We start from the raw sequence: 141,871 nt of genomic DNA, 5'->3' as shown, positions 1-141,871 counted from the left end.
CAGGACACAACTGGGGTGCCTTGCACAGAACCTCAAATCGATGATAATTTAGCTGTAATTCCTGAAAATGATGAGAGTGATTCTGGGCATGGTAGGGAAGCAGTTGCCATAAGTTGTGCACTTGTAGGTGGGGGGAGTGATGGCTCACTTGATCTCTGTGCAAGGGTATGCCTTGTTGATGAGGACGAGAACATAGTTTTCCACACTTATGTTGTTCCTCATATTTCCTTAACAGATTATAGGTAGGTACTAGGTGGCTGTTAGCATCACATTATCCATTACTTTTGATTGACGGTCTTTAGTTTCATGTTCATTTGTTGGCCTCATTGTTGTCATTTAGGTATGAAATCACTGGTATTACTGAAGAACACATGAGAGATGCGATGCCACTTGAGGAAGTGCGAGAGAAGATTTTACAGATTTTGTATAACGGGGAGTCCATTTCGAAGGTGAGAATGGGCGGTGGAAGGGCTAAGGCTCTCGTGGGGCATAGCCTTAACCGGTTCTTGTATTGCCTAGGAATGCATTATCCCGATCATTTGCTGAGGTAGGAATGCCTGTGTGAGTGTGTGACATCTTTTTAAGGTGCTTTAGCGTGTTCAGTTATATATAACGTGCCAAAACCAATATATCATTCTGCTGAATCATGCGTTTGTGTTTGCATCATTGATGAATTCCAACGTTTGTACGCAATAACAATACTTGTTGCCCCGCTATCTATGCACAGATACTGCAATTATCTGATCCAGATAAAGGCGATTCTTTGGTCTTTGTATTCAATTATACAGTCTCAAAACCTCTACCCTTCTCCTCGATTTTGCATCATTGATGAATACAAATATCTGGTGCGGTCTGCATTAACGCTACTCGTTTCTCCATTCTTGTTTCTGCAGAGATACATCAAAGTACCGCCCTTTGACAAAGACAAATTTTGTTAGCCACTCTCTCAAGTATCTTACCAAGACTTATCTAGGGCAAGTCACCTCACTTTGTTTACTTCATGCTTAAAAGCGATATTGTCTTAAATTTTCTTCGACTTTTAGCTTTGAAATCAACTAGTGTTTGGCTTCGAGCAACAGGTATGATATTCACGATGGTGTTCATGATCCCTACCAAGATAGCGTGACAGCAATGAGGCTTTACAAGAGAATGAGGTCCCAAGAACACCAGAGTTTCGCCTCTTTGGCTGCCCAACGCTCCCCCGGCTTCAGCGCTTTTAGCTCGGGGCAACTTGGAAGCATGACACCCGATGAACTTCTCGCGATTTCTGAATCAAACTACCGGTGTTGGTGTTTGGATTCCGGGAGAATATGAATACTGAATCTGTATGTTTCTTGCTGATCTTCTTGGATGTATTTATCAGATGATTCTGCAGTGAGATATTGCTTTGTGTCCAATCTTTTTCTTTACTCTGAATGCTGATTAGCTAACTTGAGATTTAAGCATTTGAATGCAAAACATATACTCAATCTAGTTTCATATTTTAATGTTTGTACTTAGCACATGGCTCATTAACATTAGAAGCTTCTCCCAGATGATTTTATTTAATTAATTCATGGCTCTCGGGTGGTCCAAGAGCCTGTGTACTGTCACTAACTTAGGTTACCTATAGCTGATTGACTTAAACTAAGAAAATCACTAGACAACTCCCGAAGGACAAAGATTTGGGTGAAACTCGCCATGTAACCCTAGTTGGTGAATGATTAAAATGACGCAAACCAACCTAGATTGTTCATAACTTATTGACTCACACCGACAAGTCAATAAATAGTTCTTACATGGAATTGAACTTTGAATATCGTGATTACTAAGTCAAATGTTCGATCAATTTGACTGATAGTTAACTTTTTATTTGTTTATTGTCAAATCTTGACTTTTTTACCGTACCTCATGGGTTCATAACCCGATAGTTTGAAATTTATAAAATTAGAAATAAACATTGATTCCTTTAGAACAATCAACCATGTTGATTTTTTGTCTGTGTTAAAACTCAATCAATGTGTTCTAGTGATATGGGGAAAGTTTTGAACCTTTCGTGGTGGATCATTCTTCTTCTTCAAAATTTGATGTCACCATCACCAGAGATTGGTTTTCTTTGTTTCCAAATTCGTGTTGCCACCGCAGTGGCTGCCTGTCGCATTTGGTCGTCCCGACACTATTCTGGGACTAACATGAATTGACTTTTCGGACATGTCGTATTAGTCGTTTTTTTAATTATATATTATACATACATGAATATGGACCGGAGACACAGAGATAAAGGAAATCAACCACTGGTTTCCACCTTTGATGACATCTTACTCCACTAATCCTACTTTAACACATTTGCTTTTGTTTGAATCTCTCAACCCAAGAGCCTCGCACGCCTGGCTCGACAGAACATTCAGAATGATATAAATTATAATAACTCAGTTGAATTTATCTATGTGACTAATTGAACTGTCAATTAATGGTCAATGTCAAATATTTTACATTGTATTCCGCATTAAACAAATTATACAACATTCATTATCTTCACCAACTGGTATGAAAGACTATTTAAGAAAACTAGAGCTTGGCAAGGGATTACAATACAAAGATAACGCCGTAAAAGTAGTCGTGAATCGTGATAGCTTTCTCTTCGTTTTAAAATGTCTTTACTTTTTTGCATTTCTTTGTCTAGACCGTATTGCCATAATTGAAGCGTACTATGTTGATGGTAATCATGGCAAAAAAGAGCATGACATTGTTGGCGAAAAAATTGTAGAAGAAAATGTAGTAACTTTACTAATATCTGTTTTCAGTTTGTCAAACGATCTACGAATCATGTTTCTCATAGTGTTGCTAGGGGCTGTTCCTAAGTAAGTTGTGACGAGTAACTTCATGTACCGTCTTTGTCTATAATGTATTGATATTCTCCTTTCAAAAATAAAAAAATACTCCTACTAATGAAGATACAAATATTAGAGATGAGTATGGAAGATTTTGAGGATTTTAATTTGTTACTTTTCTTAAAATATAATATCAAATAGAGTAATTAAAACTTGGAGAATTTCCCCATTTACATAGAAATCGCACATATACCCGCCTCCTATGTTGACCGGACCATTCCAATTTTCATTCTCCATTTCTCCCATTCAACATTGCCACTCTCCGATATTCTCTTGTTCAAAAAAAACAAAAGAAAAACCTAAGAATTTGCAGTTACTCGCCATGAAAGCTTACCTATAGATCTGCTCTAACCCTAGGGAACAAATTGAGTTCAATCCATGGCGGTGGTGACCGTACAGCCCAGCCACTGGTGGGATACTGCTCTGGAGCTCACTAAACTGGCTCAGGAAAGGGGCACTGACCCCCTGGTGTACGCCATGCAGCTCTCCTCCACTCTCAACGCCGCCGGCGTCGCCGTGCCTTCCACCGACGTCGCCGCGCTCCTCGTCTCCCACATCTGCTGGGCCAATAACGTTCCTATCACTTGGAAGTTCCTCGAGAAAGCCTTGACTATCAGGGTTGTGCCTCCGCTCTACGTTCTCGCTCTTCTCTTTTCCAGGTATCCTCTTCTGCTAGCAATAGATTTTTACATTTTCCACTGTAAAACTTATTTGATTGTGGCTGTGGTTTGAAATTTGAATTCAGTTTTATGGAGTATTTATCTTTTATTGCAGAGTGTTTGAAATTTGAATTGAGTTTTATGGAGTATTTATGTTTTATTGCAGAGTAATTCCGAACAGAAGGAGCTATCCAGTGGCCTATAGACTGTATATGGAGCTTCTGAAACGATATGTCTTTTCATTGACATCTATGATTAATGGTCCAAATCATCAAAAGTATGGCCATGGCCTTTTGATATTTGTTTTGAGATGATTGAAATGATTTAAATATGATTATGTTCGGTGTGTAAATTTTTGGCATGACTGAATATGCAAATGCAGGATTATGGCATCCATCAACGAGGCTCTTAATCTTTCACAGATTTTCGGGCTTCCAGAATGTGAAGCTGGGTTGATAATGGTGGAATTTGTTTTTGCAATTGTGTGGGGTTTAGTTGATGCATCACTTGATGATGAGGGATTGCTGGAGCTCACCACTGAAAAGGAATCTAGGTGGCTAGTCAGGACACAAGACATGGAAATAGACAACCGGGATACTTTTGACGCGAAGAAGGCAGAACAACATGAGTTATTGTTTAAAAAGAATACCATAATGGCTACTGAAATACTTGGTGAATTTTTCCGGAACAAAGTGACTTCTAGGATCCTTTACTTGGTGCGCGTGAACATGTAGGATTATATACCTTTTAGTGTCTTCTCTTTAATGCTCCATACTAGAAGAAATCTGTTTCTCTACTCCAACTATGGATTTCTCATGAATGTGACTCAAAAATGCTTTTTCACATTTCTCTATGCAAAATGCATTCTTGCACCTATTTCTTTCTGCATTTTTTAAAAAAAAAATATTGTGTGTGTGTGTATTTTGGAATAATACTATACTCACTTCCACTTTTTAGTCCATTTTTTACTCCTTGTTGAAGTAGCATGTTCTGATTGATTCAGAATAAAAGTGAACCACAATTTTTATTCATTTCCTTTTTTCTTCCAATAAAATTAAGATATGTTGTAGGAGTTTTACTCCCAAGAGTACACACAATTTTCCTATCTAATTATCTATATACATAATATAATTGCATTACTTCTTCTCCTTAGGCCTGCTCACTGGGAGTCCTTTATCCAGCATTTGCGGCTGCTTGCTTCAAACTCAACAGCATTGAGAAATTCAAAAACTATTTCCCCAGAGGCTCTGTTGCAGCTAACATCTGATACAAATGCATTCCTGCCAATTGAATGCAAAACAAGCACACTGCACCGGTTTAATGCGGTAGTGACTTCTTCTCTTGTATCTTCTGCCAGCCAATGTCATGGTACCAGTCCATCAGCTTACTGGCTGCCCATTGACCTCTTTCTTGAAGACGCCATGGATGGGACACAAGTGGCAGCTACAAGCGCTGCAGAGACACTCACTGGTAATTACACCCTATAATTCATATTCTAGTAGTTAAATTTACTTTCACCTGGTGCTGACTAGATCACTATTGTAGTTCTATAGGAGTTAAATTTTACTTTCACCTAATGCTAATTAGATTAGTATTTCAGTTCTAGTGAAGGCTCTTCAGGCAGTTTACCGTACCACTTGGCAGGACACATTTCTTGGATTATGGATTGCAGCACTGCGGCTTGTCCAAAGAGTGAGTGATAATTATTCATTCTCTTATTTAACTTAGTCTAGAGCCCTGGGCACACTTTGTTTCAAATGACACCAAGTGAAGTTTCATTTATTTAGGATATAAATGTAACTGGCACTGTATTTATTTTGGTATTATTTCCTATCCATTTAGGAAAGGCATTCAAGTGAAGGACCAGTACCCCGCCTTGATACATGTTTATGCATGTTATTGTCAATTACACCACTTGCAATTGTTAACATTATTGAGGAGGAGGAAAAGGAACTTAACCTTGCCAATCAAGGAAAAGAGTCTGTGGGAGAGCGTCGTCAAGACTTGGTTTCAAGCCTTAAACAGTTAGATGATTATGAAGGTTTATTGACTCCACCACTACAAGTGGCATCAGTGGCAAATCAAGCCGCTGCAAAAGCGATGATGTTTCTTTCTGGTCTAACGATTCCGAGTGGGTACTTTGATGGCATGAGCATGAATGACATGCCTATGAATTGCGGTTAGTATTTTCTGTCATCCCTATACACTTTTCAACATGTCACCGAATAAAACATTGATGCATGTGATTGATTGTGGTTGCTTGTAGCTGGAAACTTGAGACACCTGGTTGTTGAGGCTTGCATTGCCAGAAATATTTTGGATACATCTGCTTATTTCTGGCCTGGCTATGTAAAAGGTCGATGCAATCAAATACCTTGTGGCATTTCAGGCCAAATACCTGGCTGGTCTTCATTGATGAAAGGGTCTCCTATAACTCCTTCAGTGATAAGTGTGTTGGTTTCAACACCAGCCTCAAGGTATACCAATAGTTTTAAGTTATAAAATTTCCTGCTTTCCATTGCCAGATTTCTTCATGATCACTTCATTCAGTTAAGTAATATATGGAGCCTGCCACTAAAAAATTATTGCTTGGTGTTCTTGTTCGTGTTAAAGAAATAAGATGATTTATTAAGACAGAATTAGAGGAGAAATTCCAATAAGTACCGGGTATATAAATATCGGGTGACTAGCAGACTAGATATATCAAATAATGAAAAATTAATATTGGGTGATGGTGATTTATCCTATCAAGTTTCATAATACACTGCCACAGCTTGATGCAATCTAAATATTTAACAAAAGGTTAGAGCTTTGTTGTGTTATTATTCTGATCTGCTAATTGCAAAGGGAGTCTTTTAGGCCTTTAGATGGTAGTTGAAGGGCTATGATGCATGCATGCCTAACTCTTTTTGGAATAAACACACTCCAAATGATTTTTGAAAAATTCATTTAAGCATTAGAATTGCCAGGCATATATAACATCACTTCTGAAAAATTTTCTCCCTTGGTTTTTGAGTCCTGGATTAGATACCTGTTAAATGTCTAGAGTTCACTGACCATTTGGATGATAGTTAAATAACTTCCCAGTCAATAATTCCCATAAAAAAAGTTATGTGGTTAGTGTGTTCCTTAGCATTTCTTCACATCACTCTGCTCACCCTTTTGGCTCATGGATTTGATGGAAGTTTAGCAGAAATAGAGAAAATATATGAGATTGCAGTCAGTGGTTCAGATGATGAGAAGATTTCTGCTGCTACAGTTCTCTGTGGATCATCTCTTACTCGTGGTTGGAATATACAGGTACTCTGAACTATGTAATGTCTATAGGATAAATGTCAACGGTCACCACTGACTTACTTTTATGATATAGTGCTTTCTTAGAATTAGACTTGCTTTCTATTCTTGTTAGAAATTAGTTGTCTTTTATTGTGGAGTACTTATCAAAAGGTAAAACGAAGTTTCTTAATTCAAATATGGTTTTCTCTGTGTGCTTGCAGGAACATATTGTTCTGTTCATCACAAGACTGCTTTCACCTCCAGTACCTAAAGACTACACTGGAAGTGAAAGCCATTTGATAGGTTATGCTCCATATCTGAATGTTCTTCTTGTCGGAATATCATCTGTCGATTGTATACAGATTTTTTCCTTGCATGGATTGGTAGGTTGAACCTCATATGCTAGTTTCTTATTCTGAAGTTATTGTCAATGTCAACTAATTAGTAATTGGACCTGATAATCTTGAAGTCCTTATCTTATGGCTGATAAATGTTCAGGATAATTGTCAAAAGCTATGTACATAACCAGGTTTTGCATGAAGAGTCATTGGGTGTAACTATTAATATTATAAATAGAAGGCTTTTAAAATGTGGTTGTGGAAGGACCTTCCTTCATAAATTCAGATTGTGAATAGACAGCTGATAGAGCTTAAAACATATTTGACTTTACATTTCATTAACAGGGATATATGAGCAATGTAGAAGATAAATAAATTTTATGAAGAGTAGGAATCTTAGAGGGAGAAGATGAACATCGTGGGACTTATGGTTTGATATCTAACTATATTTTTTTTTATTTTTTTATAGGTTCCACAACTTGCTGGTGCATTAATGCCAATCTGTGAGATCTTCGGTTCTTGTGCACCCAATATTTCATGTACTCTTACAACCGGGGAGGAAATATCTTCCCATGCTGTATTTTCAAATGCGTTTACTCTTCTGCTGAAGTTGTGGAGATTCGATCAGCCACCTATTGAACATGTAATGGGAGAATTGCGTCCTGTGGGATCCAATTTAACTCCTGAATATTTATTATTGGTGCGCAACTGTCAGTTGTCTGCGAATGAAAATACACAAAACCAAATCAAGTGCAAGCGGTTTTCAAGACTTTTAGAGCCATGGTTTAGAGAACCCATATTCATGGACTCGTTTCCAAAGTTAAAATGTTGGTACAGGCAAAATCAGACGTGTATTGCTTCAACACTTTCTGGTCTTGTACCTGGAACTCCTGTCCATCAAGTTTTTGAAGCACTTCTGAATTTCATGTTCAGAAAAATAAGTAGGGGTGCACAACCTACTACTTCTGGAAGTAGTAACTCATCTGGGTCTGGAGAAGATTTGTCTATGCGTCTTAAAATACCTGCATGGGATATTTTAGAAGCCATTCCATTTGTGCTTGATGCTGCCCTAACAGCGTGTGCCCATGGACGGCTTTCACCACGTGAACTAGCTACAGGTTAGTATATGACTATCCATTGAACATTTTCTCTACATTATGAAAATGCTTGTCTGAAATTTGTGGGAAGTCTATGCTGTTGGCTTGCATGAAGGAGAGAGGAAAGACTACAAGAACTGCAGTTTAACAGACAATATAAATATTGTTGTTAAAAGATTTTTGTCCTAAAAGGCTTTCAAGGGATAAGATGCTAGATTTTTGTCCTTGAGCCTTGAGGTAATGCCTCCATTAGTTAGTATTTGTCCTTTAACAACTTTTAAGGGACATTATTGGTTTGCCCACCGCTGTAATTCTCTTCAAAGATCAAATTGGTATGATTTAGCCATAGCTCAATCTATTTTGCCTATAAGAAGGAAACAACACAAATAGTTTGGTCCATTTTTTGTGTTCAAGGCAGACATGATTTTATACCTAACTGCTTGTGTGATTCCCTGCGTTTGCATTTGACATCCTGGATGTATAGTCATGTTTAGTGCTTTGTAAATAGCTTACCTGGAAAATGGTGACATGATATCTATGCGAAGATGCTTTAACCAGTTCTCTTTCCTCTTTAACTTGCTGCTTTCATGTAATACCATGAACTCTCTCTCAGGGCTTAAGGACCTTGCTGATTTCTTTCCGGCTTCTTTGGCAACAATTGTAAGTTACTTCTCATCTGAAGTAACGAGAGGGCTTTGGAAGCCTGCCTCCATGAATGGAACTGATTGGCCAAGTCCAGCTGCAAATTTAGCCTTGGTTGAGCAACAGATAAAGAAAATCTTAGCTGCCACTGGCGTTAATGTCCCTAGTCTTGCTGTTGGTATGGACTCATTTCCTGATCTTGCTATACCAAATGCTTTTGGACAAGAAAATTTCTGAAATGCTTTATTTTATTTTTATTTTTTATTATCTCAAAATCTCTTTCAAACTGTTTAGTAATGATTGCATCTGTAGTGGACCTTGATTTATTAGAACCTTTTATATTTGCATGCTAGAAACATCAGACATGTTATTTAATCACTATATTCCAAACTAATGCTTTTGTTTCAACCGTAGGTGGAACCTCCCCATCTACTTTACCTCTACCTCTGGCAGCACTTGTTAGTCTCACCATTACTTATAAACTTGATAGAGCCACTGACCGCTTTCTAAACTTGGTTGGCCCTGCATTGAGTAACCTGGCCACTGGGTGTCCCTGGCCATGCATGCCTGTCATAGCCTCTCTCTGGGCTCAGAAGGTAAAACGGTGGAGTGACTTCCTTGTCTTCTCTGCATCCCGTACTGTATTCCACCACAACAGCGATGCAGTAGTTCAACTCCTTCGGGTCTGCTTCAGAGCTACATTGGGGCTAAATACTTCTATTACAGCAAGCAGTGGTGGCGTTGGTGCACTTCTTGGTCATGGATTTGGCTCTCATTTTTCTGATGGCATTTCTCCTGTTGCTCCTGGTATAATGTACTTGCGTGTGCATCGAGCTGTTAGGAATGTCCTGTTTATGGCGGAAGAAATCGTTTCCCTTCTGATGTGTTTTGTTAGAGACATTGCAAACAGTGGGTTACCACCGGAAAACCTGGAGAAACTCAAGAAAACAAAATATGGTATGAGATACGGTCAGGTCTCGCTCGCTGCAGCCATAACACGTGTCAAGCTAGCAGCTTCGCTGGGTGCTTCTTTAGTTTGGATTACAGGTGGCTTGGGTTTAGTCCAATCGCTGGTAAAGGAAACATTGCCATCTTGGTTCATATCAGTACACGCATCTGAACCCCAAACTGGAGGCTCGGGGGGCATGGTCGAAATGCTGAGGGGCTATGCCCTCGCATTCTTTGCAGTGCTCTCCTTAACATTTGCAATGGGGGTGGACTCAACGGCAATGGCTTCTAGGCGCGCCAAGGTGCTTGCCACGCACATGGAGTTTCTTGCAAGCGCACTCGAAGGGAAGATAACTCTAGGATGCAACGGGGCAACATGGAGAGCGTATGTCTTGGGTTTCGTAATCATGATGGTCAACTGCACACCAAACTGGATGACCGAGGTGGATGTAGGCGTCGTTAAGCAGCTGAGCAGGGGATTGAAGCAGTGGAACGAGGAGGAGTTGGCTCTCGGACTTCTTGGAGTTAGCGGAGTCCGAGGAATGGGTGCAGCTGCTGAAATGATCATAGAAAGTGGAGTGTGAATTTCGTAAGATGAATCAAGTTACAGATAGAGGTTAATCAACTATGTCTTTTACCATTTTAGGAAGTTCTTTTTGTTAATTACAGGCTACTGACTTGAATTGTTTTAGTAGCTTTTTACTGTTATCATGGACTGTTGACTATTGTGTATATTCCATCTCTGTAACCAACAGTTTCACCTTCTTGCAATCTTGTCTCAATCTTTATTCCTTATATAATCCCCCAATTTCCTCTAGGAAAATAGTGAAACTAGCAATAGTTCCTACACTTTGTTTCAGTTTATATGATTGATTTTTGTACGTGTGCGTAATGTTAAACAGTTCTACGTGTGTCACGTGATAAAATGTTTTACATCAATTTTTTGCATCATGTTAAAGAGTTAGTTATGGGTCATCATTTTTCCTTGTGTGTCTTGACTCTTGAATAAGAGTAACAGTTGCACTTCAAACTTGTCAGCACAATTTAGATTGGATTAGTTACATAGTAATAGGGATATTAGATAGCATTTTTTATTATGTCTTGGCTCTCGAGTAAGAGTAAGAGTCACATTTCACACTTGTCAGTGCATTTTGGATTAGATTAGTCTCATAGTGATAGGGATACTAAAGAAACAAACAAGTTCAAATGTGGCAAAGCTATATGCTTGTGGCATGTTGGTGACATGCTAATCAGCCTCAAATTAGATGGTTTCTTCTTCCTGTTTCAGTAGTGATGCATCTGCAACTTCTGAAACATTTTGCAGAATGACACTCACAGCTCTCACCCAAGAAGAATCAAAGCTGCAAGTTGAGGAGTCATGGAGAATGTATGCTTTGATCCAATCAGATGCGACCCGGAGCGCTGTAGTGAGACCCTATGTTACTACTTTTGCGCGAACTTCTCTTGGTGGTAACCAGCGGGCTGTTCATCTCCACATCGAGCGATAACGGCTCGCCCCCCCTAAAGACGGGATGAACATATGCATCTTGCAGGTAAACTTTCAGGTTCAGGTTCGGTTCTGTTGCCCGTTCTAACGTGTCCCTCACCATTGCTTCCTGCAGATGCAGTGTAGCAGCTGTAGTACAGGCAGTGGATTTTACAGACAAAAAAGGCGGTCTAACTGAAGAAAATTTAAGCTGATAGTGAGACTACACGTTACTGACCTGCAACGGGAACTTGACAAATGCAGACTCGAATCTCCCCTTGCAGAAATGATTGAACCAGATTGTCATAATCGGGAGAACCAGGATGACAGGCGTCGATCTGGGAATTTCTTTCGTGTTTATCAGCCCCATCAGCAGAACCTGGGAGGTTATCAACCCAATGATGATCCGACGATGCACATCTGGCCAAAAAGCTGCAGCGCTCTCGTACTTCTGATCATACACATTGATGATCTTGCAACAGAAACTATCAATTAGTCCCCTCTCCCTGCAGAAACTATCAATTCGTCGCTTCAGAAAGCGATAGCAAGCAAGCAAGCATACCTGATGGCGAAAAACGAGATACGCAAAGGCAAAGAAAACAATGATGAATGGGAGGAGCACAGGAGTGACTACAGAATACACAAGTCCGAGCAGGAAATAGAGCTGTATACGAGGCTCTGATACCGCGAAAGTTATAGAACCAGGATCCATCGCTTGCTCTCTGTCCAGGTCGGTCTTCACCAAAAAGCTGTTCTTGAGGTGAAACATGATCAGTGGAGACAATCTAAGAATCTCTGCCGCAATGGCAGACCAACCATCAACCATTATATAGGTAATAAAGAAGGTAGCCTTGATCGGAATGGCTACCCCGATAGTTCTCGGAATCCTGCAAGTTAAACAATAGAGAATTTCATTTCATAGCATGATCATTGCAGGCTGTGTTTTTCTGAATTGAAACATGTGCTCCATCTCAACTAAAAGCCTAACCTGATAGCTGGATTGCACATTTATGTTTATATATTATATGCTCAAAGAGAGAGAGAGAGAGAGAGAAGGAACATACTCGGTGGGCGCCTGATGCATAAATTTCTGGAGCTGCTCGAATGCTGCTCCCGTGATGATACTTCCAAGGAATACATTGACGAACAGAAACAAATGATACTTTGCAGCTGATGTTCTCTCCAGGGCCGACAGCGCTATATGGCCTTCTATTTTCGACATGGTCATCAGAACTGAGGGGAGCAGAATCAGAAATATCTTCAACGCAATTCCGGGGAGAAACCCCTGAATGAACGCCTCGATAACATCCCTGCGACATAAATTCAGTGAACAAAAACTCCAAGACTCACTAGAATTTCTGAAGCAGGAACTCATTTTTTTTGAGTACTATTGACTCTGTTACAATGCAGTATCTGTTCATACATACTTTCTCAACCTATTGAAGCACAAAGAGTCAATACCCCCACACTGGGGTTCAAACCTAAAACCTCTCGTTTGAGAAGCCACATCTATGAAGCAGGAACTCATTTAGTCACTTACACCTCTATCAGCTTCTTCAAGAAAGGGAAGACCTTCTCAATGCCATCAATGCTCGCGAGGGATTGAATGAAGGCGATGGGGATCATAAAGAAGAAGGTGAGGAAGAACAAAGCGACGCCCATTAACAGGCGTCTGATGTTGAGTTCGACGTAAGGAATGGACAGATTATCCCAGTAGACATCACGCGGTTCTGGTGCCCATTGTGTCAGCCAAATGGTGGGATTGCTCGATTGTTCTGTTTGAGCACAGACCGCTGCTCCCCACCGCGATGAAAATGAGACGAATGCTGCAGGAACTATCGCCTTTGGATCGTTCAGAACTTTATCTCTTTCTGCCTCTTCCTACATGAATCTGTCATCTATGATAGCAGCAAAAACACAGATCATAACTCATAGCCAGAGGGAGTGAATGAATTTAATTACCTCTTCACTGAACTTCTGTATCTCAGCAGTATAGTAGTCAATGGCATCCACTGTTGTTCCCACAAGGCCCCAAGGTCCTGTCTATACATGACTGAACATGAGACTTTGAATTATACCACAGAGATGGTTAGGATCAAATGCATACCATTACGTCAAAATCTATAATTTGAGCACAGAAGCAACTTTATTTCCTTATATCTACCATATTTTCAAAAGGCAGAGTACTGGACTAGACCCTTCAGGCCTCCGCCCAACAATCCCTTTAGCTACTAGTCTTCGCCAATCAATCCCCACTCCTAGCATCCGCCAACCCGTGACTTGACTCTTGTACTACTTGTTAGGATCAAATGTTTATCACTATGCCAAAAGTTATAGCTCGTAGTGAAAACGTATTTCTTTATACCTGTCATATTTTCGAGAGGCAGAGTGCTGGACTTGACCCTTCAGGCCTCCGCCCAACAATCCCTTTAGCTACCAGCCTTCGCCAATCAATCCCCCTTCCCACCTCTTAGCACCTGCCAACCCGTGACTTGGCTCTTATACCACTTGTTAAGATCAAACGCTTATCACTATGCCAAAAGTTATAACTCGTAACGAAGACATATTTTCTTATACCCGCCATATTTTGGAGAGGCGAGGTGTTAGATTTAGCCCTTCAAACCTCCGCCCAACAACCCCTAGCCACCAATTTCTGAACTTGTCCCTTCACCAGCCTCCCCCCAAAAAGATCATCACATTTATGCTCAAAAATGAGTACCTTTGTTCTTGGCTTGTTGCTAGGATTTCTCTCATACTTTGTCTGGTAGTAAGCAAGCCAATTTGTCAGATTCTTCTTCTTCTCCATCAATTTTGCCAGGTTGTTTGCATTGTACACAACCTAAAACTTTCACAACTTTAAGGCCATCATAAAAACAAACATTGTTTTTTAGAACTGATGAAAAACAGCAGTCTAGGTAGCTAATTGGAGATCAACAAATTAAACCTGGTGCAGAAGGTAACGTTCTGGATGGTTTACACAGAAGAAGTGTTCAACATGATCACTAATGGATTCATCAGGGTCTGCAGGGACACTTCTCACAAGAACCTTAAAAAGGGAATGAGGTTAGGGTTAGGTTGTAATCATAAGCAAAAGATGAATTGATATGATGATGAACATATATATGCACCCACAGTGAACTGATCAGGACGACGCTCTGAAGATGCCAAGAATTGCAGCCTTAAGGTGGATATAATTTGGTACTCTTTGTAGAGAGCATATAAGGTCCAAAATGTGACCACATAAGCCATTCCTATGTGTGCCCATAACCTGCAAGATACTAGCCAACTGTAGGGTCAATAACAGTGGATGAACACCCTAATTAAACAATCTTTGATGACGAGGAAACTTAGCCTTGTGACCCTAAACGGTAAATGGTAAAGGACTACAAGCAGATAAACCAAGTTATTAGATTGTTATCAATGGCTGACTCCTGTCTTGTGATTCTAGTTGACAGGCCGGTCCTAGACTTGTGGCTCTAATTGGCAAAGAACTGCAAGGAAGTAAACCTGATTAGGTTGTCCATAATTGACTGGCTCTACCCTTATGATCCTATCTAGTAAAGGACCCTAAGGAGTTAAACTAACTTAGATTATCCATAGCCGGTTAGGGTTAGACCCAACCTTGTGACTTTAACCGACAAATGGTCACAAAGAGGTAAACCAGCTTAGATTGTTCATAATTGGCCGGTGTCAGCCTTGTGATGTTAGCTGTCAAAGAAACATAAAGAGGTAAATCAATTTCGCTAACTGACTCAAACTAGAAAGACGACTTGAAACCTTGTAATTATCAAAGTAACAACTAAACCGACTTGAATACTTACCTTGGTGATCCAGCATCAACATTTGAGATTGAAAGCTTATCAATAGCACTATATGTCAAGTCCTTGTGCCTATCCAGCGATTTCCCGGTGCAATTAACAGGTACCAAGATAGTTAAAGCAAGAACTGTGATGGGAAGAAATATCTTCAGTCTGCAACAACAGTACAGTAGTTTCCAGATGAGATGACAACTTAAAACTCCAGAAATTGGGATTATATTGGTCCTGTTCGGTAAAATAGTTAGCTTATCAATTAATTTTGTCTTATTTGACCACTATTAGTTGTTTGACTTGGTTAAAAAATTAATATAAATATTTAGTTAATCAGCTTTTTTAACTCCAAAATGCTAAAATTCAAAAAGCTGTTCAAAGCAACTATTTCAATTAGTTTTTTGAGAAAAGATATTATACCAAACAACTATCAGTTAACAACTAACTTACCAAACATCTTTCTACAGGCTAATGTTATCAACTAGTTGTACGCTCTAACCCAATCAGCTAACAGCTAATCAACTAGTTATACCCTATAATCCAATCAGCTAACAACTAATTTACCAAACACCATTATACAATCAACTAATGTTATCAACTAACTATACCTTCTAACCCAATCAGCTAACAACTAATTTACCAAACATCTTTCTATAGTCAGCTAATGTTATCAACTAGTTATACCTTATAACCCAATCAGCTAACGGCTAACAGCTATCGGCTAACAATCATTTACCAAACAGGCCATTCAACAACTCACCCAAGAAGATAAATCCTTATGTACACCGCAGAATCAAGGCCTGCATGTTCTATAAGCTCAGGCTGTGGCATTTTGAGAGCTGCAGGCATCCAGTTCAAGAACCTTATGTAGGTGTTGCAATCCAGATTCACAAATTTCTTCACAATAGGCCCAGAGCTTCTTGGGCTGGCGCGTATGCCCTTCAAATACCATTTTGGGAAGTACACCCTATCGTTGAAGGGTTGAAGTCGCAGAATTGCGAAGGCCACTAGGAATGCAAATGCAGATAGAAGGTTGATCGTTGCAGAAAGGACAATATCCTCGGAACCCGCCATATCTGCCTGCAAATAATGCTACCTAAAACTGACCTAAAAAAAATGCATGCATGCATGCATGGAATTTAAGACCAGGAAAGAAAACAACATAGGGGAAGATGATGGAGAGATATAATGCAAAAAATTATATATATTCCAGAATGGTATGATGGCTCCTAAACGTCCCAAATGATCAATGGCGGATCCATAAAGCCACAAAAGATATATATTTGTTTTGCCCTTTCCGGCAAGCCGGCCAGCCAGCCAACCAAAGAAGTTTGTGTTGCGTTGGATGGAATATATGCCCGGCGGCGAGTTGCTGTAGAGAGGCGACGACGGAGAATTGAACGGAGAAGAAGGTAAGAGAAGACCGGAAGACCGGATTTTGGTTGGTGATTCCAAGGTACGTTAGGGTGATTTGGCATTCATAGTTGTTATGAACTACAAACACTCCAACAGACAAAGTGAATTATGGTTCATATTATAAAGTATAAAATATAAGAATAGAGCTTTTATATTAATGAATATTCATGTTGGCTTTTTACTCCCACCTAATGTGAGTATGTGACACATTCTAATAATAGAGTTTTACTATTTAAGAATACACATTTTCATTTTCTATAATAGTGTGTATATATATTTGACATATTGATAATCGAAAGATATAAAATCCTCTCCGCTCACTTAAAGAAAAAAAAAATCAAGAATCAAATTTGTGAAACGTGACAAATTAGTAGACCTCTTCTCGTTCGGACATGTGAATTAGAACTTGTAATGTCTGATTGTACATTCACCAATAAGTGATTCTAGGTGCATCATGAAACCCACATTTCTATAAGTAGTGTGATGGAATAATTACAAATAGACCCAGAGAGGGACAACATGAAACGAATCAAGTTTGAAGCACCAGAGGGTACCTGGAATTGAGCCCAACTGACCCTGGCTTGGCCATGAGGTCGGCCGTACGGCCGAGCTCAGCGCTTAGCCACGTGGTGGACCACCTTGGCCGAGGTTCGCCGTCTCAACCAAGGTCGACCTCCTCAGCCGAGGTTGCCCACGTGGTGGGCTACCTCGGCCGTGGTCCGTCATCTTGGCCAAGGTCGGCCTCCTCAGCCGAGGTAGGTCGAGGTCGGCACTCGGTCGAGCCCAGTGTTTGGCCAAGTGAAGGGTCTTCACTTTGGTTCGAGTCTTGCGGCGTTTTTTGCGGTCCAAGGCAGTTGTAACTCCTCACCATATTCTCTGGGGTAGTTAGGGTCAATTTAGAATATAAAATCACCCCATTGTGTCTTGTTGAGGGAAAGCCTACCCATCTATCTTGTCCTAAGAACATACTTGTCTTGTTATTACACGGTTCTCAGAATTGTAATAACTTTATCTCTTATCTGTGATATATATATACCTTAATTTTCCAATTATTACATATCTCTTATATCTAGTTATCCCTTACATAATCAAGTTTGGTAATTCGGGCCACATGAGTTATTAAAATCCATCATAGTGGTTATTGATATATATGCCCCCATATGAGGGGGGGTTGGGCATAGTAGATAAGGCTCGGAAGCCATTCTCATGCCGCGCTTTAACGCAACAGCCTTCACGTGCGACTTTGACTCCATATTGAGCCTTTAGCCATGGGCCACGACACGCGTCATTCTCGCGACGGCGACGCCACAATATTTCCGTGGACCGGCGAAAGCGAGTTGGCGTCCGTCTGCAACAACGGAGTGATGATCTGATCTGATCTGTAAAGAAATGACTGGAAACTGGATTGTCCCCGCCGGCAATCATATGTGGCCGGCAAGCATGTGGTCTGTGATTATGACTGAATGGATGGGCTCATTAAAGACCAATTCTTGATTATGGAGTTTGGCTTTATTAGCTCCAAGATAATATACATATAGCTATGACACATACTGTACGTACCCACCAAATTAAAGTGTTTGGTGGGGTGGTGTGAATTATGGTTCATGAATAAGATATATAATCATATATGATAAGACCAAGGTTCTTATTAAGTATGTATATCATTATGTGGTACCAGGATGTTTAATTAGGGTTTTACTGTTTGTACAATGTCAAAAAGGTAAATTATTCGAGGGATCGTATGTGTGACTTCAGCAGTGCCCTTTTTTTAGGTGGAGCTCACTTTGTGACTCTAGTTGATAAAGCGTCACAAGGAGGTAAACGGTATCGGCTTATGGTTACTTCTTTCTCGCCTTGTCTTTCTTTGTATGTAAGAGATATAGGGCTGGTATACTAGAAAAGAACGAGGATTGGATCAATCAATCTATTTTATGACGAAGCATAACTGCTCACCCAAGTGATATTTGTTGAGAGATAGGAGCTTTCGGTGGAACAGATGAACTACACCCTACTCTTGCTTTAATTTTAGATATAGATGTGTGCTAGGACATATGGCTTGTGGCCGGGTACTTCACCTTGTGACTCTAATATGCAAATGATTATAAAGTGATAAATCAACTTTAAGTTTTTATAATTAACAACTCTCTCTAGGAAAAATTGTAATTTTGATCTTTTAGTTATACCTGAAGTACAATCTTGGTACCTGAGCTATATGCGTGACTATTTTTAACCCCTAAGTTATGCATGAAGGGGTGATTTTAGTCTCTCGGGTACTATTTCTACCACAAATTTCCCACTTAATAAAGTGATTGATTTGATCATTCAATGACTAAAATCGTCACTTAATACATAACTTAGGGGTTAAAAGATGGTCACACACATATAATTCATGAATTAAATCTATACTATGAATATAACTGAAAGATATAAAATGTAATTTTTTTAAAATTAAACTTGGAACTTTGTAGTTACCGATTATTTGAGCAATTTGACTGCAAATTTCTTAGAACATATAATGCATGCCCAATAATAAAGTGTGTAGACCAAATAGTGAAGGGGGTTGGGATAGGTGAGCTGACAAGTGGCATGTTCTAATTGGGACTTCCACTGAATAGCAGACAGTAGTAGGGACAAAAATCAGGTGAGATGTCGACAACGTTCTTCCACGGCGATGTTGGTGTCCGCTCAGGATAAGGCTCGGACGATTCTGTCAACACAATTTCATTGTTCATGTACACGTTTCAAATTTTAAAAACAAACAATTTTTTTTTTAAATAATTATTGAAGGTATAAGTCTTAATTTATTCCTATGATTGATTACAATAATGCATTCAGAACATTCAGTTAATACCTGCGTTCAGCAGGGCAGTTTCACCCAAAAAAAAAAAAAAAGTTAATTAGTGGAGTTAATTATAAATGTGGTGAAATTTCAAAATTTTAACTTCTAAAATATGGTGAAATTTTTTAAAAATTATGATTGAAAATCAATTCTTAATAAATGAATTTTTTAATCACTTTAATTTAGAGGAATACCATTACCATATGCATAAAAAAACTTATTTTTATTAATTAAATTAGTATTATTTATTTATTTATTTATAAGGTTTACATGTAAACTCAAAAGTACATTAAAAATGTATTAGTTACGAAAAAGAAATTTTTAAATTATTAGAAATTATGTTTAAAAAAAAGTAATTTGAAATTTTGAATATTGCAAGTTGGAAGTTATAAAATGGACCATAGGATTGCATGTGTGTTTATAGGGAGAACTAAATAATTTCATATTAAAAAAGAGTTATTTTCGCGTAGTCTCTCACGTTATGTCGTACGTTTTCATGACAGTCCATAACAGTTCCATATGTGTTTGTCTCTACGTTCCCAAAATGTGTAAAATATTTGCTTATTATTAGGAAAAATATTTCCTGTTTTTCTGCTCCTCTTTGCCCGACTCTATCACCAACTTCATTAATTAAAATACTATCAATAAATCAATAATATATACTTATTGTTTTTAAGCATAAAAAGAGTGATGGAGTAGGTGAAGTATGATTATCATATTAGAAGAACACGAATTTAATTTGATAATTACCAACCCCCTCTTGGTTGACTTGTCACACAGGATCTTTCTAGTACCCGCTTATCTTTCTTATGTGATTTGCAAACTATTATACCACTTTTAAACAGCGAGTATCGTCAAAAAAAATGGGGGCCTAAATAACGTTTATAATCAATAGACTTTTAAAACTCTAGGGGTTGCAAAAAATGCATGTGTGTAGGCTGAGAAGATCTACGTCCCGGCCCCCAATTTGCATACCTATTTATTGCTTCTCTATGTATGTGTTTGATAAGAGTAATCAGATTCAATCTCTATTAATTATGCGTAGATCAGACCGAGAGGATGAAGATCAAGTATTCTGGCCAACTAGCTATAGCTTGTTGCGGGCTGCTAGTGGGGACTGGGATAGGGCCGGCTTCTTAAACACATATTCATTATATTACTTCTCTATACATGTGTTTGATAGAGCAAACTCAATCTCTATTAATCATTTGCACACGTAGACGTCAGAACGAAAACCATATATTATGGCCAATAAGTTTACACACTCGTTCGTCATCGGATCCTTGTATAATATGAATTTTTGTACAAGTTTTAAATTGAACCATTCATGTATACCAAAAATAATAATAACAAAAACATACAAGACAGCACATTGTTAAAAATATATTTGGTTACCAAAAACGAGTGCATGCATTAACTAAAAAGAGAAATAATGAATGGGGCACATAAATGCATTGTTTGAAGAGAAGAATGCATGAATGAGACAGTGATGGCCCTCTACCCTGCCCAAGTTGATAACAAGTCCCTTTCAGTCCTAGTTGGCAATTAAGCAGACAAAACCATATAAACTCTTTGTTTGCCACTAAATAGTTCAGTCTACAACAAAGCCCTCTCCTTAGCCTCCACCACACATTGCCCCTTCCAATATCTTCCCCTCCCTTCCCCTTTCTCCCATATAAAACCCCCCCAAAACTCCCATCTCTCATCATCAACCCAACAAACAAACCTTAATTAGCTTCAACTAACAAGCTAAGCTAATTAAGCAGTTCTTGGCTTTTCTTCTTCTTCTTCAATTCTTCTGTTACTACAACAACAACCCTCTAAGATATATGGCAGCCGGTTCCATGTCTTCGTCTCTCCGAGGAGGCTCCAAGCTCCGGCCATGGCGGGCCGGGTCGAAGCAGATTCGAGAGCAGAGGGCGCGGCTCTACATAATCTGGAGATGCACGGTGCTGCTCCTCTGCTGGCATGACTGAATTCAATATATACATACATATATAGCACTAGACTAGCTCATCATACAGGTAGTGTAGCCATGTACAGTACAAGGCTATCTGCATCCCTGAAATACACTCCCCGGGCCACTACAAAAAAATACAGTAGAGAATTAATGTCGATTTTGTACTACCTCAAGAAAACACTGAAATACATATTCGATCATCATCATGAACTTTATCAGTCAGTAAATCTGATTTTTCTTGTACCATAGGGAAAAGATAGATTGTACAGAGTTTTGTGTAATTAACATATTACAAAACTGATTTCTCATTCTTAGCTTCTCTATGAATCTTGATCACTTCTAGGTTTGAAACGTTATATGTTTGTGAAGATTCTTGTTATCTTATAGTTACGTGTAATAACGTGACCCAGGCCATAACATTGTCAAATATAATTTTGGGATTGATTTGAATTTAGGAGTGTTTTAGTTACCTAAAAATATATTAAAGAAAAGAGTGGAATATAATGATTGGTTTATAGAGAAAGAAAATTAATGTTCATGCAAGATGGATGAGCTAATAAGATCTGCTACAAACACATACCAAATTATAATCCACATTCTTTAATCTTTATGATAATTTGTTCTACTGGTCCGGCGACCTAATCGAGAGAACATGAAAAGCTTATGAATGATTAATATTTGTAATTGTATATAACGTGGGTGGGGGGTTGTTTGTTAGTATGTATCATAAAACATTAATATTTACGAAATGATGGAGGGAAAGAATGTAATGTTGAAAACGGGTTTTCTGTTAGTGTTGTTGGTGGTGTGTCACGCGGCGGAGAGCAAGTGGATGCCGGTGATGCCGGTGATACCCAACCGCCCGCTCTGCACGTCGCAGTTCACGCTCGTGAACCACGCGTGCGCGTTCCTGCCCTACACGCCCACGCCGCACCACCGTTCCCCGCCGTCACCGCAGTCTTCGGTTTACTCGAGCGACGTCGACGACCACCACCGCCGCCACCACTCCCCGCCGGAGGGCGGCGGCCGTCATCACCATGACGGCGACCGGAACCACCAGGACGGCGGCCGGCACCACCAGCAGGACGGCGGCGGCCGGCACCACCACCAGGATGGCGGCGGCCGAGGACGGAGGAGCGGGGAGGGGCAGCACCGGAGGCACCGGCGCCGGCACCACCACGAGTCCGATGTGCAGCAGGACTGCTGCCGGTGGCTCAAGGAAGTCGACGACGAGTGCGTGTGCGATTTGCTGGTTCACCTGCCGCCGTTCCTGTCCCGGCCGCTCCACAGGTACACCGTCAGGGTCGACGACACCTGCACCGTCACGTTCCAGTGCGGTTCCAGACTCAAACTGCCATAGCCGCCGTCCGCCGCCGCCGGCGGCGGTAGCTAGGAGCAACCTAAGTTGTACGTGTTTACATATATACATACATACTACTTACAGTTTTTGTGTTTTGCAGTCTGTTAATTAACTACCTTAATCTGCGCTTTTTTTCTTTTCTTTTCTTTTTGGTTTTTCGATCCAACTATGATGTAACGTTGTGGCATTAGGATATATATACTATATATATATATATATATATGGATCATCATCCATATCGATCTTGTAACGCTTGTTGTTGTGATAGATTATTAATCAAATAAATTACTCTCTCATTCCCATGTCGTTGCGTTCTTACTTCTTAGTGTTGTTAATTATTACCATTTGGAATATTTTCTCTGCATAAAGCTTGAAAATTAGAAGGTAGATATATATATATATATATATATATATATATATATATGCAATTTGCTTAATTTCTTCACCGTGATTAAACTCGAATCTTCCATAATGAGTTATTGGATTCATCATATCTATAAAGAGGGAAATGCAAGTGCATATATATTGACTTACGATGCACTACATAAGTTTACTTTTTCGAATTCTGATCTCTCCCAGCTGAATTTGACAGAACGTAACTTTGATCTTATTAGCATTTTGATGTATTGGTTCGTGTAGCCTTCATTTGATTTTGCTTCTTAGTAGAGAAAAATATACTTAAAATGGGCAGGTGTTATGTGCACATACGTAATCGAGTGATACTGCTATATGAGTTTAGATTATAATATCATAGATTTAATCAGTTGTCTGATCTTCTCGAATGTTCAAAATAATAACATTATCAGTTAACTAACACAAAATAAATTTATAAATGAGGAGTAAACAATGAAAGTATGAATTTAGCTGGATTGTGGACACACCTCGTGAGTTTGAACGTAACAATGGAAGTATGAATATAGCTTGATTGTGGACACATCTCGCGAATTTAAACAATGAAAGTATGAATTTGGCTTGATTGCGGTTACAACTCGAGAGTTTTCAAACTTAAGGAAAGTAGAAATTTAATGTACTAGCTACAAGAGTATATGTAATCTTCTCCTAATCCCCAAGGCCGGCCATACGAATGTAAATCATGGTGACTCAATAGCTAAACAGATATGATCAAATGCCCGTGGATATGAAACTTTGTTGCTGTTGATGTATGAACCTTAATCTCTTCTCTTAAATACTGCTTACTAAACCAGTGAGTTAAGCCCGAGCTAAAAAGTATATGTAATCTTTTTAAGTCCATTTGGATGCTGTTATCATATAGTATTAATTACCAACTGAAGATTTTTTGAAAGGGTGCCATCCAAATTAATTACTCCGTAAAATACTGCACCAAACCTGGGCCAGAAAAAGGCCAAAGGCCCAATGCTATATCACAAAACAACTGAAATCCAATTTATAAAACAATAATTTGGCAAATTATACTGTGCACCACGTACCTAAACGACGTCGTTTTGAGCATTGTAAACTAATCGTCCGTTTTTTTTGAAAATCATGTTTCCATTTCGACCGGTCTCTGTATTTATGTTAATATTCTGTGTATTCCAGGCAATCATTCTGTGTATTCTAGGCAATCGTTCTGTGTATTATAGGCAACCGTTATGTGTATTCATGTTAGTAACACATGTTGTGATTTCATGTTAGTAACACATGTTGTGATGTGTTTGTGCATTTGAATGTTTAGGAGGATGAGTTATGTGTATTTTGTGAAAATATTATGTGTATTCATGTTATTAACACAAGTTGTGATGTGTTTGTGCATTCGAATGTTAGGAGGATGAGTTCTGTGTATTTTGCGTCAATATTATGTGTATTATGGGCAAACATTCTGTGTATTCTAGGCAAACGTTCTGTGTATTCTAGGCAAACATTCTGTGTATTCTATATAATAATTATGTGTATTATAGATAATGAATTCCCTAGAGTCATTCGCGTCCACTAACATCTGTGTATTTTATGTCAATATTATGTGTATTCTAGGCAAATATTCTGTGTATTCTAGGCAAACGTTCTGTGTATTATAGACAATGATTATGTGTATTATAGATAATGAATTCTCTGAATCATTCGCATCCGCGTCTACTAACACCGAAACGACGTCGTTTTACATACGTGGTGCACATTGCTATGTGCACCGTGGTGCAGGGTATAACGATTGCAATAATTTAGTTGTTTCTAACTTTTGTTATCAAATTATAACTTATAAAAAGATATCTTTAAATAGTGACCACAAATTTTTCTATTCATTAAAAAAAGTTATTATTTTTTTATACAATAACTGTGCGATAACTGTGATGATCTTATCTATATATATTTTTAAAAAACATAGTCATCTGGTTAAAAAAGTTGATACAGATAATGTAATATTGTAATATGAAACCATTACACCATTAATATATCTGTTTTTAGATATCTATCTAACAGATTTCAAGACAAAACATTCTTAAAAAACCATAAAACTTCAAAAATATCATCAAAATATTACGCTTATTGTTATCATCTTCATCATCATATAATCAACTTGAAATTTGTCTGGTAGGCAAATGGGCTAAAATTATAATCTTTTAACTGTGATTAGACACATGACAAGACCTTAACATTAGTAATGCAGCCATCTGTTCAACTAACTTTCTTGATTATTATTTTCTTCTTTTTAATAAGCCAGATTTTCTGGTTTCGCCAGATTATATTTCAACCTTATTAACCTATCCTCAAATTTATGAGAAGGTAAAATGAGCTATTTTTTCTGAATTCAACGTACACTAAATTGTATATTTTTGTGTATAATCGAACTCCAGCCTATCATTAGGAGCAAGTCATAAGTGAGATTTCTCATTCATTCAATCGATATCCTGCAGGTTCTTGATTTTTCATGATGTTTTAAACAATGATATCTTGATAGAATCATCGGAAATGGGGAAAAGTGGAGTAGAAAAGATGAATGAGGAGTGGAATATATGGAATGCCGAAAGTGATTGAGTTGAAAGATGAAGAGTGATGGGTGATGAGAGAGGTCATATATTCCAAGCTTATCTCTCTTGATCTCACTCTTTTTCCAGGGAATAGTTGACAATCATGCCCTCATGATTATTACATGAGAGTTGACTGTTGACTTGATATGTGCAGAACATGAAGGGCATTGAAAGAATTGATGAATTCATGAAGAAAATTGAATTGATGAAACCCATCGTCAAGCTTGTCTCTAATGGCGGCTTCCTATTCAATTCCATGGTGTACCAACCTCATGGTGTCTCGTGGCTTACCGACATAGGCTTTTGGGACAAATGTTGAAAAAATCGTGTAAAATTGGCACCTTGACACTAGGCGGTGGGACTAATGTTGAAAAAATCGAGTAATTGGCGCCTTGGGCACTAGGCAGTGACCGACTGCCTAGAATTTCTGTGGAATTGTCGTTTTAGACGGTCTAGGCGCCGACTAGGTTGCGCTGGACTAAGCAGTTGTTTATGCGACCAAGGCAGGCGTCTAGGCTGATAACGTGGTAAATGTAGGCTAACTTAGAGTGGCTGTCTACTTAGTACAAGTGAATCTAAATTTTTATTCTTTAAGCTACCCTTATTTGGTCGGTCAGGACATTCAGAATACTAACTTCCTATACATAAAATTAGGTTATTGAGTCAAATTGACTACTTTATAATCCCATCAACATGATCGTGATAAATTACTGAAAAATATAATTTCACAACCAAAATCCATTAAAAAGAAAAGTCATGCCAAATTGAACCAATATCAAAACCTATTTCTTCCCTATGATGAATCTTTATCACAAGATCAAAAGTAATCTTGGATGGTGGGTGGAATGACAGTTATTAGTACTCGGCTGCTTAGGAGAAAAAAGTAAAATAATAATAAAATCCATGCATAAGCCAAAACAAGCATATGGTACCAAACAAAAAAAATGGGCCATAAAGTTTATCCCCTAGTACTAGGTTAGTACCAGTGGTGAATTTGGAGTTGAAAGAAACATATGGAGTATAATAAATAGCAGACATGACCCATTTCGCACGCCTCATTGATACAACGTTTCCCAATCATTCAAACCTAGTCCCCATCATTTGACACATAATTGTGTGCAGTGGTGGTTCATAGTTTATATGTTTGAATTGGCGGCAGACGTAGAGTTTGACAATAGAGGAGCTACTAGATAGGCGAAATAAACGGTTTTTCAATAGTGTTTTTGGAAATAAAAAGGGTGTAATAATAGGTTAGCGTATTGATTATTGTGTGTCTTATATGTTATAGGAAGACAACAAGTGCTGAAGTGAAGTGATATGATTGAATGGTTTAATTTGAACTTGAATTGGGTTCGTTGAGTGGGTTAGGGGTCTGGGGCGGTGCTCTTGCGAAACGGTACAGTGATAATTTTGTAAATATATCAATACAGCTATTTATAAATTTGATGTGTTTAATCATGGATGTAAGTGTAAGTATTTTCCTATATAATATATTATATTATATTAATTACGTGGTTGTACTTGTGGTTGTATTTTCCTAGTGGCATCTAGTTGCACTCCCATATGGAAGGGATGAGTTAGAGCCTCAGTGGAGGAGATATTAACTCTTTATGCTTTTGAGAAAGTAGTTATGAACAGATACTGCATTGTAAAAGATGTTCAGTTTGACTAAACGACGAATGTTACTCTGCATGTTAACCATTCCAAAGGCAATTCCATCCCATCAAATGCCCTAGATGTTACTCTGCATGTTAACCATTCCAAAGGCAATAATTCCATCACATCTAATGCCCTAAAGCTTGTGCTGTCACGAGGTTAGACTCTCGTGACTCATCACAATTAATTATTTTTTTTTTTTAAAAAAAAAAACTCTTTTTCTTCCATGCACGTAGACAGATTACTGAGTCATGTAAACCTTATCTTTTCTTCATTATTTTTCTATCTTTGCTATTGATCGCTTACTCTCCTTTTTAAATTTTAATGCCCATATATAATTGAAACTAGGTAGCATTGTTATGCTGTTAGTTTGATCTCAACACTTTTTTGTACCATTTTGAACTTTGTTTCTAAGTGAATAGTAAACCTTGGGGAGAGGCTTTTAAGTCGGCCAATCCGTGTTTTTCTTTTTCTTTTTCTTTTTGGTCTCCCGTTATCTTGTTGTTATTGAATAATCACAATATTTCCGAATCTAAAATCCAAAAGCATATATGTATATAATCTAAAATTATATATTTGTAGGAGAAATTTCTTCAAAAGTTAGCTTATTAAGGGCCCTCCACCCATCCGCCACCGGCTATATGTTTCTTTTATGGTCATGATGACGCCTGAAAATCAAGAATTCATAGCTCTACCTATATGACATTCATACTACTTACGACTTATTTTAGCGTAGGGGTGCCGACATTGAAATGCGCCAATAATTTTTTTTTTTTTTGTGGTTACAAATTATGTTATATTGAATGACACGTTTTGTTGGACTCAAAATTAATTTTGGACCAAATTATTATATAAAAAAAACATGCATAGATTCCATATTGACTCCATAAAAGATGGTGAAATGTTATTTAAAGTGGAGTTTAACTTTCACTCTTGAGTTAGCTTTTGTATTAGAGTTGATTTTGACTTTAGTCTCGTAACATACTAACATTAGTGTTTTCATTGAAAGGCTGGTGAGTGGTGAAAATAAGGTTCAAAGGGAAAAGAAAAGAGTTTGGAGGAGTGTGAAAGTTGTCCAGAGTAAAGTCGTTCACACATTCGATGTTTGCCGAGCAAGGGAATTGAAGCAACCTAGGAAGTAGCTAGGAAATGCCTACCTGGTGCTTGTAAGGAGTTAGAGTGAAATTGTCCAAAAGGAAAAAGGGTGGGCATCCGATGCCAACCGAGCAATGGAAGCAATGTAAGAAAGGACTACCTAGTGTTTGATAAGGAGTCAAAGTGAAGCCGTTCAAAGGGGGAAAGGACTACTGTACTTGGTGTCGAAAAGTGTTTGGAGTGTGAGCTGTCTAGGTATGGCAATGATGATATGATATTGCATCGACTCCACAAAAGATTATGGAGTGATACTTAAGTTGAGACCAAACATCTACTCTTGAGTTAACTTTAGTGGTGGAGTTATGATCTTGATTTAAGTACCGTAACATATTTCCACACTTGAATAGTGTTATTTGCAAAACTTTAATTCGAAATCTTATTCAAAATGAACTAAACACATCCTATTTATTAAATCATCATTAATCATTAATTTTAAGGTCATGTGCAAGTGACAAAAGACTGAACTATTAATCATGGTGTATGGGTTCAAATTTTACTAGAGGTAATCATTGATCGGTCTATTTTGATTTAAAAAAATCATTAGTCATTGATTATTTGAGCCGTGCTACATGTAACGGGTTAGGTCGACCGGATTTAACGCAAGTCACAAGCTCGGAATTTTGGCATCATTGAGACTATGATTTGAAGAATTGCCAAATGGAAATGACTAAAAATGGCGGTGTATGCAACTAGCGTTAGGTACATGCCTAAGCTACTTGCTCTATAACTCTATTGAGGAGTTTGATTTGACTCTTGACCCTTGAGGCTTTTTTTTTTTTTTTTTTTTTCAATAATCTAGATTTCCCTATTTCGACTGAATTCCTTGAACTTGCACTTAGATTTATGAGAAAGTAAATTACATCAATCTAGTTTCAAGACTCAAGACCAAATTGCATACTTTTATGCACGATGAGTTCATCTCGAACCCAAATCCCAAATGTTCATAACAGAGATCAAGCTTCACCTTGCCACTGGAAGCATTTTTTTATTTTTTCAAACAATAGGTACCTCCAAATTTTATTTTATCAAATAATGAATTCTTTTTAGCCTATTTCTTGAATATGGATGCTTTTCAGACTATGGTCAAATTTGTTAGAAAATTATTGTGCTGACCATGATCCACACAGTGCTATGTAGACCATAACAAAAATCACATTTTTAATATACTAAAAGTACAATATACTGAATGTACATTATACAAAATGCACTATAATGATAAGTATTTATTGGTATTGTGGTCTCCTACTCTCCTCCCTATTATCTTTTGTGGTTGTTGAGCAAGATAGGGCCTATTCTCTTTTGTAGCCGTTGAGCAAGGATAAGATGAGTGTTCCATGGCAAAGAAGTATTCCGACACACACACACGAAACTGTATATTTAATGTGTCTCACTATTACTTTTAACATTATTTTTATATTATCATTGATTCATAGTTTTCCAAAAAAAAATATTATTATCATTGATGCATAAGACATTACACACTTTATCACATTATTGTTGACTTGATCACATACATATGATTTGTCACATCGATCAATTTTTCCGCAACACCATCATATATCATTATAAAATTAAATAAGACCTTAAAGAATTATTTGAAAGTAGATCGAAATGAAATAATATTACTCCACTAGCTAGGACGGCTAAGATGAAGGACAAATTTTTATTTGAATAAGTTTTCGAGAATATATCAAATTAAAATATAATTGTGTGAATAGTCTAGTTACAATGTCTGAATTTCACATCAACTATATATGAATATTTGTAATATATATTATTCTAAATTCCGTTTGAAACACATGCAAGCATATTTTTGCCACAACATTATTTAGTAATAATTCGCGTAATTGGTCTACATTCACAAGGTTTGTTATGGAATTATATACAATATTTAATTTGGTTTCTTATAAGTGAATATAACTACATTATATATATTATACCAAAATAGATATATTATATTTGTGTATCTATCCATGTGAATATTTATGATTTTGCAATCATTGTACGAATTACCTGAATATTGTATTTTTTATATTCTATTAATCACTTTTCTTTTTGTGAGTAAAATTTGGGTTCACTATTTGATGGTATGTATATATGCGAAATAAACTTAAGAGAGTTAAACTGTACTAAGAAGATTCTGTGCGATAGGTTTAACAGAAAAAGTGTTAGGAAGAATTGAAATCGTGACTTTTTATTACGAAAATTATGTTCTACACACTCAACCGTCCCTTTTAGGACTATATAATATAATAATCATTCTTGATTAGTTGTTAGCATACATTGGACCTTATAGCACATGAAACAACAACCAAACTTGTCGCAACAACAGCGACCAACGTAACTCTTTAACAATTATTCAAAAGAACATCAAATTATATTAAACACTTTCAAAACGTCAAAACATAAAACATTGTATGTTTTACAATATATGTGCTTATTACACTTACCATACTATGTTCTATCCAAACTTCCCAAAATTGATTGTTACAAATACAAAAATAATATTTAATTTAATGGGATAATAAGTATAGTAATAAAGGGCTGAGTTCACGTGAGAACAAGTTCTTAGGTAAAAAACACGGACTAATGTTAGTCGTCGGTTCAGGATGATCAACGACTCTAAAGTAAGGAGAAAAATACAATAATATTTTGGTAAATATTCCAAAATTTTAAACGCTAAAAATCCACCAAGCAATATAACAAAGTGCAACCAGTAAACTCAAGGATATGTAAAAGTGCAATCGCACGTCTGAGTGCACATTTATATATCGTTGGGCCCACTTTTAGATCAGAGTCGGAAAGGTTCAGTGCACTTCCATGTATCATTGGATGTACTCTGTAATTTTGCTCAGTGCACTTTGCAATTATGCTTAGTGGACTTTAAGGGTGCACTTTGCAGTTATGCTTAGTGGATTTTAAGCAGTGAAAAGTTTGTACCGTAATATTTACCAAATAGTGAGTGTGTTTTCCCGTCACTTTAGAGTAGTCGGTCGTTTCCATATCGAGAGTTAATATTAGTCCGCATCTTTTTATGGGCATGGTTCTCACCTTATCCTATTCTTGGTAAGAAATCATAAGGGGTATTGATGCTTGGGAGTCGCAATCATGAGTTACAATCTCTAGTGAGTTGCAGCTACCATGGCCCTGCCCATCACGGCAGGTCTAATGGATGTCACGTCGGCATAAATTAGTGGCCCAAAGTCGTGAAGGAATCTTGTCACGATGGTGGCGCTGGGCTCCGCCACCAGATTCTCCCACAGCTCCTCCGCGTCGTCGCCGGCGACGCCGCTGGCCCGCCGCCGGAAAACTTCCGTGGCGTCCACGCGGTGCAACTTCCACCCTTTCACGTTCCTGAGCCGTTGGATCTTCTCCAGCTGGCGACAGGCCAACTGGCACGTGTTGATTTTAACGGCGTCGATGGCTTCTCCCAGCAGCCTGGCGCGTGTGTCGGCGTTCGCGGTGGGTTCCGCCCGGAAATATCGGTGGAATTCTCCGACACCGATGGCTTTCCTTAAACCCCTCGAATAGTCCGCATTTTTCGGGTCGAACATTTTCCTCGCCTCCTCGATCATCCCCTGCTCCACCATCCGATCCACGCGCTCCGACACGAACGCGTGCAACACCGGCATCGCCACGTCGACCCACAAAAACATTACATCGTACATTGTTTTAAACCGGCAATCGTCCACCAGCGCCTCGATGAACGAATTCGACCCGCCGGCGATGACCGGCAGGTTGCCCCGACCCGAAATCGAATTTATCGTCCGAGACGCCATGCTGCAAAAATTCGTCGCCGTGAAATTCTTTGTCGGTTCGATCACTCCGAGGAGGTGGTGGGGCACGTGATTCCGCTCCTCCTCCGTGATTTTGTTCGTCACTATGTCCATTCCTTGGTAAACTTGCATTTTATCGGAGTTCACCACCTCCGCCGTGAACCGGGTGGCGAGATCGATGGAGAGTCTTGATTTTCCGGCGCCGGTAGCCCCTAACACCACCACAACTTTCCCCTTCTCCGGCCGCCGCTGCAGGATTTGCAGGTCAATCCCTCCACTACTTGGAATGTGCAACAAAGGCAATTTTTGTTTGCACATTAAAGGTTGCATTAATCTCGTAGTCATCATCATATGTTGAATCTTCAATTCAATCCTCAAAATTCTCACAAAATCTGTTAATTTACGTCACTCTTAGTAAATTATCTTCCAAAAGCTGCAACAACGTTACTTTCACACGCTGTAACAGGGTTACTTTCACACGCTGCAGCTAATAATGTCACGGGACAAAGTTCAGACGCCGCAACAAAGTTACTTTCAGACTCGGTAACTAAAATCGTCAAGGGACAAAGTATAACAGCCTTATAAACTGGTATCGAGATTAGAATTAGAAGAGGGATGGTGTGAAATTAGGTAGCTAGGGAAGATGGGAGGAACAAGTAATGATGTCAGCTATCAATGGAGTTGAAAGAAAAGATGCATACAATATGGTATGTTGTGAGAAGAATGGAAAGAGAGGAGAAATATGCAAAGAGTATTAGAAGTGATGATAAAATTTTTGTTTAGCCAAATCGGTGGGGGATGAGTATTTATAGTATATTTTTGGAGACATTCATGTAATTAAAAGCTAGCAAGTAGGGCCTTTGTTTTACTTTCCTATGTATATATAATAATATATAAATTATACATGTGATTTTAGTCAACTGAAACTGTACTTCTGTGAACAAAGTTTGAATTTTTTATTTTATTTTTTGTTTTATTGTTTGAATTACAAGAGAAACTTGTAATCTCATACAGGAAAGATATAATCGATAAAAAATCTATGATATATGAAAGTAATATAATGTTCCATTCACTCAATTGTCTTTTTCAGCATTTATTTTTTATATTATACTGATATTTGATGGTCAAGTTTAAATATGCATATGAACTCCTAATATCATATTTAAACGACCTAAATCACTCCTACTTAAACTTATAGATTTGGGTCAATTAGACTATTCTTTTTCCTTTAATTAGTATGATATCATAGTTTAACTAGAGAAAAGGGCATTGAAAAAATTATTGTGACTTTTATAATTTTTCTAGTTGAATTGGGTAACGTCTAATATATTATTAAGTGTCATATCAATGAAATTTGCAAAGCAAATAACAAAAAAAAAAAAAAATAATAAAGAAAAGAAGTGAAAAATTTTTAAAACATTTTAGACAAAGACATTTTATCATCTTTATAAAAAGTTCAATTATACAAATACGAATTCATACTTTGCATCGAGATGACCTTTATAGATACCAATTTAGAATAGTTAATAAGTGAACTACTAATGCAACTTACAAAAGATCAACTTTGATATATATGGCAATGCTAAAAAGTGTATATATAATTTGTGAGGACAAAAGAACTAGTTGGGAGTTGACAATGGATCCAAGAAAGAAAGATAATGAACAAAAAGTGTTTCTTTTCCAAGGTGGGATTACTACTTTAAGTGGTTATTGGTTTGTGGTACATATACAAATTGGCAAAGAATATAAGTTAGAGTATCTTATTCTAGGGGAATTTCATTTCTCCTCTCATTGGCTTCATTTGTGGGGAGATCAAAATATATATATACATATATGAATGATCCATGATGCTTCTTTAGTGTTTTGCCCTCAATTTTTCTACTCAAGATAATATAAATAAATTCTCTTGAATTCTTTCCATCACAATATAATATATAATACCAAACATCAAATCATAAATTTTATTTTGCTAGCCGACCTTGACAAGATGTAATATATTATAACCCTACCAATAACCTAAAAGGGAGATATGAATTTGACCTTGTTATTATATGGGCATTATTGTATAAACATTTGCGAGCATATTAACCAATTGAAGCACATCTCCTAATTTACATCATCCGATCCACTAGTTTTTAGGGCAAAAACAATGAAAGTTTTTTTTTTTTTTTTTTAAATTTGGGGTTTAAACTTATATAGTACCAAGCATCCACATGTTCTTGCCATCTACTTTTATTTATTTGATTTTTTTTTTGTTTAATTTCGAAATTGAAAGGCGTTCAATTCATCTTGTTGTGACTCAAAAGAGAGAATTTTTTTTTATGTAAAAAGATGATATATTGTTATAAAGGGCAAAAAGATCTTATATTATAGGGTATAAGTATATATTGTTCCTTATATAAGATCATATATTCATTCTCCATGTCTCTCAAATAAAACAAAATAAATATTCTCTAATTCCACAAGAATTGACATATTTACTTCAAATAATATATGCTTTAGGAAAAGTAAAAAAATTTGTACTTGATAGTGCAAATTAAATCAAAGTAGGAATTTGACGAATTCACACTATGTAGAGATCAGAGTGCATATTTTATTACTTATCTAATTACAAGTTTTGCACGTCAAGGTATAAGTAAAAATAATTAAGACTAGAAAGTGACTAATTAATAATGTAAAGAGGAATAAATAGAGAGATGAGATATGAGATGATTCAAATTGTAGGACCACTACCCCCACCCCCAAACAAAAAAAAATCAATTTTTTTTACTATAATTTTCAGTATATTATACTACAGAAAATTTATGATGTAGTATAAAAAATAAACTTCCCGACATACTTATCAACTTAGGGTGCGACGGTATGTATGAAGCTGAGCTTTGTCTGAAATTAGTGAGTGGATATCAGTATTCATAACGAGCTGTTATTATTATTATTTTTCCAATAACTTTATACATTATAAAGTTTATCGTTGATAATCTTTCCAATAAAATTTAACTAATTTTCAATTGCAGAGCTATTTATACCCAATCCAATTCTAGAACTCTCCATCATAATGACGCTTTAATTTACAAATGATTAACTATCGGGTCTGTCGGTCGGACAAGAATGCAAGATAATGAAATACGGTCCTCGATTGAAGTTACTTAGAAACCACTTAGAAATGAAGTGTGAAAAGGCATTTCTAATTTTGTTGTCTGCAATTTGAACATATTAACGCTGAATTCTCACATCGATCATTTCGAATTAAATCGTAACTACTAAGGTACGAGGAGAAAATGGTGTTGTCTGATAAACGTGTTTTGGTCAGTACGTCGGCTAACTCGGCAATCGATACGGTTTATCTCCCCTACTTCGATGATATTAAATCAATGCAAACATATAACGTTATGCAGCATTTCGTCATGTCGAGAATATGTTTAGTGTGTGAGTGCTATATGCGTGGTTTGTGCGTTTGTGCGTTATTAAGTAAGAATGAAATTTATTCTGCGCATACCTTTAAGTAGTGACTATAGATTTTCTACCTCAACCAAAAAATTATATATGCTCGAGTTAGACTTTTCCCATAAAAGAAGTTAGCATGGACTAATTTTGGTACCACTTGTTAAGATCAACCGATCAAGTACTTACCATTACGTCAAAAGTTATAATTAATAACCAAGACGTCTTATACCATAACATTTTCAAGAAGCTAAGCATTGTACTTGACTTTCCTTCCCTGGCCTCTGCCCAACAAGGTCAGTCTGACCCCATTTTTTTTAGTGTTTGTGTAGTTCCGTTACTTATAGTTATGTCTAACCCATGTACTCACTTCTCAACAAGACTATCAAAAATCGACATTTAAGCTACAACCCTATAATTGTACTCCACTACAAAAGTTAGCCAGCTCTTAATCGTAGCGGCCCACTATAGATGGTTCAAACTCTTTTTGGTGTCCTCATATTATCAAGCACGTACCACCTTACCAAATCACTCTAGACATACATCTTTTTTAATTCCAACCAATCTTTTCCCATTATTCATCGAGACCTTTCAACGAGAAATCACCAATGACAGACACTCAAAACTAAGCGAATTTTAATTCCACCACAAAAACTAATTCAGAGCCGAAGGTTTATTAGTTTGATATTATTATCTCTCATTTGCGAAGGAATCAACGCAAAATCGTACTGTTTTTCTCAAGCAAAAAGGTGAGGGATTTACCCGAGTGGGGGAAGAAGCAACATCGTTTTCTGGTAAGATTATGACACGACATGGTGCCTTACAACTGCAAAAATAGACGACCCAAAGAGAGACAAGTGGCCAGTTTAAACTTTAAAGAGCCACCATAGCCATGCAGCATTTTCCACACCCAAACATGATCAAATGATGATGCAGAAATTACATTTTGATGATAATTTATTAATTTCCAGACTTATATATATATATATATATATTCCCATATATTCCAAACCCAGTATGATCTGATCAGTTCTGAACAACAAGGGGATCAAGAATGATAACATATTATATTCCGACAAGTTAAAGCAAAAATCTCAAAATCTCATGCATATATATATATCATGTATGATCTGACGGAGCTGCCATGCAGGAGTGTACTTTGCAGAATAAACAGGACAAGAAAAAAGGGTAATATGAAAGACAGGTGATATGATCAGACAGTAAGTTAAAAAGTACATTGTTGCTGCAAGTTGCCATTTTTATGGTGACTGGATGGTGGATGTAAGCCCAGAATCCAGTGCGAAATGCACGAAAATATATATATATGTACGCACTGCATTTTGGTGACAGTGGGAAAAAGCACAATATATGTTCTTTTTGGAGTGATTAGGAAACATGTAATCACTACACGATGATATATACTGTATATAGAATAAATCTCGTTTTGTAACCTTGGTAAAAAAAGACTGCAAACCAACTTACCTGTAACTGTCCACGGGGTTAAACTCCATATTGTGATCCTGGTATCAATCTAAGCTAGATTACCCATAGTTATGCATTAGAAAAAGTTTGTTTTGTGATCCTAACCAGCAAAGGTCCAGAGGGCACAGAATATATGTTATTGTTGCATGTGCAGAGGTGATAATGTGATATAAGTCAGCTGGCATGCATCCATGGGCAAGTTGCATGTGAAAAGCTTTATTTCATGGATGAAGGGATTGAAAGCTACTGATGCTGCAGAGTTCCTGTCAATCAGATCACCACATAAAGCAATGGGCATCATATCAACTCAAAGTTTTGCACGCACAATAATAATATAATGCTTCTCATCTGTAAAGACGACACCTGCATCTTCGCCGCCGGCGTGAGTTTGGATGAGTTTTCCGACACAAGGAGAGATTCCGGTCGATGAGTTTTGTCGGAAAACTAGGTCTACGGAGTACGGACGAGATATATTCCAATTTTCAACCTATTATTTATGTTGGAAATTTGGTTGGCATAGTGATTTATCTTATCAAACATGTGAAGATGTAGTTGTAAATCTTTAAATTAAATACCATATAGGCAGCTCGGTTGATCATATGGTGAAATTTGAGAATAAAAATCAGAAATCGAGTGTTACCAACTACCGTGTAGATATATCATAATTGACCACCCAAATTTCTAGCTAGCATCTTGGGGTCTATGACTTTTAAAGTGATAGATTTTAATGATTTTTTATAGAATTTTTTTTAGACTTTTTAAATTATGAATAAGGACATAGAATTGAGGTTCGGTAGTCGCATTGGAGTTACACTTAATATGCTGGATGGGCTCCTTGTACACATCAGGCATTGATCATGCAATCTAGGGTCACACTTGTGTGAGACCGTCTCACGGATCCTTATTCGTGAGTCGGGTCGGGTCGGGTCAAAGCACCATACAAATGTCATACTTATATATATGCTCAAATATAACACTAACCAAGAATACAATTTTTGTTACTTATAAGAGCAAAAGTATTACATTTTTCATAAAAAGTAATGTTGACAAGTGTCCCTTACTTATAAGAGCAAATATAATACTTTTGATGAAAAATGTAATACTTTTAAATCGAAATGTAAAAGTATTGTATTTTCCCTTAAAAGTATTACATTTACCCTTATAAGTAACAAAATTTTTATTCCTGATTAGTATTACATTTGAGCATAAAAGTATGACATTTGTGCATATAAGTGTTACGTTTACATATTGATCCGACCCGTCTCAGGATGAGACGGTCTCATACAAGTTCTTGCCTGCAATCTAATAGCAGTTGAGTCAGCGTGATTTATTTCTAGGATATAGAATTGTGCTTTGGCAGTGTTAGAATTATACTCAATATAGTGGATTAGCTCCTTGTGCACACCAGACATTGGTCTTCCAGTCTAATAGCAGTTGAGTCACCGATTTATCTCTTCACTATCTTGTCGGATTTAGACGTAAGGAGTTGAGAAGCAAGAAAATTTTACCATGTGGAAGAATTATACTATATCCACTCTTGCCACCCTTTTAGTTACTATATCTAGCCACTTTTTTGGGGCTTTTTTAAAAAACTAAGTAGTTATAAATGTTGGGGATCTATTGGTCCTATTTAATTCCCTAGCTAACATTTCATTTAATTGCATATATATTATTCATTATAAAGATTTTCACTGCCCCAAAATCGCCCCATAGGCCTTGTGGGTCCAGCCCAGCCAATAAATAGGGATGTTGAGCCTTTACTCTCTTTAGCAATTGGGCCCAAAAAGGTCATGGTCATGGTCAATGTTTTTCAGAATTTTATAGTTTTTCAAGGTTGGGTTCTTCAGAATCACATGAGTGGCATTGTCAAAATTACACCTTTGTTTTGTTTATTTTCGATGACGAATGACGAGAAGAGATTAACCAACATAAGTTGTTCATAACTAATTGACTCAAAATAAGAAAATTAAAATCAAACTTGTAACATTGTGGTTGAACGAACTGATTACTCGTTTGAATGCAGATGAAATTAGAGGGGTACGGAGAATACTAGGATTTTAGTTTGCAGATTGTTGTGTTTGGTTTTTCAGCAAAAGTCTAGGATGTAACCAAGTTTGGTTTTTCTTTGGAGCTTGAATCTCAGCTCAAGTTTGACAATGCTTTAATTTGTTTATTTGTCTGTTTTATGTGTAAAATACATAGAGATTTGATCAAAAGATTCTTGAGTTTGAATCTTCGACTCAATTAAATACTTGTACATCATGACTATTTGAATCAAATTTTAAAGAGTAACCACTAAGAATGCTCTAACAAATCATAAATTGTTTGAATATTTTTTACACTGATCCCAGTCAGCACAAGGTTTGGTCAACATTACTTGTTCACCAAGAGCCGTCAATTCCGACAAAAACATATAATACTCGTACTAAAGACAGACAAACAGTGGTATATATATAAAACTGTCCTGCTTTAATTTTGTGTCTGCACTGTACTGTACTCCATTATTGTGCTACTACAATGGCCAATTTCAAGAAGCCCGTCAAATGCTCTCTGGTAATTAACTTCCTTCTTCATCTATTTCCCTTAGTTTTACAGTTGTGTGATTCACAGTCTAATCAAGAAGAGAGTTTTGTGTTATATCTATCAGGTGGATGTGTTCACAGATTCGGCATTCAAAGGAAACCCAGCTTTGGTTTGTGTGTTAGACGAGGAATCAGAGAGGGACAGTGAGTGGATGAAATGTATTGCTCGCGAGTTCAATGCTCCCATGACTTGTTTCCTCGTTAGAATCGCCCAGTCCGAGGTGGTTCTTTCTGACAGTGCTGTCGTGAATCCTAGGTTTCACCTTCGCTGGTTCACTCCCTTCGCTGTTGAGGTCAGTTGCGTTTAATCACATCATTTCGCCTTCCATTTCTTCAATATCCTCAGCTCATATCATACAATTAGTTACTTTTTTGAGTAGCAAGGGAAACCATAGTCACTTACCATCCGAGGGTGTGTATGTATAGAGTATAGAAGTCTCAAATGAACTAGTTAGATCAATGTCCAGTTTAAGGAGGCTCAGCTCGACCCAGTCTATTTAGTATGATGGGCGAATTAGGATTACCTAATTTTATCCTATGGATCATTGTTATACCATGGATCATGATTTATATTGCATTGTACACCCTGATGACCTAATACAAAAATTATGTATCTTCAATTAACATATTTTGTACCTATATCTAACAATCTGTACACGTAAACAAATAAATTGATAATTATTGATACATAACATATAGCTACAAGTACATAAATAGTCAATGAAATATACATAGACCCTCTTTGGTAAATAATAAGCCTATCAGTCAATTTTGACTTATGCGACCACTATTAGTTGTTTGACTTGGTTAAAAATCAATATAAGTGTTTGGTTAATAAGCTTTTTGTAACTCCAAAAATACTAAAATTCAAAAGGCTACTCAAAGCAGCCTTTTCAATTAGCTTTTTGAGAAAAGAAATTATACCAAACAACTATTAGCTACCAGTTAATTTATCAAACAATTTTCTACAATCAGCTAATGTTATCAACAAATCATACCTTCTATTCCAAACAGCCAACCCAATCAGCTAACAACCATTTACCAAACAGCAGGCCATAATGTATCAACTACGGACACATAATCTGAATATTATTTTTGGACCAGGATTTACCATGCAAGGTAAATCATGGTTCATGATATAATTTGAAGTCAATAACTAGACCAACTTGTTCGGTTGCCCAGGATATAATTGGTTTGATTATGGTGCATTTGGGTGTGTGATTCATTGAGATTAAGAGTAAAGGTGCGTTACGTTGCAGGTGGAGCTATGTGGGCACGCCACTGTAGCGGCGGCGCACCATCTCTTCTCAAATGGTTTGGTGAGAACCGAGACGGTGGAGTTCTCCACACTCTCTGGGGTTTTGTGTGCCAGAAAGTTACCCGACGACCAAGCAGCCGATAACACTTTCTACGTCGAGCTAGACTTTCCGATCATCCCCGTTTCTGACATCAACTGCGCCGGCGACATACCGGCAGTTGCTAAATGCTTGAACGGGGCGTCTGTGGTGGAGATCAGCAGGACGGCCAAGGGCGATCTCTTTGTATGTATTCTTTATTTCTTGTGTATTGACATAGAAAATTTGATAATTTTGATTATTTTTAATGTTAGTATATTTAAATATATCTTGGATAATATTGATATTATCTAATTTGTTTAATTATATAATATGAAAAGAGTTTGAACCTGCGTCTTTCTCGCAGATTGTTCTCCCCTCGGCGGATGCAGTTGTTGCTGTAGATCCTGACATGGATGAGATCAAGAAACTTTCAGGGAAAGGAATGATTTTAACAGGATCTGCTCCTTCTCAATCCGGATTCGATTTCTTCAGCCGTGTTTTCTGGCCAAAAGTGGGAGTTCCAGAGGTACATGCTAACCTGAGCTAAAGTTGATTAGATAGTGGATTTGATAAGTTTCAAGTTTGACTTTTATAATGACCTTCTTAATTTTACTGGATCATATATTTGTAATCTTTTACCAGATAGAGTCATTTAGATGAATTTTTTTAGGTAACTTTTAGTTGAGATTAGTGTTGTAAATATTCCATCTAGGTACCGATTAATCGACACCTACTGCCTAGCGTATCACCATAATCAAGGGTCACACTTGTGTGAGACCGTCTCACGGATCCTTGTTCGTGAGACGGGTCGGGTCGGGTCAAAGCACCATGCAAATATCATACTTATATGTGCAAATGTCATACTTATATGCTCAAATATAACACTAATCAAGAATACACTTTTTGTTACTTATAAGAGAAAAAGTAATACATTTTTCATAATAAGTAATGTTGAGAAGTGCCCCTTACTTATAAGGGCAAATATAATACTTTAAATCGAAATGTAAAAGTATTGTATTTTCCCTTAAAAGTATTAGATTTGCCCTTATAAGTAACAAAAATTTTATTCCTAATTAGTATTACATTTGAGCATATAAGTATGACATTTGTGCATATAAGTGTTACATTTGCATCTTGACCCGACCCGACCCGACCCGTCTCATGGTGAGATGGTCTCACACAAGTTTTTGCCCATAATCAATGGTCTAGGCGGCCGACTAGGTTGTCTAAGCGCCACTTAGGTCGTTTAGGCGCTGACTGACTAGGCCTCTTAGGTATCGACTAGACCTCCTAGGCACCGACTAGGCGCCAATTAGTTATTGTTGCCTAAAAACCCTATTGAGCGAAATAACCCGAACTTGTTGAAACTCTAGATGTTTTTATATTAATATTTAATATTTTAGTATTAAATAGTTTATAATTATTAGTCTTACAAAAATTTAAAAATTTTAAACAAATTTTTAAAAATAAAAAATTATACAGGCGCTAGCTCTGCCTAGCGATTTTTTCAACCATGGTTGAGGTATAACATTTTCTCCAATTCTATTGTTAAATGAATTTCTATACCATTTCAGGATCCAGTTTGTGGGAGTGCACATTGTGCGTTGGCTCATTATTGGCACAAGAAGCTAGGAAAATGTGATTTTGTTGCTTATGCAGTATACTCTCCCTCACGTTGTCGATTATAGTATATATAAATAATAAACGTATAGTCTAACTATAACTCTATAAGTTAAAACGAACCACCTTTCAATTTTCTCTACTTTGCCAATTCCAGGCATCTGCAAGAGGTGGGGTGTTAAAGCTGCTTGTAGATGAAGCTAAGCAAAGAGTGCTTATAAGTGGGAAGGCTGTTGCTGTGATGGAAGGTTTGGTTTTGGTTTAGTATGGATCAAGGATGTATGTGCTACTCCTACTTGACAAGTAGGGAGCAAAAATTGTCGTTGATGTATTTTTTTTTTTTTTTAATAAATAAAATGGACGGGAAAACCTCAACCATCGAGTGATCATGCTAAGACAATCATTGGATGGAAAGCCCGCACAGTCTCCTTCCAAGATGATCCTTAATTCTTCTAAAGGTGCCTCAAGGTCTGCCCAGTTATTCTCACAATCAATAGCCTGTTTAGTCAATCTGTGTACTTTGAATTTGCTTTCTATAAATATGAATGTCCCAATGACTCGTCACAAATCTCTTACACTTGTGGATGATACCTCTCGGTGGCTCTGTTACGCAAATTTTTGGTTTATCTTTAAATTTGAAGAATTTAGTTGGAATAGTTGAGAGTTTAACAAGCATGCTTTGTGTAATAAATATATAAATGCATCCATCATTTTGTAAAATCAAACACTGTGAACATATAAGAACCGTGTACTTATGATTACCCAACACCTTTAAAGAATTCATGCATAACAATAATTTATTGATAATTTAACCCACCATAACTTGGACACAAATTTATGCATTTAGGACAAATCACAAAGCATAACATACATTCGTTGGTGGTTGTGGATTTTTCTAGCACACCCTCCTTTATGGTTTATATTTTACTTATTATATATAATTTGTAAGTTATTATACAATATTTAATTTACATTTTCATATAGTAATTGCAGAATTTCTCTAAACAGCAAAAAGAAAAACTAAATATGTACAAATTTTGTATTTGCTTAGTCGTAGTATGGTCAATATATATAATAAAAACAAGATTGTGAAACTATGAGTATATGTATAAACACAAAATTGTGTGAGCAAATAATATTATTATTACTTTACCCAAGTTAAAATTATGAAAAGTTTTACAATATAACAATTATAAATAAAAAAAGACAATCACATATTTATATACGTAGTGGTAATTATTTATAAAAATGTCATTAACATGGTGTATTTTTGATATTATAAAATTTTTCTACAAATTTAAGAATAAATAAAAGCATCAAAGGGATCGATTTAGAATCAGTTGGATTAGTCATATATTGTTGTATGCGATTCGGTTGGATTAGTCATATCTCGTTGTATGCGAATCAATTGGATTAGTCATGTGTGGTATTCATGTGAGAGTTTCACATAATGTGACGTGCTCCTTATACTCCCACCTAATGGGTTGCTGAGTCATCGTAATTTATCATTTCACTATCCTGTTGGGACAAGTTGTGCGGATCCAAGACGTGACGGAATTTCGCTTTTTGCAGGCAAGAACAACTTAAGCTTCTAGTTTGCGAAACGGTCTGCGAATAGGGTTGCCCATTGTTTAGCTAGGGAAGCCTTATTAGTGTCTGACCGTATGGACTATCTTTCTGTTCCTTTTCCTTCCATTGCTCATGTTCTGAGCTTGGACTTATTTTAATGAAATCTCTCGTCTTCTCTTGATCTTATTTTTGATGACATTAGGAAAATAGCTTCTAGTTTTTCCAACTTAAGCTTTTTGTTTGCGAAACGGTATGCGAATAGGGTTGCCCATTGTTTAGCTAGGGAAGCCTTATCAGTGTCTGACCGTATGGACTGTCTTTCTATTCCTTTTCCTTCCATTGCTCATGTTCTGAGCTTGGACTTATTTTAATGAAATCTCTCGTCTTTATTTCAAAAAAAAAAAGAAACAAGAAAAATGGAGTATAAAAATAAAATTAAAAAAAAAAAAAAAAAACAGAGAGCAAAAACGACGTCGTAGAGGTGGCTGAAGAATGAAGATTAAAATTCCATAGACCGCCCGATTCGTGCCCTAAAACCCCGTCCTCCAGGCTGCAGAGGCTTTTGCGCTCTATCGCTTCGACATAGCCCTAGCTTCTCTGTTCTTACTCTCTCAACGATGAAGCTTGTCAGGTCGGTTTACCGATGCAAATCACTGCATTTCTTATTTTCTTTTACACATTTCGATTCCGTATTTGGCTAACGCGTATGTTAACTGCTGTTTCTTGTTTTTGTTCTCTTCAGATTTTTGATGAAATTGAACAATGAGACGGTCTCGATTGAGCTCAAGAACGGAACTGTCGTTCACGGAACCATTACAGGTATTTCTCGTGAACACAATCTGTAGATTTGCATATTTTCGGATCGTATTGTCTGTCGTGTTCAAGGCTTGCGATCTGCTAGATTATCGAGCTGAATAATCTGTGTTTGAGTTTAAAACTTACATTATAAACTAGGTAGTTATTTACTTGTGTTATATACGAAGTATTGAGGTGGAGAAGACCTTTTTCCCAGTTCTTGAGCGGTTGCTAACTTGCAGTTTTCAACTTCATTTTACTTTGAGTTACTTCTAATAGTTGGAAATGAAGTTGTGTACTGGCTTTACTTTTGTTTCTTACTGGCCCAAGGAAGCTTCTGAACTAAGAAATGAAGCTCAAGAAAGTGTTTGGTTAGAGTTTCTATAATTGAGCTTGATAAACGTTTGAACCGATGCTCCCGATTTGGGGAGGGGGTGGCAGTGTCTCGCATATTAATGGGAAACAAAAGAAATGTAGCTGTTCAATAATTTATAGCATGGGGGACTATTATCGAAATCCAACATGGACTCTTGATCTGATTTTCTTTGCTGAGTTGTATGTTGTGATTGTGTTTGTAGGCGGAATAGTCTGGTGGTTTAGTGGTTTAGTCAGAGTCACTTAAATCATGGTTTATTAGATGATAATCTTGCATGAGATACTCACTAGTGTAGTGTGCACTTGCCACTTTTGTTTGCCAGAGAGAATGGATATTATATACACAAAATCTTTGGTTTAGATATCCTCTGTGATCTTTATGCATTCCACGTCTAGAATGAGGGAGCAAAGTGTTTTGGTTGATTGATCTATGTGTGTTCACATATGGGCTCAACAAGGATGATGCATCCTTTGCCTAATATGTTTGGGTTTTGAATTATTTGCCTATATGCTTATCTTTTGTCATGGTTGAGTTGAGGGATGTGGGGTGTGTTCATAAACAAGATATATCCAATAATAATTATACATATGGATAAAGAGATTCATGTATACATTTTAGAGCTATGATTGTAAAGAGATTCATGAATCCATTTTTCTTGGATTCACATACTCCTAATGTACTTAAGAATACTTATTTCTATCATGTTTCACATTTTTACAGGTGTTGATGTTAGCATGAACACACACTTGAAGACAGTAAAGCTTACTCCGAAAGGCAAAAATCCCGTGACTATGGATCACCTGAGTGTAAGGGGCAACAACATTCGCTATTACATCCTCCCCGATAGCTTAAATCTCGAGACTTTGCTAGTGGAAGAAACTCCTAGAGTGAAGCCTAAGAAGCCAACTGCTGGTACAGTTCTAATCCCCTGGTCAACACTTTTGTTGGTTCAAACCATCACTTCACTAAGTTCTATGACATTATGTGCTTAGCTACATCTAAAGTCGTCTTGCTTTCTTTGTCCATGTTCAGGAAGGCCAATGGGCCGGGGTCGGGGCCGTGGACGCGGGCGTGGCCGTGGGCGAGGCCGGTAAAGGCCTTCAAGTCATTCCCCATTTTGTGACATCTGTTTGTGTAGACGCATGTATTCATGATGGAGAGTCTATTTCGTTATGTAGTTTAATAGCATGGAATGGATGCCAATCTGTTACTTACTAGTTACTACTTTGAGTGGATTATGAGATTTTCATTAGTATATTGCTTTGTTAATTACTCCGTATAACTTGGTGGGTCAAATACATGATAATCTGATCAATCCATATGACATTTTGGTTTGATAATGTTTAGAGGTGCCTAATGACTAATGAGTGGGCTTTTATAGATTTAGGTTCGCGTCAGGTTTAAATGAATTGTTATTTGTATTTTTATAGAGTATTGAACTTGAATAGGCTCAAGTTTGTGTTGTGTGTCAAAGCAGACAATTTTAAACGAATTGTTGTTTTAGTTATAGTCTTATATAGAGTATTGAACTTGAATAGCTCAAGTTTGTGTCGTTTGAAGTAGGGGTGTGCAATGGACATGTTTGGACGGATTGGGTACAAGAGTGACCATCTCGAACGGATATCAATTTAAATTTTAGCGGTTCAGTCCGTTTCTTTTACTGTAAAACACTAAAACCCGTCAGATATTTGGGTGACTTAACACGGCGGGTATCTGATTAATCTGCCGGATAGTTCGTCTGTTATAATTTCCTGTAAAAAAAAATGTAATATTACTCATATTTTAAAATAAATTTAAGAATAATAAACTAAATTTTTTTCAGAAAAATATCTTTAAAAATGAGGCTATAAATAAACAATAGTGGGTAAATAAGATTGGTGTCTGAAGAGAAGAGGATAAAGAGATTAAATGGGGGAGAGGGAGAAAAACTCGCTGAAACAAGCGGCGGTGGTTTTCGGAGCCCTAGCTGCCGGATGGCTAGCAATTGAGCTCGCCTTCAAGCCGTTGCTAGACAAGGCCAGAGCCGCCTTGAACAAATCCGACCCGAGTCACGACCCGGATGATGATGCACCCGAAATGTTGCCGCTGGAAGCGGAGGACGACGCCCCCAAGGAAAGCAGCTGATTCTGATCGCCAAGGTTATAGGGAAAGCATGTATTAGTACTGTTAAGACCGATTAGTTTTCTCCAATCTCTGTATTAGACTGACATATGCTGTTGGATGAACTTTCCCCCTTTCTGTTTCTAACTGTCTGTGTTGAATAATTCCTCTGCCTCTTAATTGTTATTTCTGTGTTTCCTTTTGTTGCGGCAGCTACGAATGCTAAGTTAGTATAGATTGACCTTGAAAACACAACTGGCTTGCAATTTGCAAATGAAAGTTGTGGAAAGCTTCAAAGGTTAGGTCACAGTTGTCATATTTGGCCAATGGCAAAGAGTGTAGCCCTCTGACCAAGTTGAGGATGATGTATCTGTGCTGTTAAACTCTGTGTTGCTGTATTTGATTTGTAAATGGTCGGTTTCGAGATGTGACTGGTGACCTTTTCATGCCGGGAGTAGATTGATCAGTAAGCTGACTAGTACTCACTAATAATTTATGAATCTATGACTAGTAAGCCCTCTGACCGAGTCGAGGATTGAGTTTCAAGATGGTTTGATGTATTGTGCTGTTAAACTCCGTGTTGCTGTATTTTATTTGTAAATAGTTGATTTTGAGATGTGACTGGTTAACTTTTTCATGTGGGGAGTAGATTGATCAATAAGCTGACTAGTACATCTTTCTTTTAGCTTGCTTATGATTTATGATCGAGGATTGAGTTTCAAGATGGTTTGATGTATCTGTGCTGTTAAACTCTGTGTTGCCTTATTTGATTTGTAATTGGTTGATTTTGAGTTGTGACTGATGACCCTTCATGCATGGAGTAGATAGTATATCTTGCTTAGCTTGCTTATGATTTGTGAATAATTTTCTATGATTTATGACTCTATAGCTTTCTGAAGCATTGATGGTGTTTGAGACTAGTTACTTTTCGTTGTTTAATGATCACATTGACAGCACAGATCCAGCACATAAGCACATTTGAATGTTATCATTAGCAGGTTAGTTGAAATGTCTGTCTCATAAAGATGAGTCAAGGGCTTACTTCTTGTGCTTTAAGATATATTCTTTGAAATCTAGAAGAGGGCTTTGGTGATGGTTTTAGCTTGCTTGCTGTTGCTTTGATTGGTATATGAAGAGATTGAAGCTGTTGATTGTTTCCGAGAGAGCTTGAGCAAACAAGTCCACTTGGGGTTTTCCTAGTATTGGGCTTTTGCTCATTCACCTTAGAACTTACCTTAATTTAGGCAAATTATTGTGGGAACCATGATCTACATACTTGTGTGGATCATACATATTATTTTTAATATACTAAAAGTACATTATTTTTATATTAAATGTACATTATTTAATATTACGTAGTATATAAAATAATGTATGTACTTTTATTTATGGTGTATACAGCTGTATGGATCATGATCTATGTAATAATGTTTGCTTAATTTATTGGTAGTCTCAGTTTCAGATATCAAAAGTTGTAAAATATACCCTTAATTTTGCAAAATTTTCAGGTTTCTTGCAAGCAAAAACCTAACATGGCATTAGAGTATTGTTGCTTAGAGTTTGATTGTCTATAGTTGACTGGTTCAAACCAAGAAAGGTAAAAGATCATTAAGGAGATAAACCATCATGGTTTGTACATAATTGATTAGTTCAAATAAAAAAATTACTTATTCAACTAACTTGGTTAGGAGTTGTTAGAATCACAAATATATTTGTTCAAACACCCTTAGTAGAGCTCTTTGCATAGGATGCATTATTTGTGTGATTTGTTAGATTTATTTAGTGCATATCATCAAATAATAATTTTGAGTTTCTCTCGTTTCATGGAAAAAAATAAAAATAAAAAAAATCTAAATTGGGAAGAAAATGACCATAAAATTTCACAAATAAACCAAAAATAAGTGACCCCACTATGTTGAAAGCTCAAATTAATAAACAAAAATATCTAAACTTTAAAATATCTGCAACTGGTATGTATAGTATACCTTATCATATGATGACTTGGAAGTTTTGAGTCCAACACTGTCACGCATTGTAAAGCTCGTCAATGGGCCCACCTGGTCTCCTTTTGACTTCCCACGTGGCAGCTGGCAAAGACATAGCCGGTTCTTGTTCACCAACGTTAATCCTGCAGTTTTGTTATAATCCACCGCAGAAACACACAGATAATCCTCTATTGTATACAACACACTCTAGTGATGACACGCACAAATTCTTGAATATTGCAGGTACACGGAATATCGCAATTTTGCAGAAGGGCCCCCAAGAAAATCTTGGGGAAATTCAGAAGAAAGTGACCCCTGAACCCACAGTCTTCAATCACAAATCATCTTCTTCTTCTTCTGCTTCAAATACCATCTTCACCGCCATGGCTTTGCCGACCCGCTAGTTTCTGGACCACAGAGGTATGTTTTTAATGTTTCCCCTAAATTATTCCTTGGGTTTTGGGCTTTGGAGCCTTTAAATTTCTGGGATTTTGTCAGTGTGTGTAAGACTCTATCCTTTATCCTAAATTTCTTTGTTTTGGAGCATTTAAATTTCTGGGATTTTGTCAGTTTGTAAGACTGTATCCTTCCTTAATCCTAAATTTCTTTGTTTTGGAGCCTTTAAATTTCTGGGATTTTGTCAGTTTGCAGGACTCTATCCTTGAACTGCATCCTTTACCCTAAATTGCTTTGTTTTGTTTGCTTATTCTTCCCTATGGGTTTATGTTTGTAGCATTCTTTGTTAGCTGATTACTCCATATTAGGTTTCTGTTTTTGTTTTGGACTGATGCAAAAGTGTAGTGATTTTGAATCCTTTTGGAAAAAAAAATAGTCAAAGGTTTGGCTTTAACCCCAGTTACCTGCAGAAAAGCTGGTGTATTCCAGTATTTGAACCTTCCTGGGAGATTTTAGTTGGGTATTAGAGAAATTACTTCTTTTTGACATAGCAGGTTGGGGAATTCCCTTTTGAGTGATGAGGGAAACCCGCAACGACTGCTGAGGCTGTGCACAAAGTAAGCTCAGCCTCGTGACTCTATTAATCTAACCGGCAAAGAATCACAAGGTAATAAACTAGCCTAAGTTTCTTATAGCTAATCGGCTTAAACCAACCAGGCCAATAGGCTGCTCCCGCTGGGAGTTGAACTTGTAACCTTGTGATTATCAAGTCAACAGTTTGACAAACTTGGCTAGAGTTGCCCCGGAATTTCCGCTTTTGGTTTGCTAACGAGATAGAGGTTTACTTAGATAGCTTTGCAGTGTCTTTCTGAGTACTCTAGATATACTATGTTAGAGAAAAATGCTGATTCTTGGATGGAGAGATGATATTGCAGGGGAAAGGTTGAAACTTTGTTATGAGTGGTTGCAGAACATGTATGATACTGGTTAAGGTTTCAGGGTTTTAGCGTATACTGTCCTTAGAAATGATGAATATTTGAGGGTAAAAGCTACAAATGTTTGTAAAGCGACATTGATATTAGACATGACAGATGGCCTGCTAATGAAGCTGACAGCAGGTGATATATAGTACATGGGGTAATTTGTGAAAACATGCATGAAAATAGATGGACCGGTAAGAAAATTTTTAACCTCCTGGAGAGCACCCTCTAAATTCAATTTGTAAGGTTGGGGAAGTCTGTTTTAGAATAGATGTGTGGTATAACAGTTGTGCTCGTGGAACATATCAGATACAGGTAATGGAAGATGTTATGGTTTACTGTTTGGTTTTGGTCATATCGACATATTGTTCTGGGCTTTGTGACGATTGTTTGAATGTTTGATGAATCACTGCATCCCGTTCCCTTGATCTTGAAAGGATAAGATTATGAAGTTTTTCGTTTTTAGCGGTTCAACAAATTTCAATTCAACCTGTTTGATTTCAAGTTACTGTTTGTAAAACTATATCTGTGCAGGAAGAACGTGATTAACTAGCAGCATAAAATACATTAATTACAATTACAATGTGATAAAGATCATAGGAAAGAATCAAAGATCTCAAACAAAGACGATATGATGATGAGTGCTATCCACTTATCCCGGGGCTTTAATATGAATGTGGAGTTTGAGCTTTGCTTTGGCTCACATATGAAACAGAAGGCTGTTTTGTGTTGTTTTTAGTATTATTGATTGATTTTCGATGCATTTCTGAATTGTCTAACGTAATTTTGCTTGTATACTTTCAGATGATTAGAAAACTATGGCAACATCAGTTACACCGGTTGAAAACATGGCTTCGTTAAGTAGTGATCTATTCTACGACATACTAAAGCGTCTTGACGGTGCTACTTTAGCTAGCGCAGCCTGTGCGTGTGCAGCCTTCTGCTCTATATCGAAGGAAGAGAAGTTATGGGAAAACGTGTGCGCTTCTATGTGGCCATCGACTAACCGAGATGATGTCAAGAGTTTGATATCGTCAATAGGCGGGTTCAAAAAGTTCTATGCGGACTGTTTCCCGCTCATTGTGAACAAGGAAGTGACTGAATTCCGATGGAATGAGTACCTCGAGAATCCTGAAGAGTGGACCGAAGCTGAGTATTATGGCGACATAGATGAATCCGAGAATGTTTCACCAACGGATTTTGTCTCGATTGTGGATGTCAGATACAAAGATAAAACGATCTCCTCAAAAGCTCTTTGGGGCATCCCTAATGCTAATGGGGCCCAACGATGGTTCTATAACTGCCCGTTTCGGGTTGATCTTTTCACCTACACTGCCAGAGATGACGACGATGCAGGTGAAGTCACGCTCTCGGTTTCTGATGGTCTACCTCCCATTACATCCCTCGAGAAAGAGAGGAAAGACGGGAAACTGTGGCAGGAGCTCCGAGACGGAATCAGGCTCAGTTGGATCGTCGTGAACACGAAGATCAAACAAGCCGCTAATCTCTCGAGCTGGAGCCCTCTCGGGGGGCAGCGACACTGGCCAACGGACAAGGACTTCTTGATACGCTTCGGCTCCATTCTGCCAGCCAAGGACATCCTTCCATGCCACGCTGTCGAATGCATCCTTCTCATGAAGTTCAGAGTGGTCCACACAGAAGGCGGGGGCGCCCACACGACTCTCAAGATGACCGAACTGAGCATGCAGTTAGGCGACATGGAAGGCGCCCACGTTAACGGAAGGAACAGCCTGCTCGTCCTCAAGGAGGCGCTGAGCTGCCAGAGGAGCAAGAACTACAACGAGGCCCTCGAGTCCTGTCAGCTGTACTCGAAAGTGCAGAGCGAGCTGAAGGAAGAGAAGATGAGAAACGAAAGCCGCCTAGATAGGCTCTACATCCTCAGCGGCATAGCAGCCTGCGCCACATTTTGGTACTACTTTCTGTAACACGCTGTTAAGCGTTAAGTCCTTCCCCGAGTGGGAGCCCTCGGGATTGGGAAACAATCCTTTTCGAGTAAGTCCAATAGTTGTGACTCGAAAACCTCTCCTGGCCGACATTGTCGGCTATTCCTAGTACAGTACAATGTATGCAGTATTTACCCAAAAAAATTGGATCCATTTCTGCTCATTCTTAGCTGTTTTCTTAATTGCTATTTAATCTCTAGGAGGGATATCACGTTTTAGTGTTTTTGGTCATGACAACATAATACAACTTCCACGTTTGGGCATGCCGGAGCACGTTAAAAGTAATGGGGACCATCAAATCTTGTCCCCATCTTCTTCATGACTGGTGTTGGGTATTAGGCATATTTTATTAGTCACGGCCGGTGGAACAAATCACACCAAAAAAAAAAAAACACTAATCAACGGTTTCCATTTTTTAAGAATCCCGCATTTTCTTAAAAAATAAGTGACATATCACAACAGAGATTGGAGGATTTACTTCCGAGCAATTTATCGTGAGCAAAATAGAGTGGTTGACTGTCTTGCATCTTTCGGGGCCAGTCTAAGGGGAGGAGAGAAAGACGATTGATGTTGATGCTTGCCTAGTCGTGGTTGATTGTCTTGCGTCTTTCGGAGCCAGTCAAGGGGAGGAGAGAAAGACGATTGATGTTGATGCTTGCCTAGTCGTGGTTGACTGTCTTGCGTCTTTCGGAGCCAGTCAAGGGGAGGAGAGAAAGACGAGTGATGTGGATGCTTGCCTAGTCGTGAGTGAGGAGGCATATCTTGACGATCTGACGTATGTCACGAGAACGCATAGAGTGGTGGAATCAGCGTAATGCTCTGACTTCCTAGGGGTCCCCCTCCTTTCCTGATTTTAAAGAAAAAATATCATTTAGTAACATGATGGAATTTGGTAGTCTCAATTACCAAAGATTTTAGGAGATTTGTTTTCTTATTTGTGCCACTTTCCTTTTGTATATTTGGAATGTAATATCGTAATTTTGGTAGACAACTTTCACTAAATTTGAGCGTGATCGACCCTCGATTGGCATGCCAGATTCTTAGATGATTTCATTTCCTAATTTAAATCGAACGCCTAGCTATACATACCCATTCTCAGGTAATTTTTTGTTTTATCGGAACGATTGTGTTAACATGTTGACAACTAATTCTATGTCATGAACGAACCTTATGAGTTCTAATTTTATATTACGACAATCTCACCGACTGTAAACTAAACATCCTAAATAGATTATTACAAGATATCAAAATTATGGTACAAAAGGGAATGAAATTAAATATGAAAAATTGAGAAATTGTATGAGTTGTAAAGTAGAGGTTGATGTACAGCTAAAGAAAGAACGAAAGTCATATCCGGGAAACACTCCGCAAATAATTCAAGACTGTATCTTTAGGTGTCCTAAGTTAACGTCATATGATATTGACTTCCTTCTTTATAATATATACATATGAATTTACCAAATATCTAAATTTTTGTATATTATCTTCATTCATAACGAATGTAATTATGTTTTATTTTAGGTTTAATTTAGGAGTTACAATTATATTAAATAGATTTGTTGTGTTATGTATTGGAAGATAATAAGTGGTGAAACGAAATGGAGTGACGACATTTTTTTTGAACTTGATGATATGAGTTTGTTGAGTGGGACAGGGGTACGGGAGCGCTACGGTACATGTGTAATTTTATAAATGTACCATTAGGTTATCTAACCTTGAATGTTTTTATCATTATAATTAATAAAAGGTATTATTCTCTTTTGTAGATGTAGGCTCTCAGCCGACAGTACTTATACTGTGGACCATGGTCCATAATGCATTGTGGACCATGGGTCATGGTTGATACTGCAGTTGTGTTGAAAGGATATTGTAGTTGTGTTGAAATGATACTGCAGTTGTGTTGAAAAGGAACTGCAGTTGTGCGGAACAGAGGCCGTGTCATTCATCTGGAACTGCAGTTGTGTTGAACGGATACTACAGTTGTGTTAAAAAGATACTGCAGCTGTGTTGAATGGATACTGCAGTTGTGTGGAACGGATGAACGACCTCTGTTCCGTGCAACTGCAGTTTCCTTTCAACACAACTGCAGTATCTTTTCAACACAACTGCAGTATCCGTTCAACACAACTGCAGTATCAGTTATGATCATGGTCCACGATATAATTTGCCCTCAGCTGAACCATGTAAACTCTCCTTTTTCGTTGTTGTCTTCTATTCTTGATTTTTTTAATCCTATTTTTATCAACAAATTTTATGTTTATGTCCTAAAAAAAGTGTTGGTTTTATTAAAGTCGGCCAAACATGCATAAACTAACTATCTAATTTATGCGTTAAGGTTCTTGTTGTAGGAATAGAGAAATGTTGAATTAGTTTGAGAAACCACTTTGGTTACGCACACAGGGTCTCACTAGGTTTGTGGTTGGGACCTTGGCGAGGAAAGTTTTCAAGGACAATCACAAGCTAAGGATCTTGTCGAGAATAGCAGTCGAAAACCTTGTTGTATTAACCGACCTAGAGGATTTTACTAAGAATAGTTGTAAAGAGTCATATCTACTATATACTTAATTACCTTCTTGCCACGATCATATCAATATAAAGCAATCATGTTTATAATTTCAAAAACTGAATATATATGAAACAGAACTAGTTAGACACCGTGAATTAATCAAGTAATGATATGATTATCCACTCCTATCACAACTTGAAATTTGAATCTCCATAGTTTTGGCCTTGGCATAGAGAAATAGAGAGCATGAAATTAACAAGTGATGATCACCACTCACCTAATTAACCTAATGCAATCAAGATGATTGGGGGGACGAACATAATCCAAAAGGTGGCCATCATGTTCTAGGGAGACTATTCCCATTCCAATTCCCTTACAATTATGCAATTTCAATGGATAAAATCACCTTCTAATTAATTTGATGTCCGACAATGTTGTTGTCCCACATTCACTCACCTTTAAGTCCCTTCAATGAAGTGGACGGACGATTATTGACTTAACGCTCCACTTAATTGCATTATTTTAATTTGTTGTGATAGTGAACCATAAATTGACATATATATTATTTTTATTATATGTTCCATACTCATCAATTCTTGCCCTGCTTAGTCATCAATTCTTGTACTATCAATTGGTTGGTACTTGGTACAATCCTATCAATATTCTAATACCAAAAAAAGAAAACCATACCTATTGTTATTATAATTAGATAAATAAATAAATCCGTGCAATATGATACTAAGAGCAAAATAAGGTAATAAATCATCTTGTAAAATATTTGGGGTTGCATAATAAGGTTGGGTTTGCATGTGTTTGTTACTCCACGAACTAGCATTCCTTCTACGTTGTTATGTGTGTTGTTCGTCATGTCGTGCTGAACAAGTGAGTAATACAAAGACATTGGTGGGGGGGGGGGGGATATTTGGGTGAATAAAAATATCATTCTTCTCAGATGCTCTATAGGGTCGGTGCATGAGGGTCATTGAATTTGAGAATTCAGTATAAATATCATGATCTATTTTTATTTAAATAATACTAAACATGGTAACTTTTCAATATAGTATATATATTTTGATTTGTATATACTATATAAGCAACCCATGCATATATGGAATATCATTTATTTTAAAAATTACAAAACAAACTTTCTATAGAAAGGTCAATGGATTTTTTTTTCTTTGGACGATGTAGGAAACTCAAAGTCACTCTTTCAAGGCGTACATTAGATAAATTTTATCACATTGGAGAGGTAAATCACACTTTAAAAGATCTAGTGCGACGGATCACTTAATAAAATATTAACAAAAGTTAAACTTGTATCTTGTAATCCACCTTAAAATGAGACTCATGAACTCACGTTCTCACACGAATCAAAAGTTCCACACTTCCATATAATAACCTTAAAGCCATCTATCTCATCTACTCCTGTCACATGTTCACACCAATTCACCAAACTGTACCCATAGCTCATTTACTCCATACTAATCTCTCCACCTTCCCCGCCACAAAGGATAAAGGAAGAGGACCAAGTCAATGGAAAACATAAATTCGAAACTTGATGTATGAACTCAATTGGCTAAGTTAAGTTGAATTTTGTTGGCACCTATCTTGTCATAGGACATTAGTGTATAATACTTCGAAAAGATTATAAATTCATACATATTAAGTGATTTACCTCTTTAGTCGAGTTTTTATGGTATGAACTGTAAAATTATTAAGGGGTGTAATCAGATTTTTTTTTTTTTGGGTAAAGTTTTTAAGATAGGAGGGGTAGACCTATTGAGATTGGGTTATAATTTTTTAAAGGAAAAAGGGTTAAATAAGCGAATTTTACTTAAGAAGTCAATTAAACCTTTAAATTTTTTTTTAAAGGAGTAATTAAATTCATCAACATTGAATTTTGGTGCAATGAAATCGAAAAATCAGTTAGTGACCTGCTATAAAAGGTCACTAGGGTTCCGGCCAACATTCCGACCAATCCGATGATATTTCTGACAATAAAGTGATACGATTGCAGGTGAATCAACAAAGGAGAAGAAGGCAAACCAGTTGCCCTTCTTACTGAGAAGGCGACCCTTGGGTTGCCTTTTTTGGTGACTGAGTCTAAGAAGGCAATCCAGTGGCCGCCTTCTCAGTGACGGTTGCCTTCTGCTTCGTTGATTCACCGGTGACTGTAGAGTCACTTTATTACTGGAAATATCGTCGGAGTTGGCCAAATTGAAATCCTAGTGACCAGTGATAGCAAGTCACTAATTGGTGTTTGAATTTTATTACACCAAAATATAATGTTAATGTATTTAATTGCTACTTAAAAAAATTTATGGACCTAATTGACTTTTAAGTAAAATTTTAGGGTATATTTCTCCTCTTTTTTTTTTAATAGGAAAAAGTAGAGGGAAACAAGTTAATGAAAAAGGGGAAAGGGCGTAAAATGGAAACTTGAAGCTTGAGCCTTTCTTCATGGTGATGGATGTCTGTGCAAAAAAACGTTAAAGCGGACGACATGAGACCAGGGAAAGTTGCAAGAAACAGAGAAATATACGGAATGAGTGAATAGCCACTCACCCTTGTGAGCTTTGTACAAAAATCATATTGTGCCGTTTGTGCTTTTTGCTTTGAAAATTTGGCGTCTTTGTCCATCTATACCCCACCTCTCATCATCATCACCATCAAAGGCAAATCTCTCTCTCTCTCTTCTCTATCAGTTCCAAGTTTGAAATTCTCTGTATGAACACATCTCCACACGGCATTGGAGCTCTAATTTGATAATTTCTCCCTTATTTCAACACTTTTTTTTTTTTTTTGCTTATTTTAACTGTTCTCTGTTGAACTGCTCGGTGCTTTTTCTCTTCAAGAACCCAGAAATCTTTGGTTGTAACGAAGATGAGCGAGAACCCAAATCCGAAAGCCAAGAATCCAACGACCCAATCCGATTTCTTGAAGAGATTCAAGCGGATAAAGGCTCTGGAGACTTCTCCGGGCGTTCTTGGCTGTTTTTTCCTCACGCTCTGCTTGCTTTTTTGTCTGTTCTTGCTGGACTACAGAACTGTGACCAGTGGGATCCCGTTTCGTGGGCCGTCCTGGTTTGGGGCCAGTAGTGTTAATAAGTCATTATTGAGCTCTGATGTAGATCGGAAATTGGTGGGGTTTCTTGAAGAAGGGGGCGAGGGGTGTGATATCTTTGAGGGGAATTGGGTGTGGGATGAGAGCTATCCGTTGTATGAATCACAGGATTGCTTGTTTTTGGATGATGGGTTTCGTTGTTCTGAGAATGGTAGGCCTGATAGGTTCTATACCAAATGGCGATGGCAACCTAAAGACTGCAACTTGCCCAGGTTTGGCTACTAAATCTTTCTTCACTTTTCTGTGCTTTTCAGCATTCTATTCTTGTGTTTGTCTTGATGAGGTGATGGAAAGTTTCATTTTTTTTTTTTGTTCTCCAATTAATTACTGATAAGGAAAAAACTGAGGAGCAAACCATAACTTCTACCTCTAAGATAGGTGTGTTTTGGGTTGCAATGAATTGATGAAGGCTATAGAACTTTGGTGAGTATTCCCTATTTTCAAGATAGGGCAATAGGTGCCCCGTGGGCTAGCTTAGTTGGTTCAATCGATCAGCAGTGTGGAGTTCGAATCTCAATGGTATCCTAGGGGTTATTGGGACCTTCACCGATTAGACCCCTTGTGTGCAAAGTGGATGCTAGAGGTGGGAACCTAGAGACTGATGGGGCGACTTGGCTCTTAGGTAGGGGTTTGGGGGGCTTAGGATTAGTCTGGTGTAAGTCAGGAAACCTAATGCATAAAAAATGATAGGGCAATAGGAATTTCATATGCGGAAATTGCTATAGGCCTGTTGGTTCAATCGATCAGCAGTGCGGAGTTCGAATCTCAATGGGAACCTAGGGGTTATTGGGACCTTGACTGATTAGACCCCTTGTATGCAGAGTGTATGCTAGAGGTGGGAACCTAGAGACTGATGGGGCGACTTGGCTCTTGGGTAGGGGTTTGGGGGGGCTTAGGATTAGTCTGGTGTAAGTCGGGAAACCTAATTCATAAAAAAATGATATGGCAATAGGAATTTCATATGCCGCAATTGCTATTGGGCCATTTGTCTGGTTTCTAGCTCTAGGTATTAGCTGGAGGCTCTTGAATTTGTTTAGACCACTTATGCAGGCAGTGACAAGGACTATATGAGTATTTGCAGGAATGAACTTCTTAATGCTTGGTAAGAAGAAAGAAAGAAATTGATTATCTGAACTTTCTTACTATATTTGGGAACAGATTTGATGCAAAGAATATGTTGGAGAAGCTGAGAAACCGGAGGGTTGTGTTTGTGGGAGACTCGATTGGAAGGAACCAGTGGGAGTCCCTTCTCTGCTTGCTTTCTTCTGCGGTTGCTAACAAGAGTTCGATTTATGAAGTCAATGGAACTCCGATTACGAAACATACTGGTTTCTTAATTTTCAAGTTCGAGGATTTCAACTGCACGGTTGAATATTATAGAGCCCCATTTCTCGTGGTACAAGGCCGTGCACCTGCTGGTTCCCCGAGTAAGGTAAGAATGACTTTAAGGCTCGATCAAATGGATTGGAGCTCGAGTAAGTGGAAAGGTGCAGATGTGCTCGTCTTCAACACGGGTCATTGGTGGAATTATGAGAAGACGACTAGAGGGTAAGCTTTATCTCATCTATTAAAACCATATTCTCCTCGAATGCAAATTTCTAATTTCCTTAAGACTTTTAAAAGATCTCCTTTGTTACCGATAATTTCCTTAACAATTACCGATACCATAGATCACAATATTCCATACTGTTAGCACCTTATTAGATGCAGCAGAAATCGGTATTTACCACGTGATTTTTCCTTATATGTATTTGTCTAGATGCTTTTATCAGTATCTGCAATTTAGTGTAGAGTCTTAAAATTTTGCATTGGCGGGATAACTTGATTTGCCTTGTTTCATCAGGCACTTATCTCAGCATTTTTTTTGACCCGTGAATTCGTTCAATTTACAGGGGCTGTTACTTTCAAGAAGGCACGCAGGTGAAGATGAATATGAGCGTGGAAGATGCGCTTCACAGATCAATCGTGACATTGGTTGATTGGTTAGGTCATGAAGTAAATATGTCCAAGACCCACGTCTTCTTTCGTAGCTATGCTCCTGTTCATTTCAGGTTTGTCCAATTTTCGCTCCATTATTTGATGAAGATTTACTTTACTCTCCAATTTCGTTAAAACTTTCATAAATCTCCATTCCATTAAATTTCTATGATTGATTGATTGAATCATCTGTCCATTTTTTCCTGCCCCACTCCAAAACTATGCTGTCTTGTTTCTAATGCTCGTGAAGATCGTGTTTGATTTTCAAATAGTATTGCTCATTGATTGCTCTGTTTATTTCATTTCTTTCTCACATAATTGAAATTATAGGTTGTGATATAGTGACGAGATAGTATTTTGGTTTTAGTGGTTGGTGGTTGGGGACAGGATAGTATGTGCTTAGCTCGAAGATTTAACGGGTTTGGAATCTGGTTGCTGGACCTGTCACAACCCTCTCGACGACTAAACATCTAAACCAATTCCTTTGTTTTATACGTTTATAATGTGGCTAGACATGGCTTTGAATTTTGATCGATGTCTTGGATGAACAGAGGCGGGGACTGGAAAACGGGGGGTAGCTGTCACCGGGAGACGCTCCCCGAGCTGGGATCATCACAAACGCCATTGAGATCGTGGATGGAGTTTAACACCGTGATCAACGTTTTGTCAGAACGTCCACACGCTTCAAGATTGCAGAGATTGGAGCTTCTGAACGTGACTGGCATGACTTCTCGGAGAAAAGATGCTCACTCGTCTTTGTACTATTTAGGCCCCAAGTCGGGGCCAGCTCCTCTCCACCGGCAAGACTGCAGCCACTGGTGCCTCCCCGGGGTCCCTGATTCGTGGAACGAACTCCTCTATGCTGTCTTTGTCAAGCGAGAGCTCGAGAGCTCTCGGTCTCAGGTTAGACAGGCTGTGAATCTTTCTCGACCAAGTACAAAAGCAGCCCTCGAACGTCACTCAAAGTGACAAAGCCCTTCCGGTTTTCAGCCTTTTGTACAACCTCCGAACACAATCATGTTCACTCCTAGTATCCTAGGACGGGAATCATTCGATTGGTAGAACAAAATTCTTTTGCAGTCTCTGCATCAGCTCGTCAAATGGACTCGAGGATGCTGCATCACCAGATGAGACTCAAACAAATTGTTTGTACCATTGAAGTGGATTCATTTGATAACCAAATTTAGGTCTGATTTGCATTTTGTATACAGAAGATCCTGTACATGACATTGTACCTTGTATATATATATATACACTATATATGATAAAAAATTTTAGCTGTAACAATGATTTTGTAGGATCTGAAACTTTTTCACTGCAAATTATTGTCATTATTATTGAATGGTTGTTCTACATTGAACAAGTTGATGACAGAAAATCAACACAATAACTGAAAGAAAACATATGCAATAACGGCAACAACATGGACTAACTAGGAAGCTATTTAGGCAAATCATAATTAGTCTGACGTAAATTGGAATTACGGGAACATGGATTGACTAGGAGGCTATTTAGGCGACCCAGAATTAGTCTTGAAGTAAATCAGAATAATGGGAACAACATGGACTGACTAGGCGACCCAGAATTAGTCTGATGTAAATTGGAATAACGGGAACAACATGGACGGACTAGGAGGCTATTTAGGCGACCCAGAATTAGTTTGATGTAAATTGGAATAACAGGAATGACATGGACGGATTAGGAGGCTATTTAGGCAACCCAGAATTAGTCTCACCTAAATTGGAATAACATGAATGACATGGACTGACTAGGAGACTATTTAGGCGACCCTAAATTAATAACAGGAACAACATGGACCGACTAGGCGATCCAGAATTAGCCTGACTTGGCTATTTAGACAATCCAGAATTAGTCTGACGTAAACTGGAATAAAGAGAACGACATGGACCGGCTAGGAGACTATTTAAGCGACCGAAAACGACATAGACTGACTAGGGGGCTATTTAGGCCACCCAGAATTAGTCTGCCGATAAGGTGAGACAACCTTGTATCATTCCTTAAAAGGGTACTGCTCATACCTGATGGAGCAGTCAAAGAGGAGGGCACGGCCGCCGATGCGGCGGCTACAGGAGGCCGTCACGGTGGCGTTGGCGGCTCCCAGGCAAGTTGTGCAATCTGGGCTGGTGAGATTCGTGTTGCAGGTGGCATGGCCGTAGGCGAAGGCGTTGGGGTAAGGGGAAATATTGTAGTAATCATAGCTCTTTCTCGCCGGCGTCTCGGTCTGGAGCTCTTGAAGAACATAAGCTAGGCTGATGGCGAAAGGGTCGCCGCCGGTGTACTCGCCGGAGTTGCAGAGGACGCTCCTTGTGTTCGTGTTGGGAACGCTCTTCACCGTAGTGGTGAAACAGAGTGTGAAAAAGAGGATTAGTTGTGTGATTGTCGCTGCCATGTTTGAGATAATTGAACAGCCATGGCCTTAGGACAGAGGTTTTTAGCTGTGTTTTCTGTGTGGGCCTTTTCATTGAATCCTCCGTTGAATTGGACGACATGTCGTTATTGTTCTTGTCCTATGTTTCTTGTCTTGTGCTAAGGATTTTATCTTGGTTCTTCTTGTTTTTGGATCATCAATTTTTTTACATTTTTCTTTACAAGCAGTCAGAATTGTCTGCGTCAAACTAAGCAGTGTAGCGGTCATCAATACATACACCGGATTCATATTGCATTGTGAACCTTAATTCAAAAATTCTGTACCTTCGATTAATATATTTTGTATCAGTTAACAGTTTCTGTACATGTAAATAAATAAATAGATAACTTTATAATTATTGACACATAATATAATAGCTACAGGTACAGAAACTGTCAACGGCATGTAATGTCAACTATAAATACAAAATCTGAAGATTATTTTTTAACTAGTGTCTACAATGCAAAGTAAACCTTAGTCCATGGTATAATTTGCCAGCGGCTATAGACGGAAGGAATTGGTAATGCATTATTTGTCACGTTTAGTTTAGATGATAGTATGAGAATGAATTTAAGGGTCCATTTTTTTTTTTTTAGAATAGAATTTAAGGGTCCATTTTTTTCCGATCGTAAATAATAGCAAAGATATATTTACTTATAAATCATGGAACATGAACATAATTTATGCCTCATCTCCATAGCATCCATTATAAATCATGGAACATGAACATAATTTATGCCTCATCTCCATAGCATCCATTGTAGTTTGTACTATATAAGAAGAGTGATACATTTATTAAAGTTCTCATGGGAAGGCTTTTAATAATGATCTTCCCATCTAGCTATTTACCATTTCTCTGTTTCCCCCTCCCACCTCTATACATAGACTTGATCCAAAAGTCAAATTTGACACCATCCTATACAGAGGATGGGTACAATAATACCACTATTTTTGTACGACTTGATATGATCTTATATATTATGTATGCTTAAATGCTAGGACCACCGGACCGACCTTCTGAACTTTGAATTTTTTTTAATAAACTTTGAAACTTAAAAAAAGTCTTAAAAATGACTTTTGAATCCCTTCGAGACAGATTCGTAGAGATTCCCAAAGTCGATTTTAAAGTCTCAAAAGTATTAAAAAAAAGTTCAAAGTCAGAAGAGAGCTGAGGTAAACGTTGAATTCCAACAATTAACCGTTATTTACTATATTTTGTATGGTTAAACCTTTGAATATGATCATTTATATATCTAGGCCTCCATCTTTTTGCTGTGAAACCCAGCAATGTCTCCTAGTTGTTCCACCTTTGTTGCCAACACTTCAACCTTCTCCACCATCTCATTCAACAGGAAAACAAAGGTTGCCATGCCCAAATCCGAAGCTGATGAGTTCACATGCTTAAGGTTGTATTGTTTCATGGACTGTAACTTTGGACTTATTGTTCCCTTAGCTCTGCATAGTTTCATGTCTTTTATGCTCTCTCCAATCTCCCTTAGACTCCACACCAGCGTTACTCCCAGGGCTTCGCAGGGCTCTTTGATGATTCCTCTTTGTATTGGCAATGGCTGATCAAAAAGATAAACAACAAATTATATCAGTATCTTTGATTTACAAGAAAACTCGCAATTTCTAACAAAAGGTGCTTTTCTGGGCAAACCCTATCTTTTAACGTTAGTCGGCAAAGAATTACAAAGAGTTAAACCAACTTAAATTGTCCATAATTGATTGATTCAAATCAAGAAGACTGATAAACAGCTTCATAAAGAGTCAAACTTAACAGCTACTTTATATCAATATCTTTTTGTTACATAGTACGGGTTAGGTCACATAAGCCAACTCGGGCTCAACCCACATAAATCAAGCTAGGTAGGACAACATGTTGCATTATTAGGGTGGATCGAACATGGTACAACATTGTATATGGGGTTGTGTCGCATCACCATCTGTGTAATCGGGACATGGATCCAGTCTGACTCAAACCCAGATTATTTTTATATTTTTATTTATTTATTTATATTATTATGTTTAATTTCCACCATATATCTACCTGTGCAGGCGATTGAATGCAACCTTTAAGAGACACTACTGTTGCAGCAAGTTCTCTTAGAGCTTCCCCAATCTCCATGTACTTTCCCCATGGATAAGAGAACCCAAACTTCCCATGCCACGGTTCCCATTTTGCAAAATTTGCCTGAAAATTTTAATTTTAATTAATTTTGCTAATTAAATAATCTAAACATACACAATTTTCTAAGATCAATTAATTAATTAATTAATTAATTAAAGTGATGAACATTTATTTATTTTTATTTTAAATTTATTTTTCGTTATTATATATATAAGTATATTATATACCAATGATTCCTCGTTGGACTTGGAATGCAAGACAGCTTTGCAACCACTGACATCGGCACTTGCTTGGCTTTCCTTCTCTCCGGAAACCATGAAATACTCCTCCAGGCACCCTACAATTGTGTATAAATGTTTTCAATTAATCGTAGTAAATAAATAAAATAATTTTATCTATAAAATAATTTGCAAAACATGCTTTTATATATATATATATATATATATATATATATATATATATATATATATTGCAAAATATTTCAATGTTGGTTTGTCCTCGAGTTAGTAATAAGATGGCATTTTAAATATATTTAGATGATTTCAATTTTATTGGACTAATTTTAAATTCATAGGACCTGTTCATTAGAGCTCCTGTAAGGTAAATTAAGAATCGCCCAATCAATTCCATCTGCTGGTATTATTATTTTGTTTGTATCAATTATTAAAATTTGTTTTTAGATGATAAAAGAATTACAATTCTTATTACTATTGTGTAAAGGATAAATCTTGTCTCGTAATCTAACTGTGAAGGAACAAAAGAGCATTAGCCATTTTGTGATGATAGAAAGTAAAGTTTTACCTTGAATTGAAGAAGCGATTTTGTCAAACTTGGAGGCGGTGGAAGAATGAAGTTCGTCGCCGGCCCACTCCGGGAAGATGAGGAGGCTGATGAAGATGCAGACGGCAAAGCCCATTCCGATGGTGCAAAGACGCTCCCGAGCCAGCTTCATGACCTTGTAGGCGCGGACGCCGGAAACCACCACCAAGTTGAATGTGAGGATGAAGATCATCACTCCATAGTCGTACTTCCTTTTGATCCCAGGCACCAACCTCGAGTACGTCGCCGCCGCACCTGCACAGTTTCCGGCATAAGATTCCCCTACATTCTTGGAAAATCTGCAGCTCCTATTGCCACTACTAGAGGGTGTGTATTAAATTTTTTTAACCCTAATCAACAAAGGTGATTGCCTATAAATGATTGACTCGTAGTTTCCTATTCAAAAATTGATCAACTTAGCTGCGGTTGACTGAATTTAAGCATTATGTTAATAGTTGATTGGTTATTTTTGCTAAGAGTCCAACTTTTAATTATGTAGTTGTAAGTTAACATCCAGATCAACTTAGCTGGATTGATCGATTTAAGTATTATGTGAAGAATTCAACTGCATGTACTCTCAAATCTTACTTATTCAAATTTACTTCTTATGTAGTGGGCACCATAGATTATTGTTTATATGTGGGCTCCAAAGCATCTACTTCAAAATTTTAAGTATAAAGTTGGGAGCAAAGGGAATGAGGGTATATATAGTATTTTCGGTATTGTGAATGGTTGGTTGGTTACTCACTTATAATGAAAACGGAAATGCCAACGACAAAAGCACTGCGATAGCCGGGAAGTTGATCGGCCAACACCGCCGCAAAACATCCTAGTAAGCCGCCGACGATGGTCCCAATTCCTCGGTTTATCCCTTTGCTCAGTGTCGCACCTGATTAATCAACATTATTAATTAATCAAGAAAACCAGACACCGCCGGAAAACTAACTAACCCAATTAACTTTCCGACCATTCATTCTCACCTGCGAAAAACTCGAAGACGACGACGACGGTCATGATAGCCCACATCGCATTCTGTCCCACTTGCCGGAAAAGCGGGTCCAGCATATACAAAAGCGAGACCACAACCAAAGCTATTCCAACCTTAATGCTGTGCACCAATTTTCTCTTGTCGTATTCACTTTTCACCGCCGCCGCCATTTTTTCCTTAATGACCGAAAAACCATTCTTGCAAACAAAACAACACCGAAGATCACGCTTCTCTGTCGTCTTCTTCTCCATGTTTCCTGCAACTCCTCTACTTCTCTCATCTCCTTCTTGGTTGATCGGGACGACGACCACGACTGAACTCATCATTTTTTTCTTCTTTTTGTTGCTAAATATGATATGTTGAATTGTTTCCTGGATTTCTTGGGATCATAGGATGAGATGAGAGTTGGGGGACATGCAAAATTGCAAACTCCCAAAACATATATATAGAGGAAATGAATTGAAGTGACATGCAATATAATGGAGGGAAAAATGGAATGTTTGTATAATTAATTTTTGTTTTTTTATTTTATATTTGGGAGTTTCAATCTACGGCCCACGAGATCGTACAATTTTTTTTTGTTTTATTATAATTATTAGTAATGCATCAATTATACCAATTGTTGTGTAGAACGATGATCCAGGTAGGTATATAAATCATGGTCTAAAAATGACATCGTTTTTTAAATAAAGAAACGACAGTTGTTAAATTTTAACAAATATTATATGTTTTCAAAAAAAAAAAAACAAATATTATCTCTTTAGTGTGTTTAGAACAAAATAAAATTGCAGTGTAACGAAACTAAATAACTTGTCTCGCATATTGTGTTTATATTATCAAATGAAAGTGTAATTGAATAGAAATGATACTTTAGTTGTGTTGAAATGAAACTGCAGTATGTATAAAATGAAACTGAATAACATGTCTCACATATTGAGTGTATATTGTCAAATAAAATTGTAGTTGAATTGAAATAATGATACTTTAGTTTTGCGGAAATGAAAATACAGTATGTATAAAAAGAAACTAAATAGCATGTCTTACATAATGAGTGTATATTGTCAAATGAAACTATAATTATATCGAAACGATACTTTAGTAATGTTTTATGAAAACTACAATGTATATAAAATGAAACTGAATATTCATATATTTGAGTGTATATTATCCAATGAAACCGTAGTTGAATTAGAATTATAATTTATTAGTGGTGTTGTAATAAGACTACAGTGTGTATGAAATTAAATTCAATAACATGTCTCACTGCAATAAGACTACAATATGTATTAGATAAAATATGACTCTTTAATATTAAAGTCACGAATTTTATTTGATTCTTGACAACATTTTTCAATATAATTTATCCTCTTTTCTAAAATTTAGAAACTACTCCACAAAAGCCGAACTTACCTCGCCATTATCCCCAAAAAGAGAGGTGCAGGAAGTACGTGTCATGTTAGTTATTAAAGTATGATTGTCAGATTGTGTTATTTGTTATATTTCACTCTCAAAAACCGTCACCAAACATTTCACAATAGTTTTCAAAAAAAAAAAAAGTAGTTCTAAAATTAAATAATGTTTTTTTTTTCCGTTAAAAAAGCATTTTAAGGCGCATATGTTAAAAAAAATGGTTAAAAGAAATTTAGATAATTAAAAAAAAAAATTATTAAGTGATTTCAATTGCGGCGAACTAATCTTAAGTCCACATGATGACCTTGTTTTTAGTATCGAATCCTAGTCGATTTACATGTGCATACAAGGAATCCAATACAGACCTTAGCATCTTTCGGCATGACCCTTTAAGTTAAACCAATGAATCAATTACATTAAGTCTCAGGGATGAAATTACTTTCGCAAACGTTATAAAACTAGTAAATAATATATTTATAAATAAACCTTTTGCAGCCGCTACTAGTTACAATTGGTGGCATAGTGATAATATAAGCATTTGATTCTAACAAAATGCAATCAAACTACATAAATCGGGGCAAGACAAAACTAACACTATCCTCCTCAATTATAGCTACTTGGGAGGTGATAGGGCATATTCTTCGAGTATACCTCCCTCTACGTACCGTATACTTGCTCAGTGTTCGGTGAGGTCACCGAGAGGAATCATTCCCGACCTTGACCGACCACAAGCTCGATATTCCCGACGTAAATGCGATAAAAAGATTGCAGTAGCGGTTCGCAACCTTCGCTGCTTAGGGACCGACCCCGATCAATTCAGATCGGGACAATCATCTCGAGCATTGCCACTTGAGCTCTTTTCCTCCGTTATATCCCATTTAATGCAAGAGGAAGGAATTTTTGACATTTTCACCTACTGCATATTAGCTCGGGACTCTCTGACCTCACGTCGTTTACCAAGCAAGACTTAAACTAACAAAAAGACTATAACAGGACCCAAAATATGACCCTACCCCTTAATTCATTGGTATTTAGAACATCACAACGTATTTATACCATCAAGATGAAATCGAACACATGGAGATCCAACTAATTAAGATCATCAAACCCATCTTATCATTCATCAATACGTTCAAATTGACTTGTAGCATGAGAGCTAGCGACCCATCCAAAGGAAGAAAGGTGGGTAGTGTTGCAACCTAGCTTTGATCTAAATATGTATAATTAGGTTGTCTCCTTGTACTATTTGTCTATTTCAATATAACCTTATATATTGTGGTCAATATTTCTTATGCCCTAATATTATACTATATAATTGATAGCGTACTGTACTTGCCATAGAACGATTAAAAATAGATAAAAGTACAAAAATATATAAAAATCTATGCTTGTTCGTCCTCACTTGGGGTGGGTAGGTTTCATGGACTTATAGTGCATGTGCGCGTGGCAAGTTGAAGTGCACGGATGAAAGGCCTTCGGCACGCCTAACCCCACTGGTTTGGGCAAAAGAAGGAACGTCGGGGAAAAGATAGAGGTCCTGTTTTGTAAATGGCCGTTAGCTGATTAGGTTATAAAGTATGATTAGTTGATAATATTAGTTTATTGTAGAAAGGTGTTGATAACTGTTTGATATAATTTCTTTTTTAAAAAAGCTAATTGAGAAAGTTGGTTTGAATATCCTTTTGAATTTTAATATTTCGGAGTTACAAAAAGCTTATTAACCAAACACTTATATTGATTTTTAACCAAATCAAACAACTGATAGTGGTCAAATAAACCAAAATTGGTTGATAGGCTGATTATTTACCAAACAGGACCAAAGACAAGTTTGAATCATTTAACATAAAATTGAAAGGTTGAACTCATGTGTATGCAGTGACACGGTAGTATTCTAAAAAGAATAATCTCTTCCGAATAAATCTAATCGAGATTTGATTAAATTAGTGTCATTTTATGAGATATATAGATAGTATTTGAAGTATGTTATTAGAACAAAGTATAGAAACATGAAACGTGAAAAACATCAAATCTTAGGAATGCATATGGTTGTACTAATATGTTGGATAAGTGCAACACGCTTGCCTCCATAACCCCAGCCATAGGATGCCAGTGTTTTGAAAATGGTCTAATTTCGCAATCCCCATAACCAATCGCTACCAATTTCTAGATTGTTTTGTCAAATATCTTGGGGGGAACCCTATGATTTCGTAGGCTGTCACACTATCAAAAATGAAAATCAAAGTTAAGAACAGTTGGTATTTAAGTGGTAAATTATGAAGAAATTAAAGATGCATGATTGAAACATGAGGGAGTCATAATATGGGAGTTACACTAAATTCATTGTAGGCACCAAACACTAGTCTTCCCACCTAAGAGGTTATGTGTTGAGTCACATTGATTTATTCCTCAACCGTCTGTGAGGGCAAGGGATTTCGCCTTTTGCAGGCTGAAATTGAATATTTACTACCGGAAAGCTAGTGTGGAGGTTTGAATCCGACTAATCGTGCTTGTTAGCATCCTACCATTGAAACGTGGCCCTAAAGTTACAACTTCACTATTAGTTATCATTTTTGGCATATCAGAACATGTCACAAGTTTGAATCTTAGCTTCTTCTTTTTTAGTACTATTGACTCTGTTACAATGCAGTATCTGTTCATAACTACTTTCTCAAAAGCACAAAGAGTCAATACGCCTCCACTGAGACTCGAACTCACTCCCTTTCATGCAACCGGGTGCCACTAGACCACAAGGTCTTGGCAATTTGAATCTTATTTAGGTGTACAGAAATTGACAAATTAATTTTCAAAGGAGATATAGGTTGAGGAGCTAGCATTGCATGTTTGCTTATTGTATGCATGGGGATCTAAGGAGGAAACAAGGATTGACTAGTAAAAGGTAACATGGTGGGTTGATCCTTAGAGGTTGTAAACGTTGGAACTAAGGATTGCAATGAAGATTGAAGTCATTAAGGATGCAAGTGGACCATGCACCAAGCTAGCTATAAAGATATATATGTGGTGGATTATGGGCACTTGGTTCACATCAAACAATAATATCTAGAGAACCAAACTAACAAGCTTTAATTTATATATAATATCTGGCCTGGCATTGGCGAGACACAAGTGTAGGCGCATTACGTTACTAAGATCAGTTATTGTACGTGCATAAGCATATAAGCTCCATCATGGTTTTAGATAATTTGGTTGCGTGACAAAACATTCTAGCTCGCACATCATCCACTACTTCATTGCCTAGTCCATCTATGGTCGTCTTAGGATTTTTTTTTTTGTGTTTCCCTTCTCTCACTCTTTCTTTCTCGTGTTGTTCACACTACAAGAAACAGAAAAGATCCATTATTAGGTCATATACATAATACATACAAGCCGGCCTAGCCTTGGGCAAGGGCATACTTGAATGGGGCCTACCCCATTCCATCCCGTCCCCGTATATATACATATATGTATAATAAGTGAGTAATATACATGCATTCATGTTATTAGGTCATATACATAATACATACAAGTCAGGCCGGCCTTGGGCAAGGGCATGCTTGAATGGGGCCTACCCCATCGATCCATCCCGTCCCCATATATATATATATATACACACACATGTATAATAAGTGAGTAATATACATGCATTCATGTTATTAAGAGATAAATTAATTTAGTTGGTAGGTCATATAATTATGAGACTAATTCAAATCACAAATATGGTGCATGCACCATGCATTTACAATAGCACCTTTTTGTCAAATATTCGACATTACAGTTAAATTAGCAATCCACTTAATAACTATATCAAATTGTTGGGTTTTTAATATAATCTTAATTTTACATGTTATGATGGATATTTCTACTTATTTCCTATATTAAAAATTTATTCCAAAGATTTTACAATTAAATATAATTTTTTTTAATGGACACAAGATCGAGAGGAAGCAACAAAAAACTAGAAATTGCACACATAATATGGACTTATCAGTCCAATCCTATTTGCTAAGCGTAGGCAAAAGTAATTCAAGTTAGAAGGGAGTGATAGACATGAACGGAAAGGATCCGAGTGAATTGAGGTAAACTTGTTTGATATGATACACAATTGAAACTCTTTTAATTTTGGTATAAATTTGTAATATAATTATATAATATATAAGTATAGACTTATAATATAAAATGGGTATTTAATAATTAGTAATGGAACATTCAATATAATGTGAATTGAGGTTCGAAGGAATGGAGTAGACAAGAAGGGAGAGGAGTGAAAGTGATAATAAATGAGATAATTAAATTAAAGTGGAGTCTGATATCTTTGCCCACTACTTTCTTATGCATGTACAATTAATACTCTGAATTGACTATAAACTTATCAGATATGATATTGATATGATATATGTCAAAGGGAGTGAGTAAATACATGTGTGAATGAGTGGAATATGATATCTTTTAACTATTGTATTACTCTTTTTGTGGTACTAATTTGAATATTTTCTTAATACCCTAAGTTGACTGTTGGACGGAGAATTCGAGAGGGGAAAGGGAGAGGCAAATTCAGCATTCTATTATCATTCAAAGTGTGGCCTGGCGCGAGTCCAGTTATTATACAAAAATAAAGAAATAAAGTACGCATTTATTATTTGTTATAATTTTTAGTGTAATGGTAAGTGTTTGATAGATTCTGACATTAACTAAATTCGTTCGTTCGTAACGAATTTAGTTACAGCATAGATGAAGGTAAAGGAAAATGGCATGGGATAATAAATTGAATTGAAGTGGAGTATGTTTGACAAATACCTGAAATGTTTGATGATTAATTAGAAAATGCATGACACCAACCTTAACCTGCTGGGATGGTGCGCTATTTGTATCATGTCTTGTCCGCTGTACCACTACCATTTGTCCATTTACCCAATCGGATCAGTTTCTTGTCTTTTCTGGACGGTGAAATTTCTATTCAATTTTATTTTTTATTTTTTTGGAAAAGAATTTTCAAATTTATTATGCTAATAGAGTATGATTTATCATCAAATTATATCATAAATTATAATAATGTATCCGTATGTGTGCAATATTAGTTATCTGCAAATACACTATTAAGTGTTTCTAAATAAACCGTCATAATTACAAAAATGCTACCATACACCTTTCCATTTTTTCTTTAATTTTTCATCATTGTCAACTTAGATAAATGAAAAAGTACTTCATATTTTTTACCTAAGATATTATTAAAAACGAAATCATATATATAGGATTGACCACAAGAAATCGAGCTGCCTCTGCCATATAAAACTATAAAGTAAAAATGTTTTTATTTATTTATTGTATTTTTCCATGTTTAGTGTCGGCGTTTGCTAGTGACCGTGGTTAGTGGGTTTTCGGATTGACTAATAAAATGAAAGAATAACATTAGTGATTATAAATATGTGAGGTAGATGTTGGCTAATTTTCTTCATCCTCTATTTGTTTTGTCTTTATTTTTTTGAAAATAGTTTAAACTTAAAATTATCTATTTAAATATAAGTTATTTAGAGAGTTTTCTTCATCCTCTATTTATTTTGTGTTTATTTTATTAATTTAAATTAAATTTATCTATTTAAATATTAAAAATTGAAGTTGGGTCCAATTATAAAACGATAAAATTAATATTTTTTTTATTCCGGAGTATAGCTCAACTGATCAACCAATTCAAAACAAGTTCATAACCTTTGCTAAAAATACAGGTAAAAAAATCGCTAGTGAAGTATGAATTAGGTATTGATTTGACTAAATTCTCCACCAATCTACATGGTAGGAGCGGTTAAGAAAATAAAATTATGCATACACTACTAATTATAATTTTTAGGATATGAATAAGTGCTTAATCTTAATGTCTCAATATATCAACAACATTCATACTTGATTATTTGAGTTTGCCACATCTACATATTTAATAAAAAAAAAATAAATATTAACTCAAACATATATAAGTGCTGGTGAGCCAAACTATCAAGTGATTCGATCACTTTGACTTATATTTCAATGAGCTAAACTATCAAGTAATATACTTTGACTTATATTTCAATGTCCTATAAATTCTTTTCAGATATTCTTCATGATATCCTCTAGTGCTTTTCATTTTTAAAAGAATTATTATTTAATCAATACAAACAACACATAGGCAACCCCAACCGAGTTAATTTGACAGTTGACTTGCTAATTCCTAAATTTCAAATTTGATTTCATGTTATAGCTGCCTATTGGTCTCTTCGGTTTGAGCTGATAAGATGTGATCAACCTAGCTAGACCGGTAAGGATCACAAGATGAATTAACAGAGCGTACTTTCGAATAGCAATCGCAAGATTTCTCATAAATTAAAAGAGTTTTAGCCTTGGACCCACTATAGTTGAAAAATGATATAAAAGCAAACTTCCTTGAACCATTGCAATAGTAATTAACTAATTAATTTGTATCTTTAATATAATCAAAGTGCTTTTCCACCCATTTAATATATAAGTACGGTTTTTGTACTAATGACCTTTTTTTACCTGCCCACCCCCACCCACCCACGCAGCAAAATCCACATTTTTCCCTAAAGCTATCATTGCACCAATCTTCTTTAATCTCTATTGGTAATCCTATCAATTATTTAGATGAACAAATTCATGGTATGACGATTTGATCAAACCCCACCAATCTTATTTGTATAACTAGTTTTATACGCGCATTGCGTAACTTGTATAATGGTCAATATTTATATTTAAATAAGTAATTTAAAGTATATCAATGTAATATTATATAAGAAAAGTTAATTATAGTTGGCATCAAGATTGCAAAAATTGCTAGGCATTTCTCGAGCGTTTTTTTCTTAAATAATTTTTCTAAAATAACGTAGTGGGAACGAATTAGGGTTTCTGTTATTTATAATAGGTAAGTTGTGTATGTATAAATTTGTATTATATTTACCGTATTTTTTCTGAGGAAAGAAATACATAAAGATAAAAATACACTCAAAGGATGCATGTTGAAAAAAGTAAATACACATATCGCACCCCAGAGTGTTATTTTTCCTCTATTTATACCCCAACACAATCTGTCCCATTTTTGTATCCCATAAAAATAAAAACCCCAATTGTCGAAAGAACCCGTCAACCTTCACAAACAATCATCTTAGACAAGGTTCAAAGATAGAACACCCCTAACAATGACGTCCTAACCCTAATTAATTCATTCTTTTAATGAGGAAATCATTAACTGAGAGTGTACATCAAGTAAATCTCGTGTATAATACTTCACAAATTACACATGAAAAAAAAAATATTGTGAAAATTATATGCGATGAACTCAACTAAAAGAATATTAATAAAAATCAAACACATAACCTTCTAATACAGAAAGCACAATTCACTCACTCGATCATCTCAGTTTGGGGCTTCTTTTTTTTTTTTTTTTTTCATCATGGTATGAGCAATTTGTCATTGTGTCGTGGTCACAACATTCTCCTGCACTACTTTCCGTACTGTCCATTATACGGCATGCCATACGCCAACTACTAATTAATGAAGATTTGGTACGGCATAAAGTTAGGTCTAGTTATGACTTATGATTATCTATGCAATTTTTAAATTTTTATTACAAATTTTATTTTTAATTTAAACATTCTCACACGGATATGACACGCCAAAGACAAATGGCGACGAAAAATTTGCCATTAAAAAAAAAAAGATTTGGTCTTACGTAGACTTAAAGTAAATATCATGGTCATTATGAACCGGAACTCTTTCATTTGTGTGGTAAGTATATTTTTATTATAATAAATAATTATATTCCACTTTGCAGTGTCACCCACTTGGATCGAGTTTATGTGTAATTGTCTTTTCAACAAAAAAATAAATAAATACTATTATTCTTTATTAAAATCATCTTTTAGCGTTCACTTATTAATATAGTTGTGTGTGTATATATATATACACACATACACTCATACTCAATTGTGACATTAAATATATTCGAGTATTGACTTACACTCTAAATTCGTATGGACTAACTTAGACTCTAAATCCCAAATTGATAAAATTCGTCACACACACAGACACATATACATACACACACAGACTGTTAGTAATGTCAAACAGTTCCGAACTAACATCTTCTTGGTTAAGCAAAAAAAAAANAAAAAAAAAAAAAAAAAAAAAAAAAAAAAAAAAAAAAAAAGTCATGAGGGTTACTAACCAATTCAATGACGTACATTTAGCTAATTAATTTTTGAGCCTAACTTTTGATCCGAAAACAATTCAAAGTGTTTTCTTTTTTTCCCCCTTTTTGTTACACATAGATTGATCAACTAACAAAGAAGGAACTTGAAACTTCTTAATTATATGAACTTCACGTCAACTTTACCGTACTGCACCAAAAGTATCGATATTGGTCTGATCATAAAGTAGCATAGTACTACGTAATAGTGAAAACGATGGAAACTGTCTTGACATAATACTAAAATTAGGTTAATTTGGTTGAGTGTTTGTTTGTGGATTAGTGCGTTTACACGTCCAGGATGGAATATGGATGGATGATGAATGTTTTCGCATGCATTTTTGGTAGTATAGTTTCCACTTTCCAGGTGCAATGGCGTCTCATTGTATCCTCCAATGATTAGAACATGTGTCTGAGTGAGTGGAGCATGATTTTTGTATCAAAATTTCCTGAGTTTGATTTTTATTAATACCCTCACGATTGAATATGTTGCATAAGATCTTCTTAGTGTCATTTAAGATGTGTTTGAAAAGCAGAAAAATGACTTTTTAGAAATGAATCGTTTTCCAGAAAATGTGTTCATTTTCCGTGTTCGGATGTATTTTGAAAAATTGGGACCAGAGCAATTCTCTGGTCCCCGCAGCGGGGAGAAACCAGAGCAGTGCTCAACGGAAATTATTTTTTGTTGACTGGATTTTCTATGTGTAGCCAAACAGGAAGCCCGGAAAATGATTTTCGGAAATCATTTTCCGAGCTTCCAGACACACCATTACTTCTTTTGTGTGATTTATATACTATATTACACAAGAACTTAGTTACTTAATGCATATTTTTAAATAGTGATTAAGACTTTCTTTCATCACTTGAAAACAAAAAATTTAAAAGTTATCGGGCGGGGGAGATTGCTTTGCTGACTTTTCTATGACGCAACATTCAATTAAGGTTTTTGATCGGCAGTATTCTAGAACGTGCGAGCTAATTAAGTTTTTTATAACGAATGATGATAAGAATATGAAGTTTTTGCCTATGATGTTTGGTTTGATTAAATATTTGCTTTTATTAGTGATACCAATGAGGATAATATAATTGGTTTGATTAAATATTTGTTTTTATTATTAGTGATATATCAATGAGGATAATATAATTGGGTGGGTAGAATACCAACGATTAGTATCAATCGTTATTGTGTGCACCATAAATAAAAAGTATTATTTATAAATTACATTATTTAAATACTAAAAATACATTATTTTGTATACTACTCCGTATCAAGTAATCTATTTTTAATATATTAAAAATGTGCATTAGTTTGTATAATGCACATTTTTTTTTGAACAAAGTTTGTATAATGCACATTTAATACATAAATAATGTGCTTTTAATATATTAAAATGTATTTTTTATGGTCAACATAATAATGTGCATATGAATATGGTACGGGCTTAAAAGTACTTTATATAGTTAGGGTTTACTTAAGACACCAAGTGGTTTAACAGAAAAAATGAGGATAATCTAAAAATATAATAAGTCTCAATCAAAGTTATACCCTTGGTTTATGTCCCTCTTTTTGGATGCTAATAAATGTGTACATTTTACTTTAAATGTTGTACATTTTAATGTTATTAGACAAAATTGTCCTTACTACATTCTTGTTATACAAAACTACCCTTACACCGTTATAACACCGTTAGTTTTAACTCCATCATTATTACCCTACACCTATATCTATCATATCTTTTTCCTATTATGTAATTGTCATTTTATTTAAATTATTAATTTCTATTTAATAGTTGATTATATTTTAATTAAATTTCTATGAATGGTAAATCATATATGTGTGTATAAAATACATATATTATTTGTGTATATATAATTTGAATTATACATTTTAATTGTTTTTATTTATTAATATTTTAATATTGGGCATAAGTTTTCGCGCGTACAAAATACTAGTATAATTATAAAGAGTATAAACATTGTTGGACTGTTGGCCCAAAGCTTGGAAAGTTAACCCAATATTTTATCGTTGAAAGTTGAAACGTGGTGTTAACTGCTACATAAGATAATAAAATAAAATTGTGTATTTATTACTAGCTATAAGTTTTGATATACTGGTAAATATTTGATCTAACAATTAGTATTTGAATTGGTCACTGATTTAAACGAGCAAGTTATGAAATAAAATTGTGTATTCATTACTAACTATACATGTTAGCGTAATGGATCTAGCTTGATCCTAACATGGACGCTAAAAGGGTCACTACATCCTGTCAGGCAAGTATAAGAAAATATATTTATAAAGAATAGGTAACATATTCCATTAAAGACACATTGTATAAATATAAACCAGGTATATTATATTTGGTTGTACTCAACATTATCATCACAGTAGAAACATTCAACATATATTAACATTTCTTTTTAGAATTTTGTGTTGATGATAGTTATTATTATTATTATTATTATTATTATTATTATTATTAATGATAGAGCAAAGAGAGAGAGATAATGTATAGTGGTGAGACCACTAAACAATTTAATTTCTCTATATCAAGTGACAAACATGCAGCCCACAACATATGTCAGTTGCAATTCAGATACAATATTCCAATAATTAGGTATCTGTCTCCAACACTTTGGCTAATAGTTGAACACAGTTACATATCTATTTTTTAGTAAAGATAAAATATACACTTTCAATTTATATTTATGGGTCGAACCTCATTTGATGATAACTTTCTAAAGAGTGTTACTATGTGAACATGTGTTCAAACGCCAATTTCATCTCAAACTATTTTTACGTGATCCAAGTCAGCCAAGACCTTTTAACAAATCCAAACTAACTGGTTATGTCCTGACAGAGATGAACGTTTGGGTGGAATATGATTCTCGTTAAAAATAAAAAATAAAAAATACTAGACATTAAACATTATAAAAACCGGCGGGTAAAAAACCCTTAGGAATAAAGCCGGCCTCAGGGCTAGTTGTTTCGTTTACTGAAAATAAAATTCGGATATCACTAAACCGAACAGAACCGACGTCCACCCATATGTATAATTCCGCTTATACCCCTTTGAATAGATAAATCTCTAATAAGTTACTCCGTATAATATGAGCATGTATGGAAAAAATCAACCTAGAGTGATGATCCAAGTGGATAGGCTATCGATTGTGGACCAGGCCCACAACACAATGATTTTCCAAGTTTTATTAGCCTAATTGTGACTATATGGCCCAAAATATGCTTTCATTCCTACTCTATCAATTGGGTAAATTTTACTGTCGAACATGGTCCATGTAGCAGCGTGGATTATGAAGTAAAACAATATCGCATCATTTTAATTACAATTCAGTTTTATTTGACAATATAAATTATTGTATGAGCTTTATATTTTTGTTTTATTTTCCATACACACTAGTTTCATTATAGCAACACTAAAATATCATTTTAATTCTACTACAGTTTCATTCGACAATATACATATCGGTAACATAATACGCCATTTGTTCATAGTAAAGGTTTAAAAAACACACCATATTGAACCACTGTATGGACCATGGTCCACCGTATAAGAACTCTATCAATTGAGACACGATTAACAAAATTACACTATAAATTTCAAGACTTTATTTCTTAGACTTTAATATATATAATATATTATGCCCGAAAGGGACTAATTGAGTGAAACATGATTCTTATACTTAAAAGTTACGAATTTAACCCTCTTAGTCGGGGTCTTCCTAGCTAGTATAGTAAAACTTGAAACTACATCAGCAGATAAATAACAATGCAGAATTATTCGTTATCAACATATGTACTATCAAGCATTTTTATATGCACTATTGTAGTTACAGAAACTTATCACAATTTTCTTCATTTTTCATTGATTTTTAACATTTGATTATTCTAAATAGATAAATAAGATAAGTCTGCATGTTCTTAGTAGTTATATATGGGTAGGTTGGTGTACGTTGGACTAATTAGGCAGTAGAACGGTAGATATAAGAAGAATGAGAAGGGTAGGAAAGTGTCGAGAGCAGTCACCATCTATCTTTATAATTCAACTTTTATAAAGTTGGTTAACATTATTGAATGAAACTTATATATTTAAAAATTCATTGAAAATCAAATAATTATTATTTTTCTTTGGAATAAAACTTGGCCGGGATTTGACCCGGAAAAAAAAAATTGCTACTAAATTCTACAAATGACCTTTGCATACAAGGAGGACCGAAAAATTATTTTTAAATAATATATATTTTAAAAGAAAAAAAAAAAGACAAACAAAAGATTTTATTTTACCTCAAAATATTAAAATGATGACTTAGTGAAATGAAACCCAGAAAAAAAAAAAGAATCTTTTAAATTTAGGGATTAATAAATAAAAATGTGGTGTAAGATGAGAAATCTAATGTATAAAAAAAAAAAATTATTTGTGATAAACTACTTATCGCAATTGAGTAATTACGATTCCACATAGACCTAATGCATCAATCACATGTTATCCCATTGTGCGTCGCAATTACGTCCTTGCATCAGAATCATTAAACTTTTTTTGTGAACAAAAACAAGTACAACGTAACCAACGTAACGTTGTTGTCTGCAGATTCAATCTTTAGGCTTCGACAGTGACAAATATAATTTGTGAGAAATAAAATGCTTTTTAAGATACTTTTTGGGGGAAGGGTAAGACAAAAATTTGTAGCCACACCTAACTTTAATTTTAAGTACGATAATCATATTTTATTCATTAAGCTACCTTTTTGGAGTAACCATGTTTGTTTAATTTTTCATTTAATAGCTAGACTGAAAACTTAGGGAGTGTATTCAATCACGACTTTCATGAACTTTTAAATACTTTTATCAACTTTAAAAGTTTGGTGGTGGTATTCAATTTAGACTTTTATAAACTCTTTAAAAGTTTACCTGTATTCAATTCAAACTTTTCAAAACTCAAAGTATACAGGTATTCGATTCAGACTTTTATAGAGTTATTAAATTAAAAGTCTACTGGCATTCAAAAAGTTACTGACTTTCACAAACTTTCCAGAATAGGATTTCTAAGACTTTCTCTTCATTAATATAAATAGATGAAATCCAACCCTCCAACCGCAAACTTTTAAACATTCTCTACAGACTTTTTTTTCTCTATCTAAACGACAAATTTTTCATCAATTTTACGGTACGTTTCAAATTTTTCATAAATATTTTTTTTTTGTTCAAACAAATTTTTTGTTACCATCGCAACAAAATAATTGCTGCGATCGCAACAAAAAAAATTGTTGCGATCACAGCAAGAATCTGCTGCGAACAGCGGCAAATATCGCAGCAAATTTTATAATTAATAATTTTTAAATTTTATTTAATTAATATGTTTATAATTTTATATAATTGTATGTTTATTAATTATTAATTTATATATATATATTGTATTAAGTTGAATTTTTTAAGAGATATTTATTGGTTCAGCATTAGTTATTTCATTAGTTCAAGAAATATTTTTATTGGTTATATTTATAAAAATTGATTATATTTTTTTATTAATAATATACTCTATTTTTGTGACATCAGTATTTTTTTTTTTTTACAATGCACTAATTTATAGATAATATATTAATAGAAGTTATGAAATGTTTGTGAGGGTGTATTCAATTTAGAGTCTTAATGACTTTTGTAAACTTTTTAATATGAAAAAGTTTTTAAAAGTCTATAAATGTTTGTTCTATGGATATTTATAATCTCTTACAAAGTTTATAAAAGTTTAAAAGATTTTAGGAAAGTTTACAAAAACTCTACAAAAGTCAATTAAAATCCATCAATTTAAAAGTATTTAAAAGTTCATGAAAGTCGTGATTGAATACACCCCCCTTAATTAAAGATCATTAGTTTGATTTTTGTCAAAACTTCCTTAGTTGAACTTGTCACACAAAATCTTCTTACTATATTTTACTTCTGCATTATGGTTTGCGAGTTATTACATATTAATAAAATTTATTCAAATAAAGTCTCAAATAATAACAGGGGGTTTCTTATTTTAAAAAAAAAAAAAGCCTATAGGAACAAAAAAATAGTCATACTCTTGATAGATAAGAGATGATGAAGAATAGAAGACCTCTTGTGCGCAAAGTGCACAGGTAAGGGATGAAAACTTGAAGAACTTGTCGGACAAAATCTTCTTAGTGTAATTTACCTATGCAGTGTGAGTTGTGAGTTATTACACATTAATAAAATTTACCTAATATACACTCTCAGATAATAACATGAATTTTCTTATTAGAAAAATTAATAGCTATAAGAACAAAAAATAGTCATACTCTTGACATATCAGTTGATCCATTGTGCGCAGAGTGGGCAAGGGATGAAAACTTAAAGCCTGCATAGGCAACTCGGTTGGTCACATGGATGAAGTTTGGAAAGAAATGCTAGGGATCGAGTCTCACCAGCGGCCTCTGTGTTCAGCTGAATTACCAGTGTAGCTACATCCTCTCAGATGTTTTGTCGAGCCGGGGCGTGGAGAACCTAGAGTTGTACATGGTACTTTCAATTTCATGATTGTATTCCAGGCTGAGCACAACATTCTTATGCACCCATTTCATATGTTAGGCGTAGCTGGTGTATTCGGCGGCTCCCTATTCAGTGCTATGCATGGTTCCTTGGCGGCTCCCTATTCAGTGCTATGCATGGTTCCTTGGTAACTTCTAGTTTGATCAGGGAAACCACAGAAAATGAATCTGCTAACGAAGGTTACAGATTCGGTCAAGAGGAAGAAACTTATAACTTATAATATCGTAGCTGTAGAACAACTCTCGTTCGCCGATTGATCTTCCAATATGCTAGTTTCAACAACTCTCGTTCGCCGATTGATCTTCCAATATGCTAGTTTCAACAACTCTCGTTCGTTACACTTCTTCTTAGAAGAATTCTCAACCTACTGAAGCACACAAAAAGTCAACAGATGCCTCCACTGAGACTCGAACCCACTCCCTTCCACATGGGAGTGTACACCGGATGCCGCTTAACCACAAGGTCTTTGGCAAGCTTAACTATTATAAAATAAGAAATAAAAAAATAGTGAGAGTAATATGATACACGTGGGACACATAAAAGGCAAGGACAAAAACCTAATCTTGAATTCTCCTATTTTGTCGTCTCTTTCCCTAGTCCCTATACCCGACCGGTTGACACCAACCAGTCAAAATCCAACTCCCCGACAAACAAATAAATTCAACCTTAACCCCTCTCCTGCAACTCTTAATTTTCATATGTAAACCACTCTGTCTCAGATCTTTCCCTCTTCAATTCATCATCGTCACGCAAATCTGTGTTGCAGATCAGAGATTCCACCCCCGCCATGCATGCATCGCCGCCTTAATTAGCTTCTCTGTAATCTATATATAGTAATGGCGGCGGAAAACCCTGTCGGCGGCGGCCGCCTGGAAAGCTTGCTCCAAACTGCCGTTCAGTCTGTTCAGTGGACTTACAGCCTTTTCTGGAAGCTTTGTCCACACAATGGGTAAAAACTATTTTAATTATATTGTTGTTTAATCCAGTTTTTTTAAATATTCCCTCAAATTAGGTCATAGTTTATCATACTTTTCAATTTTAGTATATGACTATTCAATTTTTTTTTTCCATATTTAGTTACTCGTTCAATTTTCTAGCCAATCTAAGTCGTAAGTCTTAACCGGCCTTTTGGTGCTTTATTTTATACGTTTTCGCTTAAGTTGACTAAAATGCTAAACTAGAGACTAAACGTGAAAGAAATTGAATAGTACCTACACCAAAAATTAAAAATTTTGATAGTCGTGACCTAATTTAGGACTCGGGAGGGATATTATAGTCAAGAGACTTATAACTGTTATAAGCTAGTTGAAATAATCATAAAAGCTAGTTTAAAGCTGAAAGTTTAAAAGCTAGTAGCTAGTGACTTATTTTAAAATGTTATTTAGGGTAGCGTTTCAGAATAAGTTATTATTTTAAGCTTTATATAAATTTTGTTGCGTGTTTATGTTTATTTGTGGTGGTAGGATGTTGGTGTGGAGCGATGGGTATTATAACGGAGCTATAAAGACGAGGAAAACGGTGCAGGGGACGGAGGTTAGTGCGGAAGAGGCTTCCCTCCATAGAAGTCAGCAGATTAAGGAGCTTTACGAGTCCCTCTCTTCCACCGCCGAAGAATCAAACGGTGGCGGCGGCGGCGGCCAGCAGCCGCCACGACGCCCCTCCGCCGCCTTGTCGCCGGAGGACTTGACGGAGTCCGAGTGGTTCTACCTCATGTGCATCTCCTTCTCTTTTCCATCTGCCCTCGGGTACGTCTGCATTTACTTCAATTCTTCTATTTTTAGTTTCTTCATACCTTAAATTTTGCTTCATTTTGGTACGTTTAGTCATAAACGTTCAAATTGATCAGATGTGTTACTTCAACTTTTAAATTGTTATCATCTATGATCCAAGTTAATCACATATGCTCCTTCAACTATTAAAGTCTAACCAGCCAGAGGACCATGACTGATTAAATTTCGAAAGTTGAAGGGTCATGGGTGGTTAACTTGGACCAGGAAACCACAGATGGTCAATTAGAAAATTTAGGAGTAAACGTGACAAAATCACTATACTCGGAGGATTGCATGTGGCATTAACTCTATTTAATTACCACTCAACTAGGAGCTGGAGCATGACCAAATGAAATATAGTCATTTAAAAAGTGAGGGCTGATATATGGGGACATGATCTGAGAACATAGTTCTCCTGTATAATCATTACAAACTTGAAAATTTAGTAATGGTGATACACCGATACAAATTCAATTTACTACTTGAGTCTACTAATTCGGCCCACGAAATAAATATCGTGTATATATTCACTAGATATTCAACTTCAGTAATAATATTGAAGACCTAGACATCAGATTTGAATATTAATTTGATCACATAGGTAGTTATCGGAGACATTAATATATAGGAGTGTAAGATTCAAAATGCTGTTTTAGGGGTTGGAGATCATTGATTAGGGAAACTGCGAAATCCAAAGTTTACCATATGAAGAAAGGGGGGACTAGGGTTGGTGTGAAATAAGATGCAAATTTAATTAAAGTTAAAGCTGCATAGCCTACCACTACAAGGATTTAAAGAAAGTGTAAATATGTCTGAAATGGTGGTCGAGAAAGTAAGGAGTGTTCTCATATTAAAAGTCACGAATTTAATTCTCGTCAATACCTTCTTAGTTTAGTTCTTACCAGTTCGAAGTTTACTTAATATGTGCTCCCGAATAATAGCTACGAATTTTTTAGGTTATTTGGCATAGCGCAACCTATCATGCATGCATTTATTATTTTTTTTTCAAATGTAGGTTACCAGGCAAGGCCTATGCAAAACGGCAGCATATATGGCTCACCGGTGCAAATGAGGTCGAAAGCAAAGTCTTTTCTAGAGCAATTCTCGCCAAGGTACCACACAATTTAAGCTGATAGTAAGAGTATACATTTTTATTGCTCCAAAAAGGATAATCGAATGACTAAAGCATAAACCTCAGTTCGTACTATAAAATCATTAATTCAATATTTATCAACACTCTTAGCTCTTCTCTTTGCTAGTGCAGTTTATCTCTCTATATGTAATTAATCTTTGATTATTTTGTTGTTTCTTGGGTACGTGAACCGTGCTAAATGCTACTCCACGTAATAGAGTGCTCGAATACAGGTATGTCATCATCGTTTCCTGCGAATATGCATGCATGCAAACCTTAACTTTCATCCTTTTTACAGTACGTAGATTGTTTATGTACGATGTTGTCGTGCAGACGGTCGTTTGCATTCCTCTAATGGATGGCGTGGTTGAACTGGGAACAACGGAAAGGGTACATATCTCTATAATTTTATATCTATAAGTATATACAAAGTATAACTAACAAATTAAATTTGAGGGGCAACCCAGTTCGATTGGTCTAGCTGTTGATTCTCTCAATTTCAGCCCGTTAATTAGGTTCTCCAGTGTTAAGCATATATATATAATACATAAACATAAATATATATAACCCAATTATTGTCATGAGCTTTTAGTTAAAATGGAGCAAATGCTTCAACCTCATGTCAATAGTTATATGATGGACCCCGGAAAGATGAACCCGTTACAATTTACCTATTGAATATTCACAATTTACATTTTGAATGTTTACAATTTGAATTATGAACATTTAGTATATAAATAATATATTTTTGGTTCCGGTCCACAAAATAATTTGCCACCATCTGTCAACTGTCAAAGGTTTGCTTACAGACAGTCAGTTAGGATGGAACATGTGTTTCAATTTAGGTAGACTTTCTTGGTTTAAATTTGAGGGTTTTAACGTAGGTTAAAGAAGACTATGAATTCATCCAACTTATCAAGAACCATTTTTTGGAGCCCCACCCCCACCATCATCATCATCCAAAGCCTGCATTATCTGAGCACTCCTCATCGGAGCCGCCGTCTCAACAATTACATTCCCCGGTCATGGCTTCCGGCCATCACCGCCGCCAAGACCGAGCCGAAGAGGAAGAGGAAGACGAGGAGGAGGAAGAAGAAGACGACGACGAAGAAGATGAAGAGGAAGAGTTGCAGTCGGATGCTGACGTCAGCCCTAAGAACCAGCAAACCGGCGACCATGTTATGGCGACGGCGCCGGAGGAGGAGGGGGAGGAGAACATTAACGGTGTGGTGGCGGAAACAACGAACGTGGCGGCGGCTAGCGAGCTGATGCAGTTTGAGATGTCGGAAAGTATTCGTCTAGGAACGCCCGACGATGCCTCCACCGATTTGGATTCAGATTTTCATCTTCTTCCCCAAATGCCTCACTGCCAAAACCCTAATTTCTTATCTCATCAAGGTATGTATACCTCTATTTCCCCTTATCTATTGTCCTGATGAGTTCTACTGTATATACTCCCAAATTCTATTATATTATTTTTACTTCATGATGTGGTAACTAAAGATAGGACAGTCGAGATTAAGAAGTGGAAGTCCAAGTAATATTTTTCTATATTAAGCAGTGACAAACCTCACACTAATACAGTAGTTGATACAACCGTAAAATCATAATACTTGATACAACTTTAAAATCATATTTATCTGTACCCAATAAAGAAGATTTTAACACAATTAACTCAATCAATATATAAATTTAATTATATTTGATAAGGAATAATCTCACCATATATTCAATTGTATAACAGTATATGTCAAGTATGGAGTAAAAGGAAGAATTTCGCCCCAAGAAATCTTATTCATTGTTCTTCCATTCAAAAGAATAGAAACCATTATTACCCTGAGGTGTTTTTAGAGAGAAGTAGAGTGGGGACCCCCTTCATGCAGGATTAATGTCCCTTTTTTTAAAGTTAGCACTTGTACCCGTATACCGTCTACATACTAAATATTTAGGGCGGTATACCCAGGATATATTCCCTATTAATATTATTGTAGAGTAAAATAATTTGATATACCTCAAATAATGAATCAAGTTTAACTCGAGTACTTCAATTAAAACTCGAATAGGTTGGGACCATAATGAGACTTTCTATGTGTGTCTATTCCCAAGATGAACATTCATAGAAGCCCCATCATGTCCGCCTCTAATCTAGTCCATGCAGATCGAAATGAAAGTTCATCGACCCCATACTACATCTATCTTTGCATGTAGACCCCAGTTAACTTTCAAACCAGCCCCATCTTGCCTGTCTCGACAAATTATATCATGGATCAGAGTCTACCTTGTTTGTAAAGCTTGATTCAAAAATAATCTTTAGATTTTATATCTGTAGTTGACACATTATGTACCTACAGTTGACATTAGTTATCATATTATGTGTAAGCAATTATCAAGTTATTTGTTTACCTGAGTTAATTGAAAATACAAAATTTTTGTATCAGTATTCACAATGCAATATGAACCCTGATCTATGGTATAATAATTGGTCTGCCTCTAACTCCATCACATGTTGAAATGTTTTGAAAATGTACATTGAGTAAACTTTGTTCTTACGTAATGTAGAAAAACTGGTAAATTATTCCGGAGATGTAAAATGCCAACTACTTCTATACTATATAGAGTATTGTTATTTTTCTTTAAATATTTATAATTTGGAGAGAATTGGATAATGAAATATTATATATATATATATATATACACACACACATGGTTAAAAAATCGCTAGGCGGCCTGAGCGCCTAGGACGCTTAGGAGGTATTAATCGGCCCCGTGTATTTTTTTTTTTTAAATTTTGTTTTAGTATTCTTAATTTTTTAAAGATTAATAATTATAAAGTATATTATACTTTAATACTTATTAATACTAAATTATTAAATATTAACATAAACATATCCAGAGTTTGTACAATTTAATGTTATTTTGCTCAAAACGATGTTTTTGTGAATGATATAACCATTAAGAAAAAAAAAACCAATAGTTAATCATGGTGCCTAAATGATTAAGTCGGCGCCTAGGAGCCCTAGGCGATCAGTGCGTAAGCGGCCTAGACGGTATTTAGGCAGAGCTTAGGCGGTCGCCTAGCCGACCAGCTACCTAGACCACCATTTAAGGTGATACGCTAGGCGGTCGACCGCGCCTTGGCGGGGATTATTCGGCGCCTAGGCCCGATTTTTGTAAATGTATATATATATATCATATGTGCATCAAATACACTAATATTAAATGCATTTGCACAGGAGCCCCTATTATGGACGAATTTTCACGAGAGGAAACCCATTACTCCGAAACAATATCGAGCATCCTTCGGCATCAATGTGGGCAGTGGTCGGAGTTCTCAACCACCGTTGCCGGAGACTACGTCGCCCACTCCGCCACCTCCGCCTTCTCAAGTTGGACCACCGCCGCCACCTCAACCTGTTCCACCCACCGCTCCTCCGCCCAGTGGATCCTCAAATTCGCCCTTCTCACCGTCCCATTTCTCCATGAAAAAAATTCTCACGGCGCCGCCGCTACTATTCCGTCGTCTAAGCTCTGCAAGGCCGCACCGCAAGAAGAGCCCAACGTCAACCACGTCCTGGCGGAGCGCCGCCGCCGGGAAAAGCTGAACGAGCGGTTCATTATCCTCCGATCGCTCGTGCCTTTCGTGACGAAAATGGACAAGGCCTCCATCCTCGGCGACACCATTGAGTACGTCAAGCAGCTGCGCCGAAGAATCCAGGAGCTGGAGGCGGCGCGTGGGGGCGCGTGGAAGGTTGACCGCCAGTCGATTACCGGCGGGGTTGCACGGAAGAATCCAGCCCAGAAATGTGGGGCCTCCAGAACTCAGATGGGTCCCAGGCTGAGTAAGAGGGGGGTGAGGACGGCGGAGAGGCCGGCGAATGACACGGCGGAGGACGCGGTGGTTCAAGTGGAGGTTTCTATCATTGAGAGTGATGCACTGGTGGAGATTCGGTGCACTTATAGGGAGGGCTTAATCTTGGATGTCATGCAGATGCTTAAGGAGCTTGGACTTGAAATCACGACCGTCCAATCTTCTGTTAACGGTGGGATCTTTAGTGCGGAATTAAGGGCTAAGGTATGGTGTACCAAAAAAAATATTTTAATCCCTCAATTATTAAATTGATGGTTATCTTTTTACGAAGTATCTTTTAGGATAACACTTATGTGAAACCGTCTATCCGGACCGGATCTTTGATTAAATAGCATTTTTCATTTATAATAAACCAAAAATATATATTACTTCACAAATAATTAAAAGAAGAAAACTGACAAGAAGCCCCAAAATATATATTACTTCACAAATAATTAAAAGAAGAAAACTGACAAGAAGCCCCAAGATGAGTGATCAATGGTACCAAAATGACACAAAGTTCTCTTTCGATCGAACTTGTTGCACAGGATCTTTCTAGTGCAATTTACGGCATTTGAATAGTAACTACAGTTTCACTCATTATTAAAAAAAAAAAAAAAAGTGACAACAAATATAATTGAATCATTTTCTCTTTATGTTATACTTTTGGTGTGGGATTGGGTGCAAGCTATTTTACTTAATTATTCTGTTTAATGTTTGTGTTTTCAGCTTAAAGAAAATTTGAAAGGCAGGAAAGCAACAATCATGGAAGTGAAAAAGGCAATTCATAGTATAATTCCTCAGTTTTAGCTATGGAGAAATATGCATTCCAAGAGACAACATCAAGGTAGCCACTAGTAGTCTAGTAGTGTAACTCTTGTGGTCACTGTAAATTTATAATACTGCTGCTATTGTTACAATGGATGGATTACACAAAAAAATGACCCAGTTGATAATATCAGAGCAAAATCTATTCATTCAAGCAGATTTCATGAATAAATTAGAAAAACAATAAGGGAAGAAAGGAGAAACAAATTGTTACAAAAATTGAGAATTCCCAGTCAGATAATGGATCTTCAACCCAGCATTTCCCCATCAGGGCCAGTAACCATCTTCTCCAAATCCTCCTGTGACAGGAGTGTTTTCTTGCCCAGAGCGCCGCTTTTATCATACGGCTGTGCCATTTTGCGTAGGAACTGCATTGGGCGTAGCAAAGGGGATTAGGAGCGGGGATCTTTGGTTCCCGAATACCCCCCATAATATCGAAGAAAATTTGGAGTCAGTGGGAAGAGACAAAATCACATGGTTTGTTTATCTAAAAACATAATAAGTCCTAATCAAGGTTATATCCTTGATTTATGTCCCTCTTTTTGGATGCTAATAAATTTATAAATTTTACTTTAAATGTTGTACACTTCAATGTTATTAGACAAAATTGTCCCCACTACATTTTTGTTATACAAAACTACCCTTACACCGTTATAACACCGTTACTTTTAACCCCATCATTATTATCATACACCTATATCTATCATATCTTTTTCCTATTCTTTAATTGTCATTTTATTAAAATTATTATATAATTAATTTAATGGTTGATTATATTTTAATTAAATTTCTATGAATGGTAAATCATATATTTGTATTAAGTACATATATTATTTGTGTATATATAATTTGAATTATACATTTTAATTATTTGTATGTATTAATATTTTAATATTGGGCATAAATTTTCGCGCATCGCGCGTACAAAATACTAGTAGTAAAAATAAATACCTCCTTTGCTATGTGAATGGCCATATCTGTGCTCAAGTTCAGGTGTGCATCTCGTAAATGCGACAATATCCATCCTGGCAACTTAGATCGCTTGTCATGTCGGCTATACCTGAACGCATCATCGATCATCCATGTATAGGTTCATTGTGATTGACAAATATCCAAATAGTAGGGCATACTAATTTGTGCAAAGTATTTGTTCATTTGTTCCTCGGTCTAGATTTTGGAAAGAATTATACGATGTCACTCGTGTGAGGGTTTACTAATATTAACCACCTTCTCGGCCACAACTATGACAAGAAAAGATAAATTGATGTGACCTAGAAGTCAAATAAAGGACACGAACCTCTTGTCAGCGAAAATCATCATCCCATAATCTGCCTTTGAACGAATAACTCGTCCTACACATTGTGCAGCTTGTCTCTGGAAAGTGCAGGCTAAATTAGAAAATATTGGGGAAAAATCATGGTTGCAATAGGCGCTAGTTGCGCGGTAGACTGGCGCCTAGCGCCTAAGCGGTCTAGGTGGCGACCTATAAAAATAAAAAATAATGCATGTATGTGGGTGTATGTCATATATATATATATATATATATATATAAATACGACTGTGCCATTTTGCGAAGGAACTGCATTGGGCGTAGCAAAGGGGATTAGGAGCGGGGATCTTTGGTTCCCGAATACCCCCCATAATATCGAAGAAAATTTGGAGTCAGTGGGAAGAGACGAAATCACATGGTTTGTTTATAGTAAAAATAAATACCTCCTTTGCATACTTCTCTTACTTATATAAATAAATAAATTTAAATATATATAAATATAATAAAAAAATTAACAAGGCCGACTCGCTTGAGTTAACTCAGCTAACTCCGCCGAGTTTGACAAGTTAACTCGGCCGGGTCGGCCGCCAAATCAGTCCAGTCGGCCGAGTTAGGCGCTAGGCGGGGGATTTTTGCAACAGTGGGAAAAATAGAGAACTGCAAAATTCAATTTCGGCAGGATCTGTCAATACCAGAGCATCAAATGTCAGAAAATCGCCCTCTTTGATCTGGAAAGTCTCCCTTAGGTACTCCAGTCTTGCAAGCAATATTCTGCAATATAGAACTGGTCAGATCCCCGTGGCATACAATCAAGCAAACTAGAATGTAACTATTGAAATCTATTTCAGTTTACCTGCTTAATGTGTACTGGAAAGGAACCCCACACATGATAACAAGCCTTCCATAATGTCTATCAAAGTCGATACCTTCAGCTACTTTCCCCCTGCAATGGAAATAAATTGACATGGTGAAGGCCAGTATTAGTACTCTATACTTTTTTCGGTAAGTAGTAAAAATAACGTATTTGTAGATTAATACCACTATTTTTATAACACTATTATTGTGCAGAGTAACCTGCTTAGTTTATCAAATTTCATCCTTTATATTCCTTAATCCTTCAAGAAATTTCACCAGTAAATGTAAGTGATCAAAGCAAAATTTACACCACTTTCAATCAATGGTGAATTCGTGATTCAAGTATGCCAGGGATCTACCTTGCAACAGAGAAGAAAATAGCACCCCTCCCACAATCACAAGCTCGGCGATAGTTATCCAAAGCCAATGTAGTCTCTACAACATCTTGGGTCTCGATGAAGACTAGTTTATGCTGCATTATATCCTGTGGCATGAATTGGGAAAAAATAAGAGAAAATGCCAAAAGAAAATAGCAACACGCCTGCACCCTAAGCTACCACAAATGAGCAAGGACAGGGAGCCAGGCAAACAAGATAAAAGGGGGAATTGATAAAGATATGTATTAATAAAGAATTTAGACAAAGAAAATGAAAAGAGTTCGATCTGACAAGCAAAAAAAGAGACTAAATCAGGTTGCAGATTTTCACCTTTAGAAGTCCAGAGTTGTGCCAACTATTGACTATTCCATCCATATAAGAATAACTGACAAAGAAACAGACAATCCCATCCGGAACAACGGATGCCATTTCTAACAAAAGCTTCCCATAATTTTTCTCCACACCAGGATCACTTCTTAGATCATATTTTGTGCTCACAGGAAGCTGATCACTAGAAATAGAGGAGTAGAAAAGGGTAGAAGTTATTTAAACAAGCAGCACCAATGTAGTTAGTTAGACAATAAAATGAATAAGGAAAGGGAGGTTGACAATTGAATAAACAGAAGCTAAGTTGGCTGAAACCGTACCTTCCCCGAGTGAGAACCATAGGACATATGCAATCCCTCGTCAATGACATTTTAAAACTCCGACTACATACTGGATTGAAGTTGAGAAGACGAGGGTAAAGATCAATTGGGCTAAGTGTCCCAGAGGTTATAACAACGGACTGGAAACGTTCAAATACAGGCTTTATGGCAATAGAAGCATCATGACAGCTTAGCTGGGATATCAAAAAAATTATTCTGTAAGAGCACCAATAATAATGAAATGGTAAAAAGAAGGTAGTTCAAGAATAGGAGAAGGAAACTAATAGCATCTAATCAAATAAGCTCACTTTTTCAGCAAAAGTCTAACAGAGTCTATAACCTTATGATAATTAAACTACCAATGAGAGATTGAAAACAAATGATTCAATCCAGGGCATACCGTATCCACTTAAGGCTAACCGGAGGCATTTATTAAGGCGAATATGCTTCTCAATTATGACCTTTTATAGGAGTTAATGTGAAACAATCAGCACTGTATCATTTGACTTGAAAGTGAAACCATTCATTAGAAACAAACCTGAAGAACAGGATCAGGAATATCTGGCATTCTCTCATCAAAAGGTTCGATTATAATTGAGAATCCTCTTGTGTATGTCCCCACCAATGTTGCAAGGTCACATATGGTTTGGATATGTAAAAATTCATCAGTATCAGTGATCTCCAGAGTCAGCATGAGGGAATGAAGCCTGTCATAACAAAATCTCAACATTTTCTGATCAATTCCAACTTGTGCATTGATGGAAGCAACAAAGGAAACAGGCCCCTCCTTTTCAACATTCTCAGCCTGTAATCTCCCTTTAAGGTACTGAACTAGTCTCCGCAACACAGACAAGAAATGTTCTGCTCGCCTTATATTTCCTGGAACTGCTTCCTTTAAGATATCATCTGGCAATGAGGGATTTGCAAGCCATCCATCCGAAACTGCAGAAGGAGGTGTAAGTGTGCATTCCATGGTTACCATTAAAAGTTAGAATTGTACAATTCAACTAACAGTTACAGAACTGAATTGAACTTACTGGGTAGGTTCCCCCTTTGTGCAAGACCATCAACTAGACGATTATACTCTGCACGCAACCGACCAGCATCCGTGGCCTTCAACCTTCCTACCAAGTCAATCAAAGTTCAAAACAAATTGTCTCAAAGTTGTCAAGACTAACAGGAAAACACAAAGCAGACGAAAGCATAGAACTAGCGCGTATTGGAAGTAACCACTAGTAAAACTACCAGCCACCACCTAAAGAAGGCATCTTGAACAAAACATTTACCTATCAATCTCCTGCGTCATCCTATTTAGATTCCTAGTTGCCCCTTCAAGTGTCTGCCTCCTTACACTCACACTAAGTGCCTCGATACATACATTATCAATGTTGTGAGCCTCATCAAACACCACAACACTCTCTCTTTGCATCTCCTTTGATATGATTCCAGCAACTTTTGGATCAAGAAGGTATTGGTAACTATAAACTACCACATCTGCACGCTGCACCATATGGCGTGCTAGAAAGTAAGGGCACCAACCTTTCTCTTTACCAAAAACTTTAAGATCCTGTAAGAATTGTGGTTAAACATGATTAATAAACCCCAATCCAACAGAAAATATTAAGCATAACAAATTAAATATGCTGAATTGAATTTTGCTTCCACAGGCACTAAAAAACGAGACATTATTGGTAATTAAATGAAACCGGAAGGTAATTAAGATAAATTTGAACCTGCAGAGTATAAACACCAGAAGGCAAGGAGGTATCAGCAGACGACCTCTCGTAATTCTCAAAAAATGGACAAGTAGGAATGTTAGGGTTTTCCGCAGCTAAGGACCGGACCCAACTGGCGGTGAGCTTTCGGCAAGCGGCGTCAACAGAATCCCGATTCTCAGCGGAGACCACGTCGGGATTAACGCACAAATTCTTCCTCGACGACAGCCCAATCGCGAGCATTTTGGCGCGATCCCCGCAGTTTTTGAGCTGGTAGTTATACAGCAGCTTGAGTTCCGCTAAGGTTTTCTCCATCTCGTGAACGGTTCGAGTGCAATAAAGGAGCTTAATCTTATCGGCCGGCTTCGACAGCTGGTAACTGGTGATCAACGATAGCAAGGCTATGGTTTTTCCGGTCCCCGTCGGCATCTCCAAAAGGCAGTGGCCTTTAGCATCTAACGCACGCTTCAGCTCCAGCATATACTGGTACTGCTCGGGGTATATGTTGTCGTACGGGAAGTACACCACTACGTCTTCGATTTGGAACTTCATCTCTCCCCGCCGTCTCTCTTTCTCGTTGAATCTCCGCCGGATCCCCCACCGGAAACGAGAGTGCAGTGACGGAGGATTTCAGAGCTCTGGTAGACTGAGCATTTAGGGTTGAGGAGAAATATGACTTTACATTATTATTATTATTATTATTATTATTATTATTATATTATTATTATTATTATTATTATTATATATTATATATTACGGAGTATATATGTATTTATTTATTTATTTATTTAAAAAAAGGAACTATTTTCGATTTGGTTCCTCTAAAACTGGTACCAATCTGTACTTCGGTTCAGTAAAATCAAACCATTTTGCCTACGCCTAGTTTGAGTCAAATGATATTCGAGCTATTGGGTCAAGTTCTCAAACGAGGTTTTGCCTGATTCGATTTTTACTTATATTTTTAAATAAAATGGATAATTGGACATTGAGTTCAGAGGTTTATGATACTTGTACTTTGACATTTAACTTTTATTCCTCTCCCCACCCCCCGCCCCGCTTTTTTATTTTATTTTTTATTTAAGAGCACTTTTTACATCATTTTTAAATATCAAAATTTTTATATTAACACTAAAATAACTAGTATAAACAATTGAGTTGTAAATAACTAAGTCAAACATCATTAATTAAACTTGACTAGTAAAATATATAGGACAAATGAAGTCTTTTTCAATCAATTTATCGATCATACCATTGCAAACATAAATATAATGTTATGTATTAGGAACATAACTGGTTTTTTCAAAAGATGATCGCTCAATCCTCCCAAGTTGATTATGTTTCTATAAAAGGAAATAATTAGGCATGGCTATAAGACACAATTCAACTAATTAATTAACCTAAAATAAATTCATAAGTACGTTTTGTTTTGCTACCAGCATGCATGAGGTGTTATGGATATTTCTCCATCAGTTTTCGTCACTTGTGGGAATCCAAAATTCTTCCTCACAAAGAGATCTCACTTGCCACATGAGCTACCTCATTAGATTACGTTGATATTCCTATAGTAAAAGTTGTATTTGTCATCTTGATAGTTAAAAATCGTAAACCATTCAAGAATAGTAATATAAAATGAGAGTTAATACCCAATATAGTCATCGACTATAGTGGTTTTACTCAATTTAGTCCTAAATGACTTTTTGTGCTCAATATAGTCCTCGACTTTGATGGTTTTACCCAATTTAGTCCTTTGTTAAAAATTCTGTTAGTTAACGGTTATAAATACGGTCCTAATGGTAATTTCTCATCCTCCATCCCATTTAGGATGATTCCTTCTTCTTTCCCTTATTAAGATCCACGCAGAAATGTAAATTTTCGCACTAAATCAACTTCAATCCTAAATAAATAAATACAGAGTAAATAAATATTTGGCTACGAAAATTTACATTTCTGCATGGATCTTAATAAATCTTATTAAGGGGAAGAAGAAGGAATCATCCTAAATGGGATGAAGGACGAGAAATTACCATTAGGACCATATTTCTAACCGTCCACTAACAGAATTTTTAACAAAGGACTAAATTGAGTAAAACCATTAAAGTCGAGGACTAAATTGAGCACAAAAAGTCATTTAGGACTAAATTGAGTAAAACCACTATAGTCAAGGACTATATCAGGTATTAACTCTATAAAATGATTTGAGTTAACTATTAAAAATAACAGAAAGTAAACTATAATAGAGAGTATTATTTATTCATTTATGTTACACCGTTTGATCACCAATGTATGCATAGATTAGTCTTGCGTGAGGCGGTCTAATCATGAAATGTATAATACGTTTTTATGAATTTATATATATATATATATATATAAAAAAGTATTACACATTTCATGTGAGACATATCTCACAAAAGACTCTCTTTATATATGTTCAAGGGGATGTATCTCTAGTAAATCCACTCCTTGGGGAGAAATATCTCAGGTGAGTGGCAATCGCTAGCTTTCTTTCTATTGTTGCAGTCCTTATTTCCTTTTGTGTTTTTTACACTATCTGCACAGAAAAATAACAATTATAAGTATATTCTCGAGTTATATATTATGCACTATAATTAAAGAGAGAGAGATCGATGTATAGGGAAATAAACCTCTGCAAGGCTTATTTTGCATGCCAAGTTCATGCACATTAAGATTGAGAGCTTGAACAACGCGATCGGGGAGGAGAACCGGAGGAGGAGGACGAACTGTCCATGATACACACATGTACATGAAAATTATTACGATATTGTATGACATTATATATATATATATATATATATATATATATATATTATAAGCTCAAAATTAAACATATTAAAAGTTGCTTATGGTTTCAAAGAAAAAAAGTTGCTTCTAAAAAGAGTGTTTAAGTGAGTAGAGCATGACTTTCGTACTAAAATCTCATTATTTTCTTGTGTAGTTTGAAAGAGTACAATTTTTCAGTGAACGCCTTCCAGTAATGAATGGGTTTTTTTTTTTTTTTTGAAAGGAGTAATGAATGGGTTTCGTCACCCAAAAGTAAATATTAAAAATAATGTGTAGCATATGTATATAATATTGTATCATGCTTACATTGCTTAGTTGATGCATAATGGCCATTGGTCCCGGTTTGCCGAGGAAGGAAAACGCCGGTCCCGCTACATGACCTGCCGGAATCTAGGAAGATGGCCTGCATTCCTCGTCCTCCGCCCACCGCTGCCGCGCAGTTCGGTGGATGTCTTGTTCTCTGCTGGGAACATCTTGAGTAACTCTGAAAAAACACAAGTCCCATGAATCCCATGATTAACCTCTCCAACTTAATATCTACCCAAAAATTAAAAACCCCACAATTGAAACACAACGACCCTAGTTAGCTGATTGGGTTAGAGGGTATAATTAGTTGATAACATTAGCTGATTGTAGGAAGGTATTTGATAAATTAGCAGTCAGCCGATAGCTGTTTGGTATAATTAAAAAAAAAAAACTAATTGAAAAAGTTGCTTTGAACAGTTTTTTAATTTTTATAATTTCGGAGTTATAAAAAGTTGATTAACCAAACATTTTGATTAATTTTTTAAGCAAGTCAAACAGCTAATAGTGATAAATAAGTCAAAATTAATTGATAAACTAACTATTTTACCGGACAGGGCATCGGACGGTGTTGTCGGCTTCTTGGATACCCAAACTGAGCCTGCAACAAGAAACCAAATATGTTAAGAAAATGGTATGTAATTGATTACCAAGAAAGCCATGAACACACTGTAATGAAGTTCAAGATAGGAAAGTGAAGAAGAAGACCTTTTGTTGATAATGGTGATGATGACAAGCCTCGTCGACAACATGTGAAGGAAGCCAAGAGATGCCTTCTTCAAAGCAGATAACATCCTCGTTTTCTGCCATTGTTTAATTTGCTGGAGAGAGAGAGAGATAGAGAAAGATGATTTGGTGTTTTGGGTGAGTTCCAACTTTGAACCTGAAATGGAAACTAATTATACTTAGGTGGAGAGAGGTTATGCCAAGGAATGTGTTAATAAAATAATGATGCATCATGCAAGTTGACCGAACTTGATTTATGTTGTTGGTTTGTTGAATCTAATGAAGAATTTAGGATTTGCATTTTGACTGGTTTTGTTTCCATTTACAAGTTTATCCTCCCCACTTTGACTCCTTTACAAGTTTGTCCTCATCCTGTACAATGAGAATATTAATTCAATCAAATCTCGGTCGAGTCCTATTTAAAAATATTTGTTTCATTACAAATTTATCATCTAATAAGATGAGATTAATCTACTCAGGTATCGTGTGGCCCATTATCTTGTATGGTAAGATTAATCCAACAAAGGTTTGGGTCAGGAATATATTTCATTACAAGTTTACCCTCCTATAGAATAAGATTAATATGTAATTGTCTACTGGCCTTCTTGATTTAAATCAATCAACTATGTGCAATGTATGTTAGCTTAATTGCTTTGTTTTTTCGATTTCAGTGACTTATATTTTAGGGTTATTCAAGTTGGATGGCTTAATTGCTTGTTCCCACATAATATGATAGCTTATTTGTAGTTTATTCCAATTATATTTGATGTTAGGGGACATTTGAGTAATTTCAAAAGATAAAGTGACCTTAGGAACCAGGTAAAAATGCATGGTGGGAGATTATGTGGATAGGTTAGGTTAGGTTGGGTTGGGTTTGGTAAACCCCACCTTCCATCATAGTTGTTGCAGTTACTAATCACATAATCTTTGCCCTTTTTCTCAGCAAATTTATTTTATTTTAATGGCTTCAATTCTAGTCAACTGCTAACAGAAAGAGATGAACAATAGTGTGGCCAAATATGAACCTGTTCCATCACTTCCATGTCATTCTTCTTAACCACCATAACCTACCAAAACCTTGATTCATCTGTTCTTTGGTTGCCTGCAAAGAGTAAACAAAGCCTGCATTTTACGAAGATTGGGATCACATATTAAGCTAGTCATACGACCTCATATCGACTTCCCCTGTATTTGTTCATCTATACTTTCTCAACCTGTTGAAACACAAAGAGTCAGTTCGCCTCCACTGAGGCTCGATTTCATGACCTTCCATATGAGAGAGTCACTACATACCATCTGAGCACAAATCACTAGTATCGTTTACCTAATATTGACTCTTTGTGCTTCATTTGGTTGAGAAAGTAGCTATGAACAAATACTACATTGTCCCAAAAAAAAAAGGGATCATTGCATATATACACAGAATCATTATCCCATAGATGATATGAAGATCCATGTGTTTTATAAGAAACAAACTCTGTAAGAGCCAATATTCTGAGATGCTAAAACATACAGTTCAAAATTCCGAAGATAAAGATCACTATACCAACATCAAACACTAGTACATCTATCACAACACTAGGTAATTGTTTGAAGTTTTTCCGATACATGATTTCCCCAACAGGCCAATCCTATTATCTATTTATATATCATGCCCACGATGTGAAAAGTGAAAAAAACACCGCCATCTCTCATTTGTCCTGCAACTTTCGGTCATAGTGCTGCAGTAAAAGAATCATTTGCCTAAAAAGTTAACCTCACTACAGAGATTAAATATACCTGGCTCATAAATCCAACTCGGTTATGTGTGTAAACACAGGCAAGTCCTCTTATTGTTGAGCAACAATGTATTGCAAGGTTGTTCCTAAGAAAGATGGTTCGGAACTTCAGCTACACACATCTTGCTTGTTAATTTAATGAGCTCTTGGGTCTCTGTATCCATTCTCACGTTGTCTTTTTTCATCCTCTCAGCAACAATGAGTGGCATTTTTCCGGCTTTCATGTAGGTTCGCAGAAGCAAGTTATATATCTCTGTGTTCACATGGCCAGCACGACGAAGGGTAACTAGCAAATCCTCTGCTAATTCAACATTTCCTTGCTCTTCGAGTAAACTAAACATCTCCCGGACCATCTTTACGTTAGGATCCCATTTCTTAACACTATCAACGGCGTTCTTGAATGAATCTAGAGCTTCATTCATCTTCTTATGCTTCATATAACCACTCGTAAGTACCTCCCAAGTGGTGTAGCTGATGGGTATGCCTTTTTGAGCCATCTTTTCTCTGAAGTCCTCTGCCATGCCCAACTGATTTTTGTTGACATATGCTGCAAGAATTAAATTCGAAATTCGGGTGTCCTTAGTCACAGAAACAGACTCCCATTCAGTATATGTCTTCAGTGCTTCTTCAAATTCGTCAAGCTTCAGTAAGGAAGATATCATGCAAGAGTATTCCGAATCATTTAACTTGTGGAAAATAGATTTCATCTTTTTCCACACACGGTGAACCTCACTTTTGTTTTTTAAGCTAGTATACAAACTAATGAGAGAGGGAAAAGCAACTCGAGTCCTTTTAAAAACCCTTTTCTCCATATCTCTTAAAGTCGATGCTGCTTTTTCATTCTGTGAACTTCTAATATAGATACTTGTCAATGTGCTATATGTTACCCAGTCTGGATCTATTTTCACCTTCTTTAGCTCAAGGAAGATCTTTTCTGCGGTTTCAACATCATTCAACGATGCACATACAGCCAACCAAAGATTGTATGATACAAGATCTGGCGAAGTATTCTTCTTTAACTCTTGAATCATAGCCGGAATCTTCTCTAATTGCCCAGTTGATATGTATAGAGAGAGCATGTGGTTGTAAGGAAGTGGATGCTTCACAAAGCCACATTCGGACATTTTTTCCATCAGAGCCTCGGCTTTAACACAGTCTTGCTGCTGGACATAGCAGTGGAGAAGGGCACTACACGTAGCATGGTCCTTCATTTTATCAGGAATATCCTCGAAAAATTTCTCAGCGCTATTCATACCTCGAACTTTTGCAATCAAATCCAAATGCACAGCATAATCCCCCGATAAAAGGTGGATATCATCTTGTATCCTCATCCACTCACAAACCTGAGAAGAAATCTCACGATATCTGTAAGTATATCTACTACCAACAAATTAAAAATAAACACTAAAATAAATGAAAAGAATAGTTTTCGAAGAAGAATGAAACTCAATTATCCTTTGATTTCACATCATATATTCTTTATACCATATATACATATTCACCCATTAGCTAAAGCAAAGCATTTCCAGCAAATTAATCTTTAGAAGTTTCAAAATGATCGGTTTTTGGGGTGACCCCGTCAAGTTGGCCAAATAGTTGACTTAGTAACCACACAAGTAGGGCTGTTAGCGAACAGAGCTTTCGACAAACTACTCGTGTTTGAGCTCGGTAAGCGTTCGTTTATGTTTGTTTATTAAGGTAAACGAACATTAACAAACAAAATTTAGAGCTCGGTTAATAAACGAACAGAGTCTGAACAGTGGTAAGCTCGTTTGTTAAGTGTTCGTGAACAAGCTCGTTTGTGCTCGTTTAGTAGTGTTCGTGAACAAGCTCGTTTGTGTTCGTTTAGTAGTGTTCGTGAACAAACTCGTTTGTGTTCGTTTAGTAGTGTTGGCGAACAAGCTTGTTTAGTGTTCGTTTAATAATGTTCGCGAACATGTTTACAAACATATATATATATATATATATATATATATATATATATATATATATATAATTGTTTGTGAACGTAGATTATTTCTTGTTCACAAACAAATCGTGTTCGTGAACATGTGTAGGTGTTTGGTTATTAAGTGTTCACGAACGTGTTCATAAATGTAAATGAACATGTTTGTTAACGTTTGCGAACACGTTCGTGAACGTGTTCGTTAACATTAATGAACACGTTCGTGAACGTGTTCGTTAACATTAATGAACACGTTCGTGTTCGCGAACATTAACGAACACTAACGAACGCTTAAGTCTTAACAAACGAACACAAACAGGATTTTCAAAAACCTTAACAAACGAACACGAACACAAACACCTCAAAATCCTTAACAAACGAACACGAACAGCCTCCGTTCGTTTATGTTCGGTTCGTTAAAAGCCCTACACACAAGGTACAAGTTCTACTCCCAGCGAGAGCGACGTATTACCCTTCTTAGTTTAAACCGGTCAACTATAATCAATCTAAACCTGTTTCCGACTAGGGTCACAAGATAGAACACCCTAAAGCAGTCTCATAACTCAAGATGATGGGTTTTTAATAGTAATCATAAAAAACATCAATAGATGGCTTTAAAGGTAAAAGCTTTTTTGTTTGAAACAAAACAACAAACACATAAAATGCAGTTTCATTCTTCATCTACTCCAAGATCACCAGCAAACCGAGTCCACAAAAAATCCTTTGCATTCAGCCGAAATAAAGCATTATATAACATATTGAGCAACAGAAATGCATACATCGATGAATTAACAAAGAGAGTAGCGATCCAAATTGAAAGAAATTTTTTAAAATATTAAACTTTTTTTGAAGCAATACCTCGAGGGCGTGTTTGTAGCGCCGGAGCTTCCGGAGCTCCCTTACTACGCGGTTGAGCTCGTATTTGCGGACGGCGTGGCCCTCCTCCTTCCACATCCGTATAGTGATGACTGCGCTTCGCTTAGCGTACACGAGACTTAGAAGCCTCCTCCCCAGAGTGTCCCTGCCGCCCTTACTCGTGGTCGCGGGACTTCCGCTGCCGCCTCCTGCAGCGATAGGCTTCGTCGCCACCGCCGTTGCTTCCGCCGCCGTTGCTTCCGCCGAGAAGTGGCGCACGGCGGCGACGGATGTCCGAGCCAAACGTAGAAGCATTTTCATCTTTTTCCACTGCCCTGTTTCTGAGAAGCGCAGCACATTTGGGCTTGGAATATGAACAAACACTGAAATGTTCCTGGGCTATAACCCAGGATTCAAAATAATGATTCAAAGATCATGGGCCTCCATTGAAGATGGATGAGATTATTCTACGATTTTAAGAAAACATTGTTTTATTACTTTCACACACACACACAATGGCAATATTCAAAAATATTTAATTGAATGATGTTTGCATAGGAAATTAGGTTCCGAATTAGGTGAGACTTATCATTAGGTGAGAATCCTGTAAACTAATTCAGATCATTCATTTGGAGTGATTTAACGGTTACGAATGTAACTGCACAATAAAGTGGGAAGGATGCACAACAATCACACTATGAATGGACAATAAACTGTGACCGAATGCAGAAGAAACTAAGATCAAATGCACAACAAACTGAAATTGAATGCGCAACAAACTGAGACCAAATATACAATAAAATGAAAATAAATACACAACAAAATGAGTACCCATGCACAATAAATTAAGCACAAAAAATTAAATTTATTACACAAAATTAATCACAATTATTAAATTATTGAAATCAAAAGATCAAATAAGTCCTCTTCAGAAACTAAATACATTGGAGATAGATAAATAAGAAATAATGATGTCACTGAAAATCCCCCTAAAAACGATGGATACTCTAAAAACTGCCCATTACGTCATAATTGTATGGGAGAAAATGAAACCTTAAAAAAAAAAAGGAAAAGAAAAAGAAAAATACGCACAACCAAGCTCGTTTCATCACTCTACACTCCTAGGATTGCAGCGAATCGATTTCCGTGTCTCCCCCACGCTCACGCGAGGCCGTGCTACGAACTCCGCCGCTCTCCGATCCAATGCCAGGCACTTCAACTTCCGGCGGCCGCACCAACGTCCGAGTGGTGGTCGTCGGCGACCGCGCAACCGGCAAGTCCAGCCTCATCGCGGCGGCCGCTTCCGAGTCCTTCCCGGAGGATCTCCCGCCGGTGCTCCCTCCCACTCGCCTCCCCGCGGATCTCTATCCGGAGAACGTTCCCGTCACAATCATTGATACATCGTCGAGGTTCGTTCAAATACGACTGATAGCCGTTTCGTTCGGATACTGCTTCTGCTTACTTTGCATTTCTGATTGTAATTAATTAATTATAATATTCAATGTCACGTGCGATCCAGTTTGGAGAGCCGAGGTAAGCTCGCCGAAGAATTGAAGCGGGCGGATTCAGTAGTGTTGACCTATGCGTGCGATCAACCTGCCACTCTGAATCGCTTAAGCACTTTCTGGCTTCACGAATTTCGTCGGCTGGAGGTTTTTATGTTTATTTATAAATTTGATGCATATTCTTCGTTCACGGAATAATACTATTTTTATGCTTCAAAAAAAGAAAAAACTATTTTTATGTTCGATGCATCTTTTACTTCAATGAAACTAATCATTCAAATAACGTTTTCCTGTTATATTTTCACTCATTTCCTATGATTCAATCTGCTCAGTTTAGAGGCAAGTAATTGGAATTGAAGTTCTAGAGACGCTTGTTTGGTCGCTTTTAATGACTCTGGATTAGAAATCAAATACTAAAGGAATGAATTAATGAAACACTCCATTACTAACTTTATGTTGGCTTTGAAGGAAATGCGCAGCCTTCTTTTAGTTTTGGCAGTGTGCTTTTTTTTCCTAATATTTAATGCTAAATATTGAACAAAAATTCTCTAGATGTACTGATTTGACTGCAATTTTATTAACAATGGATAGATCAAGGCACCAGTCATTGTTGTTGGATGCAAGCTAGATAAGCGAGATGAGGAGCATCATATGAATCTAGAGCAGGTGATGGCTCCTATCATGCAGCAGTTTCGGGAGATTGAGACTTGCATAGAATGCTCTGCAGCTAATTTGGTTCAGGTCTGTCACCAGGGAGTTGAATTGCTTTGTGTTTCATCTTGCATGCTTGTTTAGTATTTGACTGTGAATTATGTTTCCATTATTCTTCATAGGTACCTGAAGTATTCTATTATGCACAAAAGGCAGTACTTCATCCAACAGCTCCACTCTTTGATCATGAACTCCAGGCTCTTAAACCTCGTTGTGTGAGGGCTTTAAAAAGGATATTTAGCCTTTGTGATCATGATGAGGATGGTGCTCTCAATGATGAAGAGCTTAATGACTTTCAGGTCATTCTTCGCACTAGTGTCATTTAATTTGCTAAAGTGTGGTATAATTTTTCTTATGAAATGTTATAATTCTCTGGCACTGTGCTCTCTCTTATTTCGAACCATCTTCATGGACAGGTCAAATGTTTCAATGCAGCACTTCAGCCAGCTGAAATAGTAGGAGTTAAACGGGTAGTACAGGAGAAGCTACCAGCAGGTGTCAATGACCTTGGGCTTACTTTGACTGGGTTTCTTTTCCTTCATGCTCTTTTTATAGAAAAAGGTCGACTTGAGACAACCTGGACTGTCTTAAGGAAATTTGGGTATAATGATGAAATTAAACTGAGGGATGATTACTTGTCTATTCCATTCAAAAAGGCTCTAGATCAGGTGAGTCTTTTACTCAACCAATTAGTTTATTTCTTATATGCTATCAAAAGAAGTTTTTGTTTGGTCTGACTTAATTCTTATATGGAGTATCTTTTTTCTTTTCCACACATCAAATTTGTGTGTTTAGTTGGGGGGAGCGGGTGCCCTTGTTTAATTGGGTTGAAGAGAGGATAAATAGCCATAAATATGAATTAATTTTTTTGAAGGTTCCAAGAGTAAACTTGGAGAGATATGGTTATTATTCATTTAGCCATTATTTGCACAAATTATCTTGACTGAGTTTACACCAACATTCATTAATTAATTGCTTTGTAAGTTGAACTGCTAATTCATCTTGACCAGTGAGGGACATATGTGACCTTGACTCCTTGAAGTCAAATCATTTGGGTATGAAATGTGTTCATTTATGGACACCAGTGTTATCTATACATCTGCAGCTCTCAATTTGATAATCCTCATCATATTTTTACTATTCATTCTGTGGACAACTTTGCATTATTCATGCACAAACACATTTTTGACATTTATTGATGCATTTTTCACATTTGCTAAATTCTTTCTGATTGTGTTCTTGCCTTCTTGCAGAGCATGGAATTGACTAGTGAAGCTGTTGAGTTCTTGAAGGGGATCTTTAGTACATTTGATGATGATAAAGTATGGATTCTGTCTTTTTCTTTGTTATATTTCCATTCTACTATTCAGTGGAAGGGGATTGCTTTTATTCCAGTGATATGATTTGTGGGTCTTAAATTTGTTCATTTTATGTTAAACCTTTTTTTTTTTTGTTTTTGTTTTTTTTTAATCTCCTAAACATAATATGTTTGTCATCATAAATGTTTCCTTCAATTCCTAGTTATGGCTTTTGCTATATTCCTAAATTTGTGTATCTCTATGCTTGACAGGATGGAGTTCTTCGGAATTCTGAGCTTGACGATCTATATTCTACTGCACCAGAAAGGTAGGAATCCTTCACTTTTGGCATGATTACAATTTTGCTATTCACTTCTTTGATAATGGTGTACATGGATACCCCCTTAACTTTTATTCCATTTCCTGGCAAAAGTGCTTCAAAGCTTATAATGAAATAGCTTGATTAGTCATCTTTGTGAATAATATTACATGGCTTCATAGGTCATAGCTATACCTTGTGAAGAAGATAGTGATTAAAATTGATAATCTGTGTGTGGGTATTGCAAATAAACACCAGTTCAGTCTTTCCCATCCTTTTCCTCTAACACCTTTCTGATATGGCTTTAATATTTCAGTCCCTGGGAAGAAGCTCCCTACAAGGAGGCAGTTGAAAGAACTCCATTAGGGGGTTTATCACTTTCTGCATTCTTGTCTGAGGTTTGGATGACTGAAACCCATCTCTTCTTCCCTTTCGATGCTGTGCAAAGCCCTTTCCTCTCTGTGTGATACTGTAATAATAAGCTAAGGCTTATTAACCATTTTATTTTATTTCATTCATGTTAGATCTGGGTCTCTTCTGTCTATTCATCATTACTTCTTTTTGTCAAGTTCAGTAACTTTTTTTTTTTTAATTTTAAAGAACCTCATGCCATACATAGTTGTTTCATAGAATGTATGGAGTGATTGGTTAGTTTCACACTTTCACTGATGCAACATCCTTTTTTTTTTTGGATATAGACCCTTGAGATTTTTATTAGCTTTCTTTTTCATCTTTGCTATTTACCGAGTGTTTTGAAGAACTGACAAATTGGACAAGCATTAAAATCTTCCTGCTCTACATGTCGATATTTGCAACAATTAATTGTGTAGTAACTGTAAAATTTGTGCTAGTTTATATTTGGTGTTTTATTTTTGGCTTTATCTTTATTTTATTTGGGCATTTTCCTTCTAATATTCAGGAATCTTATCTCGCTTACATTTATTGCAGTGGGCTCTTATGACATTACTGGAGCCATCACAAAGTTTGGCCAACTTAACATATATCGGGTATAACTGTGATGCAGCATCTGCACTCCGTGTTACTAGGCGCAGATCAGTAGACCGTAAGAAACAGCAGTCAGATAGAAATGTTTATCAATGCTTTGTGTTTGGACCTAAATATGCTGGAAAGTCTTCTTTACTGAAGTCATTTTTGGGAAGGTGCAGAAATGGACCTATAACTAAATAAATTCCTTTCTTTGGATGTTCTTGTCATTCTCTCTCAAACCTACTGATTTATCCAGAAGGCATATCATTAAGATCAAATTTATGTTTTAAATTTTGTTGATGTGATCAAGTACAGGCCCTTCACTGATGATTATGTACCTACAAGTGAAGAGCGGTATGTTGTCAACGCTGTTGACTGTCCTGGGGTAAGTTCTCCAAGTGTAACATAATTTGACTCAAAACAAATTTTGTAATCTATCCTTCACATTCACACAGTTGTGCACATGCATTACACAATTCATTCAGAATAAAGAATTCCTTGAATGAATCTTTTATAAGGAGTGTTTCTGATCCATGCCATCTTATATGGCGCATGTATACACAACCTAAGTGATTATGTACTGCATCTGTGAAACACCTCATTATCTAGTTCATTGAAATTTAAATAACATTGCTATGATGAATGATTTACCCTTTTTGCAGGGTATTAAGAAAACGCTTGTCCTTCGGGAGATTACAGAAGATGGAATCAAAAAATTATTATCTACTAAGGAGTCTTTGGCAAGTTGTGACATAGCAGTGTTTGTATATGACAGGTTGGTATGAAAAGTTATTTTATCATAATTCATAACTAATCACATGTGGGCAGATTCACGTCAGTTTGCACTTGGATGAAATTTGACGATATATCATTTTTTTGTGAAAGCAGTTGAAAGTTTCAATCTACTATATGTCTCATTTTCAGTAAATTAAAACATACTACTCGAAGCTAGACCAAATATATGTACAAATGGTAAAATGCATCTAACTTTGTGATTTCTGATTTCGTACTGTATTGTGTAACCAAACTTATTGGATCATTTCATCATTTTCATGACTTCAACTCCATTGCAGTACTTTTGGTTCTTTGAAGCTTGATTTTCCATCTTGCTTCTCCAGACCCCACATCTGCAACCAACACTATTTTAGTTGGCCTTCCCCTTTAATATACAGCTTCAGCACTTTCTGCTAATCTTTCCTTGTTCTTAGCCTGATATGCCTAGCATTTTTCACATTATTCATTTCTCTTCAGCTCAGATGAATATTCTCTAAAAAGAACTTCAGAATTGCTCATGGATGTAGCAAGGCAAGGGGAAGTTACCGGTTTAAGTGTGCCGTGTCTGTTTATTGCTGCAAAGGATGATTTAGATTCATATCCGATGGCAATAAAAGATTCTACAAAGGTAGCATCTTTTGTTCTTGGTTCCACTTTAGTTTATTCTGTATCATCCCTATACCACATTGACCATTAATATTCTGTGTAAAGATGTCAAAAAGAATTGCTTTGTTGAATTGCTACAGATATGCCAGTATTTTGGGATTGATTCACCTATTCACATTAGTGTGAAGGAGAGGGATCTGAACAGTGTGTTCAGTCGAATTGTGAATGCAGCCGAACACCCTCATTTGAGCGTCCCCGAAACTGAAGTTGGTCGCAACCAGAAGCGGTATCGCCAGCTTATCAATCGCTCTCTGATGGTTGCCTCAGGTATCTTGAATTAGTATTCAACAGATGCTCATTAGGATCACTCGTTTTTCATTTTTCATTGAAATTCCCTGACTCTCAATTCAAATATCAGTTGCGGCTGCTATAGGTATAGTTGGAATGGCCGCATATCGCTCTTACATTGCAAGGAAGAACACCTCCGGTTAGGTAACATCCTTTATCAATTGTTTGCGGCTGGTCAATAACAATGGTTGCCCTGCAATTGATAGTCTTCTCCACATTCTCTGTATATAGCAATTTTGTCTTGGACAAGGTTAAGCTTTGAATTTTGCTTGAAATTTGATTCATAGCATGTATTTCCACCTGTATTATTTTATTTTATTTTTTTGGGTAAATCTGATGGTATGGTGGGATTCAAGCACACAAAGTTACACTTTGAGTCCCATTTTTGTTGTAATAATCTCTACTTTCCTGTAGAAAACACTCTATTTTCTACAGTATAAGTAATTAAATTGCTGTTACATGATGGTATAAAATTGTACATTCCTATACCTTTTCGTATCTGTACTAATTTTGTTCATTTCTTCCCATTGCTTTGTATAAGAGAATTTTGTAACACACCTAATAAGCCAAATAAAAAGATGACAATTGGGTTGGTATTTATAAGGTTTTAAGTTCGACTCCACTTGTGAGTTGTTTATTGTCATTCTTAGTGTGAGTTGTCAGTTATGAATAATTTAGATTGATTTACTTTTTGTGGTTCTTTGTTGGTTAGGGTTACCAGGTGAGTCTTATTGAGAGTGCATCTTTGAATAGTAGTTTTGAGTTTTCTTGTAAATTAAAAGAAAAATAGTAGTTTTTGAGTTTTCTTGTAAATTAAAAAAAAAATTAAAAATACGGAGATGCCCATGCAAGGAAGAGGAAGTTTCCTGGATATTTCATTAGGCAGAAAATGACACTGGAAACCTGAAAAGGGAATCGGTGTTGGTGTAGTTTTTATTACCTTTATTCGGAAAAATGCGCTTTACGCAACATTCTGATGTGAAAGGAAAGGATTCTTGAGGATCAATGTCGTCAATAAAAACATGCAACCAATATACAGAGTAACAAATTAAAATGGCCATCCTGCTGGGGGAGGACTTTCTCAATTAGGATCTGACCGAAATTTGTGTCTAAAAAAAATTATGCATATTCGAGATATAAATGAACTAGCGTTAAATTCATGAAGAAATAGCTCGAACTCTTCTAACTACCTAGTAAAGTTAGCCATAGGTTGCCAATTCAAGTAAAGAGTATCATTGTAAACTATTATGAGGCAAAAATAGGAAGAAAATAACAGTATAATTGAAAAGAAAATACAGTAACATTTTTCTTTGAAATATTATGATGAAGTTCAACACGTTTACACCTTTCCAAGTAGTATGGGTTGACAGTTGACAATTTGATTTTGAGAAACTAGTCACCATCACCAGAGTTAAGTTGTCGTTCAAGTATAAAAATCTCATACAACAGGCTACACTAAAATAATTCGTGACCTTTAAATATAATCAGGAATCATGATTCTTTCACTCAATCAATTCTTTTTTCGCATATTTTGACAATTTCGTAGCATATTATTGTTACTATTATTATACTATATTATTATGTATCGTTATTCCCGGAAGCAAAGCCAATGGCATTGTGAAAACTGGCGATTTCCGCTGTTGACAAATAAGTGTGGTGGAGCCACCAAGTCACGGCGGAGCCGCTCCGTCGTCGACACGTAGAAGTACTGATCCCTACTCCCAATTCCAAAGCTGACATACATATATATATATGCATCTATATATAGTACGCCCTTTCTTGCTTACTATATATAAATGTTCGCGTGACATGACCACTGTCTTGCATTCCATACATAGGTTCTCTTTCTCTCTCTTTTGTAAGCCTGCATGGCAGCTAGGATTGATAGGTTTTTGTCTTCAATTCCCAGGCCAGATACGAATATAATCCTCAGCTTAACTTCAATTCAACCATCTCATGAGAGTTTCAGTAAACAGTCCTGCCACGTGTCATGCATATGCCTTCTTACAATCTTACATGCATGCATTTTGATTGGGTAGTCAAATAATATTACTGGTTTCAAACTTCAATGTAAGTTAATGAGATGAAGTTACATCATTTGATAGTGATGGAGGGAGTATGCATGTAATAATTGTGACGATTTGGGCTGAATGACCCCAATTGAGTCATTCTAAGGTTAGAAAACCTGAGCCGGGTGTTCTCACTGGAACAAATCAAAGTCGTCTCGATCAATGTCAGGTGGAGCGAACAAGCCGAAGAAAGTTATCTCGATGCAAGAAGACATGGGCTAAAGGCCTCAACCTAACAAGGTCGATAATCGTCACGGTGCTCTATGATAGCTTGAAGTTGATGAGTTCGGCCTAATGAGTTAGGTCATCTTGACTTCTCAAGGTCTAATATAATCCGTGAATACAATATAGCTGAAGTAACTAATTAGTTGTTGTAAGACTTGGGAAAAGTGCGGAGTTAAGGAAGGTGGTTATATGGCATCCAATTCAGTCCATCATGGCCTAAATAATGTTTTAGGGGGCTTAAGATCAACCTTTTTATAATCATTAGCTTAAGGAGAGACAAACATATAATTTGAGATAATCACAACTGAGTCAGGGTGTGAATTGAAGGCCTTAGTGGCGAGAAACTTCACCTTTTGAGGGTGAAGTTTTGTTTGTTCAGAGTTAATTAAACTTTTTTGATTCTAATTAATTTGTTGAAATGGTATAAAATTTAGGATCCAATGTCGAGACAAGATTTGGTGTAGGGTGAGTAGCATAAACGTAGGATATATATAGGGCAAGGTGATGTTGATTTTCAGGTAATTAGTATGGTGTAATGTAACTTTCCTGTGAACAATAATGATGAAAAAGGTAGGAAGTGAAGAGCACCATTTACGACCAAACATTATGGCAAGTATAAAGGCTTTTATAATGTCTCAATGCAAAAGAATAATCGAGTAGCCGAGTAGATAGAACATAATTTTCGTACATAAAAATCACAATTATAATTTTTGATAATATTTTTTAAGTTGAGCCTGTCATATATGATCTTCCTAATGTGTCCCATCAGGTTATTACACAAATCAAGATTTCTTTAATAGTGACTACGAATTTCTTTCCATGCAAAAGATGGCTTTTTTAACTTCTTACTTCCTCCTCAATCAAGTAACCGATTTTGTTGGCCGGTAAGAGACATGCCTCGCTAGTTAAGGTTTCGTCAAGTTTAATGATCATGTTCCAAGATTCCATGCAATTAACTTCCTTAGTAAAAACCATTCTTTATTCACCCTACCCACGAGTAGGGAGCTTTTTTTTTATTTATTTATTTTTGTACAGCATTTGGTGCCCACAGAATTTGGCTCCTACTTGGAGATTCAATTAGGGCATTTTATCATTTTATGTTAATAAAATTAGACTCGAATTTTTGTTGGGATAAATTGTGCTCACAGAATTTGACTTTATGTCTAACTCAAAACTCTTTAACTTGGCACACCTTACAATAATTGATCATTCGACCTTATATAAGTTATATTACATTAACCGTCAACTTACCAACTATCCCAAATTGATAGACTATAGAAGTTTTTGTAGTACATCTAAGGAGTTGAGGAATTAAACCTATAAATTTCTAATCTGAAGTTACAGGACTAATGTCACATTTGGTACTAGCACTCGGAATAGGTATGGAGCAAAGCGCAATCAAGACTAAAACTGAATCCAGATTAATTAGCTAGAAAGGTGTTATTAGAATTTTCTGAATAGAGTTTAGTGACAATTTGACTTTAAAATAGTCACAATTCAATATAGTTACATAATACTCATGATGTATAAGTTATGAGTGAAGCACATATAGATACAAGACTAAAATTGAATCCAGATTAATTAGGAAGGTGTTATACATTTTCCTAATATAATTTAGTAACAATTTGATTTTAAAATAAATACACTTAATATAATTAAAGAATACTCGTGATTAATATGGTTCGAACTTAAAGGTGCACGGTGCACTCTACAATTAGAGTCTGTTCTGGACAACTCGTGATTTAATAAATAAAAAGGCGCGATTCAATTTATTATATGATACTAGAAAAGACCAAAAAATTGACTCATAATTGTAGAAGGAAAGGAAGACAAGGTAGAATCTCATGATTCCAAAATGCACACACACTAGATTTCCAAAATCCAAAATGCTTTTAGAGGGTGGGTCCCTTTCGTATCCCGTTGAATCTGCATTTTGTTTTTCATATGGTACTACACTATTACGGTTGGGTGTCGGCCAAACTACCGGGACGAGAGTCAAGACCAAAATAAATAGCTACGAGCTCTCAAAAGATGTGCTTTTATGATTGAATCATAATTTTCATACTAAATCGTTACAAGTTTGATTTTTATTAATACATTCACAGTTGAGTTTGTCACATAAGATCTTTTTAGTGCATGATTGATCATGTACGTATCTTTAAATAGCACATACACAACAGTACAGTGGGTTTTCCTCATCACTTAAAAAGATCAAAATAAATATGTTAAAATTATGAACAATTAGTATATGGTTTCAAGGACCGTGGCAATAGTGTAAGGAATGTCACCCTATGTACCTATGACCATTATTAACCAACTCCTACGAATTTATTATGTTGTTGCTAATTCCGCTAAGTTTTGTTGAATTTAGAATAGTTTTTTTCTTTTACATTTCTTTTCTAAAGGACTGCACCTTAATTCTTAGCACGTACCCTGTGTTCTCTTGCCTTGTATCACAAAGTTGCTAATGAATAGTTGAGATATTAACTTTTTTTTTTTTTTAAATTGGTAGATCAGTCGAGTTATGCATTGAGAGTGTTTACTTTTCTTTTCTACTGCATATGAATTGTTGGGATCAAATGCAAAACTACTTAGGGTTATAGTCTAATGCCACTAGCTAAGGGTTTTTGTCGATTTTATTTTAAAGCTTTGTTAGGTTTTTATATTGGTCTACTAGCTATTCGATCAGTCCAATGCAAATTACAAGTTTGTTAAATTAAAACTTTTAATTGATTGTCATTTAATTGGTTGTTAGCTTGGAGGTATATATGATCTTCACAATTAATAAAAGAACTCTTTTACTGTAGATAAATTATTGAACCAGGTAAATCTTGTTCTTCTTCGTTTTTTATCTTTGTTATTGATTTCTTGCTCTTGTTTTTTTCTCAACATGGCAACTCAAAAGTTGGAGGGACAGAAGATGTCGATGGCATTCCCGGCTATAGGAAGTGATACAAAAGTCTTTTGTGTCAAGATTAGAATTGCACTTTGTCGCACATTCATCATAAAGCAAATAGATGCATAAGTTGGATGGCATCTCGTCTTGAAGTCCAATATTTAAACTTCCACTATTTTGAGTCCCCCCCCACTCTCCATCTCCAAGGGGATATCAAGCATACCCCCCTCCTCGTTCTTTAAGAGAATTGTTAGGGTGATTTTTTCATATTTCAATTATATCCATGTAGTCTTTGTTTCTTTTTTTGTTATATTATAATATCATATTAGATTCGTCAGTTTTAAGTCAAATCAATATACCGATTCGACTTCAATTCTTCCAGTGGATTGTATTTTTAATTTTTCCCTCCTTTAAATTTTGTACACACAAATTATGCATGGAGCTCAAGAAGTCAATATACATTGTAGAAAAAGGAAGCATATATATATATATATATAGAGAGAGAGAGAGAATTGTTGGTCATACTCAAAGAGTTATATATCACCATACATGCAATGCAAAAGTTAGTAGTTAGAATTCATTCAATTCACAATGATGCATATATGGAGTAAGTTTGGATAGGATTGCTGACTGTGTAGTGGAGCTGAGCAGCAGCCAGCAGTTTGTGACATAGGAATGCACCAACCAATTTCATTTCGTCGTATATATGTAAAACCCATCATTAATGTTTCATGCTTGGTCCCTAGCTACCTAGCTCCATTAATGGACCTTCACTTCTAAATGCATGGTCCTAATCCTCATCCATCAAGTGTGGATGAGATGATATAAGTCTCTTTCAATTTAATTAGAAGTCGGTCTCAAATTTGGTCGGGTTTGACTCTTTAGAATGCAGTATCGGTTCATAACTACCGACCCACCCCTTTCATATGGGAATGCAATCAGGCCACTAGACCATAAGGTCTTGACTGATATACGTTTATCTGATTTCATGACAACTCATCAAAATTTTCTTTATAACCACTTTATGTATGTGGTGCAAACTATCATGACAATGAATATAGTAAGCAACAAGCTAAGGCACCTTATACACCTTATACTTGTCTAGAAAACTTATGGCAAAGCCTTTGAACTAATTATTCAACAAGTGGGTGCACATCAAACTCTCCCTCCACCAACTTACCAAAGAATTTGGATAACTCTCAAGTTTTAAGTGTTTTCTCGTTTCCAAAATATTTTTTGCTCCCTACAAATTTAGGGGAACTCCATAAAACATTTTAAATTCGCTTTTCTAATTTTTTCTTTTAAAAAACCAAAAAAAAAAAAAACATTGTTTTCTAAGTATAAACTAGTAAACAATTATTTCATTTGTCAAATTTTACTCGTCTTGTTATATAACATTTATTAAATAGTTCATGATCTGATTTCACTCTTCTCTCTTTTTATATTTTATACATTTTTCACGTGTTTCATATCATGCATTTCCCGTGTATAGAAAACCTAGTTTACAAATATAAGGCTGATATAACGTTTGTATCATCGAACTCCAAATCCAACGCAGAGCTGAGTATGAATGTAATAAAGGGATAGGATAGATTAAGAGAAAAGTGGATTATTAGAGTTGTGACATATGCAGAAGTAGCGGCAATGAGCTTCTTGCTAGTGCGGGTCCATATAATTCCATCCAGCTACTCTATACACACATATATACATACAAACACATAATTAGGACGGGATAAAATGAGAACAGAGTCCTCCATATAAAAAGTGAGAACTGATTTCAGCTGTCCATCAGTTTTAGTAAATAAAACAAAAAAAAAAAGACGGGGTCAATTTTATAATTATTGAAAACTTTTAAAAACGTCCAAAATTCATTTTATAATTATTGTAAACTTGAAAGTTTAGTAATTGTGAGATTCTAGCATTTGATTTTTCAATATTGAGAGAACAACTTCCTATATAAGGGCAATATCAAATGAGGATAGAATCCTCCGGTAAAAGTGAAGATTGATCTCAACCATTCATCAGGGTTCATTGATGGTTAAGAGTTTTATATATATAATAACATGATATGGAAGTAGTAATCTATAAGATTTGGTAGATCTCAATCTTGTGTGGGGAGCAAAGGCTTGAAATCAAATACGTAATAAGGACAAGTGGGAAGCAAAAGGGTTTTGGAAGACCACACAAGAAAATGCTATGACTTGCCTTTGACCGGGTGGCACCATCTGCCCGACTAATCCACCACCACTATTTATGATGTAGAATTTTTTTTTTCAGAGAAAGAACTTAATGCATTAAATCATGACAAACAGTCAACAAGAAAAAGGGGCGGGATATTAACTCAAAAAAAAAAAAATCATTCCCCATAACCTGACACAGAAACGACTTTCCGAGTAAGAACGTGAACATCATAATTCGCAGATTGCTTAACAAATAAAGTGAAAAACTACATTTTGTATCATAGATGTAGCTTCTTTAATATCATTAACTAAAATACCAAAAGAAGAATAAAAAGGAGATGCCGATATAGCGTGGAAAACAGTTTGCGAATCCGTTTCAACGTCCACATCTCCCACGCCTAACTCCTTCAGTCAATTCAGAGCCTCCCGAATGTGATGGAAAACACCCAACCGATAACAAATGAAGAATCTAAGTAAATCTTAAAAACTACCCATAAAATCATACATAATATCCTAAAATAAAATTAAAAATATTTAAAATGCACAAAAAATTTACTAAACAACCCCATATAAAAACAGAAAAGGAAAAAAAAAAAAAAAAACCCCAAAAAATCCTTGCCATACAGATTAGAATACAAGATCAATGGATAAGATTTGTCCTCACGAACTCATTGGAACAAATGGACTCACTTGAAAACACACACTTTTTAAATTGTCATTTTTTTCACATCTCATGTATCATTTTTTTTTTTTTTGGTTATTTCCATACTACCTAAACCACAACCCTATCATTAATTCCTTGTTCATGGATTGCAAGAAAGAGAAGAAGTAAATAATAATAATAATAATAATAATAGTAATAATAATAATAAGTGAAATGCTTCTCGCCCTTATAAAAATTACACAATTTATAGTCATTTTAGATGTGACTATTTTTATATGGTTACTTGTTATTGTTGTTGTTCTTGTTTTTTTAAATTTTAAATTTCAATTCACTACAAAATGTCATATCATAGAGTGAATGCGTGTGAGTGGTAAATATAGAGGAGTATAGCAAGGCTAATAGAAGAAAAAAGAAAAGAAAGGAAAACAAATGAGGATTTTTATTTTTTTTGAAATTTTTTAATTAAATTACAATATCATATTAGATATAGTTATAAAACTTTTCATTTTAGGTTGTGTGTATACATACACACATACATGTGCATATGCGCACATATATATTGAAAAAAGAATTTATTATTTTAGTTAAGTTTATCACATAAAATTTTTTAGTGTAATTTATTTTTTTAATGTAATTTTTGAATTATTATACAAATATAAAATTTAGTGATTTATTATTATTATTGTTATTATTATTATTATTATTTGGAAAACAAGTGATTTATTTAATACAACAAAGAATTTGGAAGTGTTACGTGTGTTAGTTCATACTGGCCAGTCGCCAATAACTTATCCACATTGAGACAAGGACAGCTTAACCTTAATTAGTTGGAAAGAGGTCCATATATGTACGTAATATATATGTAATAAATTTACAACACATGAAAAACAATTCTCTTACATACAAGAAGTCTACGTGGATAGCACGTGTATATTTATCACAATATAAGTAATTATTATAATCATTTATATATGTCTTGAATTAACTAACAATATATATCGTAATATAGAGGTAAACTAATTTTTTTTTTTTTGAGTTCTACTGACTCTGTTACAATGTAGTATCTGTTTATAACTACTTTCTCAACCTACTGAAGCACAACGAGTCAACAGTTGCCTCCACACTCCCATCATCCATGTGGGAGTGTTAATCGGGACACCGAATGCCACTTGACCACAAGGTCTTTGGCAGAGGTAAACTAACTTAGATTGTCCATAGTCGAGCAGTTCAAATAAAAGCAGACAATAGTTCGCTCTCATTAGGAGTCAAACTTTGAACATTGTGGCTATAGCCAACTGCCAACCAGCTTGGTTGGATCGAGTTGCCCCGCCAAATCCAATTTCTATTTTATTTGTGGGGTATGAGTACCTATAGCTACGTCTTTGCCAATACCGGCCAGGGATGGAGAGAATATTGATATGATTATATTGTATAGATGTAATGTCTAAAACGAGATTGTTTATGATTGATTCTTGAACTTCTTTTAAAAATGAGACCGACAAGAATATGACCGAGAATTTAAATTAGTGAAAAAAATACATTATCCATCAAATTAATGTGTATATATATCCACCACTCTTTGGGAAAAACAAGTTGGTACTTGAACAGCTCATGAGACATGAGCTATGAAGTCAACTTCCATAGTGCTGGGGTATCACTTACAACCTGTAATGCACTAACCTAGCTATACAAATTTTCAATTCAAGCTATATGTTCCATATATGGAATTTTGTTGTACAATCTTTAATTTATTGAATGCATTATATCTCAAAGGTTTTGAATTCAATCTACAATATCATATGATTGATAATTGATTCTAGAAGTCGTGTGTAATTCATAGGATCTGTTATAATTTTTATTACATTTATCGTGTGTTGAATACTTAAAGGATACTACTTTTCCTAATTTCTTTAATTCTACGGCATAGTTTTTGTGGTTTGAAGAAATGTACTGAGTGAACTAGTAAAGAGAAAACCACACACGCTAGCTACCTTGGGGTTAGCGTCAACCGTCAAGCTAAGTATAGACTACACGTACTAGTCATGACATAAAATGCTTCAAAAGCCGGGAACGACTCTTTTTTTTTTTCTTTTTTTTTTATCTCACCCAATCATTACAAGCTAGGCAGCGGGAGTAATACTTTCTACAAGTACACTTAATATTTTCCATGTTTTAAGTATTAGAGTAGTACACAGTTAAACTCGACAATCTAAAATCGATAAAATAAAGAGTGAAAAATGAGGTTTGCACACCAAACATTATCATAATTGATATGGTTTGTAATTGAACATACCTATTGTTGTGTTAATGGATTAAGATTAATCAATAATGAGCTAGCAAGAGCTCAAAGCTATGCATTCACACAATTAGAAATTCAAGAAATTCATCGGTGATGATGTCATCTTAAAATCGACATTCATGATTTAACTTACGATTTTATTCACATTTTAAATAAGTTGCGTGCGTTTTAGTTATTGGTCCCCAAATTAATCTCTAGAAGACATCGAAACGATGATCGGATTGGGTAACTTCATGTGAAAACCCTTTGAAACATGCATGTGCATTACTTACTCTTGAGACAATATAATTGACATGTCGTTGAAGATCCAAAGAATTCACATGCACTAGTAATGTAATTGAGTGCCCAGAAATGCAATTTGGTGGCTTCATCCCAAAAATCCTGGAGATTTCTTACTATTATATCCATATATATTCCTGTCATTTTCCATGCTTATTGCTTTATAACCTAAAAGCTTCACCATATGCTCATCACATGATTTATGTTGTGGACTAGATGGTACCATGTGCAAGTTATACTATGAGCCAGCATTTTTAACTGTTTATTGGATGAATATTGGGTAGTGAATGTTCATAACTTTAAATTGAATATTTACATTGTTGGTTTTATAACTAAAGGATAGTCAACGGTCAGCCAATGCAAGTGTTAATAAAACAAAAGTAACAGAACAAAAAGAGACTTATAATGATATAATTTACGCATAATAAATTGCCTTAAGCTCTTGAAAATTTGGATTTGTTTTACACTCGGGGAAAGGGGTACTTAATTATATAGGATGGCTACTCATACAAAAGAAAATGAATTCCTAAAACCAAGCCTACCAAATCTTGGCTCTTAGGCTATAAAATACTTTCTAAAACATGAATATATAGGAAAGCAAAATAAAATAGGCAGCGAGTTTTCAAGTTCGTCTTTAGGTAAGATCTCCCAAATCCCACAGTTTTGGACTCCATTTATAGCCTTGGGCCTTCCAACGATCCTCCATAACTTGTCGACCTAATGGCTAGTGGTTCGAGCAACCGACCGACCACTTCTAGGCTGATCAATCGGTCACTAGTATCATCCCCAACATATATCGTTGTACGACTTATGATTTCAACAAAAGTTTAGGTCTCCGTAAACAAGATATTAGGTTTGAATATTGTGTGTGGAGCAATCGGAGCGGATAGAGCTCTCCTCATATGAAGTTCCCCCAATTGTTTGGTTTTGAATTAATCAGAGCCCAATAATATAGCATAACCACAAGGTTTCAAACTCGAATTTTCATGAGAGTTGTTTATTAGTCTTCTCGATTTAAGCTAGTCAACTATGGGCAACCCATTTTGATTTACCTTCTTGTGGTTCATTGTTGGTTAAAACCACAAAGTGAACTTCACTAAATCACACTTTTAGATAGGGATTGCAAGCTTTCTCGTAAATCAAAATAACTCAATATAGCAACGGTATACAAGGGGTGTCTCGGACATATTCCTAGCTTCACAAGACTCCCAAGCATATTCATAGCCAAACAAGATCTCTCTCAAAACATAGACCACTTGATTTTTATCTCTATTTCTGGTATAGGACAGCTACCCCTACCAGAACACATGCATTATGGCCCCCAAGTTCCTCTACATACTATTTAACCTAATTAACCTCAACGCCCAAATTTATCACTTCATAGCTTCAATTAATCCCTAGTAGTTAAACTTTAATTATTTTAATTCTCTAAACTATAAAAAATTGTTATGTATGTTTCATATGTTACAAGAAAATGGTAGGGCGATGATGGAACATAATAAACTGAGGCGAGTGGTTCAGATTTTTTTTTTCTTTAGCGTGGAATTAGGTTTGCGGAATGGGTTGTCGGGATGCAGGGCGTACAACTGATACAGAAATTCTATCTTCCGTTAACACATTCTGTACCTAAAGTTAATCATTTTTGTACATGTAAATAAATAATTTGATAATTGCTGATACATAATATGATAGATACAGGTGCAGAAATGGTCAACTGCAGGTACAGAATGTGTCAACTACATATACATAGTAAGGTTATTTTTGGACCAGAGTCTACAATGCAAGGTAGACCCTGGTCCATGGTATAAATTGTCGCGTACGTACATGAGAGTAATTTTGTAAATGTATAATAAGATTAGATATAAATATGAATTTATAACCCTAGATGCATTATCATCACAATTAATAAAAAGAACTGATTTGCTCCTGTAGTTTCATTGTCAAACCACGTAAATCATGTGTTCTTCTACGTTTTTTGTTTGTTCTTGATTTCTTGATCTCACTTTTCTCAACAAAAGTGCATATATACCAACTAATCAAAATAAAATCGTGAGTTAGTTCAAGATCGAATTTCAGCCCTTACTTTAAGAGTTCCAATACACTTATTTCATCAAATCCCTAATCTTACTTTCTTTCTTTCATTACATAGAACATATATAATCCATCCCCTTTTGTAACCATTTCTTGATTTGTCAGTTTAGGTAGTGCAATTCACAAAATATCTCCAAGGAATTAAATATCAACACAACAGATAGGGATATCAAAATCTGGCACCAAGAATTACATGGACATGTGCAACTAACTGAGAGGTTTCATTATCACCCCTCCCATTTCATGATAATTGTATGTATATCCATCATGTGACTGTGTGTTGTGACACAGAAAGGTCATAGCTTTTAGTGTTGCAGCCAGGAATGGCTCAAACATGGCAATTTTTTCTGAATTCAAGACTGAGGTATAGCTAGACAGCTAACATAGAGCACAAAGAAATAATGTGTAGTTTCGCTATTAGTTTAAACATGTAGTTGCCTTAAACTGCAATGTACATAAATGTTGTGTGCATGAAAATGAGTTAAAAGAGGCGTGTCCGGCCGCCCATTTTGTTAAGGTGGCATAGGGTTAGTTGCGTTTAACTATGGCGGGTGGTATAGTCGATCTGTTATTGATGTTTTTGTTGTGAATTGAAATTACGATGTTCGTGTTTACATGTATAATAATACATGTTATTAAGTTGCATAAGTTACTATGTTGTTTTAAACATTATATTGATTCAATTTTAGCACTTTAAAACAATGGGTAAGTAAACTGTTAATGCAATTACAAGAGAGTTTTACAGGAATACAATTATACAAAAGTATTGTATTGAATCGAAAGCTAAGTCTCATTTCATATAACATTTATACGATTCGAAAGAGGATATATTGGTCGAATTTGTAACTTTATATTTTCTGAATTTAATATGAACATGATATATAATTAATTAATTACGGGAGTGAAAGAATATAAATTGATTGCATGCCAACTCTGTTTAACTTATCTCTTTGAACTTATATTGACTCGAGCGAGATAGATTTGAATAGCCTATAAATTAAAAAGTTATAATTGATGATATATATATATATGTGTGTGTGTGTGTATGTGTGTGTGTGTAACAATGTTCTCAAAAGAGTTAGGGCATCCACAATAGTGAATTTTGGAAGGTTTTTGCAGGTTTTAAAGCTTAGATCATGGAGAAAAGAGAAATAAGAGAGAGGGAGAGAGTGTGTGTGTGTTCTAGGTTCTTGTAGAAGATCCTTATTTTTGCAGAAATAATGGTTCATTCCCTTCCTCACGTTTTTTCTTTCTTAATCATACCTAAAAAACTTCTTAAAATCTATAGCTATGGGGATACTGTTAGCTTATACAATCTTCAAAATTCGAAAAGAGTGGACCAATAATGGTATATGTACGCAGAATCTTGGTTTGATTCGATGGAAACTTTAATCCACTGGCCATATAAATGCATGGTGATTGGAAGTTGGGTAGAGGCCCTTGTAAGCTTGATAGTAACCAGGCATACGTACAAGGTTGTCATACAAGAGCCCACTTGCAGAAAAATTATATTCCTTATTTAAGGTGTGCTCTAAATTACTTCAGCCTTGTAATTCCAATCAACAAAAGATCACACCGTGAAAAACCAGCTTAAGTTGTGGAGAGTCAAACTTGAAAAGTTATCAAACTAATTATCTAGCCAATTTGTTCGGGCTTTGCTCCTAATTAAGAACCATCTGTTATTGTTATTATAAAATGTCACAAACATTTTAAGGTATCAATCTAATGCCTTATATACGCCGGTGTAATCATTTAATACAAATGTCTTCTGCACAAAGTACAATAAAGTTAATTATTTCGAATAGACGGATATTAAGTTTAAGAGTAAAAGTCCCGTACACTGATTGGCATAAGTTTGAGCATGTAAAATTGCAAGACATAATTGAATCATCGTCCTTATCTGTTGGAACTAACATAACCAATCGAAACATAGTTTTATAGTACAGCCTTAATGATTAAAGAAAAAAGGACCAAACATAGGACGACATTGGACCAGCATGGCCACTCTCTGCAACCAACACAAAGAATTTAAGCCATACTGGCAATGAATTGAAGATGAAAGACCAATTAACAGTACAAACTAATACTGACTATATATTAGCTAGTTAGCTTTAACAGTGAATTGGATATTTTATATATAGAATATAATATTGGGAATAGTGGATAGGGTTCATAACCAATAACCATAATAACTGCCACTAAGAAAATTAATCTTAGACTAATAATTATAAGCTCTCTGAACTTTGACAAAGTTCAGATAAATTACAGTCACCTAAGCAGCTTCTCAGTCAGTCCCGCAAAGAAAGCTTTTAAGAAATGGCGACACAATACCAGCTTTGAATCTCCTTGTTCCTGTTCTCACTGTCCTTGCACCGGCTGGCCGGAATATTCATCGGAACCACCTCATCGCCGGCGTCGGCAAGGCCGGCACCGGCGGTATGACCTTCTTCTTCATTGTTGTCGCCGTCGTTGTCGTCGTCTAGTTCTTCGTCGGTTTCAAGGACCTCATTCTCGGTTTTTCTTAACGAAAGCCGGAGGCGGCCGTCGGATCTTTCTGCCCGGAAGAAAGAGCTGTAGAGGGTGACGGCGACGGCGGTGATGACTAACCGGCCGCCTTCGCGGCGGGGCCGGACCTGGACGCCGTCGCCGCCGCTGATTGACGTCAGCGGCGGCGGGAACACCCCGGTCCGGTTCGATTTTTTAAAAGAACAGAACACCTCAGCCGGATACCTATAGCTCTTTTCCCTCTGACTCGCCGCCGCCTGCGGCGGCGTAGAATCCTCTTTCTCCGGCAACAGAGACGAGAATTCTTCGACGCTCTCGCTAATGTCGCTGCCGGTTTCGCTCCCCAAGCTCTCCGTACACATCTCCAAGCTCTTCGTGCTCAGAGTGGAAGCCGAGCGCCTCACCATCGGGTGAACGTACACCTCCTCCGCCGGCGCCGTCTGATTCCTCTCCGGCGACCCCATCGCCTGAATAAAGCTCCACCCACTACCCAAATCGCCATTGATGCATTCTTTGCTCTCCGCAGAAATTTCCTCCATTTTGTGCATGAGAATTCGCGGCTCCAGGCAAGACGGCAACCCCACACAGACACTCGATGTTTTGCTCATCTTTCAGTGTCAGACAGGGTAGAAGTGAAGAACAGAGCAACCTTAGATTTCTAAGTTAAAATGTGACAACCTTAAAAGCTTAGCAGAAAAATATGTTAGTTAATTATTTATTTATATTTATATATTTGTAAGGCTGATTAAATGAAGATTATGGGTTGAGGAGGTTGAAAGAGACAATAACATTGGGAAAAAAGGATACGAAGAAAATGGGGTGGAAAACATGAGGGAGATGTGAATGGGGAAGTGTTGTATTTATAGGGAAAGATTGTCCTTGAAAAAGTAGGGTAGGCTTGGACTACCTTTGGTGGAATTTGTTTCATACCACAAATTTTTTTCCCCACTTGCTTCATTTTATATAAGAAAAAGGGGTTTTAGATATGTCGTGTGGTTTGCAAGGTATTATGTAAAAGTAATAAGTATAAATAAATAACATTAGAATCCATATGTACTGTTTTGCTGGTTTAGAGTACGTCATTGGTTTATGATACTTCATTGGAGTTTTGGAGATTTAGTTACACTATTTACAAGGTGCATCTTAAGGTGCACACATTTAACTATGAAGTGCAAAACTTTAGAACTTTGGTTGCATAAATTTGCACTTTTAAGTGCATAAAGTTGAAAATTAATGTGCATAATTTTGTCGCTTAAGGAGCACACTTATAACCCGCAATGTGCATAATATTGAAACTTCATGTTCATAAGTTTGCACCTTAAGGTGCATATATTAACCTTCTTCTCGCATGTGAGTGATTGGAAATAATTTGAAGATGCAAATAGAGCATGCAGCAATTGAGAAGATGGCTCATGAAGACGATTGCATAGTTTTGCTTTGGAGTTTTTTGTTTTTTTGTTGGGTACTTTTTTACCCCTCAGTGAGTGAATTCAAACAAAACTAATCGCCGCTTAGCTTAAAATTTCTAATCAAAGATGTTTCAACTTTCAATGGTCATTGGATGGACGTTTGAGATTTTGAGATTCAGCCCTATTTTTTACTTGGGAGAATAATCGCATATGATCTCTAGTGTGTGTGCGCGCGTGCACGTGTGTATAGTTGATGAATGGATTTTCACGTTTTGTCCTTTGAGTAGATATCGCTATAGTGTTTTTGCATCGTTGTCTAGAGTCTTTTTAGGCTAATTAAGCACACTTCTAATAACAATTGATGTCGTTTTCTTCCTCCAATTATGTTGTAGATTACTCGTTTAAAATACTAAAAGTACAACTTCTAATATCAATCTAAAGACCAAAATTAGAGACATCAATAATTAACGGATCGAATTCACTATAACTAAATAATTGAGAGATAAAACGTCAAATTCCAACAACAACAATAATAATAATAATAATAAGAGTAGTAGTTTTTTTTTTTTTGAAGGTAAACGTAGCTATTCCATTAATTCATAACATAAAGCGTTTACATCAACGATCAATGAAATGGTAAACCATTCCTTACAGTCAGACATAGAAACAACTTTTCTAACTATGCTATAGAAAACTTGAATCGCAGACTATTTCATAACTATGAAGCTATGTTCCTTCAAGGAGCTTAAAGTTTCATCAAAACCTTTGAAATGTATTTTGTGTGATTCTTCTTTATAGGGACATTCTCTTTTTTTATCATAAAAAAGAGTGCAAAAAAATTATGCAAAAGATGTTCATCAATTCTCTGTGCAACTCATACTTTCCGTTAAAAATACTTACTGCGGTTATCTTTTAACTCATGTGATACCCTTTCACTTCTAAAAATAGATTTTACTTCCACATCACTAAATTTATAATATTTTTACTATTTTATCCGCATCCCTGCAATACTCTCAATTTCAAAAGTAAATTCAATTTCAAATAACATTATAATATAATGTAATAAACAATAATAATAATAATAATAATAATAATAAATAATAATATATAAATGACAAAAAGCTGTCGATCAACTAAAAAGCTTTCAACCAGTAAAAGCTTTCAAGCCAAGCAGTGATGCAAATGTTGCCCTTCAATTTGTCAATTATAATGAACATGATCATAGTAATGAATAAATATGTGAGTAGATAAGATGTTTTCCATTAAAAAACAAAAAATAAAAGTTATCCAATTTTTTTAAAAACTGAAAAATATTTTTCAATTTTCAAAATAAAAAAATATATTACGGAGTAATAAATATGTTTTCTATTTAATATATATATATTCTCCAATTTTCTAGTTTTTTCAACGGACCCTATAATGTATCTTGTATGGCAATTGGGATTCAACATGCACAAAGACAATGAAATTACATTTGAAGGCAAAAACACAGAAAGAAACATATTAATCTTGTAAAACCAGTAATTACCCATGCATGTCGGGTAGGCATGATAAATATGTCTATGCATGTTACTAGGCCTCTAGATGCATGAACTTATTATAATTATTAACCTAAACATGCATTTTACATTAACTAATCATTTAATTACTTCATTCTTTGTCCAAATTAAATCATTTCCGATCCAATTAATGTCTTTACTTGAGAATATACACACCAGATAAATTTCATTCCTAGCAATAGTCCGCAAACTAAGAGATAAAGTACACTAAGAAGATTATATTATGTTCTACAGGTTCGATCAACTGAGATAGTATTATATATAATGTTGACAAAAATCAAACTAATAATCTTTTAATAAAACAATTATATTTCACACACTCAACCATATTTTTCAAGAGATGCATATATCAAAGTTTCGACAAATGTTTTCACAAAAAAAATGTTTCGACAAATAAGGTGTTTGTTCCTTTTGTTTTTAACGAAATAAAGAAACCGGCATGATTAACGATCCTGATTGATTGCTTTTCTTCAAATCAAAGAAATCTAATTCCTAGACATTGTAGAGAGACATCATACGTATATCCGCCGCTATTAGGGCCGCCTAAGCATCATGTTTTGTCTTTACAGCATGTAGAAATTAACGGTACCCTCACATTCGCCCTGTTTGGTAAATAATCAGCCTATCAGTCAATTTTGACTTATTTAATCACTATTAGTTGGTAAATAATAATAAGCTTTTTGTAACTCCAAAATGCTAAAATTCAAAAGGCTACTCAAAATAGCATTTTCAATTAGCTTTTTGAGAAAAGAAATTATACCAAACAGCTATCAGCTAACAACTAATTTATCAAACAACTTTCTACAATCAGCCAATGTTATCAACAAATCATACCTTCTAACCCAAACAGCCAACCCAATCAGCTAACAGCCATTTACCAAACAGGGTCATTAACTTGTTCTTCAATATTTAATTTACCAAAAACAAAAAAAAAAAAAAAAACCCTGCAATCGTTACTTAAAACTACATATTGCATAAAGTTCATCTTGTGACTCAGTCGCCAAAAAAACTCAAGGCTAACTTATAATCTTGTGGTTACCAATTCAACTATCAAGTCTCATTTTAATTTTTGTTTTGTATAAATTCCGCCTTGTCACTCAATCGGACAAAGGACCACAAGTAGATAAATCAATCTAAGTTGTTCATAGTTAACATACACAAACCAAGAAGGTAGGTTACTCCAGTTGGAAGTTGACTTGTAACCTTGTAACATACCTATATCAAGTCAACAGGCTGACCAACTTGGTTGGAGTTGCTTCCTTCAATCTTTAGTAATATAACATCATGGTATGCGTGTGTATATATATGTATATATAATCAGGTTTACATATGAAACAGTCTGCGGTTCAAGTTTTCTATAGTATAGTTAGAAAAATTGTTTCTATGTCTGACTGTAAGGAATGGTTTACCATTTCATTGATCGTTGATGTGAACGTTTTATGTTATGAATTAATGGAATAGCTACGTTTACCTTTCAAAAAAAAAAAAAAAAAACCTCATAGGTGAAAAGTGTGGACAAATCTGATATGTCCATCTAAAATAATCAATTAAAGATTTATAATTATTGGATTAGATAGAGAAAAATATGCACTGACATTTTACAATTATGATTGTCCATTTATAAATGTTTGATAGTGCATTTAGAAATACTTTGAGTGCATTGAAGGCATTAAATGATTCTCATCACTTTCCTTCTCTGTGTCATCAAAAGTGTTTCTAAATACACTTTCAGTTATTCGTCAATGCACTGTCAAGCATTTTCAAATGGAACAATTGTAATAATTACATAAAATTACATAAATGTCACCAAGTTTTTCACTTTTTTTTCATTAATTGTTTTTTTATCATCCTAGATCACGGATCATATTTGTCTACACTTCTCACATAGGATCGGTTCATATGAAAATCACTCTCAAGTGAGAATCAGCGATACATTTCAATAGTAGAATACTAGACTCGACTTTCCAAGCCATATATATATATAAGGCAAAAATTTGTGTGAGACTGATTGAATCGATTAATGAGGTCAAAATTTTAACCCAAGATCCGATTCGTCTCACAGATTGAGACCCGTGAGACGGTCTCATACAAGTGTTACCCTATATATATAATGTGCAACTGCTCCATGTGAGAGTAGGAGTTTAATTTCAGCGTAGGGTACGGGTAGGTGGCATGGCATCATGCATTCACCTTTTTGGGATGGATTTACAGTAAAAGCATGTGAGGGTGAAGGAGAGCGCATGTAAAAACTTTGACGCTAAAATACTTTCTAAACCAATTCTCACATGCACATGACACTACCACTAGCCTAGCTAACGCCCACAGAATGGTTTAACTACCTCAATTTTTTATTTTTTATTTTAGTACTACTGATCTCTATTACTGTTACAATATAATATATGGTCATAACTACTTTCTCAACCTACTGAAACACAAAGAGCAAATATTACCTCCACTGAGACTCGAACCTACGATTACCTCAAGTTATACGATTTAATTAATAGAGACGGAAGCATAGCGCCTAGCTAAAATTCAAATTTTTTAATATTGCATCTTATATTCCTATATTATACAACCAATTTGAATTACGTTAGTAAAATTTGACTCTTATTAAAAAAAAAAACCTGAATATAACTCAAAATTGTTTAGCCACCCCCAAAGTAGAAAACCTAATTTGAAAATTGATGCCCTAGTTTAGTGGCTAGTGCTATTCCTATATATATAGAAGTTAGAACCCTAACCATAAAAAATGCTACCATATGTGCCTGCACCATCCATCTAATTTGATTCTTTGCTTTTGGATTTTTAATACTGGCCGACCAAAAATCTTATTAAAGTCAACCACATATTAAAATGTACGCTAATTTTTGCCTCTTCGGTAAAAACATGTTTAACTTCGATAATTGTCCGGTGCAATAAATAGAAAAAATTGCACTGTCTCAATAGAATGACCAAGTAAATGATACTAAATATATATGAAACATAATTATATTCTTAAACCTAAATGTCACAATTCAAGTTTGATTCTTATTAATATCTTTTCGGTTGAGTCCGCCACACATAATTTTCTTAGTGTTATTTACCTCTTATGTGTGGTTTACACGCTATTACAAGTTTTATTTAGTGCGCACCATTAGACAGTAGCTAGGGGGTCCCTTGTGACTAAAAATAAAAAAATTACACTGTTAATCTCATATTTATATGGTTATAAACCATTGTAGTAGTAAGCGCTAGGCGCTAGTCGGGCGGTAAAGGCTAAAAGTGCCTAGCGCCTAGGCGGGCGCTTATGCGGCTAACTAAAAAAAAAACAATGCACATGTGTGGGTGTATACATTTTCCGAACGACATTCGCGCCCGTAGGTGACGACACACACGAGTCAAACCTTTTCAGGCTCATCTTGGGATTTGATTTGCACCCCTGCGCGCAAGAGAAAGCTTCTATGCTATACAATTCAATAAGGCCATGTATAAATAGTACGTGGTGCAAACACACTTCCCAAACTAATGTGGAACAAAGTTTAAAGGCTTTTCCCTCCATTTTTCCAACTCAAATGGGTCTAGTTTGAGAATTAATTTTCCATTCACTCATTATCAGTTTTGAACGTACAATATATCAATCTCTTTGTCTAACGAAGAACCCAAATCCACATTGACCCGAGCCAAATTGGAAGTAGACTCCAAATATATTTGTACCACAAAATAGGCATTTAAAGTGTCGCTTTATGCTATTTGTTTCAACATTGTGAACCCATACAAAAATTATGTATCTTCCGTTAACACATTTTAATATTTTATACATACAGTTTAAAATTTCTGTACATGTAAACAAATAACTTGATAATTGCTGACACATCATATGATAACAGGTACAAAAACTGTCAACTGCAAGTACAGGATGTGTCAACTACAAATACAAAATTTGAAGGTTATTTTTGAACCAAGGTTTATCATGCAAAGTTGACCCTGATCCCGGGTATAATTTGCCTTGGTCCGACACCGACAATTGCATACAAAGAAAAGCATATGTTCATTTTGACAACAAGTAGGATTATTAATGTCACACATGTTAGATTTTCACTAGGTTTGGACAAAATAATACCTATTTCTTTATTCTTTTTTCCTTTCTAAATAGACAAGAAAACTAAAGAGTGACGCATGTCCAAATATTTTTGGGCACTATCGCAACTTTTGACCACATTACTACATACATAATGCATATATGCTAGTGCATATTGACGCATTTTTTTTTAATGATATCTTCCAAAGACGGTGCATCTGATTATTAATAATTACTTAAACACTAATTAAACAAAAAGGGGTTCATTCAATTCAACGTTAAACACACAAAAGATACGATAATCATACTTTAAACTAAGATAACCAATCATGCATAGACGACCAGACCACCTTTTTGTTTGGAGATTATGCATTATAAAAACATCATTAAAATCTTTAGTAATATAATTATATAGTGGCAAAAAGCTTCCCTTTGTAATCCGGAATCTCAAGAAGCAATGGCACAACTGCATGTCAGTTGGTCTATAAGTTTTACTACTACTCTTTATAAGTTTATATCGAGGAAGATTCGGGTAATCATTAAAAAAATATTGATGAGTTTTTTTTTTTTTTGAATAAGTAATATTGATGAGTTATTGAGTTAAAAATTTGAAGAAAATTGAGCTTGAGGATGGGCCTGGGTCGGGGTGTTGGCTCACAAGCTAGCTAAGGATATATTATGCACGAAAATTTTATGCGATTTTGCACCCTGCCGAGTGTTAGGATCAACAGTTCTTGTTGGTATTCGTGACTTGACTCTGATATCTCTTATAAGATCAAGTGTGTTTACCATTATGCCAAAAATTATAGCTCATAGCGAAGTATTATAAAAGGAAATCATGATATGTTTCTAGTGGAGTATTTGAACACTTACTATCCATAAATCAAAGTAGGATAGTTGTTGATTTCTTGAAATACTACATAATAAGTTGCTTGATCTTTAAAAAATGGGAAGAAAAAAAAAAAGTGAAATGAATGGGCCTTCTCCTTTGGGCTTTACTACAAAGACTATGCCTGGCATTCCCTTTATAGTGCCCATTAATTATTGAAAAATGGAGGGACTAGGCCTACCTTTCTCACTATAAAATTTGTAATTGCTCCTATCTTCCAATAAAACTAGTATAGTTCCCACACAATGTTTCAGTAGTTAATCATTTATTTATTTGTTATGAATTTTTAACTGATATTATATTACCAATTCAATAACTTTGCAGTCTAGTGGCATGAAGTGACACTAAGGTGGTATTTACTCTTTGTGCTTCAATAGGTTGAGAAAGTAGTTATAAACATATACAACAATATAGCAGAATCAGTAGTATTCAATAAAAATAAAAATTAAAATTAAAAAAAAAAAGATTTGATATGGATAAGGGAGTTTAGATATGTTTGAATATGGGTTCAAACAAGTACAATTTGAGAGTGATTCGTTGTTTGTAGTACAAAAAGTGCAAGTAGTATGGAGTTTGCATGGCTAACACATCCATCAATCATGATTACTTGGACGATACTATCAAATAATGTACATTCAATATACAAATAATATATTTTTAGCATATTAAAAATATGTATTGTATTCAAAGAAATATACATTATATGAGTACTGATGAAAATGTATTATTTTATATAATATACATTCACTACACAAATAATGTACTTTTAGTATATTAAAAATGTAACTTTTTTATTATAGTCCACGTTCATACAGTAATTTGCCCACCTCCATCTTCTAGAAACTAAACAATCATGATTAAATTGCTCGACATTATTCTTGTGGTGGATATTTTTGTTGTGGCATGAATAAGGATCAACTTTACTGACCTTCAAAGCATGCATTTGTTTATTTATGAGCAATCATTTACCAAAAATCAATATGAATTGTGAAATAAGGAAAATAATTTGGAAACAAATATTCTATCCATATCTTCATGGACTAAACAGTAAACACGTATTATGTCCATTCGTGAGTTGTGTATATATATACACACCAAATGTTGTATATTTAAGCATTTCTTTGCTCCTCAGTATCGAATCAATTACTGATTATTCACGAAATTAGTTTTCTTAGCTTGTACTCTCACAAGTCCCTGATAAAATAAATAAGTCACGATTATAAATTCTTATTCAACATGGCAAGTTTGGCAACTTCAAATGTTATATGTGATTATTATTTACACACTTTGCAACTCTAAGGAATCACATGACCGTTAAATCACTTACGCATATCCCATTAACATTATTTCTATATAAAGTTTTCAACATCTTAGAAGAATTAATCGATCTATAGATCAATCGCTGTCTTGCATAGGGTAGAATTAGATCGGACTAGCTTCAAACCTATGAGACCTTGCCCAAGGGATAAGGTACTTATTGTTTTATTAGGACCAGCTGATTGGTGTGATTTTGTCACGTTTTATGTAGTGTTTTTATTTTTTTTAAATGTATTAAAATTTAAGAGAAAACAAATTAAAATCAATTCTAAAAACACAGCGCGCCAATGTTATCTATTTTTATTACAATTAGGCTTATAAACTTGCAAAATGTGCAATTAAACACACCAACTCACAATTTTAAGGCACCCAACCCCGTTAGCTAGTTACTTCACCTGTAAGTTCCGGTAAATGCCCCATAGCCTTCTCCGATAAGAAATGGCCGCGATCTCATCGCCATCTCTTGGTCGCCTTTTTTGGGAGAAGGCCGGTGACCTTTTCCGATCACCTTCTCTGGTAGAAAGTGATGATCTCCGCCTCTCCGGTCGCCTTCTCCGTGTGACTGGTCGCATTCACCGGAGAAGGCGACATTTTGGTCCATAGTCAATTTTTTTAGTGAAATTTGTCAGTCAACAGTTTAATTTTACTGATAATCTATTTATTATTGATAAATTTGACTTATTTAATCAAAAATAACATATTTAAGAATCTAATTACACTTTTTAAAGTTTTGGGATCTATTGAACCCTTTTCCGTTTTCCTTTTCAATAAGAAGAAAGACATCTGAAACGTATGAACATAATTATGTGACTTTTAAATTTCATATACGTCACATTTTGCTAACTGAAAAATATCACTCCGTAACACTCACGATAGCCATTGCCACTAGTTCAATTTGGCTTTGAAGAAAGGTGGCGTGTGGGCCTTTAATTATTTTCAAGCATGCACCATTTGTGATTTCATATTTGATTTATGAAAAAACTTAAAACTGCTATAAAATTATTAAAATTTGTGCTTTATTTTAAATTATAGAAGACATTATTATTAAAATAAAAGTGAAACGTCATATTCCACTTTTAGCCTCTATAATTTCATCATAGTTCATTTGAGTATAGTCGGTTAACTGACCGATAAGGTGTCCAACCTAGAAAATCGGTGATCGATCCATTCCATTTATTACTTTTAAAAGACTTTTGACTTTTACCCTCAACTTTGGACATTTGACTTTTCAATCGGTCATAGAATTTATTTATATCCGTTATAAAGATTAAAATAACTTTTTTTTAAAATTTTTCGGTCAATTATACAACGGACGAATTGTTTCTCACTAGAATGCCTTATAAATTAAGTTGATTTTGATACGTATGAATAACATGGTTGAAAAAATCTCTTGACGCATGTTTTATTTTTATTTTTTTTATTTCTTTAAAATTTTAAATTTTTTTTTGACTTGATAATTATAAACTATTTAAATACTTAATAGATAATACTAAAATATTAAATATTAACCTAGAAAACATCTGGAATTGTAAATTGTATAAAGAGTATATTGATTTATTACACGATTTATGATTATTTCATTTAAAATGACGTTATTTTAATTGAAATAACTCATTTATAAAATAATAAAAAATGAAACATTAACTAATCAGCAGACTAGACGGTCTAGTTCGGCGCCTAGGCCATCTAAAACACTTATTGCGGTGATAATCTAGACGATTGGAGGCGCCTTGGCACAATTTTTACAACCATGATGATAACATATTAGCATTTTATAATCGAGTCTATCATAAATGGTCTTTCAGTGTGTAGTTTACACTATTATTAGTTTATTACATATGCATAAGTTTACTCTATACACTGATCTTTTGCTTACAATCTACTTCATCTTTTACTTCTGATTTGATTATTGAGGATATAAAAGTTTTAATGAAAATCTTCTCTAATATTTTTTTTTTTTTTTTTGAAAAACTTCTCTAATATTTACTGTTTTTTGGTTAAGCATGCAATCTGCAAATCCATCCATAAAAAAACACACACAGAGACAGGGAATTCAATGAATGAAGAGATACAGATACAAATTCATGTAAAAATTTGATAATATATTAATTAAACAATACAATTGATACTTTTATAACCTTATTATTTAGGGTTTTACACAAATTTCAATGCATCGATATTTGGTTATTTAAATATTACTATGATCTGATATTTTGCAGATATGCATGGAACAGGGTGCAGAACAAAAAAAAAACACAATAAATAAATAAAAATAATAAAACAAAACAAAATAAAAACGTTAACGGATCTCCCGCCGGCGACCGGCGACACCTGACGCCGTTAACCGAAGCTGTTTAACGCTTCCCAGACCAAATTCTTGGGCGCCTTCTCCGGCGACAAATCCCTCGCCATCATCGCCGCATCTCGGATCGACTTAAACATCAAAACATTCGCCGCCCAGAACGATTCATGATTATACGCTATTCCGTGCTTCTCGCAGAGCTGTTTAACAAACGGCGACACTTTTCTCAATTGGCACCTCGGCATTCTCGGGAACAGGTGGTGTTCAATCTGGAATTGTAATCCGCCGTGGAACCAATCCATCCAGGGGGAACAATCTATGTCGAGCGTCCCGTCGATCTGCTTCTCCACCCAGTCTTTTCCGGTGAGCGGGCCGGCGAAGAAGCTAGAGGCGAGATGGTTTAGGCTGAATTGAATTTGCTGCACTCCGGTCATCATGAGGCTGAGAACAACAAACATTATTCTCTCGGAGTGATTGGGGAGACAGAAGAGAAGAAACGGGTACCAAATCCAGAAAATGATTAACCCTAGAATTTCCTCTCCGCGATTCGCGAAGATTTTTTTCTTGAACAAAACCGTTTTCCAGGACTGTATAAACATGTTGATTCGCGCGATTAAGAGCATCACTGGATAAAATGTCCAGTGTTGATAACTGACTAGGAATCTAGCTAGGGAATTGAATGACATGGGTTTCTCGTAAAACTGGGAGATCAATGAAGATTGGAAAAATTTGGATGAGAACGCGAAAATCGGGAGGAGTTGAACGTCGGGATCGTAATCTATGACGTTGCATGCAATGTGGTGGGCGTTATGGTTCCATCGCCACCACCAAATACTCACCCCGGTGAGGCAGTTTCCGGCGAGAACCTGAGCCGCGCGGCTGAGTTTCCGCGTTTTCATTATGTCATAATGACCAGAATCATGACCCACCCACCCGGCCTGGATCCATAAGAATCCAACCATAACCGCACACCCCATGTGGACCCACAAACTCTCCGTACAAACCACGCCGTAAAAACTAACGGCCATCATCGCCGTCAGCGCGCACGCGTAGCACATCACCAAATGCCCCTTCTTCTCGAACATTCCCATCCTGGAAAACTCCGAAACCAGCATCCTATAATCCTTCGACACCTCCGACACGTGGTGGTCGGAGACGTAATACCCGTTAAAAAACCTCTGCAAATGGTGGGCGGCGATAGCGGGGTGATAGGCCAGGAACGCATCGGTCACGTCCTGGCCGGCGAGGCTCAGGAGAGGATACTCGCCGCCGGGATGGCGATACACCCACTCGGAAACATCGTACACCTTGCCGTGAATCGACACCCATAGATCCCCGGGTTTGTTATGATTTTTCAGCTCCTCTGTGGTGATAAACTTCTTGGCACCATTATTATTATTATTCTCCTCCATGGCGTTGATGAACACAGAAGCTAAAATGGATGGATCTGGGGCGAAGATAGATATAGAGAGAGATATATGGCCGGACAGGTTTGTAGCTAACTATGACAAAAGTGAAGATGGATCGGTAGCTAGCTAGTTTTAAGGAAGACGAGTTAGAAATAATAATGCGGTGGCATATATCATATATCATATATCATACATCATATATTATTATAATAAAATACTGGAGTTTATGTTACGTTGGGTCATATCGGGCTGGGCGCCCGGTTTGAACACCCGGTCCGTGGATTAAGGGAGATGGGAAAAAACAACAAACTAAAAAATAACTAAAATGGAAAATGGTAACTGTACGTTCTCGCGAGCCTCACGTGCATTGGCTTGTAATGGTTATCTCACGTGGTGGGTCAAATCCTAATTCTGACCATTCTTTTTCTTTTTATATACATAAATATCCCACTACACTAGATTGAGTCCAAAGACAAATTATTGTGTGTGGACCATGTTCCAAATAAATGTGTGGGGTGTAATATATATTTTTATAAAAGTATATTTATGATTCACATAAATGTGTGGATCGTGATCTATGAAATAAGGAAAATATTATTATGTGTACTCTCATTTTCTACTCTTTGTTTATACAAAATTTGATGTAGACACTTGCATTGGGACCTACAAAAAATAGTTCATCCGTGTCCATATCAGGGAGTGGAATAATGATTGCTAGTCATAATTTTTTTTGATTGCCCAAAGGTATCCCTCTGGCCAAATGATTGGCTTCATTCACATGGGAGGGGATCGAATTGCTAGTCCTAATGCCTAAGTCTTAGGTTTAATCGGTCAAGATCTCTCAATTATCTCTTAAATTTTCACTGAGATTCGAACCACTGCACTAACACTGAAACCAAACTGAACTTAAGTCGCTTTCATTCAATCTAACACAATCTTCTGATAGCAATATATCTATAAAGATAAAAACTAATTTGGATTCTATTTGGAACGCAGTTCTATGTCACAGTATTGGTTCCCATTCTGTATTTCTGCCATGTTTGCCTCCAGTTGAGATTGCACGTGAACAGTGCAGGGAAAAGATTCTCTGGCAATCTGTCTGTGTACTCTGAAATCTTTTGGGATGCAGGTACAAGTGTTTCATGGAATGTATGTTTTAGTGTGTAGGTAGAACTGCCATAGCCCATAGTGCCATGGGAGAATTTTTGCCACAAAAGGTAGAAGTGCCATGTGACAAATCTGTGTAGATACAAGTGTCATAGGAGAATCATGGAAAGCAACTATCACGGTGAATGGTGAAGAATATAAGAACATCCTCTGAGATTTTTGAGAAGTTTTTGAAGGTGTGACTATAAAAGAGAAAATGAGAGGGAAAAAAAAACAGATTTACGCGCCTGCCGCCTGGGCGCGAGAGTTGCGCCTCAAGCATGGTGAGGCGCATCTCTCCTCCTCAGTGGTGGGCCCCACATTTCCGAAAAAAATCACAAATTAGCAAGAAGACCTTTGGCATTCTCTTTCTTCCCTCTCTCTTCCATAGTGGCAAAATGTTTCTCAAAAGCCGTGATAAATGCACTATTGGGGAAGCCCTAAAAAGTCTATGACAGGTTGTTATTAATTGTATAATGTGATATTTAGAGGGATGAAATCATGAAACTAGCCTAACCTTCATGATTGATTGGGTATTCTAGTTACCAGAAACATAGCAAAATCTTGGTTGTTATGAATTTTATAATGTGATATCCTGCAAAATCTTGGATTGATGAAAGCTGCCCAAGGCGTTTACATGGTTTTCTGTACAGAATTTATGCACAGCCAACGCTTACCGTGGTGGCCTCTCAAGGGCTACCCAGCCAAACTTCCCTTTCCGGAAATCTGACAATATGCGGAATGATGCTTGGTGTGTGTCGCCATTGAACAACTGAAGCGCGAGCTTCTGAACAAATCTGAAAACCAAGAACAAACATTTTTTTCAGTCTGTATAAGTTTAACCAAGAATGATATGTTATAATTCCTTTATAGCTGGAAAGGATGAATGAGGGAACTATCTGAGATTATGCAGATGATTCCACAGTTCAAAGTAGTTTCCCCGCAAATGGGCATATCGTTGGAGCACAGAGAACTTACAGTTTGCCACAATGACCATCGATCCCAACTTTGTAGCGGTCCTGAAGAACTTTATCACCTAAGAAAGATGCCAAAGGTATTAAAAAGTGGCAAGCTCTATGGCTAAAGTACTGAATCTTTTCCTACAACTTTCAAAATGAGAAATCATAAACTACTCGCCATGGAATAGCGTTCCAATGATTCATATTAAACAAGTAATAGCTATAGAATGCTAATTGAATAGAGCTCAAAAAAGGAAAGGAAGCATACCTAAATTTGGAAGTCTTGACAGCATTTGTACTAGAACGGCAGCAACATCTACTACATCATAGGATCTTTCCCCAATGTCATCACATATGGCAAGCTTTATTGCTGATGTCTGATCACTAATCCTCATTGGAATTATGCCAGGAGAATCAAGCAACTCTAAATCTTTCCCAAAACGAACCCATCTTTTCACAGAAGAAATGTGTTAACGTTGTGAAAACAAAAAGAAAATAGTCAGAAAGTTTATTTTATACAGATTTTATTTAGATGCCAAGAACACAGTTGATTTCAAACCAGTATACCACAAGATATTTGCCTATATTAGAAACCTTCATACAGATGCTGAGTTTTATCTGGCACCCTAGTACAAATTGCTCATTATTTTATAATGATAAATCTGAGGACCCGCTCTAGACACGTTACATAGATCTCCATATACATATGTGCATACATTTCTCTAGCCCAAGATACCCAACAGTGCCCATTTTGCCAGTTTGGCACAGTTTATGTTAACAGGCAGAGTATTACTTAAATAAGCCCATAAGTCGTAAGGTAGTAAGTTATTATTTGATGAAATGCAAATATGCCTATAACTAATTCATAAGTTAATACTTCCTCTGATCAGTTGCTGAAATGCAAAAATGCATGAAATGCTAAATGAGTGGCATGTGCATGTACAGTTTAACTCTTAGAAAAAAAATCAGACAATGAAATGATGGAGCATACTTAAGTTCTCTAGTAACACCCGGTCTTGGAGCTGCAGGACACATCCGACGCTTCAGTAGACGATTTATTAGAGATGATTTACCAACATTTGGATACCCAACAATTCCTGCTCGAACCTATAAATATTAAAAGTCCCCATATTACAATTGACAATTTGTAAAC

At 36.0% G+C, this 141,871-nt stretch overlaps 19 protein-coding genes and 2 long non-coding RNA genes across 23 annotated transcripts in view; 10 read left to right on the top strand and 11 right to left on the bottom strand.

Moving 5' to 3' along the window:
- LOC116005023 overlaps positions 1-1,479 on the top strand; it is a 2,754-nt gene extending 1,275 nt beyond the window's left edge. The window contains exons 4-7 of the mRNA XM_031245240.1: positions 4-242; positions 341-547; positions 894-974; positions 1,080-1,479. Coding sequence (XP_031101100.1) covers positions 4-242; positions 341-547; positions 894-974; positions 1,080-1,314 — 762 coding nt within the window. The 3' untranslated portion in view covers positions 1,315-1,479. The remainder of the gene's footprint in view (positions 1-3; positions 243-340; positions 548-893; positions 975-1,079) is intronic.
- Positions 1,480-3,071: 1,592 nt separating this feature from the next.
- LOC116005348 (mediator of RNA polymerase II transcription subunit 33A-like) lies at positions 3,072-10,647 on the top strand. Its single transcript, XM_031245630.1, has 12 exons — positions 3,072-3,529; positions 3,696-3,806; positions 3,912-4,259; positions 4,683-4,999; positions 5,130-5,221; positions 5,372-5,708; positions 5,796-6,006; positions 6,715-6,829; positions 7,027-7,188; positions 7,613-8,261; positions 8,854-9,060; positions 9,297-10,647. The coding sequence occupies exons 1-12, from the start codon at positions 3,249-3,251 to the stop codon at positions 10,412-10,414; spliced, it is 3,948 nt and encodes a 1,315-aa protein (XP_031101490.1). The 5' UTR covers positions 3,072-3,248; the 3' UTR covers positions 10,415-10,647.
- Positions 10,648-11,211: 564 nt separating this feature from the next.
- LOC116004867 (CSC1-like protein At4g02900) lies at positions 11,212-16,199 on the bottom strand. The gene is made up of 11 exons (XM_031245056.1): positions 15,886-16,199; positions 15,138-15,287; positions 14,449-14,584; positions 14,261-14,362; positions 14,036-14,155; positions 13,279-13,359; positions 12,857-13,197; positions 12,381-12,626; positions 11,879-12,203; positions 11,555-11,767; positions 11,212-11,446 (listed from the first exon to the last, which is right to left on the bottom strand). The coding sequence occupies exons 1-11, from the start codon at positions 16,197-16,199 to the stop codon at positions 11,234-11,236; spliced, it is 2,241 nt and encodes a 746-aa protein (XP_031100916.1). The 3' UTR covers positions 11,212-11,233.
- On the top strand, positions 11,279-12,004 carry LOC116004288. The gene is made up of 2 exons (XR_004094771.1): positions 11,279-11,383; positions 11,453-12,004. It is a non-coding gene; the product is annotated as an uncharacterized LOC116004288 (long non-coding RNA).
- A 5,156-nt stretch (positions 16,200-21,355) lies between the features above and the next one.
- Positions 21,356-22,874, top strand: LOC116004325. Its single transcript, XM_031244317.1, has one exon. It carries the CDS (start codon positions 22,089-22,091, stop codon positions 22,698-22,700), a length of 612 nt encoding a protein of 203 aa, XP_031100177.1. The 5' UTR covers positions 21,356-22,088; the 3' UTR covers positions 22,701-22,874.
- A 7,973-nt stretch (positions 22,875-30,847) lies between these two features.
- On the bottom strand, positions 30,848-33,053 carry LOC116005189 (adenylate isopentenyltransferase 3, chloroplastic). The gene has a single exon (XM_031245446.1). The coding sequence runs from the start codon at positions 32,617-32,619 to the stop codon at positions 31,615-31,617; it is 1,005 nt and encodes a 334-aa protein (XP_031101306.1). The 5' UTR covers positions 32,620-33,053; the 3' UTR covers positions 30,848-31,614.
- A 6,553-nt stretch (positions 33,054-39,606) lies between these two features.
- LOC116004211 (uncharacterized isomerase BH0283) lies at positions 39,607-43,298 on the top strand. Of its 2 annotated transcripts, none has more exons than XM_031244171.1 (6): positions 39,607-39,744; positions 39,839-40,066; positions 41,033-41,314; positions 41,475-41,636; positions 42,685-42,748; positions 42,888-43,298. In XM_031244171.1, the coding sequence occupies exons 1-6, from the start codon at positions 39,709-39,711 to the stop codon at positions 42,926-42,928; spliced, it is 813 nt and encodes a 270-aa protein (XP_031100031.1). In that variant the 5' UTR covers positions 39,607-39,708; the 3' UTR covers positions 42,929-43,298. The 2 variants fall into 2 exon arrangements, with proteins under 2 accessions (XP_031100031.1, XP_031100030.1); XM_031244170.1 differs by having other exon boundaries at positions 39,615-39,744; positions 42,685-42,768.
- On the bottom strand, positions 40,778-41,562 carry LOC116004212. Its single transcript, XR_004094765.1, has 2 exons — positions 41,458-41,562; positions 40,778-41,331 (listed from the first exon to the last, which is right to left on the bottom strand). It is a non-coding gene; the product is annotated as an uncharacterized LOC116004212 (long non-coding RNA).
- A 1,543-nt stretch (positions 43,299-44,841) lies between the features above and the next one.
- On the top strand, positions 44,842-46,810 carry LOC116004877 (small nuclear ribonucleoprotein SmD1a-like). Its single transcript, XM_031245069.1, has 4 exons — positions 44,842-44,930; positions 45,042-45,118; positions 46,191-46,382; positions 46,503-46,810. The coding sequence occupies exons 1-4, from the start codon at positions 44,917-44,919 to the stop codon at positions 46,562-46,564; spliced, it is 345 nt and encodes a 114-aa protein (XP_031100929.1). The 5' UTR covers positions 44,842-44,916; the 3' UTR covers positions 46,565-46,810.
- Positions 46,811-49,689: 2,879 nt separating this feature from the next.
- Positions 49,690-53,064, top strand: LOC116004579 (F-box protein At2g27310-like). Its single transcript, XM_031244690.1, has 2 exons — positions 49,690-49,975; positions 51,736-53,064. Exon 2 carries the CDS (start codon positions 51,750-51,752, stop codon positions 52,875-52,877), a length of 1,128 nt encoding a protein of 375 aa, XP_031100550.1. The 5' UTR covers positions 49,690-49,975; positions 51,736-51,749; the 3' UTR covers positions 52,878-53,064.
- Positions 53,065-57,873: 4,809 nt separating this feature from the next.
- LOC116004459 (protein trichome birefringence-like 10) lies at positions 57,874-61,785 on the top strand. Its single transcript, XM_031244520.1, has 4 exons — positions 57,874-58,736; positions 59,683-60,072; positions 60,417-60,575; positions 61,053-61,785. The coding sequence occupies exons 1-4, from the start codon at positions 58,285-58,287 to the stop codon at positions 61,468-61,470; spliced, it is 1,419 nt and encodes a 472-aa protein (XP_031100380.1). The 5' UTR covers positions 57,874-58,284; the 3' UTR covers positions 61,471-61,785.
- A 727-nt stretch (positions 61,786-62,512) lies between these two features.
- LOC116004131 (antifungal protein ginkbilobin-like protein) lies at positions 62,513-62,911 on the bottom strand. The gene has a single exon (XM_031244062.1). It carries the CDS (start codon positions 62,909-62,911, stop codon positions 62,513-62,515), a length of 399 nt encoding a protein of 132 aa, XP_031099922.1.
- Positions 62,912-63,697: 786 nt separating this feature from the next.
- On the bottom strand, positions 63,698-67,284 carry LOC116004460 (aluminum-activated malate transporter 12-like). Its single transcript, XM_031244522.1, has 6 exons — positions 66,860-67,284; positions 66,628-66,768; positions 65,862-66,134; positions 65,288-65,397; positions 64,980-65,123; positions 63,698-64,497 (listed from the first exon to the last, which is right to left on the bottom strand). Exons 1-6 carry the CDS (start codon positions 67,191-67,193, stop codon positions 64,183-64,185), a joined length of 1,317 nt encoding a protein of 438 aa, XP_031100382.1. The 5' UTR covers positions 67,194-67,284; the 3' UTR covers positions 63,698-64,182.
- Positions 67,285-83,783: 16,499 nt separating this feature from the next.
- On the top strand, positions 83,784-90,848 carry LOC116004470 (basic helix-loop-helix protein A). The gene is made up of 8 exons (XM_031244533.1): positions 83,784-84,018; positions 84,533-84,814; positions 85,854-85,950; positions 86,189-86,203; positions 86,304-86,360; positions 86,855-87,368; positions 89,204-90,042; positions 90,547-90,848. The coding sequence occupies exons 1-8, from the start codon at positions 83,906-83,908 to the stop codon at positions 90,625-90,627; spliced, it is 1,998 nt and encodes a 665-aa protein (XP_031100393.1). The 5' UTR covers positions 83,784-83,905; the 3' UTR covers positions 90,628-90,848.
- Positions 90,622-96,166, bottom strand: LOC116004469 (general transcription and DNA repair factor IIH helicase subunit XPD). Its single transcript, XM_031244532.1, has 12 exons — positions 95,528-96,166; positions 95,081-95,361; positions 94,832-94,914; positions 94,333-94,736; positions 93,795-93,988; positions 93,478-93,658; positions 93,130-93,254; positions 92,769-92,858; positions 92,608-92,686; positions 91,943-92,019; positions 91,597-91,705; positions 90,622-91,013 (listed from the first exon to the last, which is right to left on the bottom strand). Exons 1-12 carry the CDS (start codon positions 96,059-96,061, stop codon positions 90,894-90,896), a joined length of 2,277 nt encoding a protein of 758 aa, XP_031100392.1. The 5' UTR covers positions 96,062-96,166; the 3' UTR covers positions 90,622-90,893.
- Positions 96,167-97,777: 1,611 nt separating this feature from the next.
- On the bottom strand, positions 97,778-99,459 carry LOC116003510. The gene is made up of 5 exons (XM_031243402.1): positions 99,320-99,459; positions 99,162-99,212; positions 98,615-98,792; positions 98,152-98,247; positions 97,778-98,057 (listed from the first exon to the last, which is right to left on the bottom strand). Exons 1-5 carry the CDS (start codon positions 99,419-99,421, stop codon positions 97,954-97,956), a joined length of 531 nt encoding a protein of 176 aa, XP_031099262.1. The 5' UTR covers positions 99,422-99,459; the 3' UTR covers positions 97,778-97,953.
- A 1,296-nt stretch (positions 99,460-100,755) lies between these two features.
- LOC116004371 (pentatricopeptide repeat-containing protein At4g02820, mitochondrial) lies at positions 100,756-104,304 on the bottom strand. Its single transcript, XM_031244397.1, has 2 exons — positions 103,919-104,304; positions 100,756-102,458 (listed from the first exon to the last, which is right to left on the bottom strand). Exons 1-2 carry the CDS (start codon positions 104,234-104,236, stop codon positions 101,202-101,204), a joined length of 1,575 nt encoding a protein of 524 aa, XP_031100257.1. The 5' UTR covers positions 104,237-104,304; the 3' UTR covers positions 100,756-101,201.
- Positions 104,305-104,975: 671 nt separating this feature from the next.
- LOC116004370 (mitochondrial Rho GTPase 1-like) lies at positions 104,976-110,951 on the top strand. 2 transcript variants are annotated; one of them, XM_031244396.1, is made up of 14 exons: positions 104,976-105,324; positions 105,435-105,567; positions 106,012-106,161; positions 106,254-106,430; positions 106,548-106,799; positions 107,385-107,453; positions 107,702-107,757; positions 108,065-108,146; positions 108,697-108,908; positions 109,051-109,120; positions 109,398-109,510; positions 109,987-110,137; positions 110,256-110,442; positions 110,549-110,951. In XM_031244396.1, the coding sequence occupies exons 1-14, from the start codon at positions 105,119-105,121 to the stop codon at positions 110,605-110,607; spliced, it is 1,917 nt and encodes a 638-aa protein (XP_031100256.1). In that variant the 5' UTR covers positions 104,976-105,118; the 3' UTR covers positions 110,608-110,951. The 2 variants fall into 2 exon arrangements, with proteins under 2 accessions (XP_031100256.1, XP_031100255.1); XM_031244395.1 differs by having other exon boundaries at positions 104,978-105,324; positions 110,534-110,951.
- Positions 110,952-125,048: 14,097 nt separating this feature from the next.
- LOC116004359 (protein FANTASTIC FOUR 3-like) lies at positions 125,049-126,485 on the bottom strand. Its single transcript, XM_031244372.1, has one exon. The coding sequence runs from the start codon at positions 126,277-126,279 to the stop codon at positions 125,476-125,478; it is 804 nt and encodes a 267-aa protein (XP_031100232.1). The 5' UTR covers positions 126,280-126,485; the 3' UTR covers positions 125,049-125,475.
- Positions 126,486-136,989: 10,504 nt separating this feature from the next.
- On the bottom strand, positions 136,990-138,693 carry LOC116005129 (acyl-lipid (9-3)-desaturase-like). Its single transcript, XM_031245382.1, has one exon. The coding sequence runs from the start codon at positions 138,614-138,616 to the stop codon at positions 137,243-137,245; it is 1,374 nt and encodes a 457-aa protein (XP_031101242.1). The 5' UTR covers positions 138,617-138,693; the 3' UTR covers positions 136,990-137,242.
- A 1,503-nt stretch (positions 138,694-140,196) lies between these two features.
- LOC116004237 (DAR GTPase 3, chloroplastic) overlaps positions 140,197-141,871 on the bottom strand; it is a 3,654-nt gene continuing 1,979 nt past the window's right edge. Inside the window, exons 6-9 of the mRNA XM_031244201.1 lie at positions 141,710-141,825; positions 140,987-141,168; positions 140,738-140,795; positions 140,197-140,556 (exon numbers count right to left, since the gene is read on the bottom strand). Of these exons, the coding sequence (XP_031100061.1) occupies positions 140,433-140,556; positions 140,738-140,795; positions 140,987-141,168; positions 141,710-141,825 (480 nt within the window). The 3' untranslated portion in view covers positions 140,197-140,432. The remainder of the gene's footprint in view (positions 140,557-140,737; positions 140,796-140,986; positions 141,169-141,709; positions 141,826-141,871) is intronic.

This window comes from Ipomoea triloba, chromosome 14, assembly GCF_003576645.1.
Source record: "Ipomoea triloba cultivar NCNSP0323 chromosome 14, ASM357664v1".
In the NCBI taxonomy this organism is placed as follows: Eukaryota; Viridiplantae; Streptophyta; class Magnoliopsida; order Solanales; family Convolvulaceae; genus Ipomoea; species Ipomoea triloba.
This window is presented reverse-complemented; position numbering and strand designations above follow the sequence as displayed.

Coding starts and splice junctions, on each gene's coding strand:
- LOC116004370 (XM_031244395.1), top strand. CDS start 105,119: ATGCCAGGCACTTCAACTTCCGGCGGCCGCACCAACGTCCGAGTGGTG. Junction 108,909..109,050: donor CTGAAGTCATTTTTGGGAAG/GTGCAGAAATGG, acceptor GATCAAGTACAG/GCCCTTCACTGATGATTATG. Junction 110,443..110,533: donor CTCTCTGATGGTTGCCTCAG/GTATCTTGAATT, acceptor TTCAAATATCAG/TTGCGGCTGCTATAGGTATA.
- LOC116004371 (XM_031244397.1), bottom strand. CDS start 104,236: ATGAAAATGCTTCTACGTTTGGCTCGGACATCCGTCGCCGCCGTGCGC. Junction 102,459..103,918: donor GCTACAAACACGCCCTCGAG/GTATTGCTTCAA, acceptor ATTTCTTCTCAG/GTTTGTGAGTGGATGAGGAT.
- LOC116004460 (XM_031244522.1), bottom strand. CDS start 67,193: ATGATGAGTTCAGTCGTGGTCGTCGTCCCGATCAACCAAGAAGGAGAT. Junction 66,769..66,859: donor CGTCTTCGAGTTTTTCGCAG/GTGAGAATGAAT, acceptor TTGATTAATCAG/GTGCGACACTGAGCAAAGGG. Junction 65,124..65,287: donor AGTCCAACGAGGAATCATTG/GTATATAATATA, acceptor TAAAATTTTCAG/GCAAATTTTGCAAAATGGGA.
- LOC116005348 (XM_031245630.1), top strand. CDS start 3,249: ATGGCGGTGGTGACCGTACAGCCCAGCCACTGGTGGGATACTGCTCTG. Junction 5,000..5,129: donor CGCTGCAGAGACACTCACTG/GTAATTACACCC, acceptor TTAGTATTTCAG/TTCTAGTGAAGGCTCTTCAG. Junction 5,222..5,371: donor CACTGCGGCTTGTCCAAAGA/GTGAGTGATAAT, acceptor CTATCCATTTAG/GAAAGGCATTCAAGTGAAGG.
- LOC116004470 (XM_031244533.1), top strand. CDS start 83,906: ATGGCGGCGGAAAACCCTGTCGGCGGCGGCCGCCTGGAAAGCTTGCTC. Junction 84,019..84,532: donor AAGCTTTGTCCACACAATGG/GTAAAAACTATT, acceptor TTGTGGTGGTAG/GATGTTGGTGTGGAGCGATG. Junction 90,043..90,546: donor GTGCGGAATTAAGGGCTAAG/GTATGGTGTACC, acceptor TTGTGTTTTCAG/CTTAAAGAAAATTTGAAAGG.
- LOC116004867 (XM_031245056.1), bottom strand. CDS start 16,199: ATGGCGGGTTCCGAGGATATTGTCCTTTCTGCAACGATCAACCTTCTA. Junction 15,288..15,885: donor ATAAGGATTTATCTTCTTGG/GTGAGTTGTTGA, acceptor CTGTTGTTGCAG/ACTGAAGATATTTCTTCCCA. Junction 11,447..11,554: donor TTGTCAAGTTCCCGTTGCAG/GTCAGTAACGTG, acceptor CTGCATCTGCAG/GAAGCAATGGTGAGGGACAC.
- LOC116004579 (XM_031244690.1), top strand. CDS start 51,750: ATGGCAACATCAGTTACACCGGTTGAAAACATGGCTTCGTTAAGTAGT.
- LOC116004877 (XM_031245069.1), top strand. Junction 45,119..46,190: donor CGTTCACGGAACCATTACAG/GTATTTCTCGTG, acceptor ACATTTTTACAG/GTGTTGATGTTAGCATGAAC. Junction 46,383..46,502: donor GCCTAAGAAGCCAACTGCTG/GTACAGTTCTAA, acceptor GTCCATGTTCAG/GAAGGCCAATGGGCCGGGGT.
- LOC116005129 (XM_031245382.1), bottom strand. CDS start 138,616: ATGGAGGAGAATAATAATAATAATGGTGCCAAGAAGTTTATCACCACA.
- LOC116004459 (XM_031244520.1), top strand. CDS start 58,285: ATGAGCGAGAACCCAAATCCGAAAGCCAAGAATCCAACGACCCAATCC. Junction 60,073..60,416: donor TATGAGAAGACGACTAGAGG/GTAAGCTTTATC, acceptor TTCAATTTACAG/GGGCTGTTACTTTCAAGAAG. Junction 60,576..61,052: donor TATGCTCCTGTTCATTTCAG/GTTTGTCCAATT, acceptor TTGGATGAACAG/AGGCGGGGACTGGAAAACGG.
- LOC116005189 (XM_031245446.1), bottom strand. CDS start 32,619: ATGATGATGACTACGAGATTAATGCAACCTTTAATGTGCAAACAAAAA.
- LOC116003510 (XM_031243402.1), bottom strand. CDS start 99,421: ATGGCAGAAAACGAGGATGTTATCTGCTTTGAAGAAGGCATCTCTTGG. Junction 99,213..99,319: donor ATCACCATTATCAACAAAAG/GTCTTCTTCTTC, acceptor TTCTTGTTGCAG/GCTCAGTTTGGGTATCCAAG. Junction 98,058..98,151: donor GCAAAATAAGCCTTGCAGAG/GTTTATTTCCCT, acceptor TTTTCTGTGCAG/ATAGTGTAAAAAACACAAAA.
- LOC116004469 (XM_031244532.1), bottom strand. CDS start 96,061: ATGAAGTTCCAAATCGAAGACGTAGTGGTGTACTTCCCGTACGACAAC. Junction 93,659..93,794: donor ATGGTTCTCACTCGGGGAAG/GTACGGTTTCAG, acceptor CTCTATTTCTAG/TGATCAGCTTCCTGTGAGCA. Junction 92,687..92,768: donor TTCCAGTACACATTAAGCAG/GTAAACTGAAAT, acceptor TCTATATTGCAG/AATATTGCTTGCAAGACTGG.
- LOC116004211 (XM_031244170.1), top strand. CDS start 39,709: ATGGCCAATTTCAAGAAGCCCGTCAAATGCTCTCTG. Junction 41,315..41,474: donor CGGCCAAGGGCGATCTCTTT/GTATGTATTCTT, acceptor TCTTTCTCGCAG/ATTGTTCTCCCCTCGGCGGA. Junction 41,637..42,684: donor CAAAAGTGGGAGTTCCAGAG/GTACATGCTAAC, acceptor ATACCATTTCAG/GATCCAGTTTGTGGGAGTGC.
- LOC116004325 (XM_031244317.1), top strand. CDS start 22,089: ATGATGGAGGGAAAGAATGTAATGTTGAAAACGGGTTTTCTGTTAGTG.
- LOC116004131 (XM_031244062.1), bottom strand. CDS start 62,911: ATGGCAGCGACAATCACACAACTAATCCTCTTTTTCACACTCTGTTTC.
- LOC116004359 (XM_031244372.1), bottom strand. CDS start 126,279: ATGAGCAAAACATCGAGTGTCTGTGTGGGGTTGCCGTCTTGCCTGGAG.